Here is a 144,179-nt window from a genome sequence, read left to right as displayed (position 1 = left end):
AATGGTGAGAAGTGCAGGAGGTTGAAAGGGGGACAATGCTGCATTACTTGCACAGCATAAGGAAAAGTTGGCTTATTGCATCATGTAGGAAAGTGATGCCTCAGAGTTTAATCTGGGGACATGAAAGCATGGCTCCTACACCCTCTGCTCTCTTTAAACATCCTGCAGCATAAAAGAGGTTGCTAAGTGACATTTCTCACTTCAGCTACCTCAAAAATAGGTCCCACTCTACTATTAAGTATTTCAGAACAAAAACCACAAAATGCACAAACCAAACTTTAAACCAAGGTTTAAATTACAAAAAACCTAAACAATAAACTCAAGAGTTAGCCTGAAACAGACGACTAGCTACAGCCATCTCCTCTAAATACTCCCTTGTATCAATCACTTTTCTCATCACAAAAAATCAGTTTATTCAAGGAACAACATTGGGTCTAGAGACCCACTTTTAAAGGTTTGGAAAGAGGTGTCTCAAAGGGGTATATTGTATTTCAGAATTGAATTCTGCAACACAACAGGGTAGCAGCTCCAAACTTACTAGTTCACACCTCCAAGGCAACCTCAGCTTGACTGAAGCATTGTTAGGAACCTGGTTTTAAATACACGTTGTAGCACACAAGTGCTTTTAATGATTAATAAAAGGACCAATAACATACTACCTGACAATACAAATACTATACATGATACTCATCAATACTGCTACTTTTTTTTTTTAAACTGCCATTTTTTTTTCTCCCCTTAAATGGTTGCTGTTGGTTTTGAGTAAATTTGGTCCTCCCACCTCCAACAAGAATTGCATCAGTTTCTACACAGCTAAACCAATTCTTTCATGGTGACATAGTGTAGCATGAACACATTTGTGGTTCACAATTTGTGAACCACTGAAAGTTACACTAGCAGTTAGTGAGCAACAGCAGCTTAAAATCCATGGTATTTCAACAGTAAACTATCACCTCTGCATGTGCATGCGCATACACATTAGTGTGATGTTTAACTGACAAACATGCATCAGAGGTCTCATAGTCTCAATACTTGCCTTCAGATGCTCCATAGCTTATGCCCAGAATGTTTAAAAAGTTATTTAGCTCTTGTAAGAAGGACTGTGGTCAACATATTCATGCCTCAGGCGTGGTGGAGCTCTCTACAGTAAAGGCTAGAGTTCATCTTCTCTAGAGAAAGAAGTCTGTCAGGGACAATCAGAGATCATGGAGAAAATTCCCCTAGGAACACAGGATCATCACAAGGCTCACTCCTTTTTATTTTCACCACTTTTCTCATTATTATTTTTTTAACACAAATGTATAGCAATGTGTATTTAATAAGGACAAACACAACCAAGACATTTCATATCATAAATGTCTCCCTCCATGCAGCGGATAACAGACACGCTATCATGAAGCGTATGATAGTCATACTGTTTAACATACTACTGGAAGATGCTGAGATATTCCTACACATGGTGGGATAAGCCAATTAAAGATTGAGGCAAAGACGGGACCATAGTTGCTGGCTGGGCTGAGCTGCAGAGGTCACACCTCCCCGTGGTCCCGCTGGATGCCCTTTTGGGTAACCGAGTTGACCTCTGCCCCAGTGTGACGGAATCATAGTTGCTTCCTCCCTATCGAACGGCCTCACCAACCGATCGATAGTAATTAAAAGTGGTGAAACAAAATCTCGGCATCGACCGTGTTCGTTGCCTAGAGCCTCTGCCCACGAGTGGTTAGTTGGGTGTAACCAAATTCTGCTGGAGGGTGGTGGCGTTTGGTATTGACTATACCCTCAAACTATTGTGACGAAATGGGCCGACCGTTGCGAGTCAACTATATATCGGTGGCCACCCAGACAAGTCCTCTGGACTTGAGAGACTCCGTGGCCGTCAGGGCCACTGTTTGCCGTGGAGGTGCGGTGGAGGAGGGAATGAACTTGAGTGGGTTGGAGTTTACGAACTCGAGATTGTATGGTTTTGAGGGAATTGACTCTTCCACCTGGCAGGAGAGGCTGTCCAGGTTACCAGAGGTGTATGAGTCACTCACCTCCTTGAGAGTTGGAGGGGTATCCGATAGTCCACCAAGGATAGAGGAGAGCGAGGGGGAGGGTGAAGCTTCACCTCCAGGGGCCCTGGCGCAGCCTACTCTGTTAACATCGCCACCTATCCTTGGTACCTACCCGGACCTGCCCACTGAGGGCACACCGGTGGTAAAGGTCCCCGACAAAAATCCATCTTGTCCATGTTGTGGGAACCGGATAGGGAAAATGTCGGGGCTTATTGAACATCTAAAGAGAGTCCATGGTAAGAAAAAAGCGTTGTTTCAGTGTGCTAAGTGTGGCAAGACTAACGTTAAACATCATAGTATTGCCTGCCATTATCCGAAATGTAAGGGGGTTGAAACATCTCCCCCTGTCGGGGGCTGGGCCTGTGAGGAATGTGGGCAGACGTTTGAGACGAAAATTGGCTTGGGACAACATAAGCGCTTCGCGCACCCAGCCGTTAGGAATATCGAGCGGATTGCCGCCTCCCGCCCGAAGGAGTGCTCAGCCAGAGGGGTACATCGGCAGTGTTGGACTGAGGAGGAGGTGAAGTTGTTACGGAGGTTGGATAAACAGTACGAGGGAAGTAAGAACATCAACAAATTGATTGCTGAGCATATTCCATCTAAATCAGCTAAACAAATAAGTGACAAAAGAAGGGGGCTTCATAAGAGCCCTGTAAAGAGAAGGGAAAAAGATCAGGAAAAGCAGAAATATCTTGAGAGTGAAGGGTTACATCTGCCGGGCATTGAGTCGCGGGTGGATGGGGGACTAAGGTCCCATTATCGAAAGGTCATTTCAGATTGGGTAACATCTGATAAATTGACCGTTCTTCGGGGAATGTTTGAGAAAGTGATTGAAGGTGAGAAAGATCTATCGACCTTGGTCGATGAGGCGACCCAAGACCGCTGTGCATGTCTGTTCTTTAAGTCCCATGAGTTGAAAGCGGTCCAAGGTGGAAGGCCCAAAGTAACCCGGAGGGTTCCCTCTTCTGAACCACCGAAAGTGTGGATGAAGAAGAGGGCCAAAAAGCGAGGGCATTTTCTGAGGTTCCAACGGTTGTTTTACCTCGATCGAGGGAAACTTGCCGGGATTATCTTGGATAATGTGGAATCCTTGCGATGCGGCATCCCGCTCGATGAGGTACACGCGGTGTTCAAGTCGAGATGGGAGATGTCAGGAACATTCAAGGGCTTGGGGGCCTTTGTCACTGAGGGACAGGCAGACAACTCCGCATTCCAAACCATGATCACGGCTAAAGAGATCTCTAAAAACATCAATGAGATGAATAAGAATGCGGCGCCAGGTCCTGATGGGCTTAGTTTGCGGGATCTCATTAAAACTGATCCCCACTATACCCAGTTGATGGAATTGTTCAATCTATGGTTGGCCACAGGGGTTATACCGGACGTGGTGAAAGAATGCCGGACGGTATTAATATCTAAATCGGCCTTGCCCGAGCGCCAAAAAGACATCAATAATTGGCGCCCAATTACCATCGGATTGATTATCTTGAGATTATTCTCAAGGATCCTAACTGTAAGGCTATCTAAGGCATGCCCTATTAACACACGACAGAGGGGCTTTATTAAGTCATCAGGGTGCGCGGAGAATCTAAAATTGTTACAACTTCTGATTCGAAGCGCGAAACGGGAACATCGCCCCCTGGGGGTGGTCTTTGTGGATTTAGCCAAAGCCTTTGACACGGTGAGCCATGAGCACATCATCATGGCCCTAAGGCAAAAGGGAGTGGACGATCATATTGTCTCCCTGATTACCAACATGTACCTGAATGTTAATACTCGCATTCACCTGAAAAATGATCAATCGGACCCCATTAGAATATGCATTGGGGTCAAGCAAGGTGATCCAATGTCTCCTATTTTATTTAATTTATCGATTGATCCTCTGCTGTGTAAGCTTGAGTCTGAAGGGAGTGGGTTCCAGCACTACGCGAAAAAGGTAACATCTATGGCTTTCGCGGACGATTTGGTACTGCTGAGTGGGTCATGGGAAGGGATGAAGGATAACATCACGATACTAGAGGCCTTTTGTGAGCTTACAGGCCTCAAAATACATGGGGAAAAGTGCCATGGCTTTTTCATCCAGCCAACAAAAGATTCATATACGATCAATGACTGTCCACACTGGACAATTAACGGCAGCCCCATTAATATGATTGAACCAGGTAGCTCTGAGAAATATCTTGGGGTTAGAGTCGACCCATGGATCGGAATATCAAAGCCAGAGCTACTGGAGAAACTGCAGGGATGGTTACATCAAATCCACAGTTCTCCACTTAAACCTATGCAGAAAGTTGACATCTTGAAAGGCTACATGCTCCCACGATTATTCTATCTGGCAGACCAAACTGATGTGAAAGCCACGTATCTCGAAACCCTTGACTTAGCAATACGATCAGCTGTCAAGGAGTGGCTACATTTACCACCTAGCACATGTGACGCCCTCCTGTATTCCAGCACTAAGGATGGCGGACTGGGTATTACCAGGCTTCTGGGACTTATCCCAAGTGTTCAGGTCCGAAGGCTGCATCGTATCGCACAGTCTTCTGACGAAATAACAAGAGAGGTGGCCCGAAATGAGGGAATAGAAAAGGAATTTCAAAAACTATGGGTAACAGCTGGCGGAGATAAGAATAAAATACCATCTATCTGGGACCCAAAAACTGTTATGGTGATATCCAAGGAGTTGGGCGGGGAAGAACCGGCGTCCGAATGGGAAGTACCAGCCCCAAAAACCATCTTTCCTCGACCCTGCGACTGGAGGAGGCAAGAATTCATCAACTGGACCAAACTTTTATCCCAAGGCCGCGGAATATCAAATTTCGAAAAGGACAAAATCAGCAACAACTGGATCGAACATTACAGGGGCATTCCTCACAGAAAAATCATCACGGCCCTCCAACTACGGGCGAATGTCTACCCCACAAGAGAATTCTTGGCTAGGGGTAGGAAAGATCAACAATCAACATCATGTCGGCACTGCGGAGCGGACAACGAGACCTGTACCCACATCATCGGCTACTGCCCTGCAGTCCAAGACGCCAGGATTAAAAGACACAACTACCTGGGCGAAATGCTAATCGGCAAAGCCAAAAAGAAGGAGTGGGTTGTTTTCCAAGAACCGTTGCTCAGGGATAACAACAACGAACTGTATAAACCGGACTTGGTCTTTGTCAAAGGGGACCAAGCATTGGTGGTCGACATCACGGTGCGATATGAAAGTAAACCAACATCATTGGCGGATGCGGCAGCAGAAAAAGTAAAGAAGTATCAACATCTATTGAACCAAGTACAGGAACTAACAAATGCAACCCGCATCAAATTCATGGGCTTCCCACTTGGAGCACGCGGAAAATGGCATCAGGGCAACTACGAGTTACTGGCGGATTTGGGCCTCTCCTCGTCCCGATGAGAGAAGGTTGCTCGTCGACTATCAAGTCGAGCACTATTCACCTCTGTGGACATAATACATATATTTGCGAGTAAATCGCGGACTGCTATATCTTAATCTTGTAACCTTTAACATCTTGTTTTGTTATTTCAAGATTGTATTCTAACTGTTATTAATAAAAGAAAACGATAAGATAGTGGTAAACACCCCCACTGTACTACACCTCTGTCTCTATATTATGTAGGGACTATACTGGGACTCGTGATTATCATGACGCATTATATACCAAATTATGACAAAATTTACCAATTTTGACACAGGTGGACGGGCCACCTTTACTTAACTCGGAAAAGGAACATGTATAAATTATATATGTTCGATAAATAGTTAGACTGGTTATCCCCAGGGTAGTCAGTCCCCATTGCTGGAAGACAGGGAACGAGAGCGCAACAAAGGTCCCATAATCCAGGAGGAAAAAGTTAATGACCTGCTATGCCACCTGGATGCTTACAGGTCTATGGGGCCAGATGGGATCCACCCAAGAGTGCTGAGGGAATCAGCAGAGGAGTTGGCCAAGCCACTCTCCATCATCTATCAGCAGTCCTGGCTAACAGAGGAGGTCCCAGAGGACTGGGGAATAGCCAGTGTAACATCCATCTACAAGAAGGGCTGGGAGGAGGAACCTGGAAACTACAGGCCTGTCAGCCTGACCTTGGTGCCAGGGAAGATTATGGAGCGATTCACTCGGAGTGCGCTCACCGGGCATGTGAAGGACCAATGGAATCAGTCCCAGCCAGCATGGTTTCATAAAAGGCAGGTCCTGCTTGACCAGCCTGATCTCCTTCTATGACCAGGTGACCTGCCTAGTGGATGAGGGAAAGGATGTGGACATCATCTACCTGGCCTTTAGTAAGGCCTTTGACACTGTTCCTCACAGCATGCTCCTGAAGAAACTGGCTGCTCATGGTTTGGATGGGTGTACTCTTTGCTGGATAAAGAACTGGCCAAATGGCCAAGCTCAGAGAGTGGCGGTGAACAGAGTTAAATCCAGCTGGTGGCCAGTCACAAGTGGTGTTCCCCATGGCTCGGTTTTGGGTCTGGTCTTGTTTAACATCTTTATCAGTGCTCTGGATGAGGGGATTGAGTGCTCCCCCAGTAAGTTTGAAGATAACACCAAGCTGGGCTGGAGTGTCGATCTGCTTGAGGGTGGAAGGCTCTGCAGAGGGATCTGGACCCGCTGGATCAATGGGCCGAGGTCAACTGTAGGAGTTTCAACAAGGCCAGATGTCAGGTCCTGCACTTTGGTCACAACAACCCCATGAAATGCTACAGGCTTAGGGAGGAGTGGCTGGAAAGCTGCCTGGTGGAAAAGGGTGTTGGTTGACAGCCAGCTGAACATGAGCCAGTAGTGTGCACAGGTGGCCAAGAAGGCCAGCGGCACCCTGGCTTCTATCAGGAATAACGTGGCCAGCAGGAGTAGGGAGGTGATCGTGCCCCTGTACTCGGCACTGGTGAGGCTGCACCTCGAGTACTGTGTTCAGTTTTGGACCACCCACTAAAGAAAGACATTGAGGTGCTGGAGCATGTCCAGAGAAGGGCAACAAAGCTGGTGAAGGGTCTGGAGAACAAATCTTATGAAGGAGGCTGAAGGAACAGAGATTGTTTAGTCTGGAGAAGGGGAGGCTGAGGAGAGACCTCATTGCTCTCTACAACTACCTGAAAGGAGGTTGTAGTGAGGCAGGTGTTGGTCTCTTCTCCCACATAACTAGCCATAGGACAAGAGGCAACGACCTCATGTTGCATCAGTGAAGGTTTAGATTGGATATTAGGAACAATTTCGTTAGTGAAAGAGTGGGCAAGCATTGGAACAGGTTGCCCAGGGAAGTGGTTGATTCCTCATCCCTGGAGGTGTTTAAAAAATGTGTAGACATGGCACTTCGGGACATGATTTAGTAGGCAGGGTGGTGTTGGGCAGACGGTTGAAGTTGATGATCTTGGAGGTCTTTTCCAATCTATGATTCTATCTGATCGGGGATGAGTGACTTGTAGGTGGGAGGAATATTTCTAAAGCTAAACATGCATTTAGAAGTAATTCATACAAATTGTTTACATATGGAAGAGATGTTTACTGTACAGTCATTATTACTTGATCTTCTCTGAGAAAAACAGCTTATAATGCAGGAGATTAAATGACTCATTAAAAGTTGCAATATGCTTTTTTTTCTATTCCCAGGGAATAAGAGCTTCTCTTATAACTGATACACAAAGTTCTGGACATGCGTACTTCTTTGTTGCTGAAGAGTTGTGGGGTTTTTTTAATGCAGGCTACTGATCTGGGAAATGAACTTTCTGTCTTTACTGCATAGATATAAGTATCTGGAAACAGTCAAACAGTATCTCAGTATTATAAACAAAACCCTCAAAAGCAGAGCTTTTTTTGAGGTATCAATTGAGGCAACAATGTACAACTGTTGCTACAGTATCTCTTTTACCAGATAGACACTGTTTTATGTGCAGGTCACTTATTTTCACAACAGCTTTGACTGGAAAAACGTTGCCATGCTGCTGTGTATAAAATACTTCGAAAAAGCAACTAGCATAATTTCCTTAGTGGTCAAAATAGTGCAATGTGTGCTTTGAGCTCAACCGCTCCAGAAAAGTTACGAACCGAAGTTGAGTGGTTTGGAAAAGAAGGGGAATAGCAGCTCCTTTTAAGAGCTCCACAACCAAAGGGAAACAATTGTCTTAATTTAGTCCTTACTTCAGAAGTGTTTTCATTTGACACCTTTGATTCAATACGAAAGTATTAATGATCATTTTGGCAAATAACAGATGAAGATATTTTGAATGTAAATTGATCTATATAAGAATTCTTTCCAGCTGTCAAACTTCCATGATGGTTCACACAACCCTCTGTGCTGTCTCCCCTCTACACCCACCGAAATCGGAAGGAAGAATGTCCTTTACCCATCTCAGATTATTCTGTTATTGGGGCAACCCAGGTTGATATCAAACAAACTTTTCTTACCCCTCAGCACTTGTTCTACATGATTAAGTTAACCTTTCCTGTAGCTTTACAAGAAGCCTAAATTTGTTCCTCTCTTTTCTTGGTCTTTGTGGTCAATACTTTTGCCTTCCAAGACCAGGATTTGAGCACTCTGGGCTGTTGCAAGTCTCGGTAAAATTGCAACAGTAAATGGAGTTAAGTTTGTTCAAACCAGCTGAAAGTCTGATTCCTTCTCTGCACTAGTAATTTGAATTCAGTTTAGGTGGTGAAGCTTGGGAAGTTTTAAGTCCAGAAATAACACCTGATGCAATTTGAAACTGAGGAGTTCTGACTTTGTGCATTACTGAAAAAAAGGTTTGGAGATACACCCAAATTCATTGTGGGATGATTACTAGGTCCAATATTCTTGTTTACCCTAAAATTTCATAAACATCTTGGCTTTTGGCGTGACTCTCAACAGTGCTGTGCTTCAGTCTGTTTGCCGTAACTCCACTGACTTCCACATGAGTGAAGTAAGGTACTTTTTGGCAGCAGAGAACATTTTCTTGGCCGAGCGAGGTAAGTTTATGACATAGTAATCTTCTCTCCTTTACCTTTTGTTAAAAAGTTGTACATAACAAATTACAATGCAAACATTTTCCTAAACCGAGAGAAAGGTTTCACAATTATTCAGTGTCAAAATTGTATTATTTTCTCTTGCTTGGTGAAAACATTTTATGCAAGAACCAATCAAAATAAAAGCTACAGCCAGGAAATAAAATGTTAAATCATACTGACAGTTTAGTCAATTTTACATATTTTCAATGAAAACAGACACTAGTTACTTATTATTAATTTTCCTTAAAAATACATTAGCATGCTATATAAAACATGCAGTCTAAGATAAATAAGATATAAATAGAATTTCTAGTATAGCCCAGCCTTTTTTTGTTTTTGGCATAAATTAGTATTGTTATCAATTTTTTTTTCCCTGCCAGATATTTAGTTGTTTTCCAACGGTTGCTTTCTTACTTTCTTCTTAAGAACCAGCACTTCTTTCTCAGGCAATAACAAACAGGAATTTGAAGAAAATTGCTGACAATAAGAACCAGTAGAACTTATGTAAAAATCTTTACTCAGTTCTGCCTTAAATATAATATAAATTAATGTGAAAATGTGCATATACTCGATCAAGAAACACGGAAGTCAAGCCCCATTATTGATTCGTAGTTGGACAGTAGTATGGTGTTCTTGACTAAACTGTATTTAATATTAGATTTAGTTAAGCCTGAAAAGACAGGTAATGTGAATATATAAAGAGTACTCTTTCCATAGTGCTACCCCATGCAACCATTCCCCTTAGTTAAATTGTCTCTTTCAAACACCCGAGCCCATGCACTGTTGCCAAACAAAATATTCAGAAATCAGCTGGAGTAATTTCTTAATGAAGGTAAAATTTCCTTAACTAACTGAGCAGTGAAGTTTCTTAATTTTTTTATACTGTCTATGCCTATATTATTAAAGAAAAGATTTAAAGGTACTGTATCATCCTAGTTATTGCCTGTGAATATGCAGTAGGCCAAAGAACTCAAGTTAAATATTAGTTAACTCAAAATAGTTGAGTTAGTGGACTGCATTCAGAGTAAGACTTCAAACACAAGCAATCTTGTCTCACCTACTAGGTTTTCCCCTGTGCAATGTGGGCATACCTTTTCATTCATATTCCAAGTCAACAGAGAGTATGCAAATTAATTCACCATGGGCCAGGTTTTTTACTTTTTTTTTTTCTTTTATTACTAATTAAGCTTAGAGTCTAGTCACAGACCATGACTCCAGATGGGTTATCTACCACTGACCAGAAAAAACAAACCTACACAAAGAGTTCCAAATTGATGAGAAGGTCAAGACCCAACAGCAGGGTCCGGAGAACCAAGCACAGAGCAAAAACTGAACAGCTTTCAGAACACCATCCAAAGGGAATCATTAAGACAGAAAACAGAAGAGAAGGTATGTTGAAAACAACTGGTGTCTAAGTCTGCAGACTACATAGATTTCCTAGTATACAAAAGTTTGATGCCTAGTCTAATTCAAGATAATATAAAAATAATTCTGCTTTCCTGCAAAATGACAAATTAGCTCATTGCACTCCCACCTTTCTCCCATTTCCAGGTGCCCATTTCCAAGAAATGCCCAGCATGGTCCCAGGGCAATTACTGCAAATGCACTGATTGCTTACAACTCTTCTGAATGACAGAGTGGCAGTCTTGAGGTAACCATGGTTATGTGGCACTTTTTGAATGCACAGACAGTGCTTATCTTGTCTCCTATTCCAACTTCACCTTGAGTATGTGCATTCAGCCTCTGTAACACCTCTCTGCTGTTGAATTATAGGACTCTTGTCGTTCTGGTCACAAGTCTAGTGATACTGCTGAAAAGTCACAGTTTTGGAAAATGAATCTCTGTGTTTTGCTCCATAGATTAAACAAAATGAATCTGTTCTTCACATGAAGAGTTAAGTTGAGGAACTCCACTGTGTGATATAGTGGATGCTAAAACTTTACAAGTGTTTAAGGGAAAACTGGATGTGTTCGTGAGACAGAGATTTATTGGATGTCACTAAATACATAGAAGCTCTGTCTGGCTCAGGAAGTCTCCAACCTGAAAATGGTGGGAGCCTGGGAGGGCACTCACAGGGAAGTTGTACACGTTCATTTGCTCCCACATTCTTCCTTAGACAGTCATCCATTTTCTGTCACTGTCAGAGATAAAGTGTTGCACTGGCTAGGTCTTTGGAATGAAATGGAGGTTCTTATGGACTTGTTTCTTGTAGACTGGGATTTCTTCACCTACTGTTTTCTCAAGCTGTTGTTTACCGCCATAATACACTGTTTCAAAAACTACACTCCTCTCAGAGGCTTCCGCATTTAACTGTTGGATACATAATGGCCGTTGGGTGTATGACGACTACAGTATATTATCAAACCATTATACAGACCCATATGCAAGTCTCAATCAGTTAATAATGAAAAGCAGTATCTACAGATGTTATTCCTGGACTTGACTTCATACAGTATATATAATACAAAATTATGCATGTGCCTTTCCAAGACTGCAGAAAATTGATCTAACTAATAACGAACAATTCATCTACACAATGTCTGCCATAAAAGCTAGATGTGTTTCATGTTTTGCCGAGTACTTTAGTTCATTATGCAATTTTCATTGCCATCACAGTAATTCCGCCCAAGAAGTGTCAAAGTTCAGTCTAGTTATCCCTGGCAAAAGAAACTGTTCAATTCATTTCACAACAACAATTGTTATTTCTTTCTTCCTAATAATATCAACCGCTTTCAGATCTGTTGAATGATGTAAATTAGTTATTCTATGCTAGAAAGTCAGGGAGAAATTTGGCCTTTGTTTGCAACAGCCTCTCCAGCAGGAACCATTTGCCAGAGATCATAAGACTAGCAGCTAATTGTGGCTTTCTAAAATGCCTTTCATTTTCTCCACCAAAGAACTTCTATTTCTGCTTTATTTAACTGATAAACACTAGAAGAACTGTCCCTGGGGAGATCGGGTTAGCTTCTTTTCATTGATTTGAGCTTTCTCAAAAGCCTGGGCATTTCCCAATCTGGGATTTTGGGTTTTTCCTTTGCATATATCAAAGTCAGCTTCAACACTTCAAACTTGATGTACAATATTTATCTTATTTAGAATCAGAGTAGTTTGGGTTGGAGGGGACCTTAATAAAGATCATCTAGTCCAACCCCCCTGCAGTGAGACATTTTCAACTAGGTCAGGTTGCTCAGAGCCCAGTCCAGCCTGACCTTGAAGGTTTCCAGGGATGGGGCATCTACCACCTCTCAGGACAACCTGTTCCAGTGTTTCACCAACCTCATTTTAAAAATTTTCTTCCTTATATCCAGTCTAAATCTACCTTCCTCTAGTTTAAAACAATTACCCCTTGTCCTGTCACAACAGACCCTGCTAAAAAGCCTGTGCCCATCTTTCTTATAGCCCCCTGTAAGTACTGAACGGTCTGCCCAAATCCTTCTCTTCTCCAGGCTAAACAGCCCCAACTCTCTCAGCCTATCTTCATAGGAGAGGTGTTCCAACCCTCGGGTCATTTTTGTGGCACTTTTTAAAGCAGGGTATTATATTTCAGAAGCATTTTGGGAGACTATAATGTTAAAGCAGCATGTTTTCTAATGATGACGACAAATATTCCTGGTGGAGGTGGTCACGGTACACTTTAAACATTTACAAAAATCAGAGAAAACAGATGTTTCCGTCCATGCCACAGGGTATCTCTTGTTTGAAACACTATTCCTATATAGACTTTGCCTACAGTATCCAACTAAAGTATAGGTCAAACTCAGTCAGGATGGCAAAAGTGACCATAGAATGGTGCTAAGAATTAGAGAGGCCACAAAGACCGACAAGATTGGGAAACCTCGGCTACCTCCATACTGAATGGATGAAACTTGTGTGGTGGCGTGATTCAGAGCTTCAAATAAGCTTAGAAATAACCTTCTAAATAATCTCAGAAAATTCATAAAAAGTGATTCTTAAATCAGCACAAAATCTGGCTCAAACTGAATCACAGAAAAATTGTTGTTTGATGACCACAGTATAATCACTTCCCATAACATTATGAGAGAGAAAATACTTCAGAATTCCACTACAAGAATGTTAGAGTTTATAAAGGAAATTACGGAGAAATGGAAACAATAGTTAAAAGAAAACTCAAAAGAGCAGCTACAGGAGTAGGGTGACTGCATGCAGCAGAGAGGCTATTCAAAAGTATTACATAAAGGTTCTCGGTTCACCGACATCTGACAGAAAAAAAGACTCCAAAAGTAGAAATAAGAAGAAAGACGGTGTGGTTAAACATCCGAGTAAGGACTGCTTCAAGTAAAAGAAGTAAAAATGACATTTCAAAATGTGGAAGATATGGCCAGATGGAGAAAACCGAAAAAGGATTTAATTCTATCAAGTTGAAAGTAAAAGCGTATGAAAAAACTTTTCCACTTTGGCATAAAGTACAACTTGCTATAGGTATAAAGATTATTAATAAAAACTTTTTTCAAACATACTGGAAGCCAGAAGACTGTCAGAAAGTTTCTGAAACCAACAGATCATAAAGATATAAACACTTAAGAAGATAAGCCCTTTTCAGAAAAGCTAACGAATTCTTTCCATTTGTGTGCAGTACAGAGGAGGTCAGGCAGGTTCCCCCACTAAGCCAGTGTGCCTGAGGAATGAGTCTGAGGAACTGCCTCAAATCAAACTCTTACAGCGGTGGCTTTTTCCCAGCTCTGTAAAATGAACAGCCATAAATTGCCAAGACCAGAGAGTATTCACCCAGGAGTTCTAAGGGAACTCTAATAAGAAATTTTGCCAAGCTACTATGGTGTGTAACTTGTCACGTAAATCTCCCTCCCTTGCAGAGGAATGCCAGTGGCAAATGTCTTGCAAATCTTGTAAAATGGCTCAGGGGTGTTCTTGCAAATAAAAACACGAGGAATTTAACTTCTGCTAATGCAGGCCAGTAAAGTATATAGTAAAGATCAGAATCAACAGAGACTTGGATAAATATGATTATATGAGAAAGTCAATGAGCTTTCCTAACACAGGGTGATGCCTAGTAAGTCTTTCACGCTGCTGTGAAGAATTCATCAGTGTGTTAAAGGTACCCACAGTACATGATGTACAAGCATTTTCCCCCAAAGATGCTTACTTAGATTTCTGAATGGCTTTGACAGCCACTACCCTTCTGTCGGCTCTCACTTTGCTATAGGACAAACAGCATGTTTCAAGAATTAAAAAGTTGTTTAGGAGAAACAAAGATTTAGTTTTCAGATTGAAAGACATTTTAAGAGGGGTCCTCTAAGAATCTATACTGGGACCTGTGCTACTCAACATTCTCAATCTGAAAGGGTGAAATAGGGAGACAACACAGAGCAAGAGAGTTCGCTGACCACCAAAAAAAAGAAAAAAAAAAAAATTCCTCATTCTGGATAGTTAAAACTTAAGCCAAGCTAGGAAGGATCACGAATTTCCAGTGTTAGCTAATTAGGTCGTTAAATAGAAGATAAATTTTATTGTCAATAACAAGAAAGTAATGCACATGGCAAAAAATCAGCCTTAGCTGTTCCTGTGCAGTGATTTCTGTATTTGCTGTTAGTATTCATATCTATTATCCAAATTTTGCTGCTGGTAACACCCAAAAGATAGACTGTTAGAAAGCAGCTAAAATACACAATCAAGTGTTAGGAATTCTTGACATAAAAAGGCAGAAAATGTGTTCTATTCAGAACCCACTGTTCACATTGCACATATTTAATTCAGTCTTCTCTCTCCTTTTAACTGTCCCCTATCCCCAAAAGGGGACAGAAGAATTAGGAGAGGAATTGGAGAGCATCTCAGGCAAAAGTTCACCTGATATATGCTGTGTGGTTTTTTTTTTTTTTTTTTTTTTTTTTTTTTACACACTACTTCCAAAGACTTCCCTCTAGTCATCAGAGGATACCAGGCAAGGGTTCTTCATGGCAGTCCCTAAGCCCTTCATATAGGCTTCCAAATCATGCATGCAGGTATGGTCAGGTCCATAGCCCTGGTCTGGCCAAATACATCTTCCAGGGGAAAGTGGGGGATGTCAAGAAAAGAATGCCTCCTTTTTCCTTTTATTAATGCATTTTTGTTGGTTTTGGGATTCGTATGTTAAAAGTGACTGAGTAAACTGAAATATGAGTTTCAGTACAAGGCCACTCTCTGACTCAACACACTTTGAGCAAATAAATACACCTCACCTACTATGAGATTAATAGACTCCACTTGCACTGCACTGCATTTTGCTGATGACAAAACTGGGAGGAGTGGTAGATACACCAGAAGGCTGTGCTGCCATTCAGCGTGACCTGGACAGGCTGGAAAGCTGGGCAGAGAGGAACCTGATGAGGTTCAACAAAGGCAAGTGCAGGGTCCTGCACCTGGGAAGGAACAACCCCATGCATCAGTACAGGCCTGGGGCAGACCTGCTAGAGAGCAGCTCTGTGGAGAGGGACCTGGGTGACCTAGTGGACAACAGGTTAACCATGAGCCAGCAGTGTGCCCTGGCTGCCAAGAAGGCCAATGGGATCCTGGGGTGCATCAAGAAGAGTGTGGCCAGCAGGTCGAGGGAGGTGCTCCTTCCCCTCTACACTGCCCTAGTGAGGCCTCATCTGGAGTACTCTGTCCAGTTCTGGGCTCCCCACTTCAAGAAAGATGAGGAGCTACTGGAGAGAGTCCAGCGGAGGGCTATGAGGATGGTGAGGGGACTGGAGCATCTCTCCTACAAGGAAAGGCTGAGGGAGCTGGGCTTGTTCAGCCTGAAGAAGAGAAGGCTGCGAGGGGACCTAATAAACGTTTATAAATATCTCAAGGGGGGGTGTCAGGAGGATGGGGCCAGACTCTTTTCAGTGGTGCCCAGTGACAGGACAAGGGGCAAGAGGCACAAATGGAAGCACAGGAAGTTCCATCTGACCATGAGGAAGAACTTCTTCCCTCTGAGGGTGATGGAGCCCTGGAACAGGCTGCCCGGGGAGGTTGTGGAGTCTCCTTCTCTGGAGATATTCAAGACCCACCTAGACACAGTCCTGTGCAGCCTGCTGTAGGTGACCCTGCTTCAACAGGGGCATTGGACTAGACCCACAGAGGTCCCTTCCAACCCCTATCATTCTGTGATTCTGTGATTAAGTAGTACTCACTGCTCTTTGATATAATCTAGAAATCTGATTATTTCTCCAAAAGAGAGGCAAGAGATGAATTCTTTCATCACATGTTAAGTTTGTACGGGTTCTAAAAACCTCTTCCACCATATCAAAATGCAAGTTTACAAGTAGGACAGCCAGCCAGAATGTGTAGCCTTGTGGAAACATCTCAACATCTTTCTGTGGTGGCTGGACTGTTGACTTCACTAGGACTCAACTTTTTTGTGAGGGGTGGGGAGGGTGATTGTCATTATATATAAACAAATGATTTTCTGAGAGGTCCTCAGCAATATCAAGAACAGTGCATTTCAAAGGTTTCCGTATTTTAGACACAAGCTGCACCTCGTGCAGCACAGAGCCAAAAGCAGTTACCACCATCTCTGTGGTAGCAGTTACCACCATCTCCAAACAAACCAACTCCTAGAGCATTTTGGTGTAAACAGACAAAGTAGTGCAAGACATGAGCCAAAAAAATCTTGAAAATCACAACAGCACTGTCCACAAAAGCTCTTGTTCCTGAACAAGCTCAGCATTTCTAATTCATACGCATCTTTGGACGAGGAACAAGCAAGAAAATCTTAAATAGGGGAAAGGGAACACAGCCTTAATTTTGGAAAACAGCAGCAGTACAGCAGATACATAGATAGCTTGCACTTTTCTCAAATAACTTGGCAGCAGGCTTTCTAGCTGTCTACAAGCAAGTATGCGAGCCACATCACAGCCCCACCAAATCCCACTTAAGAAGTACCAACCCATGCCATTCTTCCCTGCCCCAAGATAGCTGTTTCACCACCACGAAACCTAGCTGAGAAAAATCAGGGCTCAGAGACAATTACAGCTTCATTCCTGCCCCGTGAGCCCTCTTATACTGGAGGCAGCAGGGAGAGCTATGAAGCAGCAGCAGCAATAAGGCAGGGGCCACAGCTCGTGAATTTAAGACACACATACATAAAATGGGAGTGTCTGACAAAGGAGGCCAATATCCTTTCCCTTTACCTTTCAGCAAGCAGCTAGGAAGACAGACAAGGAAGGCAAACCTGTCCATTTCCCCCATGGTACACTTTGTATGCAGAGGGTGTCTCAGGGTATAGCAAAAGTTTCATGCTAGAAATACACCTCACTAGGGAACACAATCTGCAATTTAGATATCTTCTTAAATAAGTATTGTTCTTTACAAACCCCTGTCAAATAAACAGTGAGGAAGTATCTCTTAGATATGCTGCATAAGCAAAAACTGTACAAAGTAAAAAATTTTAAAGATTGTTTCCCTTCCAAAAGAAAAACCTGCTCTGCTTGGTTCATTTCCCCTTAAGCTCCAAACCTGCGATATTTATAATTTCAGTTACAAACCAGCAAGTAGAGCCTGTCACCGCTAAGTCAGGCGATTTCTGTGGTGGGTGGTTCAGCCAGGCTTCCCCAGTTTACACCTGCCCAGAGCTGCCACGGCCTCCCACCCGAGAGGGGGGGCACAGCACGCATGGCTTAGCCAGCCCATTAGAGCCCGAGAGTCCAAGCACGGAACTGGCCCTTTGCTGGAAGAACAACGCAGCTTCCAGCCAACAGCACCTGAAAGCTGCTGCCGGAAGGCAGTCATGGACCAAGCTATTCCACAGGGACAATCAAAAAAGATACGCTCTTCCCATTGGCTAACGTTCTTTGGAAATTCGGGGTATTTGCCCAGGGGAACTTAAGAACAGCAGCAGTACAGATATCCTCAGCCCAGTTGCAACTATCGAAGACTACCTGAAAAGCCTGGAAAGGCAGCAGAGCTACCATGCTCATTAAAACTCCTGAGCGCTGCCTTAGCGGCGTTCCCATCAACGTCATGCTGAGCATTCAAATGTATAGCAAATTAAAACCATGTATTGGATTCTGTTCCCAGAGACAGCAGATCCAATCACTCATCTGTTTTTGATTTCCACAGCTGTTCACCAAGTTTTTAACCAGAGCACAGATGAATTTTAAACTACCAGCTTTAACATTTTCCATATGGTATCTAACTGCACAGCATGGATTCTTTTAGTCTGAAGCTGTAGTAGCTGAATATTATTAGGGCTTTTTAGGAATAGCACATAGGAAATAAAAAGATAATTTCCTCAAAAGTCAGGGACAAAAAAGAAATCTGATTAGTCACCTGTCTCAACAAATCTGCATAACTAATTATCACTAGCATGCACGAAAACATCAAAAGTAATGGACTCTCAGAAATCCCCACTGTGCTACATGCTGCTATCATATATATAAACACACCATTACCATACGAAGATCGCAGAATCCCTGTTTTGACCCATACTTCACTTTGCTCAAACAACCCTTTTTGCTGAAGTTTTCCATTTTCGGACATTGAGGCAGAACCTTTTCTGGAAAGTCTGAGAAAACTCCTTTCAGCTGTTTCAAAAACATGTCGGAATTAAATTCCCATTTAAAAAAAAAAAACAAAACACCCACACACACACTCAACCACCCACAAAAATACCCCTTTTAAATTATGCTGAATACAGCAGAAGCATCATAAATAACTGAAATACCTTGTGTACCCTTCAGTTAATAGATTTGTTTAATTTTATTGTTAAGCCAGATAATAAGTTTTTAGCATGTTTGTTGTGCTGGGCCTCACTCCTAGGATATATCTCTCGGAGAACCTATAATCTGGGGAGAAATAAATTGAAAAATCAGCTGGCAGCATACTCTCTCTTAAAAGGGTGCGTTACCACAGTAAGCAAACATGCTGCAGGAGCAAAGTGAGAAGCAAACATGTTGGCTGTGCAGCTACTGGACTAAGGGAATTCCACCAGGCTCAGTCTGTTTTATCACATTGTATTAAGAAACCAAAAAGCAAGATGAGTTGCCTCCTTTTGTCCTGATGAGTGAGCAGACCTGGCAGAGGACGCTGAAAATCTCTTGCAGGAAATAAGAAAACTGCTTTTACTCTCTTCTCTTTACATACGTCCACAGGAGCCAGACTTTCACAGGGCAGAAGTCTGGAGAAGGACAGAGGCTTCCTTGGAATATACCAGGGAGATTCCCCAGCAACAGTGCACGTACAGGGTCAGGTCAAAGATTCATCTAATCTGCTGATTTTCCCCCGCAGCAGCTGGGATGCCTAGAGAAAGTAGCACAAGTATACAATAACATTTCCCTAGTGTATCCTCCCATCTCTGAACTTCCTCAATCAGAGACTGTATCTACTCTTCAGGAGCCCTTAATGGATTTTTTTTTCCTCCATTGATTTGTGTAATCATGGTTTGAATCGCTTGGCCTTCAAAACTTCCTGTGGCAAGGCATGCCATCGCTTAATTATGTTTCTATGGAAAAAGTAATGGGGTGTTTTTGTTTATTTTAAACTTGTCAGCTGATTATTTCATTATGTACTTATAGTCCTAGTGTCATGAGAAATATTGAATATGCCTTCAGTAGTCACCTTTTCCATGCCTCCTTTGATTTTGTAAACTGCTATGGTCTGCCTTTCCCACCCTCTAACTCACACCATATCTTCCGAGTTTAAGAAATCCGTCTCACCACGTCCTGCATCTTCACATAAACTTCTGAACGCTATCAGAGGATCAGAACCACACAGACTGTGCAAGACAGGAACAAAGCATGAAGTTAGTGGCATGACGATGCTTTCTCTTATTTTTCTAATATTTTTCCTAGTTTGGGGGACAGAGGGGGGGGCTTTCTTGTTACTGCCAACCTCTCCTCCATGAAAAACCAATGCTTTACTCCCAACTCAAGCTCAGTGAGGAATTTTGAGTGTGTATTTTGGGGCTTTTTGTTTGTTTGGGATTTCTTTTTTTTTTTGAAGTTCTAGTACTCTAACATAAGTCAGACTGAGGCTTAGCTACTTAATTATTGAGACCTTTCAAAAATACGATAGATGTTAGGTATGGCTTCTTGGTGTAAAGGCTGCGTGAACCTCTCCTCTTCAGCATCTCCGTATGTCTACTAATTCTATCATTTATCATAATTGCCTAATAGTTTTGCCCCATAGAAAGTCTTCCTCGCCTATCTTAAGCTTCCCAGATCTCCTTAAGAACTGGCATCCATTTGCTATCTGCTATTGCTTTAGCACCAAGGCTAATATAAATCCTATATTACGCACCACAGTTAACAGCTCAGTAATTTCATATATAAATTCCTTCAAAAGACCTGGCTTATGCCATTTGGCCTTGACATTTTGACTCATTTTTATGGATTTTTTCCAAAAACTTCTACTGACATCTCAATTTGAAAGCATCACAAAACCTTCGTGAGAAATACTTCAAGTCAGTTAGACCATGTCACACCAGCACACACGCAAGAAAGAGCAGAGATTGTCCCACAGAAAAGGATACAGAGAGGGCTTGGAGCCACCATGATGTATTATGTAATTAAAAAACACCATTAACCTTAGAAGTGTAAATGCCAAATGTGGAAAGAGTCAAAGATCTTTCCCTTCACCCACTCAAATACTAATGCTCACACAATTTAGAACTCACTAGAGGAAATTCCCAAGCTGAATGGTAAAGCTTTTTGCTAGTCCTCCATGCTATAAAAGTTTGAAGACTAAACATTACATTTAGCTATAAGCAATACCTAGTAGGATCACATTACTTGTGGCTGGGCAAGTACAGAAAATCAAGATCGGAAGCAATACCTTTCCAGAGGTAAGCAAACTGGTTTTTCCTGGGGTTTTTTTTGTTCGTTTTTAAAAGGTTGCTATACTTAAATGGTGTGTTAGCTAAAACAACATAATAAAGCCAAAGACCACACATTTTCATTTCTAAGTTTATGTTGTAATAGAACTGTCTTATAACAGCAAAGCAAAGTTTCTTAAGGTTTATAATAGGGGGTATTTCAGACAAGGAAAAAATTGAGTTCGGTTCCCACAGGCATCTTACTTTTCCTGACACCCCATTCTTTCCACCTCCCTCTATTTTTCATTTAAGTTCCTTCTGCTTGCAGACATAACTCAACATCATTTCTTTTGCTTAGTCATGGGGCTTGGGCAGAAAGAACCAGCACAAATCAGAGCAACAGCTATGCTTATTGCGGAGTTTATTTAATGGAACAGTTCCTATTAGAGCGCATTTTCCCAACAGATCCTCCAACTTAACACTCCAGTTTAGTGTGGTCGTGGCCGTTTAACTGACGTTTAGTCAATTACTGAAAATCAATGTTTTAGTTACTTGCTCTGGTAGCTACCATGCCCCTCTTGGGCAGGCACAGCCCTTAGTTTTTTTCTTAGTTTCACACCAAGACAGAGCTAATGAGAACACCTAGTTAACAGGCAATAGTTAAGTATCTAGAAGCAAAAAGAGCAGCAAGGTTTATCGCTTAACCTACATATATGTTCTCCAAATTTCATAATACCCCCGCATGAAGCAAAACCACTTTCAAGCACTGCCGCTCTGCCTGACCCCACAGCCAGTGATGCCCAGTCTTCAGAGGAAGACGACTGCCAGGAAGGGCAGGAAAGAATGAGTTGCAAGCACTGAATAATCCCTTCTTAATGCATCACCTTAAGGATCACAAGTAGACCCACGCAAGAAAAACAAAACAAACAAAAATAAACCCACACAAACCCCAAAACTATCTCCAAATGCAGAAAACAGTGTAATTGCACTAAATCTAAGTCTCTATCCTTAGCAAAATAACTTTTCACTAAGGTGAAATGACATTTGTTTGCCCGCAGGGAGGCTGGGAAAAGGGAGGATTTCACATCCTCTGACTTATTTTGTCAGGTTGAATTTGATCTTACCCACATCATCAATTCAGACAGTGAACACCGAGAGCTCTAGGGGAAAGGGAGCCAGACAGTTCACGAGAAGAAAAAGTAGCTGTTAAACATGAATATCACTGAATATCCCATCCTATCAGGCATGTACATATGCTAAAGGTATTTACCATCCTCATCCTAATGTAGCTTCTTCTAAATTGCTGCTGCTTAAAGAGCACCATCTCCTCCCCTAGTTCATACACTCTTATTGTCTTCTCTGGTGGGTTCCTAAAACCTAGAGCCCCAAATAAATTGCTTCATATGAGGGTCCAGAAAACCCAGAGCTAGGTCTACAGCAGTTCAACACTAACAGACATCCCACCCCCAAAAAGAATCCATCTCCTTTGTCAGAAAGGCTGTAAAAGACAACAACCAGGGAGTACAGAGGGTGGCAAACCAACCAGATATTATCCTTCTTGGGCTTGTGTACCAGGCCTGGTGAGCAGCAGGCTCAAGTTTGACTCTACCAGCATTAAAACAACCCAAAGAGCTACAATCTCACAGCTCTAAGGAGACTAGTTTGCAGCAAATAGGTCATCAGGCTGTTGTTTCAGCAACATGCATTCCTATGACATGCACAACACACTTCTCTACCCCTCCCTCAGGAAATCAGCAGTCAGGCCAGGAACTGACCAAGAAAGAAAACTCAAAATACCTTTCTATTCTAACCTGGAGATAGAATCATAGAATCATTAAGGTTAGAAAAGACCTCCAAGATCATCAGTTCCAACCATCACTCCAACACCACTATGACTACTAAACTATGTCCCAAAGTGCCACGTCTACATGTTTTCCAAAATGCCTCTAGGGATGGGGACTCAACCACTTCCCTGGGCAGCCTGTTCCAATGCTTGCCCACTCTTTCACTAACGAAATTGTTCCTAATATCCAATCTAAACCTCCTCTGACGCAACTGGAGGTGGTTGCCTCTTGTCCTATGGCTAATTATGCGGGAGAAGAGACCAACGCTTGCCTCACTACAACCTCCTTTCAGGTAGTTGTAGAGAGCAATGAGGTCTCTCCTCAGCCTCCCCTTCTCCAGACTAAACAATCTCTGTTCCTTCAGCCTCCTTCATAAGATTTGTTCTCCAGACCCTTCACCAGCTTTGTTGCTCTTTTCTGGACATGCTCCAGCACCTCAATGTCCTTGTTGTAGTGAGGGGCCCAAAACTGAACACAGTACTCGAGGTGCAGCCTGACCAGTGCCAAGTACAGGGGCATGATCCCTTCCCTACTTCTGCTGGCCACAAAAATAATAAAAAAGTATCATCCAGCTCCTTTCATTAGCACCAAGACTGAGACCTTCAAATATCTTCCTGTGCTTCATTCCTGTTGAGTTCTTTATAGGCTAGCCATTTAAATACCTACAATCTAGTCTTAGTTGACTTAGGTGATCTATAGGTTTCCTTTAGATATTTAATCAAGTCTCTGAGTCATGACAGAATAGAATAACGAAAGAAAAATATATTCACAAGAGACAGTTCAATTTTAGAAGACAGCAGGAACTGGCAATCTTAAAAGAATCATCCATGCCAATGAAAGAGGACAGCAGTGTCTCTGCACCTATTAACACATTCTTTTCCACCCTGAAATAAAAAGCTACTGGTGTTTTTTATTTATTTTTGCTCAGAATTTCTGCTCAGCTATGAAAAAGTCAGATAGCAATAAATTACAAGAATCTTTTAAGTTATAACCATAAAGTACACCAGAAGTGCAGCTTGGTCTCAGGACACACAAATTGCATCACACAGGTTAGCAGGACAAAGTTTACATATACATAGTCTATTATGTGACTGCATGATTAGGCCATGTGAGTCATTAATAAGAATAAAATGAACTGAAGGATTTTGCATAGTCAGAAAAGAAACAATAGAAGTGTAAGGAGCTTTAACAGACTGGAATTCAAATTTAGAGTGCTTTGGGACTGAATCAGAATTTAAGATTAGAACTACATTTTTAAGACCCAAATAGGAGTGCAGAAAATGCATGTTAGGGTTCCCTGTCACTGGACAAAAGCACCAGGAAACCAAAACAGTCACTCTCTTGACATCATCCTTACATTTCATAGGTCTGAGCTCTCAGTAATGCTTATTTAGAAAATACTAGAGACACCTTAAGAGGGCACTGGGCCCTGGCATTCCCAGTCACACCGCTGACAAGTCAGAAAGGTCCTTTTCACTGCACGTGCAGTGAACCTGATTGCTCCCCACAAGCACTGAACGCCTGCAGAGCCTGCTTTGCTACTCATGCGCAGCAACCCCATCCCCCAAGAGCACGGAAACCTGGGCTTTGTTGGATACGTACAACAACCTGAGCCACTCTTGTCAGGCCCAGCAAATTGAATTCTTCAGCACTGCTGCACATGAGCAGAGTAACTTCACGAACACTAGCTTTGGGGGAATTTCAGAGTACTAAACCAGTACACCTGGGACCTATAGCATAAGCCTGAAGTTACTTCTAGTGAATACCACTTTGAGTAGCCCTTCCCCAGTTCTGCCTTGTGCTTACACAGTGCACAATCAGTGCATCCTGCTTGTTTGGCACCTTTTATACCCACAGAACAATAAACTGTTGGAGTTATCCAGAGCTTGGAGGGGTCATGGCCACCTAAGTCCAGCCCCTTTGCTCACCTGCGAGCCTTCCCAGAGGACCACCCAGAACCTCTCGTGGCATGCCACAGTTTGCAGTGGTGCCAGGCCACACCAAGCACTTGGCAAACAGACCCAGACAACGTGGAAGTTGTGGCAGAGGGCAGATTTTAGCAGTACTCATAGCTATGGTAGTCTGAGCAAGCCAAGATCTAAAAATAACCTGACCAGCAATTTCAGAGCCTTTGTGGAAGCAGAGCTCTAACTTCTGTCCTTAAACAGACCTGAAGGTTTTGACTGTAGTCATATAAACCCCTTTTATAGCAAAGATGGATATCCAAGTCCTTTATTTACATGCACATGTGATACACAAACCCAAACAATCCTTCTTCACTTTTAAACAATGATTTCAGTCATGTGGAGGGCAATAAGCTTCAGCTACTCGTTATGACTTTCATCTCCAGAAACCTACTTCTATTTTTGAAGGTGGCACATCATAAGGAATCACATCCCTTTTTGGAAACAAGTGACTAAAAAGGAACATAGCAGTTCTTAATTCAGACAGTACTCATCCTACTTCTAAATCTCTTTATCTAAAAAACCTTTATCCACAGACCTGCCAGTGTGCTAAACTCTAGCAGTGTCACTACCTACCTGCTTTCACCACAAACATGACTAGTTTTTTCCTCCCCACGACCTGTTTTATGTTGCATCTGCATTTCTGTGTGCCTGCAAATGGTCAGACTGTATGAAAGCTGTGGTTTACTCACATAAGCACTCATTTGCAAAGCCATTATCAGCTTGCAAGCCTCTGGCTCATGCACACAACACTTGCACGAACTACTTTCTTCTCACGGAGGTACAATTTTACTGCCTCACACGTGCTGAATCTTCAGCCTTTTTGAGAGCGACTCCAAAGTTTGTCATTCTGTGTGTCCATGCATATCAGCTCAAGAATTTCAGCCACAAAGTTCTGCTCAGCTTAGCAGTACAACATGAAGGATAAATGTTTCCTTCCACTTTTGCAGAATAGAAGGATGCAGACTGCACTATCAGAGAACAATCCCTTTAAAGTCTAAGTGTAATACCATAATGTGATTATCCAAGGAATTCTAGCAGCTTACATCAGTAACACAATATCCTCCTCCATTATACTAAATATTTTAATAAGCTTTTCCTGTGTAAGCAGTTTTTCCCCCTAGATAAGGTATGTCTGTAAAGCTTAAGAAGATAAAAACAGCTATTACTTGATAGACCAAAAGAGTCATCCAGCGCAGTATCTCCAAGGATAGTGACGCATAAGGAAGAGAATAAAAGCAAGAGAAGCACAGAACAACACTTGCCCAGAATAGTCTCTCAGCATCCTGATATTTGTTGCTCGGCTTCTTTCTCAGCCAGAGACCACAGTGGTCAGTTTAATAATGTCAAACCTTAATAAAAATCTGATTACAAGAATAAAACCAAGGAACATGCCCCTAGCTAAGTAGGATTTCAGCTGTGATTATGCTACCCAAAAACTATGAGGTGCCTAAAAATGAGAGGAAATCGATGAGTACCAGGATCTGCATAGCACCTGGCCTCTGTGAGAAGCAGTATCTTCCCAGGCTACAGTCTTGACGGCATCTGCTGCTTCAGACAGGGACAAAATGCCAGCCAGGGCTGTGCTGCCATTACACAGTGAAAGGGACAAGGAGCAGGGAGGTTACAACACCAGCAGCCAATGTTACTAAATCATCTCGAGCACACCTTGATGCCAGTTTACACCTGCATGAAGCAGCAGCTCTCCTATCTGCAGGGACTTGGGGAGGACATGGTGGCACTGCGCTCGCTCCCATCAGCAAGGGCAGTACAGCGTATTCCTTTTACCTCCACATACTGCTCGAGTGCTACGGCAACATGAACAGCAAATAAAAAGCAAGAAAATATGAACTTTGAGCAGAATTTACCATTTTCATAACTTCTGATGAAAATAGCTTTGGGAAATTTTTAGTGAGTTTCCACATTTCCTTGAGCCTCCTCTGCCAGTAATTCAACAGATCCCAAGACTTGGTTTCTGCCTACACATTGCTTTTCACAGGAGATCCCCAGGTAATAATTATGCTTTGGCAGTTTTTTCCAGGGAAAATTTCATGTATTTTTTATAAAAACAGTACCCAAAGGCCAATCCACTAATGACTGTTCTTTGCAATTTCTCCCTCCAGTTCCAGGTGGCAGCTGCTGCCCTGAGGCAGCAAACAATGCAAAAGCCTGGGAAGCAAAGCAAGAGGAAGGACCCATTAATACACTGTGTAGCTTCCAAGGAACAGATACCTGAAAATAAAGATGTGCATTCTGTTCACCTTCAGTTTGCTATGTCTTGGTGTCTCTGCTCATTGTGCTCCAAAGGCCATACGTAGCAGAGACTCAAAAAATTTACACTCTGCCACAGAGCTACTATTCTCTTAAACACTGATATTCCATATGAAATATCAGAACAAAACAGCGTACTGAACTTGCCGCCTTGGTTCTCAGATCACTCTGCAGCTTTTTGATGCAAGCTTCCCTGCTATCAGACAGAGGTTTTATTCTTGCACCATGTAACCATACATACATATAGACAAGAGCACACACATGCACGTACAGACAAACACACACAAGCCAAATTTACTGAAGAACCTGAAAGACTGTAACACCTTTCACTGCCTTATCTGCTTAGAACATTCAACGTCCTTTTAAAGACTAGCAAAATACTTATCCACAAAGCCTCTGTCCAGGTTTAGTGATGATAGCAGGGACTGCTGGCAAGAGGTAACTCCTATCAGTGAGTTTGCTTGTTTTCATAGCTTTCCAGGAAAAAGAGCCCAACCAACAAAAACACCATGAAAAAATCCAGCTGAGGTTTATCTTGTGTTTCTGGAAACTGGGCTTAAGTTAATGCAGTTATGGCAACATGGGCTATTGCGCCTGTGTTGTGGTACCTGCAAGCCTGCCTCCTGCTCCCTCTTCGCCTGCACTTCATTGCTCATCTGAAGCAAGCCTCTGAGCTTTCAGTGCACCACCATGGGATGTTTTAGCTAAATCAAGGACTGAAGCAGTGACCCTAAAGCTCAAAGGCACGAGCTCTTCCTGCTAAAACACCAGGCTCTCAAGCAAATGCATCCCATATGCACACAGCCTCTGTGAACTGGGCAAAGCTGAGGATGCACACCACATAACGCACCTACACACTGGTCCATAGGTCACTCAGCAAATACGTGGGGCAAATGAGTGAACGCAACATTTGAATGTGGTGACTCATATCAGAGTTTTCAAACCATGGGCTCACAGCACAAAGAACACATTGCCATGCAAAACACTAGAAACTTCCCAGCCACCCCAGACAAACCACCAGCAGAATTCAAGTTCCATGATCTCCTAGGCTTGACCCATCCTAAACGTACTACCATGCTGACCCCTTCCACCCGCTCTGAGCAGCCCATGAGATGGAAGGCATGTTTTCCTAATGCATCACATGCAGCTACATATAAACATCCCTAAAACTGAGCAGGACTAGCAATCTGTAAAGCTCTTGTCCCACGGAGTTGGTTTATTACCTGCTAAGATACCCCAGTATATCTCAACACACTTACAAGTTCCTCCACCTGGAGAGACTGACTGCTTTCTTTCTGCAACAGGATAGTCCAGTCCACATAAGATTAAAAAAAAACTTTGCAAGCATAGGATACAAGAAAGAACTAAAAACATACCTTCCAGCTATAGAAGCAGTCCTTAAAGTAACTCCTTCCATCTTCCAAGAGCAAACAGGAGAGCTGTGGGAGAAGATCTCAGAGGCCCGAGCGCACTAATAAGCCTTAATTACCCTGAACAGCCTCACCTGGGGCCTCACCCGAACCTGCACCCATGGCCCAGGAGCTCCCGTGCAGCTCAGGTCGGGGCCATTGGTCCCTGAGCACACCACAGGGACAAGTCCCCACAGCTGGTCGGGCTGTCCCAGGTCATGAGCCTGGCACCCACAGCCTGTCCCAGAGCTGTGCAGGGACTGATGGTCCCAACCAGGGCTGCACGGGGGGACTCTTGGGCAGGGGTGGCAGGGAAGGCCCCCAGGGATCCTGCTTGGGCACGTTCAGAGTGATGAGTGGCCTGGGGCCCTGAAAGGAGAAAAGCAGCTGTGGCATCTGGAAGATGAAAAGGAAAGGATCTCATCTGTCGATATTGTCTCTGAGCTGCATGTCTTAGTTAAACTCTTGTGTTGAGACAGGTCCCATTAAAATTGCCCTCTGCCTAGGTTGTTATTCTCGGCTTCTCTTGGGTTTAAAAAATCAACAAAAAAAATTAAAATTCCTGTGCAATCTTTGTGATGCACCTATAAATGACTTGTCCAATTTTTAATCAGGCAGGAGTATTAGCTACCCTGTTGTAGCAGCATAGTAAACTTTGACACCTCTGCGGTGCTGTAGGGTCGGGGACTGTCAGTGGTCTGGCAGCTCATAAGGGAAACGCTGTGCACTCATCCACTGAACTTATGAGAATATCTCCAGTGCAAGCTACTGCTTTTCTCTTGCCTGTGTTTGTTTACAGAGAAATCCTGGAACTGCTGATTACACTGGCTCCTGCGTTCTCGCTGTCAACCAGCAACTAAAGCAAGCTGCACGTTGATAGACAGATGCAAAGCCAGAATATCACATGTTTCCCTTCAAACATCAACACATCCTAACATACACTGGAATTAGAGTTCATTGGCTAGGCATTACCCTGCAACAAATCTGGGGTAGAAAATAGTAGATACTAATTACTATGCAAAATTCAGGCAGACACCCATACGCAGGGGGGAATGATTAGGTGCCTGCTACTTCCACTAAGGCTAAAACTGTGTAAGAGTTCCCTTGAAGACAGTCATATGCAAAATATCCCAACTAATGAGCTCTGGACCATCTCAGTATCTCAACAAGTAGTTTGGGTCAGATACAGACCTGTGATTGTACACAGTGGGGGTAAGATGGTTCTGCTCCCGACACTTACAGATGACCTCTATTTCTTGTTACCTATCAAAGACAGACCAGGGGCTGCCTGGCTGAACAGGAATCTACTTCTGTTGACTCTGGTTCAACTTCCCAGTTTCTCTAGACTGATCAGACTTGACTTTGATGAAAGACTGACGTGTTTCAAAGTCTCAACCCAAGATGTCCAAACCGAGAAGACCCCTTTTTGTCCTGACCATCTCTGCTTCCTCAAGCTAGAAAGGGTCAACACTTGTATAGGAGACCTCAGAATGCAGCAGCGTGTTGTAAAAGGAGAGCAGATTTCCTAAGTACCTCTCACACTTCTCCTGATTTCGTGTTATGCCCCAACGTCAATTCACAGTCATGGGGTCCATCTCTGCACAGTCACAGGTGTCTAATCTTCTTTCCAGATCTGGCAGCTCAGACCAATGTCTTCCTTTCTATCCCATGGTGAGATTCAGTGTCTTTGTCCTTCATATGGGAGTGCAGAGTTTAAAACCCACTACATAGTGTTGTGTTTGCTTTGCCACCATGCTCTGGGCCATTTTTCCTCTTCTTCCCAGCATGATAGCATGCAGGCAGGCCCTGCAGGGATGCAACAGTGCTCTCAAACTCTGCTTGTGAAGTTTCCTTTCAGTCTCTACCACACCTGCCACGGGGCAACTTCTTGGCTGTTTGCTGCATGGTGCAGATTGTGCAGGGGAGCAAGAACCGACACTACGAGATGTCACCACAGCGCTATTAGCTGGCCCCATTAGCTAGCTAGAAAGACCTGCAGAGGTGCAGCTGAAATTCTAGCCTTCTTATAGGTTATGCCTGGTATTTTCATCCTTCCTGACTTTGAAGGGAATTTTATTTTTCCCAGTAAAAAGAGATGTATAAGGAAATGAGCAAAATTGCAGAGACCATTCTGAGCAATCTCTTTTTCCTGAACTGGTCCAACAGCCTGTGCTTAACAGTTTGTGTTTCACAGGATTTTCCCCTTGACACTCTGTCCTCTGCACCTTTCCCAGTACCAGCAGCTACTAAGAAGAAGACAGAACATACTCTCATCAAAACTCTTAGGTCCGTTTCCAGTTAAGGCTGCAGTAAAATAACATGTCATTTATAAAATCAGATGGAAAAACCCAAAGAACAATTTAAAGACAGGCTGGTTTCTTCTCAGAAATATAAATGTCAGCCTAACCCCACATTTTCTTTTATACATGGGACAGACTGAGAAGAAAAGAGGTCAAACGGTCCTTTCTGTCTCATGAGCTGAATATTTCCCTTATGCTTGCACCAGAAAAGTTTGTAGTAGCTAGTAGCACCTTTAACTAGCACACTGAAGCAGTGAATGAGATCCAGTTATTGTCTTCAGGTTGTTATTTAATATTTACACACTTGCCAAATGACTACTACCTGCCCATAGTCCATTGCCTACATGACCCACGTCACCCAAACCGCATACCAGATTACTTTGTCTCCTCTCTCTTTTTACATCTCCTCTCCTTTACTGCAAGATCTGTGAGCTGAGCTACCTTTTTATCCCTTCCTTTAGCAGCTAGCACATGAGGTCCCACCTTGACAGATTCATGAGAGTAATTAATTTTAGTCAAAAAGATTATTTACAAATTTAAATAAGCTGATGTTTCCTCACTAAAGTAAGCAAAACCAACATGGCTTTGACTTGAAACAGTTGTTTCAACAAAACATTTGCTTCTTACAAACAGCAAAAGAAAAGAAAGGATAGGGTATTTGACTCCCCAGTTAAATCCAAGAAGCAGTGGATGCAGGCTGATTTCTGCCTGGGCCCTGAGGGAATCCACATCTCATATGAGAGCACTATGGCTGCCAGGCTACAGGATAGCCATATCTTACAGTGTCACAATGTTCTCATACAATTTTATACAAGTTATAGTCACCAGAGCAGGAACTGAAATCCAATGTATTCTTGCCTCAGTGTGTTTGCTAACCACAGGGCTAGGGACTATTTGTCATTTGTTTTTCTCTGGCTCAGGAAATCTATATTTTATACTTTGGGGACACCGGTCCAATGGGAGAAACTGTGAGTGTACTGCTCTTTCTTCGTAAGATATTTGAAAGTGTTGGTAATTCAGTGGGACTGGATTATCCAGCTCCACCCAGGCGCAGACTGGAACTGGCTGAGGGCTTCCCAGTTTCTGGGCAAACGCATTAAACCCTGAGTTAATTAAAAGGGAAAAATGACTGTGAAGAAAAATCCACTCCTGGAAAAAAATAAAATCCCAGGAATAACTAGTTAGAGAATTTGACCTGACTTCATAAATAGTTTGGTGGTGACCTAAATATCATTTTCCCAACAAACTTGCCTTTCACCAGAATATTTTCTTCCGAATTTGCAGGCCAGTTAACTTATTCGGGGTGCCTCACTATAGGCATTAACCAACACTAAACTTAAGAAGAAAAAGTTTTCTCTTTACATAGCATGGAGAGAAAGGAGTTCTCTATGGGCTTCCTTAATCCACACTTAGAAAGCTGTAGTCTGGTTTTCCAGAGTGGTCATCATCACAACATTATCATTGTGAGGAACACAGCAGACAAAATGACCGCAGTCATCCTCAAGAACAATATTCTCCCAAATCAAAGGTCACAAAATACCTGACAGAATTGCCCTTTTCATAAGACATCGGAAATATTAAAACTCCTGAAAAAAGAGGATGACACTGTATAATCCTCAGACACAAAGCAAAATGAAAGGGCGCCTAATTAGATGTTTTACAAATATCAACCAGGCAAAGTTGAAGCAGACCTCAGTCTGTGGGAAGGAATTGCTTTTCGATAACCCTATGATTGAGACCACAGTGGTGATGGACGCTGCCACCGCAGACTGGCGACGTCCCTCCTGCTCCTCCATGGGCATGGCCACCGGGCCATAAAATCCCCGTAACAGCAGGAGGCGTTCCCCAAACTTCTCCGTGCTTGTTTTCATCCTTCAAGAAGGAGCTTTGTAAAGGACGAGCAGACATGAGAGCTACTTGTATTAAAGATGCAGCAAATATCAAATATCCATTGGATAATCTCAGCACATCTTTCACCAGGCTTTTGAGAGGTCGAAGGCAAATGCTATCGGTTAATAGGGCTTGACAAGCCTAGCAACCGGAGACGTTACTCAGACCGGCAGGGATATGTAATTAAGCAATAAAGTGTACTGTGCCATGGCTGCTGGGGAGTAATAACGTGCCTCAGGGGGTATGAAGAAGCATAAAGCTGTGAGCAACGGCACCCGAGAGCTGCGATTATGGAGGAAATCAAAGCGGTTTTTATTCTTCTTGTGAGTCTGGGACTGGTGCCCTCCACCCCAGCCTGGCCCAGTGGGGCCTTCCCTCAGCCCCATGGGGAGGAGGCCTCCACCACTGCCCCTCGCCGTGGTCTTGGGCCCACCGCAATCCCTGGGCCCCCCAGTACAAATGGCCTCGGATGCAGATGCTCAGACTGCTGTCAGCCCGAAAAACCACGGACTCAGGCTCCCCCTCCCCAAACCTCTCAAAGATACCCCATGGGGGTCTGTGAGCCCTCTGCAGCACCCGCAGCCCCATGTCAAGCTGCACGCCGCTCGCTACCCTTGCTCAGAGGCAGTAATTCTCATTTTATGGCTTTTATCGCCTGACTGGTTCTTCTGGGAGCCTATCGGCGTAATTAAGAAAGAGTTTTTCAATAACTTCCAGTTGCTCCATACATGTAAACAAAACAGCCATCGGGCTGCATGGAAACACTGTGTGAAGGCAACCACGTGTCCATGACGTGTCTGGCCAGTCTCTGTAATGATTTTCTACATCCCTGGCAGATTCATCCCCATGGCGGGTGAAAGGGGATGTTGGGGCACCTCAGGGCCCCCATCCTGCACCTCGTGGGGCAGGGCTCTGGTATCAGGGCGGCTCGATCCCTCTCTTGCTGAGCCAGGGCACGGTGGGGAGAAAAGTGCAAAAAAAAGCATCTGTGAATGGCAGGTTAAAGGCAGGCTGCAGCTTAACCCACCCCCAGGGACATCTGTGACTGAAGGAGAGGAAGTTGGTTTGAATTGGACCAAAAAACCCCAGGTTCAGTGTGATGAGATGCCATCAGCATGTCTGAAATGCTGCAGGGGGATCCAGGATCACCAGGTCCAGGAGTTTCATGGGGCCGTTCATAGGTGAACCCCCTCCAGTGAGATAAGCCATGAGCAAACTTAGTTGACAAGCAGTATGGAAAGCTAAAGAAATAGGTTTTATTTTACTACTTTATTTCTAATATTATATACAGAAGGAGACCTGTGGTGCTGGGGAGGGCAGGGGAGCCCATGGAAACTGGAGTACTGGGGGGAAGATGCTGGATTGAAGGCAATGGAGCAAATGGTTACGTGTGCGAGGATGAGCTGTCCTAACAAATCTTCAGAGCTTCTATTTTAAACCCTTAACTGAAGAAATGCGTTCTTAAACAAGCAAGCAGTGGCATTACAACTCTAACACTCATTTTTCAGCTCTGCCTGTGCTTTAACATACAGGTCCTGTGGTTGCATGGGGAAATAGTGAACTTCAGCCAATTTTCAATAATTAGGGGAACAATGACAGTAACTGTGCATGTTGGCTGCATTGCTAACGTCACAACACTTGGGCTATATATGAAGTCATTATTTCCACACACAAAAATTATCACCAATAATGAATCTCATGAAAAAGATCAGGAGAGCAGGGAAAAAAAAAGGCCAAGGGCGATAGCTGACGTTAGAGCAGGGTGCTGTTTTCCCTGTGTCACGGCTCAGCTGGCTGTTTGCCACCCAGTCTTTCCGTAGAGCTTTGTAGTACAGCCACTTTTATGGACCCATGATTAAATGGAACAGTTTGGCCTTACGATGCAACAATAGCTTACGTGCAGGACTCCCTAAAAGCGCAGGTCCCTGGGGAGGAACACGAGGATGTCTACAGGAATGAGCTAGCTGTGGCCCGAAGCGGCGGAGCAGATTTGTGTAATCCTATCCCTCACAGAGCAAAGAGAGGAGTTAATCATTTTCCAGGCAATGCTTCAAATTGGATCACTAGGGATATCTGTGAGGATTCCAAAAGAAATGTTCCTGATGGCCATTAATGTGTTCCCAGTGACGTACAAGATGCACACACACACGCACAAACAAAGCAGCAGCTAGCCTGCAAAAAAAATAAATCAGATTGTGTGCAAAGGTGCACTCAAAGCAAATTACATCACAAGGGATTCATTAATTTCCAGGACAAATAATGACTTCCACTGCCCTTCCATGTGTGCCCCCAGCAAAACGGTGCAGGAGCTGGATGAAGGGCATGTGTATAGCCCAGCTTCCACCCTTGAAAACTCCAAGGGGCCACGCTCTGTTTCCATAACACTTTTTACATGCTTACTTTTATGGGTCTCTTGATGACAGTCTAAATTCTGCCTGTTCTTCAATAAACCATTAATCTCCCAGATAGAGTTCAGGGAAGTTGCTGTGTAGCAATAAAGTGCATGTTTCCAGAGCCCAGAGGGAACAAAAAAGAAAAAAAAGTGAAAGGGAGTGACATTGTGTTTGAAAGACAACTTCCTGGCTTCGAGGGGGTGGGGGGCACACAGGGTTATCTCCCCAAATCTTACCTGCAGCCTCCCTTTCCCTTCACCAAACCTTGATGCCACTTTGCCTCTAACGTTTGTGAGAAGAAGGTCCATGCCTCCAAAACCTGGGTCAGCGTAAGAAAGGGGCTGGTCACCCCCTGTACCTTCCACCCTGATGGCCCGGGAGACTTTTGTGAGTGGTGCCAGCTGGGACTGTGCTTGGGGGAGTAGATACCAGCTAGGGAGGGTCAGTCTCACCACTGCTCCCACCAGATTAGGCTGAGAGGTCAGTGGGGAGGAGGCTCCACTGGTTCCTCAACAGCCAGTGACTTCACTAGCTAACTCACATCACCCAATCGACAGGCTTGCTGCCGCTTTTGCAGCCTGAAGCATAAAATGTCTGCTCTTTGTCTTCAGCCTGCTCCCTTTCAGTGGGCTGAGGGTACCAGTCTCACAGAGCCAGCCATGCAAAAGCCATCAAATCCCCATGCCGAGCTTGGCTAGTCCTGTCCTGGGTTTGCATATGAACTGGTGACCCCAGTAGAAGTAACAAATTCTGTGTCCCACATTATAACAGGAAAAATTAACACAATCCCTCGCTCTTCCAGGCCCCTATAAAATTGATGTTAACCATATGTCATTGTGTGAATCGTGTATAGCAGTTAGGAAAGCACGTACTGCGCTACTCAAAAGTGATGGTAGCAGTCAGCATTAGAAAATGCCAAGGAATAGAAAAAATCACATTCATCCCGACTTAAGTCCCCTAAGCTATGTCTTTTACGCAGAAAAGAAAAATAAGATAAGGAGAGGCCTGAAAAAAGTAAGTTCCCTGGGCTACAGTCCTGTAGAAAAATGGTAGTGAGGGGAAAAACATAGGCACATCAGGAACATACATACAGATAGAATTCCATTTATTGGATACTCCCAGCTCAAACTGGCCCAGCTCTCTACAGAAAAATGAGGGAAAATTCACTGTCTGTCTAGACATCATAAATATAAAGACTCAAAGTCTAGTACTTCTACTCTGAACTCCTGGGCCTGTGATCTTTCCCTGGCACACATGTATCTCACAAATATTCCCATACAGGACACTTCTAATCCCAAAGCTCTGCCTATTCCATAGGAATATTATGTTCTCTTCTTTCCATATGAATATAATATTCTTGTCATTCCTGATGGTAGTACTTTACAAGACAAACTAAAGGTCATGGAAGAGAAGCTGTGGAAATAATTCTTTTCACTGACAGAAGAAACCCTGTGATATTTTGAATGTCCTTCATGAGTTTTAATATAATACTAATGCATAAGTACATATGTGAATATCTACCCAACCACTAAGTACAGTATCTATAGCTCACCTGAAGCAGTAAAACACTTGAGCAGCCAGCCCTAAGGCAACATTTTGTCTTGCCACCGCAGCATGATGATGACTGATGATGGGTAGTTCTCTCAGCAGCCATTTGCACCTCCCTAAGGATGGCTCCCCGCAGAGGTAAGCTGCACAAGCCTTTTCATCTGGCTTTTCACTCTTGACGAATACAGGAGAAAAAAATTTACAGTGAGAATCCGCCTCAGATACACATCCTGGCCAAAGAGCAGCTAATTACAGATGACTTAAGTTAATTATGTTTAACACTGAATAGCTAGACCCCTAGTGAGATAATGTGACAGAGTTGTTGCTGCTGTTTCCTTTGGTGGAGGCACAATGAGCAGTTCCTCTGTAAATATGGGTAGGTGCTACCACGTGCCATACTGTCATTTCTTAGATAACATCCGTCTAACCAAAGTCAACAGCAATTTAAAGGTCATTATCAGCATCCTTTGGTGTAAAGTCCTGTGCAACTGATCAAAATTAACATATATGAGTAGGATGCATGCACAACCCCAGACTTCCCGCAGTGCCCTCTTGCAGTGCTCTGTGTGGAAAGTCACTTCTGAAGAAATGTCCCAGTGGTACTCGGGCGTTCAGCAGTCCCAGTACCCCTCCATGCTTTTACAGGTGTCAAGAGTGTTCTCTGCTTCCCAGTGCAGCAGAAGCACAGTGCTGGCATGCTGGAAAGCAGTTACTGACACTCGTTAGCCTGCTGTTGTTCACAGGATTGGCAGTAGCAATGGGTCGTTTTGTAGCATCAGGTATTTGTAAGGAAAATGATGAGATGGTGCTCCATTAAGGCCTTGAAAGAGGCACCACTGGGGCTTGTCTGTGTCACACTCAAGGGTAGTCTGTCTACTACTACACAGCTCCATACCTGTTACTAAAAAAATAGCAGCAGCAGCATTTTTTCGCCTCCTCACTTCTCTCTCAGATGAAACCTTGCTTGATCAGTTTATTGTGCTCTGAATAGAGAGAAGGAGGATACACATCCTTGAGGTGCATGGTTTACGTTTCTTCTGAAATGAAGGAAAGACTGGTCTTCTGTGCATTCTCTAGGACAGAATTCACAATCTCTTGTGAAGATTGTGTGTCTCACATCCTCTTGCCTGCACTGCTCACCTAACATTTTCGTTGCCAGGATGAGATGCAGCTGTCCCAGGGAGGGCTAGGCTGGGGCCCAGCACCACGGCAGGCTTGCTCCAGTCCCAGCGTTCATAGGTAAGCTGCAGGCGACGGAGGCAGCACGTGCTGGCCCCAGCTCAACAGCCGGAGTTCACACCAGAGGAAGTTCTTTAATTTTGTGGTTCCTTCTCTGAGTACAAAGAGCAAACAAATCATCCGTCTTTTCTCACTTTCTTTCAGAGCTCGGCACCTTGAGAGTCTCAGTGTAGTTATTATCACGTCAGCCTTAGGCAGCGAAGATGTGCTTTTGTTTACAGTTTGCAAATCAGTCTTAGCCAAAGCAAGTACTTTTCCAGAGTACCACAGTGGGCCTGGAGGAGAAGAGAGAACTGAATTTAGTCTCCCACATCCCATGGCTGCTGCCCTGCTCACCGGCACCTCCTCTCATATCAGCCGAGGAAAAGCACCCTGTCACATGGCTTCTGCTGACCTGAGGAGGTCCAGTGGGGTAAGCTGCGCTCTTCCAGATAGTCACACATGCTAGTAATTGTCATTTGTTGCCAGTGGCTACTCTAGCATCTAATAGTATTAAGAGGGGCAAAAACGGTTGCTGTTCCTAGATGGGCTAATGCTTTGTATTTATACCTTATCTTTCATCCTCGAATCACAAGCATTTCATGTCTATCATCAAGAACAGATCATATTCTCACAGATAGGAACATAAATAGCATAATCTGATAACCAAGTGAAGCATAGGACAGCTAAACAGATCACCCAGGGAGAGAGACGGGAACATAGCCTGTAATGTGCCATTCAATAGCCTTTATTATCCTGCTTTTAGTCAATTATTTCCCTCAGTCTAACCTGGCCTAAAATAAATTGGAACCCTACCCAAACCCAAACTAAAACAAAACTAAGCCTTGAACAACTCTGGTGCTCATTGATTTTGTATTATTTTCCATTTTCTTCCCTAGCTGAGATGGATACAGAAGTGTCAATATGCTAAGAAGGCAGCTCATCTTGCGGCCATTTTTGGCTGTATACGGTAGGAATTGTAGAGGCGTGTGAAAATGGAAAGAATACAAAAGCAAATCAAGCAAATACACAGAGGCATACAATCAGTCCTTAAAATCCAGTAGCCTAAACAATTTTACTAATTTTTATGCCTCTTAGATCCAAACCTCGTATTTTAATTCTAAAATGCAACTGTGAACTCAGGGAGAAATAACCTTCCCACTAGAACAAGGTCCTAAAAGCATGTAACATGAGCATGGTAGGTCAACAACCACAGCAGAGTATGGGCCAGCTTTGGCACTATTGCATCTGGCACAACGAACTGGTCTGGCACCCAACTCTGAGCACCTCTGAGAATGCTCATCTACCATGTGGCAGGGACTCCTTCCATCTTTGCAAGGTCTTGAAATTTTTAGATTAAAATTAAAGTCAGGTGGTTTAATCTTCTCTTGGCTGACATGGCTTTCATAAAAGTGCCTGATAGTCTGCACTGGGGACCTGTGTGCTCCTCCTCCTTGAGCAGTACACCTACCCTTGTCCAACATCATGCACTGAGGACATAGAAATGACTGGTTATAGTTGATCCATTTCCTTTCTTTCCAACTCTCTGAGAATTGATTTGATTATTTGGGTAGGTGTGGGAGCATGTTTGAGAAAGGGACAGATCCAGGGGAACCCACTGTGAGATGGCCAAGCTGGGGAGAGTTTTGCAATGAGTTGTAACAGGAGGCTCACTCTTGCCACGATCTGTGACCTGCGCTCAAGCCCTGGGAAAGTGGATTCTCTGGTATTCCTTAACCTTCCCTCCCTGGTTAACTGTCTACCTGGTGCAGAGCACGGCAGTCATGGGAGAGCCTGGGACATCCCCTGCCTGAGGAAGAGACGAGGTCTGCATTTTCCCTGCAGCTGTTCGGCTGGTTCAGTCTGTTGAATGAGTAACTGCACAGGTGCGTCTGATTGTGATCCACTGGTAGGATTTAGGATTGTAAACCAGCCAGCTACTATCACAGATCCCCATGTGATAATCTTCACAGTTGTCTCATATTTACAGTAGGTCCTGGAGCCATAACATGTCCACGTGCCACACGAGGCTATCTTTTCCTGTTCTATCAAAGGTGATATGCATTAATTATTCCAGCAAACATACAAGGTGTAGCACTGCCAAGAAGTGGGAGCCTAATTGCTGTGTTCTTTTAAGAAAGAATGCACTTGTAAAAATAAAATCATGTCCATTCAAGTCAAATTACAATCAATTATCATTGCCCTCAAGCCAAGATCTATTAGCTGTGAATCTTGATTTAACTCAGTTACTGAAACACACTGGAAATGGCTGTCATTTCTAAAAAAAATAAAATTATTATTACCATTTTTTCTTTAGTAGTCAAAAGGATTTTGAAACAAGCTTGATGTGGGCAATTTTATTCTTTCCATCTGTAGCTTTTCAAGGTTAATAGCACTTCTTTTATTTTGGAACAATAGCTACCTGGTAGTCTCGGGTCACCGGGCTGTCTTCAGAGCGTCTTTGCATTCAGTTGCACATCCAATTAACTTGTCTAGCTAACATATATTTTTGCGCTTTTTTTTCTCCCCTGGTGCCATCAAAGTACTAATTAGTACAAAGACAAATACATACCAAACTATCACACATACTTTCTTGAACCCCATGGGCTAAGGGTAGCTCCATGACATTCTGCAAGAAGGTGGCAACATTTTCGTGCTTACTAGCTCACTTCAGTTGTAAACAGACCCCAAAGCACACAGTGTTTCCCTTTATAGCAGCTCAATTTAATGCAAGGAACCACTGGAATAAGCTAGCTTTTTGATCCATAAAGCAGAGCTGTAATTTACGTTTTGTCCTGTTTTTTCTTCTTATCACCAGTGCTGTCAGAAGTCTCTTGATTCATTATCTGGCAATGGAAACACTGAAACACTGAGACAGCAGCATGGGTAAATGCAGAAGATGCAACATTACTGACCTGCTATTCCAGGACACTGTGGGTGTCCCGGGAGATTACAGTGCTGGAGGGAAATGCAGTCTTGCTGATGGGTAGCTTTAGGTCCACAGCAGCTTCTGAACAGGCCCCAGCATGATTTAACAGGGAGTCAGTGAAGAGAGCAGAGCACAGGGAACAGGTTTTGTGGGAAAGCGAGCAGATACAACCTTATAGCAACCTGGATTTTCAAACAACCTTAAACTGCCCCACGCAAGTAGGTCTCTGCTAGTGCCTGTGACCCTGTACGTACTATCACAGCTTGAAGGAGATACGGAACTGCAAAGTTGCCTCTAAACCCTTCCACCCTGCATTCAGAGCCAGAATCCTGAAATGTCCCCTATGCCAAATGCTGGAAATGACAGAGCAACGATGAGACCCAGGGTCAAAGCCTGTGGCCAAGCCAGCAGTGTGACATGGCCATGTACTGGAAATCCAGTGGGAGCAGAGACCTGTGTCAGCTGCTTACCCATAATGTCAGTGCTAACACCCAGTTTGCTACAGTGCAAATTTAAAACCAAAACTCAAAACGCAGACTTTTTGAGAGGATAAGTGACAAAAAAGGTTTCACAGTAGCTTGTCTGTTTTGCCAGCCCCCTCGATGGCTCACTAGCACCCCCAGCTCTTTGCAAGAGACCGCTGGGTATCCCCGCAGCCCTGCCTGCACACCGGCAGGAGCTGAGCGCCAGGAGGGTGCCCAGTGCCCCAGAGAGCCAGTACAGACCCCAGGCAGACCTGGAGCGCCCGGCTCAGCCCTGCGGTCAGCCTGCAACGCTGCAGTACGGTCAAACACAAGGAATCGTTTCAAGACGAGGCTGAGAAAAGGATGATGTAGAAATTTTGCCCTGTCTCATTACTGGAAACCTATTTGACGTAGTGAACAAACATGGAAACTTTTCCAGGAATTGTGTTTCTTTATTTAAATAAAAATTAGTGCCAGTAGAAACAATAAACTTTAAATACATGAGACAATTATATACAACTCGATGTTAGGAATTATATACATCAGGTTTTTACAGATGCAAATACATTTATACCAAAAGTAAAAGGAGAAAGCAATGGAAAATGTGACAACTCGTGCATGTCTGTCTCATTTGGAAAGTTTCAGGATTCAAGTGATTCCAGGCAAAGTGCCAAACTTAATTTGGCTTCTTTCAAACTTAAAACACCCCCTTTTTGGAGTTAATCTACCAAAAAGCTTTATACGGTCTGATCCAAAGGTCACTGAAGTCGATGGAAAAACTCCCACTGCCTTCAGTCCGAAGGAATCAGGCCCCTTCTGAGCACAACGCAGCCTTTGTTCTGCTGTGTTCGGAGAGAGACAGCGATACCTCTGCAGGCTGCATCACATTAACCCTGCGAACCTAAAGCCAAGCTCTCCCTTCTAAATGGCAGAAGCACACCAGACTCTTGCCTCGGTTCATTCCTGCTGTTCAGCGTTCATATTTTTCAAGCTGTCTCTCAAGCTCTAATGCCAGTGGATAAATCACAGAGCTATTTTAGCGCAGGAAATATGTGGCGACATTTTGCAAATATTTTGCCGTGCAATGCTTTAGGTTCAGGCTCTTCAGCCCTCATGCTTCAGAACTAATCCAAACATTGTAATAAGTTATTATGAAATATAAGTTATGATTGAGAAAAATCATACATTGCTACAGTATTAACACTACTTCTTTTAACAGTGCAATAATTTAGTAACTAATTTTATAAGCATTTGAAAAAATCACAGTACCATTAAGTTGGGGGGGGAGGGATTTTGTGGTGGTTTTAAAAAATAGTTACTAATGACTTTATAGAAATGCATGTGTCACATGCGAGCTGAGTAAAAAAAAAAAGATGCAATGAAATATTTATCTACACTGGCTTAAATAGAGCAGAAAGTCTAGATTCTTTAATGATGTAAATGGGTACAGTTGTACTGACCTCAAATGGAGAATTTAACTCCACAGAGGAGCACAAAATCTTGTGCATGTCCCCTGAAGTCCGGAGGAGACTCAGCTGATGACTTCAGCGGGGCCAGGATTTCACCCGTGCTAGGTTAAATTCTATTCTGAATTCCACCTATTTTTCAAGGGGGTGTAACAGAGCAGCATTTGTTCAAGCCTTTCCACGTCTTACACCTTGTAACAAAGACCTTTTAACGTCATCTTTAATTTATAGATCTTCACCTTTAGTAATCAAATGTGCATACCTTTAAAAAAACATAAAAGCAAAACAGAAAACCACTTTTCCTACTAGTAACTCAGTCAAAGGCTGGATTGCAGCAGAAGGTGGTGAACCTGACCCAGCCAGTACAGGTACAACTTAAGCAAAGATAGACATAGTGGCATGGATCTGAAACTGGGGTTTACAAACCTCCTAGAAATTCGGTGCCTTTTTTTACTTTGAATATCTTTCTGTGTCTATGGTCATTGTCCAGCCATGCTGCAATTTCCCTTCAACTACAGCATCGACAAATTTTCAGCTTTTGAGGCCTCGTTGAGCAAATCTGCTGTTGGCTGTGGTTTGTTGTAGGAAAACCACAGTAAAAGTACTTCTAGTTTATCACAGTTTTGTGTGAATGAGCATTACCCACCGTCTTTTAACAACCAAGAACTTTCATTAGGGTAACTTCCCTAAACATTTCCCAGATATTTGCAGAAATCTGAAATATGCAGAGACATGCCAGAAATAGCTACCTCATCAGAAAATATATACATTTTCTCCTTGTTCTTAGCTCTTTTGGTAAGAAATAACAATGGAAAAATTAAAACTAAGCATCCCAATTATGTGCAAATTACACTTTGGAGTTGGGTACGACTGCTTCCTTGTCCTGCCAGCTCTCAGGAACACCTCGGGCCCGGGGACACAGATACCTGTTCAGAGTTCATTGGAGAGCAGGAAAGCAGAACCACAAGTTCTTAGTGGGAGGTCCACTCACACTCTGGCAGCTGACCAAGGGAGCCCTGCAAGTGCTAGGAGTTCCTGTGGATGTTTTCTGCAGATCCCTCGCTGCTCTCGTTGAGGAGCGTCTCTGACACTTCCCCCAGTTCAGCATCCAGCACTTCCTCCTGGATGGTGAAGTGCACATCTGGGGAGGAGGATTCGGAGCTCACACTGCTGCCTTCCATTGAGCAGATGGCACAGGACAGGGACGGCACCATGCTCTCCTGCAGCATGTTCAGCATCATGGGTATCTGGACAGATTTCAGCCCCGATATGGTTGGTAGAGGCTTCACAGCTTCCCCCCATTCTCTCTCCTCATCTTTGTAAAGCTGAAGCAAATTGGACTTCTTCTCTTTTCTTTTGGATTTCATGTAGCCAAGCATTATCCCTATCAGGAAGATCCCGTAGAAAGACATAACGATCAGAATGTAAAAATACTCGTTGCTGCTGTTCTTCTCCGTGTTGCGGGATTCAGCATTAAGCATGGCTTGGGTCATGTTTGCATGGTCCATCTTCAGCATGGAAAGTGTTTTACCCCAGCTAAAGCCTGGAGGAGAATGTGTATGTATACGTAAGATCAAACTTCAGATCAAAGATGTAAAAGAAATATTTGAAAAAAAGATACTCCTAAACTATTCCTTGCTACTTATAATCTTAAGCTTGCAAAACACACACCTGATTGAAGCTTGCAGTGTATCGTACCTCTGCATTAATACTGTAAGTGAATGAACTGTTATTCAGACACAGAAAATATCAGAGGAAAGAAAACAGGTAACGTTAAATCGTGTGGAGTTCTATGCTGAATTATAAAACCCTCAATCCGTGTGATTAAAGAAAGAAAACTACATAGAAACACTCTGCTAGGCACTTAAACACAGTTTTGTGCTACTAGACCATGTTTCCATGGAGGGAGGAAAGTTAGAAGTAGTATTTTATGAAATGATGCAGGAAAAAATTTAAAAAGCAACTTACGTTGGTATGCAAATAATTCCTCCTTTTGCAAAGCTCAGCAGACCTTTCCTCCACCAAATGCCGAGTGTTCTGAAAACTTTCCTCTGCTGCAGTTGGAATAAATAGCTCTCAAGAAATGTTTCATCACGTGTTTTAGGGCACAGTTTATAATAGTTTTGTGTTGGAGTCAACAGATGAACTTGAAGGATTGCAGTTCAACCCACTGAACTCTTAACAGCTGTGAAAAGAAAAAGAGTTGGGAATTCAGATTTTACTCTTTCCTAACCAGTTCAGCACTGGCCCTTTCAGCTTCTGAAACTGTTCTTTTCACTGCCTTCCCAACTGCTATTGACCTGTTACCCTGAGAGCTGCTATGCAGAACGGAAAACCTGCAAACCATTATTCTGTGTTTCTCATACAATATGGAAAAAATATACATGTGAATTTTATAGTAGACACTATGAAGTTATTTACATGCCTTCTGTACATAGTTTTTCCATGAAGAGATGGAGGAGGAAACAGGTTATTTTCTTTGCCTGGGACGAGTGACAAAGCTTTAGAAAACGCATGCAAAACAAAGCGGTGACTTTCAGCTCATGCTGCAGCTTCTCCTTGCCACAAGGCCTGGGGCTGTGGAGAACTGGGCCCTGGGTACCAAGTGAGTTTTGTGTGGAGGGGTGCTGGTGCCACTTAACTTCGGCCATCAAAGCAGCAACCACAGGATTTTGGTTCCCCACATAGTCAGTGGAAGGGTGCAGACTTCCCCAGGGAGCAACTCGGATCTCCTGAAGTCAGCAGCCCCCTTCTCCCACTATTCGTAGAAGCAGCTGAGAGCTGTGTTGTCTGCAGGCTGTTTATGCATAAATAGACCAGGACCACTGAGTTGACGCAGATTTTATATGAAGGGTCATTAACAACTTCTGGGCAGTGGGTACTCTCTGAGCAACTGCTGGGGGCTGTTGCTGCTGGCTGCTGGGCTGAGCAGGATGCCTCCCAGACCACTGGGGAGGGCAGTGTCAGGATGCAGGCTGGGTCACGGGGCTCGGAGAGTTCCCAGTCAGCAGCTCAGTGGTACAGGAGGCTCTGAGACCCCTTTTCAACACGTAAGCAACAGTACAGGCCATGGGAAGAAGGAGGCCCAGTGTGCACCTCGGGGATTTCACTTCCTTATCCTCTCCATCCCTGTTCTTCACACACAAAGCCCAATTAGTCAGGCCCCACATACGTGATGTGAATGTCACCCCTTCTGCAAAGCTTCAAGGATGTTTATGTAACAGGACACTCCACTTCCAGAAAGTAGATGACTGGTGCTGGAGTTTCCCAATGGTAGGTCCGGGGTTTTCCCCCCCCGCTCCGCAGTCACTTGTGGATTCTTTGCACAGACAGCAAATTCTTTTCCAAACTCTGCCCTCACAATCCCTCTGAGGTAAAGGCAGATAGGATTAACCTCTCTTCACATGTAGGAAAAAGCAAGAGAAGAGTTAAGCAACTTTAAATGAAGAATTCAAGGAAGGACAGAATTGTATCTGTGTTTGGAACCAGTGTTTTCCATCATTGCTCTGAATGACTACACAGAGAAAAGAAAAAAATTTACATTAGCCAGATTCCCTTTTCTGCCCCTTAAAACAGAGGATCCACCCTTTAGGACGTTCATTTTATCTCCTTGTGCATTCCCATGTGATAGCTCAGGAGCTGTTGATGTTGGACTAATGTCTACTGGGATTTCATCTGACAAAATCTGTCTGCAGCACCAGCTTGCCAAGTCTGGATTCTTCTTCCCGGTTCCCAACAAATTACTGAGCAGGCAGCAAGAGCATATTAACTGGTAGTCTAAAGCATAACCCGGAGCAAGTCTCTGGATTTTCTAGCTAACTTTGAGGAGTTTTTATTTCACATCTTTTTCAGCTCCATGTGATACTTGCTCCCCTATTCAGCTCCAGAAATTTGGAATTTGAAAAATTGAAGACAATGTGTCAGGTTTTAACAAAATCCTTTTATGCAGGACTTTCACGGAATGGTTGGGCCAATTCCATTTGGCTCAGTACAAGGAGAAATCCCTTCTCTGTGCCCGTGACACCCAATGGAACCAGCCCTGAAGCTGTTTGATCCCGGAAACAAGACCACCTAAAGCCTGTCCTGCTGCCTCCTGTCATCAGCGTTACATACAGGTCATCACTCGCCTCAATGGGAAGAGCACTTTCAGACACCCGGAGGCACCAACACCCTGTAGCTTCCACCAGTGAGCCAGCAGAGCAGAGGCAGACCATCTCTTCTGCCAGTGCCCGCAGGTGCAAAAAGGGTCTCTCATTTGCTCCAAAGCCTCTTATACTTCATGTAGGTGAAGCTCTGTACAAAGTTACGAAGACAAACTGCAGCACCCAACAGGAGCACAGGAAGACCGGTCAGGTACATCCATATGCAGTCACGCGAAGTTCAACTGAAAGATCACTGAATTGTATGATTATGCACAGTTATTGCCGAAAACTCTTTGCAACTATGTTTACTTTGGTTAGCTGATGACAACAACTCTTCTCCATCTGTTAGCCCATTATTTCTGAAAAACGGTTTAATTTTAAAAAGGCCTGGAAGGAATCCTTCAGCCTTCTATAGACATGAAGAGGAGGGATAGGAAGACACTGGGGAATAACCACCTGAAAAACATATGCCACTTCCTTACTGGTGCCATAAGTCAGCTTTCTCAATCTGTACCCTGTAGAAATTGTATTTCTGTCTAAAAACAAGACCTAGAAAATTGAAAATTGGAGCCTTTTAGTTTAGCCTTTCAAAATTACTTTTGATGCAAATTATATTGTAAACCTGTTGATCATGGCTTGTTTTATTTGAAGTAATCTGGTTTTTGCAGTTAAATTTACTAGCTATTTCTTTTTTGAGGTTTCTTTCTTCCTTTCAGATCAGTTTTTTTCCCCCAAACTTCACAGAATTTCCCCTGAAATTTCACTTACAGATCTCTTAGGCTTTCAGCAATTGCCTCTCACATTTTCCTGTTCACCTTCTTTGCACCGGCCCCAGTCTAGGCTATAACATTGGCTGGGTAGATGAGGGGAGAGTCATGGATGTTGTCTACCTAGACTTTAGCAAGGCTTTTGACACGGTCTCCCATAACATCCTCCTAGGGAAGGTCAGGAAGTATGGGCTGGATGAGTGGTCGGTGAGGTGGATTGAGAACTGGCTGAATGGCAGAACTCAGAGTGTTGTCATCAGCGGCAGAGTCTAGTTGGAGATCTGTAACTAGTGGTGTCCCCCAGGGGTCAGTACTGGGCCCAATCTTGTTTAACTTCTTCATCAATGACCTGGATGAAGAGTTAGAGTGTACCCTCAGCAAGTTTGCTGATGACACCAAACTGGGAGGTGTGGTAGATACACCAGAAGGCTGTGCTGCCATTCAGCGAGACCTGGATAGGCTGGAAAGTTGGGCAGAGAGGAACCTGATGAGGTTCAACAAGGACAAGTGCAGGGTCCTGCACCTGGGCAGGAACAACCCCATGCATCACTACAGGCTTGGGGTGGACCTGCTGGAGAGCAGCTCTGCAGAGAGGGACCTGGGTGTCCTGGTGGACGACAGGTTAACCATGAGCCAGCAGTGTGCCCTGGCTGCCAAGAAGGCCAATGGGATCCTGGGGTGCATTCAGAAGAGCACGGCCAGCAGATCGAGGGAGGTTCTCCTCCCCATCTGCTCTGCCCTGGTGAGGCCCCATCTGGAGTACTGCATCCATATCTGGGGTCCCCCAGTTCAAGAAAAGTGAGGAGCTACTGGAGAGAGTCCAGTGGAGGGCTACAAGGACGGTGAGGGGACTGGAGCATCTCTCCTACAAGGAAAGGCTGAGGGAGCTGGGCTTGTTTTACCTGAAGAAGAGAAGGCTGAGAGGGGACCTTATAAATGCCTATAAGTATCTTAAGGGTGGGTGTCAGGAGGATGGGGCCAGACTCTTTTCAGTGGTGCCCAGCGTCAGGACAAGGGGCAATGGGCACAAATGGAAGCACAGGAAGTTTCGTCTGAACATGAGGAAGAACTTCTTCCCTCTGAGGGTGATGGAGCCCTGGAACAGGCTGCCCAGGGAGGTTGTGGAGTTTCCCTCTCTGGAGATATTCAAGACCCGCCTGGACGCAGTCCTGTGCAGCCTGCTGTAGGTGACCCTGCTTCGGCAGGGGGGGTTGGACTAGATGACCCACAGAGGTCCCTTCCAACCCCGAACATTCTGTGATTCTGTGATTTAAGAATAATTCTCAGGCTGTTGCTCCCACCTTTCAGATTCCCCTTTTAGAAAACAACCAAACTAATAACGCGGAGCAACAGGCAGGCACTCCAACAATGAGAAGGTCACAACATAGTGACTGATGCCAGATATTTTTTCTCAAGGTCCCCATCTCCTAGAGAGCCTTTTGTGGCAGCAACCTCCGTCACCAAAGGACGCAAAGGTTGAGGCTTGAGGCATCCCATGGGGCAGAAATTCTTCACAACATGGCTTAAGGGATAGCATAATGTGAACCGTTTCTCCAAATAAAAATTTGAGGACAGTCAGAAAACTGAACAAAGACAGAATCCATTATGAAGACAACATGAAACATCCTTAGAGACTCAGATGCACTCAGACTCCTCAGAGACTTCTCTGCAGTCTGCCATGGAAAATACATGCCTGACCCTTCATTACGGGCATAATCCATGGTCTGATGCTGCATTTATCTTTCTTTTTTTCCACTTAGCGAGTTAATAAGACTAAAGATACAAGACAAAACTGTTGAAGGGCTAGCTCCTATGGGAAGCTGAGCCTGTTTGATAAGTGTATGCTAAAACTATGACTTTAAAGAGTACCTGAACATGTGCAGTTTTGAAAATAATCATCTAGAAATATGATAAAAAAAACCAGAAATAAATAAAAGAGAAATTGGAAGGACAGACGGGTTGGGGTTTTTTCTTCCTGAATGTGGACCTTCAATGGAAGTAATGTTTGGGAATTTACCACTAGGGAGAAAAAGGAGGGAGAGTTTTGCCGTGCAAATATTGATTTAGTTATGATTTAAATCTTCCAGACACTGCAGTTGGGAAAGGACAGCAAAGGTGATCAACATTTTTCACTCACACCTGTGATTTCTATTAAAGTACAATTAGAAATCAAGAGCTTGGTTTGACACCATAAAAAAAGGCAAAATGAAAGGGATGTGTGTGCCCTTGATTTGGTCTTGCATTTAAAGACCTGCCATCCTGAGGTCTACGTGCTGTCTTTTGGTCCCGCTGCAAAACACACGCCTCACAGAGGACCTGAGCCAAAGCTCCTTGAAGTCAAAGCCCCCTAAAGATAATGGCAGTGCCTCACCTAAGGCGAATGTCAGATCAGGAATGGCACCCGCTCCTTTCAAGCTCTGTGTAACTCAGAGTCAATTTTCAGTGACAAAGCTTGTGAGTGTGTTGAAATGCAAGAGCTCGTTCAAAAGCAGCAAGCAAGTCACATACTTCTTCCCAGAGTAGGGAATGAGTAGCCGCCCAACACAAGCCACATGCCTCCTTGCTAACAAGCCTACTTACAGTATGAAATTTATGAACTTTCCTGTACGTTCTTAATGCTTCTATGCCTCAGGTCACCCACTTGCAAAAAGAATCTGATAATACCTACAAATTACACGTGCTATGAGGGTACAGCATGGTAATGCACTTGCAGATCACTACCTGAAAAGGTAATAACCGTTGTGTTCGTAAGTGCAACAGCATTACTATGTGGGTGGGCTGGCATCTGAGCAATTCTCACACAGCTCTAGGTTCAGTGTCATTTTCCATCACTCTTCCTTATTTTTCATACTGCAGAAATAGATGACATTTTTATATACTTCATGCAAGCAATTTCTAGAGGAACATGGCAATTTTCTCAGTGTCATCCACAATATACTGTGTTACCATCTGGATACCAAATGGAAGTAACACTCTGCCCAGTTATTAACTGTGAAAAACTCAGTAAAACGCTCAGCTCTTCCTTACAATCTTCACCAGGGCAAACATGCAAATAAAAGTCTAGACTTGCACGAGCCTTCTTTCCCATTTCAGTGTTTAGTTTGCTTCAACTCAAATTTTATTCAGCCTTTACAGCAGAACCTCGTACCATGAAACTTCAAGTTTCTCAGGCACTCCCTGCACCCAGACTAGCAAAAAGTCTCTATCTTTATCAGCAGCAGCAAGTACAGGATTCGGAAGCACCTGGCAGCCGAGGTGCCCTAGCACTCTCAACTCTAGCAGCAGCAAGAGATTTCACAGAAGTCACGTCCAGAGCACTGCAATTGCCCTCCAAGCACACGACAAAGATCTGTAAGGCCAATTGGTTTCTGATCCTCAGTGATGACAAGCAACAGAAAATCTCAGTGGTATCTGTAATAACAATTCACGCTAAATTTAGCATTTACTGTAAGGTTTGTGTTGTGGGAGTCTTGGAGTTTCAGGGTAGGCATTTCTTTTCAAGCCCTAAACTGAATTTCAGAAAGCTATGAGTGACTGGAAATAAAAAGAGTTGAAACAGGTAACTTTCATGATAGCAGTACAAGAAATTACATTTAACAAATTTTTTTCAGGTCCTGATATGAAAATCTGAGTCCAAAGTCATCACATCCTCAATTCTCTTTTCTGTAGCTGAGACCTGTTACAAAGTTATTTTATCAATATAAATTTCTATACAACAAAATGAAACTTATGCTTCATATTAGTGGCACAGAGGATGTAGGTGTGTTTGATTTGAAAATGCTTTTTCTTTTCTTTTTCCTTTTTTTTTCTCCCAAACTGAATTATCTGTTGAATGTACAACCTTTAAAAACAAAATAAATAAAAAGCTTTCTTTGCTCTCACTGTCACATTCTAGATTCCATTGCATTGTATGCGATCAAACCTGTTCAACATATTTACTTCTATTTGGGATTTAAAACAGTTAGCAACATACTAAATTTTGGATGCATTAAAAAATAAATCAAAAAACCCTCTAAATTTGTTTGCAGTATTTAGAAGAAATCAACTGACAAATGCAAACACATATTTGTGTTTCTTCAGTGACCAGATAGTGCTTTCTGTTCCAGCAACGGAAAGGTGCCTTCTGAGGGACCATTCACCTTCTCTCTGAACTGGCTCTGACTCTAATCTGCTCAGAATTAGCACCTGGATTTACGTTAGAGAAGGCTTCTAACAAACAAATTTTAGGTGAAAGGATATGAATATTTAGAGGGTATTTAAAAATTCCTCTGCACACAGCATGAAGATCTCTCCTCAGTTTTCTTTTTCTTTTTAAGATTATTCATGATCTGAGAAATTCAGCCTATGCCAGTAATTGAGAAGCATAAGAAATAAAAGGCACAAAAACATTGAAAAATTCAAGTGCTTGGCTTGAACCCTCACCTGACTACAGATCAGAAATTAAAGATCTTTGGGAAAAGTCGAGAGATGCCTGCACGACATGAGGCAGAAAGCTTACAGTGTCATTGATAAATGCCTGGCTATCCAGTTGAACGTAAATGAAGTGCAAATAGGAAAGCAAGTATTCATTCCCTCATGCCAGGAAACATTTTGTTAGGTTGTGGTCACTTTAGTCAGGACTCTGCTATCTTCTTCACGGGTAGCAGCTACCCACTACCTACTGTCACTCGTGCAAGTTCATGCCTCCCTCTAGTTACTCTCTGCTTCTCAGTTCTGCTGGCTGTGTGGAAGCCCAGCACAGTTCGGTCATTTTGCTTTGGGTTTTATTGAAAATAATATTTGGAAACCAAGAAGAACAGGGGAGTAGGATGCTGCCTCATGAAATAAACTTCCCCTGCACTGGCACAGAGGTGTGACAGTTCTCAAAGTCCACCATACTTGGACTTTGAAAGAAAAACAAACAGACAAAAGTTTAACCGCTGGAGAAAATCACAGACTGTGAAGTCGAAGAGACGGTTGTTGCTTTGTCTTACTAAACCGCAGCACTGCAGTTTTCATTTTCATACGTCAGGAACTGGTAAAGACCACAACATTTATGTAAGTGAGTTCTGACTCAGATGCATCCCCAGAAATCCCACTGAATCCAGCAGGATTTTGGTGAGCGGGAAGAATACAACCACCAATTCAGAGCAAGGTACCTGTCTGGCTGCCTGCATGGACTGTGTCGAGTTTTCTGCCTTGAGATTAAAGTAGCTGCAGGATACAACGGGCATTTCATGTCAATCTCTACTAACGCTGCCCTCGAGGACAGGGTTGAATGCAGAGTGTTCAAGAGATTGAAAAAGGGAGGGACACCATTATCATGACATTTACCACAAAAGCACTTCTACCCCTTCAGGAACCCTTGACAGTATACAATGAAGAATACAAGTGTCACAGCAATCTTCCACCTCTCCCAAGGACAGCAAACACATGCAGAGGTAAGTTCACTCTCTGCTCCCAGAAATCAGTGTACAGCAAAGATGAAAGGGACAGATAGTACTTTCTCAGTGGCTCAGCTGAAGTGAAAGCTCTCGCAAGGTCTTAGGCGAACCAGCACGTTTCTCTTCATTGTTATTTTTTCCAGTCCTGGAAAACTTGTTCACAAAGTAAAAAGCAGCCGGTGCTGTTTCACAGCCATGTCAGTGTAGCATCCCAGGTCACCGTGACCTTCAGCACATACGGGATCTTTCACTTTCACATGGACAGCAGATGTTGAGCCCTCTCTCCCTCTGATGTTCAAGGCCCTCAGGCTTTTGCACAACATCAGGCACTCAGCATCATGTGCATTTGTAAGACTCCCTTCAAGTTTTTGTTGTGAAACCTCCACATTTACTGTAGCTGTTGCAGCAAACATCACACTCCATTAATTTCTGTGCTCAACCCTGTTGACCTGAATCTTCACGGGATTGCAAATGCAGTTTAGATTTCATCACTGTCTTTTTCTACAGCAGTCCCCTTTCAAGCTGAAGCAACTAAGACAGCACTTCAGTTTGATTTATTACATCTTGGCATCTGTTGACTGTACTCACTTTTAGAGCATAAAATGCTCAGAACAGCTATTCGTATTCTTATTCTAAAAGTCTGCTTCGGAAAGCACAACAGAAATCTGGGGTGTAAATAGCATCAATTGGATGAACCTGAGGCGTACAGCAAAGAGGACAAAGAGTGTACAAAAGAGGCAGCAAGAGCTCATGCATCCTCTCTGAAGGGAGGGATTCTGCATGGCAAAGAAGGGAAAGCACGAAGCTGTGATTTCTGAAACCCGAGGCCAGACTCCCAGTCTGAAATGATGAATCCATCTGCAGTTTGCCTCTGGTCCCTGTAAGTTCTAGATTTCCCCTTTAGTGCCTGGATAAGAGAATTTAAGATGATTCCTGAAAATGAGCTGAGATCTGTTCCTGTATTTCGGTATTAGTCCATGGAGTCACAGATGGGAGTATGCCAAGGAGGAGTCCCTAAATGCATAATGCAGAGAATGGGTTGTACACAATGCAGGGTCATGCCATCTTTAACAGAACAGGATTTCTTCCTTCTCAAAGGACAGAAAAATCTTCATTTCTTCCAGTTAACACAAGCACTCGTAATTCAGCCTTGCGTGGACAACTAATGGGGCTCAAACAATGTAACCTTCCATTACCAGGACCCTGATTCATATAACACCCCACACACACACCCTCCCATACCACCTGCATGAAAGAAATTTCAAAATAGCTCCAAGACCAAGACACCTGGGAAAGTCCAAGGAGAAGCCTGGCAGGAGAAGCCCTCCCGACATTTCCCTCATCAGTGCAGAGAGTTTGCACCCTGCAGATTAGGTGCACCCATGGGCACACATGGCATCAAGCTGAATAGACAGAAAGCGTGCAGCTCTCTGGGAACCACTGCCACGTTCCCCACAGGGTCCACGGCCACACCATCTCATGGAAAACTGTCCCCATGTCATGTGTCGAACAGAAAGAGGGGAGAGAGCACTCTTCGACAGTGCAGCAATAAGGCTGATCAAAGGAATCAAAATTAACTTCCCATATTAACTTTTAAAAGTGATACCGATACTACTGGAGAGAGACCAGTGGAGGGCTACTAAGATGGTGAGGGGACTGGAGCATCTCCTATGAGGAAAGGCTGAGGGAGCTGGGCTTTTTTCATCTGAAGAAGAGAAGGCTGAGAGGGGACCTTATAAATGCTTATAAATATCTTAAGGGTGGGTGCCAGGAGGGTGGGGCCAGACTCTTTTCAGTGGTGCCCAGTGACAGGACAAGGGGCAAGAGGCACAAAGGGAAGCACAGGAAGTTCCATCTGAACATGAGGAAGAACTTCTTCCCTCTGAGGGTGACGGAGCCCTGGAACAGGCTGCCCAGGGAGGTTGTGGAGTCTCCTTCCCTGGAGATATTCAAGACCCGCCTGGACGTGGTCCTGTGCAGCCTGCTGTAGGTGACCCTGCTTTGGCAGGGGTCTTGGACTAGATGATCCTCAGAGGTCCCTTCCAACCTCTATCATTCTGTGATTCTGTGAAAAGATACTTGGTACTCTAAGAAAAAAGAAGTGATACCAAAGAAAAGACGCTTGGTACTTTGCCTACTCTAAGCCGCGGCGGCTTACTTGCAAATGATAAAAGAAACCGGAGGGGACGTATTTTTCAAGTGTAGGCATTTATATCTCAGAGGGGAGACATCATCCCTTCCTGACTGTATTTTGTTAAAGTGAAGACAGCCATTGGTTTGATGGCATTATGATTTTAGAACCTAGGGGGAAACAGTCTCCTCACTTGGCTGCTCGTAACACGTGAATAAGCAGCCCAAAGTAAACAACACGTGGCCTTGTGTGGTCTTTGTGCTCTTCATATGAGGCTGGTATTTCACTCGCATCGAGGAAGCGACAGGAAGTGGGGAATTCTGCATAGATACAGATCTTGCGCTTTCCTAACAAGCTCTGGAAATGCAGTGTGTTTGGGGAAAAAAATATTGCTGTTCCAGATGGGAAACACAAAAAAATACATCTCGACACATAGGATGAATTAATACTCCTTCGAGTCACATAACTGAAGTGTTTTGATGTAGCCATATTCACAAAATTTCCTGACTTTTTCATAAGCATTTGACTGTTCACGCGTCAATGGAGTACTAAACAATTCTAAACTGCAGTGTTAAAGGAGTTCCTGAAAGCAACATAACTGCTGTATTATTTGGAAATATAGTTCATGGTGTGCAGCAGTTGCTCACATAAATCATCCAGTTAGGGAAGAGAAATAGAGCTCCAGCAGGTGAAAGGGCTCAGCACAGCAGGGTCTGTGTTCCCTTTGCTGTGGCACTGCAGGCAAGGATCCTGGAGAATGATGACTGTTTAACACATGGCTGCCCATTTTCAAATGAATATGGGGGTGGAAAGTTCATGTCGGTTTTCTTAACCGTCACTTGCTTACTCGACCCAGCACACCCTGCCTACACCCGGCATGGCAGGGGACACACACAAACCATTTACTCAGCATGTTTTCCAACTGCCCACTCCCTTTCCCTACCACACAACTTCTCTTCCACATCACCCATCCATGTCCCCATCTCTCTGACTCTTCCTCTGCACGGTCTCCACCTCCAGACTGCCAAGGCATTCAGTCCAGCTCAGCCAAAAGCCCGGAGAGGATTGCTACCTCCACGTAAGTTTGCTGGCTCCCTCTGCCCCATGGGCTCAGCTCCATGCTCTGTGTATCGCACAGGCAAGAGGACACTGGCTACTCTCATATCAAGTCCTTCAATCATGAACTGAAAATGTAAACGAGAAGCTGTTGCTTTGAAAGTTGGAACTCCGGTAGTCCCTACCTACATTTCAGAGTTTACCTCCTCCTGCAGTAAAGCTCCCGCCACCTTCTCCATCCATGAGTCTTGTCTGTCTCTTTTGATTCCTCCCATGTTATCTCATTTTCACCATCAATTTCCTTCACAAACCAGGTTGTCAAAGCACCCCCTTCAAACCCCTCTAAAACTCACCTACTTGGCTATGGGGGTTAGGGGGAAGGGAGATAGGAAAGAGATTTTACGGAAAGTCTAAGTAAAAGACAACGAAAAATACCCACATGCACACGTTACTCAGCACCACACACCCATATTACTCGTCCATATGCCCTGTGGCTTTTCTCTGACATTGCTGGTTATAAACACAGCGCGTCACATCAAACCACATTGCTGTGTTCTTGCTGGGGCAGGACAGTGTCTGTCCATAGCGAGATATCGCGCATTTTCCTGAGCCCTGAAATAGAAATCACACCCCATACATTTGTGAAGTGCACTCAGCCGGGACAGCGCTGCAAAGCTCCGAGCTTCCCAATACCTCCCTCCAAGAAAAAGCTGCCAGAAATGGTCCCTTCTTTCTACCGAAAGACAAACTCCCTTCGCCGCAGCTCCCTGGGGGTGCAGCTCAGCCCCTTGTCCCCTGCTGGCAGCAGCGCTGGGGCTGGTGCAAGGCACATTCCAGAACGCTTCCAGCCAGTGCACCCTGTGCTTCTAACTCTCTTCCTTTTCCTAAGACATGGTTTAGCCAGACTTAATTTTTTTTTTTTTTTAATAGTTGCTCATTCTCGAGCAGAGATGGGTGCATCTGTTCTGGAAGGTTCCCTACCCAAGTCCTCATTGCCTGGTATATCTTACTTGCATTAGAGCTCAGACCTAGAAAATGTTTGTCTGAAATCATCTGTAAATAATAGATTAAAATAAAAAACTGCATGCAGATTTAATTGCTGTGGGTATAATAATCTCAGCATTAGGATTAGCTAGCAGCATAAGCATAAAAAAAAACAAAAAAACCCCAGTTATCTGGGATTAATGAGTCTTGACAATTAAGCTTTACGATTTGCTGCTGAACCAACAAACAAGTCTAAAATACGTCATTATTTTTTCCTAAATCCAAGAACTAACGAGATAAAATAAAACAAATTCCCATCAATGTTGTGGTCTATTGTAAATTTTTTTTCTAAATATCAAACTGATTCTCTGAATACTACAGCAGAAGATAACTAAAGAGTCGGCAGCACAAAATTGCCATGAGACTTAGGTGACAAGTTGTGCCAGGCTGCAGGCTGGAGGCAGCAAGAGCAGAACAGCCTTGTTCTGGTCTCCTGCGTGATGTGGGAGTGAATAAAACAAAACTAATCTCTTCCAGTTATGAGAAGGATAAAAAGGAGCTGCAAAATCATTCAGAACAGGTCACAGATCAGAAACCCCTGAGGATGCCATGCCAATTTTTTTGAACTACAGTTTCTAGAAATTCTGCAGGGGTCAGACTTTTGTTGTTGCTGACTGTTGAACTTGAAAAACACACTACTAAATCAGGAGCTCAGTTGCTAGAGAAGCAGCGGATTTAATGGTTGATGTGGAGGCCAACTACCTTTGGCGCTGGCGGGGCTCTGCCCTGCCTCTGCCGCAGCCCACGCTGGCTCCCCCGGCTCTCTTCGGAGGCAGGGCCGGGCTGACGAACCTCACTGGATCCCGAAAGTTCCCAGTAGGAAGTTCACAGCCCCTGTGCTTTCTTGCAGACTCCCACTACACTTGATTTCAAGGAAAGAAAGCATCTGTTCTATTACAGCCAGCCACCAAGCACAGGCTCAGCCTGTGAACTGCTCATTTCCGTTAGACACAGCAAATCCTCACGGGGTCATTTCCCACTGAAGTCGCTGGGTTTGTTTGTTTTTCTATAAGGTGAATCATGTTCTGCCCTTTGGGCTTAATACCTCAATTCTTTTCTAGATAAGATTCCCACTAACTCGGGTCTGTAAGATGCGAGTCTCATAGCCTCGTGTTCCATCGATACCAACAGCAACAAAGGTTGGTCACCTCTTCACAGTGCCCCAAAACACCCTATTTGTGTTACTACAAATCTGTCCCCTTTGCAGACATTGCTGTAGCACCTCCAGGTCTCACAGTTTAATGTTTGCCCGTCTGTGGCACAGCCCCGCCATCACCTCCCTCTCAAACACCCAGACCCTCTCTTCGGCACTCTGCAAACCACAACAGGCTTCAATACTTCATACGGAGGAAAGCTGTAAAAGGTCCTGTCTCGTCATCGGAAATCTCAGTGCGGGGAAGCCTAGGTCATTGCCAAAACACTGAGCTGTCCTTTTAGGTTTTTTGGTGTTGGGGTTTCTTTTCTCCCTTTCTCCCCGCGACTGGTTTCAGGATCTGATCAATCTCAAAAAGGAATAAAAGATAAGGACGTTGATTCGGGTATCCAGTGCTCAGACACTTCAAACAAATTGCTCAGCTCCTCTCTGCAATTTAGCTCAGGAAAGCAGCCAACTTGCTAAATTAATTATTTTAGAAGTCTTATGAGTACGGTAAGCCTAGGCTTTGCCCCCTGATTTATTACCAGTTTCATTTCATTTCTCTTATCTTCCTCAGCCCTTCATTTCAGAGCTGGTCAAGTTTCAGCCAAGGGGGTTCGCTGTCACATGGAACACCCCACATGCTAGACTAGCGCTACAGACTGCACTAGCGCCCTTAAAAACAGCAACTCCAGCAGCAGTGAGCCACCACGTCCCTAACGCAGGCCAGCTCGGACTTCCCTGTCACCCCATGTTGCCATGGCTACGAGCGATGCTCAGAAACCATCGCTGCCACGGAGATGAGATTGCCATGACACCGAGAATGCAGGAGGCTACGCTGGGCAGGTAACACACGCCAAATACTGGATGTCATGATTTCATTTAATAAGGGAATATCATGTAGCCACTTACAGGTAGGTAACGCAGAACTTTCATAGTGTTTCTGTTGAATTAAACTTAGGAGAGGTCTTAATCTAACTTTAAAAGCAAATGGCAAAACCGCAGGATTTTGTCAACAAAACAAATTACAGACAAAATATACTGGATTTCTACTGTTACAACAATAAAGTGGAAACAATTAATATGCACTAAACACAAGTAAAAAACAAATGAGGATCCCTTATCTCTATATTAACTACGTATTACTGCCTTTCTAAAGATTAAGGTTAAAGGTTTCCCAGTGCAAGAGAAACCAAGCAAGAAGCAAACTCCTCTGTACCAGGATTTTTAATACTGGAAATTTGTCCATGGCTGAGGATGTCCGGGCCTCAGCCTGTGTGATCCACAAGCACGCTTAAGCAGGACCCATGTTATCAGCTCCCCTCATTTTACTACATGTCTTGCAGTACTGAGATACTAATTTCATGCTACTCAGTTGTTGCCAAGACACCATTCACACTTCTGATTCCCCGTTAGCATCAGCTAATAATCTTCTGCTGGCTGTTTTTCAAAGAGCTCCAGAAGGATTCAAGGCTGCTACAAAATAAGAACAAGGCAAGAGAGAAAAGCTGCTTGTTCTTGCAGTCAAAAGAAGCATAGCCTACGGCTTTTGCATGCCTCAGATAACTAGCAAACCAGAAAATAAAACCCCAAATCTGTTACTGTCTTAAGTCTAATCACTTGGGGATCCAAGTTGTGATTTTTGAATAATAACTTGCTTGGAGTTAGGAAGAGCAATAAAACTCTAAAAAAGCAGACATGACCACAAGTTCCCCTGCTTCCACCCTCTTCTCCCTCAAGTGTTAAGCAAGATTTCTCTCTGCTTACATCCACAGTCAGGTCCCTCCTCCTCTGCTGGAAGCCCACAACACAGCCCCTACAATTCTCAGCTGCTTTCCTATGTTGTTTAAAACAGATGATTCGAGCGGAGGTTCAGACAAGGGCGCAGAAATTGTTCATCCTGGGCAAAGCTTCAGGGAGCCGCATCCCAGCACAGGGGCTGAGGGAAGCCCTGCTGCAGAGGCCGCCCGGAGCTGCTGCCACACGCAGATGGTGGAGTTGGCATGGACAAGGTCAGAGACACTGAAAAATCCCAGCCAGCCTGGTCTTACCCCATTATTTCACTCTGCATGAAACAGACACACTGTTGTCTTTGACCCTACTCTCCTCTGAGGATGCAATCAAAGCACTTCTGCAATGCTGCTGCTTCTGCAACAGTAAATTCACAGTGGGGAAATTGGTCCCATAGATCTCAGAGCCTGAGCAAAAGCTAAACACATTTAGCATTCACCATGCTTATAGAGCTGTACGTTCTAGGCTTTGCGTTGGTGTAACGCTCGATACGCGTGTTTACCACTCAGCAAGCACTCAGCAAGGAAGGTACCGGTGGCAGAGAGAGAGTAACCTGCCCAACCTCTACTGTAGGAAAGAGACTATCCTTACCCTCAGGTAGAGATCTGTTTCAGATCTTATTTCAGCTTAGCTTGATATCAGCCTTCAAAACAGTTTAAAAAACCCCCACACCTATGAAAACAAGATTGCAGACAAGTGAAAAAGGTATGAGAACCCCAAGCCAATCTATTTTGTTCTGAGATTGGTGTGAAGATACCTGGGCTTGAGAAGTGGAGATTTCTGACTTGCGCCCTTCATTCCGTCTCTTGGCACATCACTTGTTCCGGGACTGAGAGGCAGAGCGTGACTGGGTCACTGCCCGGAATGGAGACGGCGTCCAGGGAGGTCAGGAGTTCCTCCCTACAGCAGGAAAACTACAAAGGATGGATTAGAAAGAAAGATGTTTTTACTTTGTTTTGCTATTGTGAAGACACTCAAAATGTTTTCAAAATAAATAAAGTAGGACTGGGGAGATAATTTTTGACAATACTTAGAGGTATTGCCTTTTTCTAGATCCAAAATGCAAGGGAATAAGCTCAGAGCCACAGGTCTTCTACGACCTTCTCATTCACAGGAAAACAAATGCTACTGCTGTTCACCAAGTCACCTGTTGCACACAAGTGTAATTGTAACCGAGCCGTTGATAGGTTACAAACATTTGCCACTATTGATTAGTCCTGTAAGGTTTGTTTTTTTCTCTAGTGTCTGAAAAGAAAAAAAATGAGTTGGCTCCAGCACAAAAATCTATTCCTCAAATGCTACTGAAGGGCACAAGACTTAGGCCCTTGTGGGGTTTTCTGATTTACCCTGAGAAAGCAGGTCTACAGCTCTGCAAAGGCAGGTGCCAAGCACCATGATCCCTCTGTGGTCGGGCCGTGGGCACCGGCAGGGCACAGCTTGGCGCTGGCGACGCGGTGAGCGAATTTGGCTGGAGAGAGACTGGAGCCGCCTGCATCCATCCGGGCGGCCAGACAGAGTTTGCTTTACACCTCTCTGCTCACCTAAACTGCCCCGGACTAGGTTTTACAGATCGGGCTGCATAAAGCACCCTTCCTCCATGGGAGAGCCACTCGCTCAGCTGCTCTTCTAAGCAGACCCACGCAGGTGGGACCTACCAGATCTGGACGAGAAGATCCATGTTGGCCATGCCCGAGTCTCCACTTTCTCACAACAGGCTCACAGCGCTGGGACAGCCCCACCGCCCACTTCCACCGGTGGCGGAGGGAGTACCACGCTCCCCGGGTGCAAATCTCCTTTCTCCCTTGATAATACACTCCGCTTGCTTTGATGGTTGCTCTGGAAGCCGATTTTTCTAGAAGTGAGTAAGTTGTTGCTTGCGTAGTTAGCAGCCTTTCTTGCTCAGCCATCTCCCCATGAGACTCAGAATCATCCAGAACTTGTCAAGATTTTTTTTTTTTTTTGGATGACGATGTACGTTTAATATTTAGACGCATTCCTCCACTCCCAAGAGCACACTTGGTGGGGTTGCGAGAAGATGGCTGGTTCAAAGGGGTCAGGCACTCGGGGGTGGTTTTTCTGCCTGGGGAGCATCAGCTCACCAGCCTTGCCCACCCTTTCCCTTCCCCATCATGGCTGTGATTCACCCTCCCATGTGGATTCTCCTGCACTCTGAGGCATTGCTGGTTAAAAATAACTCCCACACCCCAATTTATACAACCCCACTAACCAGTTCCTCGTGCACTCGGCGAGGCTGACAAACAGAAGTGTTTTCCTTTGCCTCCCAACAAAGCTGCCCTTCTCGAAGTCCGCGCCGCCCCGGCTCCCTTCCTCCCGCGAGCTGTCTCGCCGGCAGCAGCGCCGGCTGTGCCATGCCCACGTCTTCCGGGGGCACCCCAGGGACGTCGCCCAGTCCTGGGGGATCTGTCTCATGGGCAGCTTGCAGTACTGGAGTATTTAGTTTACAGGCATTTTAAGGTAAAGTTGAATACAAAGATGATTTATTTACGTATGCATAAGCCCCCCTCAACCTTGAAACACAGAGTAAGTTATTCAGGATGCTAAAAAGCGTGTGTGTGTCGACATATTAATAAATAGACAGGTAATTTGCAAAGATGCAACCCCCACGTGACACTGGCAAAGGATCTGAGATCTTACCCAGAAGAGAAGCAAATGTTGGAACAGGTCAGCAGTGAAAGCAGGAACGGCGCAGGCAGCAGCAGGGCTCCGGGGGCAGGTGGGAGGCGGGAGGGCTCCTGCCTGCCGGGTCCGGGCGATGGCGGGACCCCCAGCAAGGCTGTGGCATGGGCTGGGGCCAGGGCCCGGGTCCCGCTCTGCCGCGCAGCCACCACGCTCCCCGCGACGGCCCCGCAGCCGGGCCACGCTGCGAGGCGACAGCAGGACATCCACCGCCCAACGACGCAGAACAAAGCGGAACGAACGAAGCGGGAGACACACGCTGAGCGTCAGGCCACGTGTGGGAGCGGGGGGAAGCCAGGCACTGCCCTCCAGGCACCGCAGCGAGCGGCTCCCCGGGGCTGCCAGCCCCCGGCATGGGGACACCGGCACGTCCCGCTGCCCACCACGCACGCAACTCCGCTCACGCAGATGAAGCTAAAATCAAGACAAAGCTGTGAAGAAAGAAGCATGAAAATTACCCCCCCAAGGAGTATTTTAAATATCCCTTAAACCATATTTAACTAGTATAAATATCTATTGCTATCCTTCATACCTATCATCAGCCATATTTTCTTACACTGCAGTTTGAGGGTATGAACATATGCAGACTGAGCCCTAAGATATTCATTTCAGATCATCACATGGACCAGCAGAGAAAAATCAGTGGAGATTTTTACTTTGAAACTACCAACACTTCAGTTTATTAGCCTGGGAAATTACAAAAATAAAAATAATTACAACTCAAGTTAATTATCCCAACCTCAGATGGCCTGAGTTATTGATTCCCTCCAGAGCTACAGGACTACCCACTCCCAGAGGAGCTGCAGTGACAAGGGGCCCCGTGAGACTTCTTTGCTGATCCCCCCAGCTTCCCACACCAGTTGGGGACCCCGATGAGTACAGGCTCCAGCCCACAGCTCCTGCGTCTGCAGCCACCTCCAGAAGTGATGCCCAGTCACATCACCAAACTCCCAGAGATGGCTTGAGGTATCAGCTCCAGAATAGAATGGGCCAGCAGATGAAGAAAGGGGGTACTGAAGAGAATTAAAGTTTCACTAGATTTATGAAAAAACATTGACAAGAGTTCTGTCTTTTCAGCCAATACAGAGAGTCTGTCCGCACATCCTTCCCAATTTCAAAAGATTTATAAATTATGAGCAAGATACCAAATGTGGAAATGCTACAGTGTTTGAGATGTACCAGTCTTTAAAGCTATCTGCCTCCAAAAACTGTGAGAAAGGTCTTGGCAACAAAATAAAAACATCACAGTAAGAAAAAAAAAGGGCAAACAAGATATGAATGGGTTTCCTAAGTGGAGCTGGGATGAAAAACAAAGCTGGGCTATTTAACAGTGGAACCCAGGTATAATTCTCTGAAGCGTCTGCTAAAGGTTACCTTCGCCGTATAAAGTCATTGTTTACGAGTAAGGAGCCCTCACAGAACTTAATCCAAGGGCTCCCAACGCCAGGAGGAAAAGCTCCCTTTGCCTCGCTGGGCCGTGGCGCAGGTCCTGGCTCAGCAGCTGGCTGCGTGCGGCGGCGCGGGCTGCGGCACTGCGGTGGCAATGCACGGCCCCGCTCGCCCTGACACCAAGCCGGCGTCACCACACGCAGCTGCTCTCGGCGGCAATGGAGGGCAAACGCGTGGGCAAATTCCTTGAGAAGGGGGGACGGGGAGTCCATCCGCTGCCGGTGTTGCCCATGACACTGCCAATGCGGCTGGCTCCGGTCGGACCCGGAAGGCGAAGGGAATACCATGGGAAACCTGGAGGTACAACCAAACGCAGAGAGAAAAGCGAGAGCACAGAAGAAAAACAACCAAACCCTTTTAGAAATAAGTATTAATTCAAAACAAAATTGAAAGAAGCTGGGGAGTACACCGTAGTCTCAGCCCACGGTGGGGAAGGGAACGTCAAATGGTGCCAGCCTGTGGTCAAGGCTTTGCTGCAATGAATCCGCACAGGAATCTGCAAATCACAGTGGGCTAGAAATTTCTAGCACAATAAAGCTGTTCTAAGTACTACCGGAGCTTTCTTGAAAAAGTAAATAAACAAAGACAGACAGATGGGAATAATTACAATCCGAATGCTTGAGATTGTTGGAGTGAAGTTTTCAGTTATCCCAGATTGGCCTGGGCCCTAGAGACCCGTCCAAACAGCTACAGCCACAAAGAGGGGAAAAAAAATTCACTCCTGTCACGAGCAGGTGGGAGGGTCCAAGGGTCTCAGAAGCCAGCGGGGCCCTGGCCCACAGCAGCATCAGCAGCGAAACCCACCGGGCGCGCAGGCACGGCTTCTGCACGGGCTCCAGTGCCGGGCCACGGGGCTGCAGCGGAGCGCTGGGTGCTGCGAGGCCGGGTGACGCAGCCCGGCACCCCGCAGCTCCCCACAGGGCCGCGAGCACGGAGCAGGATGCTGCTCCCTGCACGGGGTAAGGCCTGAGCCGGGCGGCCGTGCCGGGTTCCGCAGGAGAAGTTCTGGCAAACGCCTGCTTGCTGAGGGCATCCCAACGCTCAGCTGCTTCGCCTGCCTGCTGGTCGTCCCTGGAGCAGGACCGAGGAGTTATCTACCTGCATTTCCTTCAGCTGCATCAAACAGGGAATTCTTACTTAAATAAATAAATAAATAAACAGCTAAGTTAAAAAAAAACCACCATGAAACCAAAATCTCCTACTCAAGGAAAAAACCCTGTGTCGCAGATTTCTCACTGAAACCAGTCATCTCCAGGGTGCCCTTTGCTGTTGCTAATGACACCAGTTCCAGAAGCCACCTGAGACATGAGCCGCTTTGTGTGGCCCTTCCCCAAAGTCACCTATTGGCAGGTGGCAGGGTAACGCTTACCAACAGGACCGGGCACACACCCGATGGCTTGCTGGTGATCAGTATTGGGGTGGGGAGGGGTTGTTTCACGATAAAAACCCATGAGCAGCTCCAAATGACCACAACTGTTCTGCCGGGGGTCCTCAGCCCCTCAAGAGCCAGCCGGTGCTGCCAGCCCTGCAGCTCCCCATGCCCGAGGCTTTGAGGAGCGCGAGGTCCAGGAGCTCGGCCCAGGCTCAGCATCCCCCTGGGTGTCCCAGCACAGATCCCCAGGCCAGGGCACACTGGGGGTCCCAAAGCTCGTCCCCAGCAGGCAGGATTAGACAGATTGCTCTGCTATTCTGAGTAGTTCAGCTTCTTCCCCCCAGGGTACACACCTGCTGCACCAGGGTTTTGGAAATACCCACCTAGAACTCTCGGCCAGTCAAGAGCTACTAAGAGCATCACGCCTCCCTTGCGACCAATCCACTGTATCTCCATCAAGAGAGTCCAAATTTTGTACAACAATTAGCAAGGATGAAACATCAGTTACGGAAAAGAGCATGCCAGAAGGATCCCATCAGTGCGTGGTGTAACAAAAAGTTACTGGCAAGAAATAAAACTCATAGAAGTAAACGGAAAAATGATTCAAAAGCAAGTATCCCTTTGTACCACTGGGAAACACCCTGGAGAGAGTGCCAAATCTCACTTATTTATGAAAACATTAGGAAAATTACTGCAAAACGCATTATCAATGGCCCATTAATGAATATAAACAGAAGCAAATACAGAACAAGCAGATCCCAGGTACTGGAAAGCATGTGAGGGCATGGAAACTTCCCTGCATGCTCAGCGGAAACACCGTACTTGCAATTGGAAGGACAACCAAGTTTGAGCAAACTACAGTTAGGCTACCCAGAGCCCACAGCGGCTCCTTGGGCTTATCAGGATCTCACGGCAGCCAGCCCTGGGGAAGCCCACCCCGTCGGCAACATGGGAGACCCACCACCGGCCATTCCTGGGAAACATCACACGACCCATTATTAGACATGAGGCAGAATAACTGATTTTATGATAACTACATGGGAGATATTTTCAAAGAGATATTTATCAAGCTTATCAAGACTTCAAGTAAATAAAAATAGGTCTCAAACATTTTGCTCCTAACATCCCTGGCGAGGCGTAAAGCGGTTCAGCAGAAGCCAGCGCTGCCCAAGCAGGCAGAGTGCCTGCAGGCTGCCCCTCAGAACCTCCCCCCCTAGCAGCTCCATGCTGGTCTGCACCAGGCGGGGACAACCCAAAGCCTCTGGCCCCACACACGGGCTCTGTTCCACCTTCCTGCCCTGCTGCGAGTCACCCACACAGCATCCGCCTGGGCACATCAGCGAGCAGGAGTGCATATGCAAGTGCAGATATCCTAGTGGAGTCGCACGGGATCACAGATTTATCAGCCCATTTTGATTCAGAAATTATTATTGAAAATCTACCCTTTTTTTTTTTTTTTTTTTTGCCTATTATTGTCTGGCTCTTACGCAACTTTGGCAAGAAGGGGGAGGAAAGAGGATGCGATGCTGAGCAGGCCAGATTGCTCACTGCCCTTCTCAATTTTCCTGATAATTTTATTAGGCTACTTTAGCTGGAACAGATCAAGTTGTGAATTGCAACAAAATTAAGCAAAATCATTTCACTTCCAAGAAGCCTGGCATTAATGCCCAGTAAACAGGAGCGAGATGCAGGGAAGCGAACTGATGAGACAAAAGATTCTTAACAAGTTATAGTAAGTAGTTTCCTTACAGCTTGTTAAACACCACAACCTACCTACCAACTACATCAAATAATGGAAATTATGCTTTCCAAGTCATTCTTAGATCTTATAAGTTATACACTTCAGCTTTAAAAACAACTATAGATACATACGGCACTAGGAATAGTATCAAAAAGAGCAAGTTGGCAGCAAGATCTTAGATGTAAATCATATTTAGAAAAACATGAACTGCACCTGATCAGGGTCATTAAGGTAAAGCTCTACATCAAAGTCTGTCTTAATTAGCTAACCATCCAGGACTTTTCACCAGGTTGGCATACAGTGAGTTTTATGGCCATTTGATACAATAGACACTCTCTTTTACTATTAATATTTCCGTATTTCAGAATGATGCTACTTTGTCCCTCTCCCTCTCTAGGAGCCTGAAGTAGCAGAAACTCTACGGAAATGTAAGGATCTATATCAAGATCCTGCCATTCCAGAGGGATGAAAGGACACGATCCACCAGGCCTGGTGCCAAACACAGTGACTGTGATTGCATACAAATGGGAAGCCGTGTAAACTGTTCCATTAAAACCATCTACGTTACAAAGTTTTCTCTCAATTACCTGGAAATAATTACCAAAACAAAACAGTATCAACCCTGCCACTAATAGAAAGCATCACAGTTTTAGCCGAAAAAACCCAGACAACTAAACACACACTTTTTGTAATAAAGTGGGAAAGGGTGCGTCAGAATACAGGGATATTCAGGGGTTAGGGATTAAAAAGTGGCATGCGGCTTTTTCCTGCTCTTGCACTTGGCAGTGCTGCATAACCCTCCATGAAGCAGCCTTCTGACACCGGGTGCATGGAAAATTCCGTTACAGAGAGCTGTGCCACTCTTTCAGGTAGGTGTGTTCACAGCCCACACAACCCACCCACCCACCCCCAGACACAGACACACACAAACACAGAGCCAACACAACCCAACCCACCGACTGGGAATGGCGCTTGCTCTTCTACCAGCTGCCGTGCACATGGGACCAGGCAGCGCTCTGGGGACGCCCGTCCAGGGCCGCAGGCAGACGCAGGCGGCCCAACGCCCTGCCGCGTCCGAAGGCTGCTCGGGCTGCGCCGGGGGGACAGGCAGTTAACGCTGAGCAGAGTTTTCCACGTAAAGCAGGAGTGAAATGCTTGGTTTAATGAAATATGGGATCCAAATCTTACGGACTCTTCTTGCTTAAAGTTACAGGTGTCTGTTTTAATACTTGGTAGCTTCAGTAAGTGCAAACATTTACAATTACGTCCTGGGAACGTCCAGCCTAACATCTCCAGTTCGCACTGGCACCCCAGAAGGCAGGTGAAAACTACTCAGCTCTTTCCTCCCAAACAAGAAATATTTCTACCGTTGGCTCCCCCAACATAAAAGAAAAGGTGCATGTATCATCTGCTCCCCTAGCCTGCCGAGCACAGACAAATCCGCTTTATTCGTGTGACTTCTAGGGACAAGCAGTGGTCACTTCCCGCACCGTTCGCTTCCCCTCTGCTTTCGCCGGCCAGGGAACTTCTGGAACGGGAGGGCAGGGGGGCTGCTGCCCAGGAACAGGCACAGCCGTGCACGCGTAGCGCGGGCACCGTTCTTGGTTGAACAGCTGTTCCCAAGACAGAAACTGTATGTACACAGAAATATTAAAAGATTTTCAAAAATATTATTCCCAAGTATTAAAATTCTAGTTTTTGTACAAATCACTCACTTTTCTAACTGTTTGGGTACTCTCTTTCCCTGCTGCCTGCCCTAGATTTTTCTGGTGTAGACTACAACAGCAACTCAGGACCTCAAATTTTCAGTTGTAATTTTATTGTATCTATTGTTTCGGATCCGACGCCTCTAATGATTTTCTTAACATAATGTTTTCTGAAAACTAAGGCTCCTAAAATGGTTACATGTTTCTCCTTTCTGAAATTAGTTGCTATAATAAATAACCTACTCTAATAGTCCAGAATTTGTTTACTTCTCTTTATTTTATCCAAGAGTCCCCTAAAGGCATTGTAGCAGCTGTGGATGCCTAAGAGGAGAAAAAAAACCCCAAAACAACAACAAAATCAATTACATATTACCCTAAAATAATTTGAAATAAAAAGTTTTCAGTCTTAAAAAAAATCATTATTTTTGAAGGAAAGAAAACAACAACTACTTTGAATATAACTGAAAATCAGGAGGAAGCTGGAGCCTTCTCATGGCTGATTAAAGGGATAAAAACAAAGACTGCCTATGCAGCAGGGAAGGCTTGACCTTTAACCAGCACTACGACCCTAGGCACCTGGGGAATTGTAAATAAAGACCCCCCAAAAAGAGAGGAAAAAGAGGCATCTGTTGAGATGCCTCCAGGTTGGATGGTTCCCAGAAATGGTTTGTGAGCTTGTAATCAAAACCTTAAATTTAAGTGCTTAGGATCTCTTCAGAAGTCCAACTCTCTTTGGGATCCGACCCTTCAGCCCACAACCTTTAGGAAAATTAAACACCAAATGTAAGTCCTAGTGCACCTGGATAGTAAAAAAAAAGATGTCAGAAGCTTACAGCCTTAGATAAGGTATTACCACAGTCAGTGCTCTTAAAAAAGGGTACATGGCAGATCACATGCAAATAAAATAGACAAAGCAGGATGGCCGCTGTCCTGTGGTGGAACACCAGGCTAACCCGATAACTGGTGTTCCTGCATTCCTCTTCAAACCATCACATTTATTTTGAATACCTGACAAGACATGAAATTACACTTTCAAAAGACACGAGTTGGCTAAATTCCCACTACATCAGGTATTATTTCTACTCCTGAATTAGCAAGCCTTGCACACAAGGGTGATACTACCCAGTCCAGACACATAAACACAACACCAACATTAACACGCAGAAACACCCGTCAGCACTATCTGCAGAGCACCTACCGCCGAGCAGTCAACCAGAACATCCGCTACCTGCAAAGCACAAGCACGTGGCTCTTCACATAGGGAACTGTCAAGACACCAAATGTGAGCAGCGCAGGGACGGAGCCTCTTGCAGAAGGTTGCCAGCAACACAAGGCAGGGAGTGAAACAAAAGGACATGCCCACCACCAAACAAATTTCCCTGGAAAGAAAACATTTTGACTATCCCAACCCACCAAGCACTCAACTGACATGATTTAAATTCATTAATTTACAATCGTCAATTAACTAGGCTCAGATAGATAAAAATGAAATGCCACTCAAAAAAATGGTCGTACGGGGCCTGTTTTGTGAAATTAATTTTATTTCTGAAACATGATATCCAATTACAAATAAATAATTCATACAATACAACTCAATTAGGATATACAATGTTCAGGCAGTTCGTAGTAACAACCAAGATCACACTGAAAATGAGATTACATTAAATAACCAATTACAATAACATACAACTGGTCATTCAATTAACTTTTCAGCCTGGCCCAAGGTGTATGCAAGATTGTTCCTCTTAGCAGTAAAGAAACAGATGTACACAATTTTATACCGACTCCAAAGTAGTTAATACATCACACTAATAAAAAACAAAAATGCTGCATTGCATCACTGAAATGTAGTTTTAGGACAGAATAAAAGCTTGTGAATTTTAGCAGGATAGAGGTTATTGCAAAGAAGTCTTATGTCCTACAGCAATTTCTGCATAAACTTACAAGCTTTACAGGACGTTCTTAATGAATGGTTTCAATTCCATACCCTTCTCTGCATCCTACCTATAAAACCCGGGGGACGTAGGCATGCATTACGTCCTTAGTTTCAGTTGCACATCGTTGTTCGCTTTCATTTTCAGCAAACTATTTTACTGCTAAGATACAGCTTCCCATTGAGGTATGGTCCTGCTTGCCTGTAAACTGCAGTAGCAGCAGCATTAGTAAACTTGCAAGGTCTTTTCTTTTCTGACATGTAATTTCTTAAATTTCCTGACCTACTCCAGAAACGCTATTCTCTGCAAAGAACACCTATGACATCTAGATTGAATGGCGCCTAGAGTCCTGAAATATTTTTAAAGAATTTGAGGAACTTAAAGGAGATTCACAGCATCCTTGGAATTTCTTGGTCAGTCATTTTTTATAATGAAATATGTCAATGTCCACAACAGAGTAAGTAGTTACAATTTCCAATGATTCAGAGTCCTGGGTAGTTTATATTTACAAAAGCTTTGCTAAAAATCCCCCCCCTTTTGGGGGCCCCTCAGGTGAGGTATATGTCCCTTCTTCTTAGCTGGAACTCAGAAAGACTGTTTAAAAGTTACGGCTCTTTCCATTACAAAATTCCCCACGTGACGGAGACCATTACCTCCAACCAAGCACTTTTCCTAATTTCCTCTATGGCTCTCGGCAGCCTTCAGGACACGTGCAATGCATTCCACATCGGGCATGGGAAGACACAGGGTGGGGGGGAAGAAAAAGGAGCGAGACCAGCTACATTCCTGGCTGCACCTCCGCAGTGATTCAGCAAACTCCCCCAAAGCTGTCCTTCTGCTCAGCAGTGGAAGGGCACGGGGGAGAACACGGCGGCAGCCAAAGGTGTCTGACTGGCACAGCAGCCAGCAGGGCTAAGACTGCCGGAGCCCAGAAGCCCTACGTCTGAACAGCAACGGCGGCTCACCGCCCCGAGGAGCGTGGGCACCCACGGGACCGGTGGCCTCAACGAGACGTGGAAGGACTCAAAATCTACCAGCGCTAAACTCTGCCTTTTGTTATAAATTGAAAGAAAAGCCATACTCATCACAAATATTTTAAGCCCATACAAATATTTTAAAAGTGTATCTTCAACACTGAGGCTAAAATTAATGAACTGCTTTATCTGCACATTCTGTAGAACAAATAAATGTCCACGATGAATCTGATGGCTAAAGAAGGAGGAACTATATATATCAACATCCATTTTAAATAAAAAAACCTGAACTGTAAAATCAAATACACAGTTAGACTGCAACCCAATCTTGAGACTGGATTAGGAGAAAAATTAAAACTACTATTTCTAAACCATTTTAAGAGTTTCATTTATGCAATTTATCCAAAAGTGAATTTAAAACCTTACCAGAATAAAACCCTAACTTCAGACTTCTTCTGAATTAACCAAAAGCAGATTTATTTTCTTAAATCTGCTTCACAATGCACCAAGTGATATACAGAGTACTTCAGCAATTCATTAATTTTCACTAAAAATCACAAAAAAATATTTGAACAATGCACATCCTGCGCTGAATGTGAACCATTTAAGAACCTGTTGATGGAGCACAGATACATATTTAAATATTAATAATGTCTAATATATGGTGTGATGCTTCCCTACAGACTTGGCAATTTCCACATTCAGATCCTTCAGTCATTTTCCAACTTTAGATTTATCTCTATTTGCCACAAGGATTTAATTTATGATCTAGATGTATGAAGGCATTAATCTCATAAATGTGGTTCTGATTTCTTTTTGTTGCTTTTATTTCCATTTGACTAGTTACATCAAAATGCACCAAACAGGAACAGTTTTTCATAGACAGCAGCAGGGGCAATCCATGAATAGCGGGAGAGATGGTAATGTAACATAACATACAGCACAAACCTTCTCATTATTTCATCAAAACTAGGGTGCAGGGAACCTACTTGACAACTTTTGATTCCTATGAAACTGCTTTCCATAATCAATGGAAAGCATTACTTTAAATAATATTTCAGATTTATTTTAAATGAGAATTTGCCTATCAAACATGTCCCAAAACTCCCATGTCACAAATGCTAACAGCAGGCACTCTCTCCCCTGAACAAGGCTTCTGCCATTCAGAACTGCTATACGCTACCACAGCAGGGTACCACGTGAGCATGAAGACCTTGGTTTTTAGTACTGCAATTAAATGATGCATGAAGGAATAATCTCAAAATTCCAGCCATTTTAATATTTGCTCCATCACAAAGTTGACTGATGTATGCCTTTTCACATTCTCATGTAACCCTGCTTAAAACACTCTTTCTAGAAATATTCTGAAAGTAAAATTCACATCTGAAACAAATCTAAACACTTTCACTGAAGAAGAAAAGATCCCCCATAGTTCCTCAAACAATAGTCACGTATCTTTAGTAAAACAGAAATTGAGAGTCCTTCCCAAAGTAAGAATTGGGTATAACAAACCAAGGAACTGGCTGACAAACACTCCAAATACCTGTTTTTAAATTGAAAAATGCTAAACAAAAGAATACAGAATTAATGGGAGATTTTTAATGGCACAAAGGGCAGCTAGGCACTGTGTGAGCGGAGAACATAACTGTCATTATGACTTTAAAAATCCCCCCAGTAAGATTTGGGTTGCAGCTAGGGCCGAACAGACTTTCACAAACAACAGAAGAGCAAACCCAGCATAATGTCCAAACCTCATGAGAAAAGACAAAAGCTGTTACAGTCCCTCTGCTAAAAGGAGGGACTGTCAAACTTACAAAGCGTTCCATGAAATTAATGCTGAGAGTTCTTATTTGCTCCGTACAATTCAGCTACTGGATGAAAGGGTCATGAGCTATTTAAAAAAGGTGTTTCTGTATTTGAGAGATTATTCTTAGGTTTAACTTCTGCTGTGTTAATAGCATCTTCTGTATTAAGCTTTAACTAACACCTGCAAGAGAACCTGCCTTTCTGCAGAGCTGTGCCAAGACCATCTTTTCATTTTCAAATAAAAATTAAAAGTAACCATTAGGCACATATTGAAGGTGTATTACACAAGCTGGAATGTCAAACGTTTTCTCCCTCAGATTTACACAGAAAAATAGCACAGCAGTAAATAACCTGGTCCTCTGTTCAACAATGATCTCGTCACATGCATTTTCAATATACATAATGTCACAACATCAATACCTTCTTATCTTTAAATAATTAGGTAAAAAAGGCCCCCAGTATAACCATTTCTTATATAGCCAAGTTCTCTCTATATACATCCAAATTTTAAAGATACAAATAAAACATTATACAGGATTTATAAACGTTTAAAAACTTGAGACTTCAGAATCATGGTTCCCCAAAAAGACTCGGGAAAATCCACAGACTGACAAGGTAGCAGAGAAAACTGGAAAGAAGGAGACAGACACAAGTTTGCTGCCGTAACATTTTACTAAACTTGCCAGTCATCATGGTGATGTTGTCAGGAATATCAGTTTAAGCTGCAAATGAGGAATGATGTTTCTGTGTTGATCTCAAGTGTTGAGACAGGCAATTCAAGTATTTCCTATTTGATCCAAGCTCATTGTAGCAAAGTGGTGCAGAAAAAAAAGAATTATTTTACATTTTTTCCATACATTCGATCAATGTCCATTTGATAGTACGCTGTAAGCTCTTTGCGTTTTAGTTTGAACGCATCTGTCACTAGACCAGTCTCAGGGGTCCAAGGATCAGGGCTCAAACGAATTTTTACTGGTATTTCAAACTTCTCCAGATTAGCTGTAAAAATAAACATTTTTATTACAAAATGTAAATGTAACCGTTTTTCTACAATTAAGCACAAAAGGAGGAACTGTATTCTCAAGCAGAAAAGCGCGTGACGTAAATGAAGAAGCGCTCCTCAAACCCCCCATGGTTAGCTTTGAAAACCCGTGTGGTGACAAGCAGAGTGACAGGAGCCACCAGTCCAGCATCCACAGAAATACTGAAACAAACCCCAGCCATCCGGGTATCTGTGCTTCTCCCTAACTTCAGAAAACCCTCCGGGCACAGAAGCGGTATCCTCAAAATATAGGCCGTTGTACCAGCGTTACGATACTCATCTGGAGACAAAATCTGAAAATCCACACTACTGAAGCTTGAAAACACAGGGTGTTTTTTCCTGATAGCCCTAAATTGTTCACGGAAAGTAAGTTCATATGGTAAGCTGTTCCCCTTACCGAAACAGAACAGTGCTCTGCACGTTACAGCTTTAGCATAAAACACTATCATTTGCAAGAGCTTCTGCTATGTTTTCAGACATAAGAGAAGAATAACAAATAACTCTAAGAAAAGCAATCACCAGATGGACAATGTTAAAAAAAATAATCTATTTTCAAGTTAAATGAAAAAAAAAGTAATCCACCTGTGGATAATTATCCATTCAACCTGCCATTTTTAGATTTTCCTGCACTTTTTACTCCCCTTTTCACATTAAAACTGTGTTTGGGGATTTTTTGCAATTTTGCACTAAAAATCATAATATTGCTTTAAAAGTAAAGCCTGTGATACCAAAGTGATAGCCAAACCCAAATATAAAATAACATCAAAATTGGTAGAAATGCCTCAGGATTAAATCAAATATTTGTTTCATCCATTTTAACAACATCTTTAATTCTCTCTAGAACGGTCAGTTAGTGTTGCACAAAACAAGCGACTTTGTACGTCAGCTTCTCAGAAAGGCTTTGCCCATATGTGCCACGCAGCGAAGAAAAATGGCCCAGAGACATGGGGCAAGGAACAGTAAGTCTGTTGCAGGATTGAGACTGCCCTCTTGGTAAGAGCACATTCCTGTAACAGAAGTCTGCAGCTCTACTACTCAGAGTTTAACATATTCACAAGTAATACGGAGAAGAGACCAAGACTGCTGGAAGCATAAAGTTATCCGGGGTAGAAAAGACGAGGACAAATTGCAAAGGGGTGCAGAAGGACATCATGATACTGAGCGACTGCACAGCAGAGAGCAGAAAACATTCACTGCAGAAAAGTGTAAAAGAGAATGCGTATGGAAAACAAATTTACCATTCTGTGGTCATAACTGACAGCTTTATGAAAAAAACTCAGTTCTTAGTAATGGTCAAAAGCAAAAACAAGGCAGAAATTATTATGAAAGAACAAAGTATCACTGTGCCACTGTTTAATTCTGCACCAGCACAGCTAAATAGACTACGACCAATCAGCACGAAAAAGATACCGCTGAGGGGGAAGTACAACAGGTACTGAACAACACGAGCTGGGCAGAACCAACCTGAACTAGCAGATGGCAGGGCTAAAACAAACAAGGCGTCTCTTCACATGAACCCAGCTGAGCTGTGCAGCTCCGCCACAAGATAGTATGGATACTGACACACAATATTTACCTAACTTTGAAGTGCAACTAGAAGAGTTAATGGAAGAAAAGCCTACTAAAAATTATTAATTACAAAGTCACTGCTTTCAAGTTTAGGAAATCCCTCAGATGCAAGTCACTGGAAGCTAGGAGAGCCCCTGTCACCATGGGCTTATTCCAGCTATGCATAGGTATGTAGCATGTGAGACTGTAGGATACCCAGCACGCATATTATGGCTCTACAGATCACGCGCATTCTTTTGGACCAGCAGCTAAGGCCAAAAAGATACTACAGGACCTCTTAAAGAGCATCAGACACACACACATATATATATAGAGGGAACAGAACTGAGCTTGTTAAGTTTGCCCTGGTTTTATATTCTTTCCTCAGCCATTCGCCTTGGTCAAAAAAAAAAAAGTTAATGAACCAAAAGAATAGACCCCACTCATGTTTTGTTGTTGGGTTTTTCTGTATGAAAATTTTGCTTCATTTATGTTCTACGAAATATACACAGTTCAAGAAATATTTTCAGGGCCTATGCTTACCTGTTTCATAGCCATTACAGTCCACAAGGTCAATACTCCCTACCCAGCTACTCACCTGCCATGGCAGCCTCAGCTAGCACCTTCAGTACCTCTTTTTCAACCTCAGGACTGTTACAGATCTCTTCCCAGGTTCCTTTAAATCCTTTCTTTCGAGCTAGTTCTGCGAGCTCCTTTTGATTTGGCACAACAAATCCAACGACATAAGAATGGAAACTGAGAAGTATAATGTACTTTAGTATGAATTCTGTACAGTTAACAGGTTTTCAAAAATAACATTTCAAGTTGGGGGGTTGCACTTCTTACAGAGATATTGCTCTTAACAGTTGGCTTTTGTTCACCTGATAATCTTTCTGAAATAGTATACAAATTACCTTTGCCTGCTTAAAAATAAGTAGAGAGAGAAGCTGCTTACCTTACAGCAACCGGATTGCTTCAAGGTGTGCTGTCCATATGCATATTCCACTGTGCCTCACGCTCAAAGCTTTGGGGAAGCAGTACCCATACGATGTCACTGCGCCCTGCCTCTCCTCATGTTTTGCATCACGGTATGAAGACTGCTGTGCGGCTTCCCTACCTCAGTTTCCTCTCAACTGCAGAATCCAGTTACTGTAGAGGAGCAGAGGACTGCAGTGAAGAGGGGTTGGGGAGTAGGTTGTGGAATGAGCATAGGCACAACACATCTCAAAGAATGCCTGCTTCTGTAAGGGAAGTGACTTTTCTTTCATACAGCCAATAGTCAGACGCTCTTCTCCTTTCCACAGAAGCCATTTATTCGTTCACAGACTGTTACTATTTTTTTTTCCTTCTCACCTTTCTAGTCCTCCTTCCTTTCTCAGGTTTCTTCAGCAATTTAACCAATGCCCTTTCCTCCTAAGTCATGCATCGCAGACGTTCACATTTTTCTCCTGGACTCTTTTGAAGAGGTCCACCTTTTCTGAAGCCTTGCACGTGGAACTCAGACCCTTAATGCTTGGTAGAGCAAAAAGATCATTGTGCATCTTGTAGGCTATACATCTGATTACGCCATATTATTTACCTTCTTATAACAGCATGGCATTTGTTGACTCATGTCAGCTCCTACAGAACTGCTACCAGCTGGTGGTCCTCATCCTGTATTTTTGGAGTTTATTTAGGTCTAAGTATAATTCACATTTCCCCTCTTTAAACTGACTGCTGTTTTCAAGCAAACCTCCATCTGGTCAAGCTTGCTCTGAATTCTAACACTGTCCTCCACTGTACCTTTGATACTGTCCCACCCTAACTATGTATAGTTTTATTAGATCTTTTCAGCTCTCTCTTTCACCAGACAGATCATTAATGCAAAATAGAGAACCTTAATCCCCGCGTGGAGATTACTTCAGGTTATCCTTTAAGGTCTCCAAAATAATTTTAAAATACTAACTCTGAATACCCTTCTGGTTACTGCACATTGCAAATTTCTCCTTTGTTACTGGTATAAATAATGGGCATCTGACAGCAGTTGTGAAGACTGAACAAAAATCCATTACAAACACAGGCTTCCCTGGCATCATCGGTCAACAAGCTTTGCCTGCTGGCTGACTTGAAACCATCCTCATTTTTCTCCTACTAAGAATGTACTTACAGAAAGACTTCAGATTAGCCTCAGTATCACTTACTGCTTGCATCATCCATCTTTGCCTCTCTGATTTTTCCCCACACACTCATGCTATCTCTGTACTGAACCCTTGTAACTCCATCTAGGGTCTACTCTGTAATATAAATGTATTATGTGTGAAGGCATCCAGAACACAAAGGATTCTGGCACTTTCATCCCTGATTCCTGTAGTCTTTTGACATGCTTAAGGTCATGTCCAGCAATATCACCACTGTATCCAGGGATAAACCGTAATTACAAGTAATCAGTTGGCTTGGTAGGCCTCAAACTTCTGGTTCATCTAAAATTCAGTCTCTTGAGTAGAAGTGTACTGTCTCTGGACAAATGGGTTCATCCAGCTACGCTTTTTCTGGGAAAGAGCACCTTGGAACTAACAGCTCCTGGAATGTGTAGCTTTTCATCTGTATCACTAAGTTAAATCTTCACTCGTTGCAGTTCAAATGCTGTTTGTCTTGAGAAGTATCCTGAAGACTACATCTTCTCTCCGGAGCAGCTACTTCCCTCTCCACTACTGTTCCTTCTGCAGATCTTTTGACTTTGCTAGCTTCTTCAGTCTTGGAGGTCATAACAACAGCATGAAGGAAGAAATTTTCAGAATTTGGTCCTCAGGACCTCCTTAGTCATCTCCATGCTAAGAGATTTTGCCGAAACGTCTCTCCTATACCAGGTATCCTCATTCCTTTGCTGTGCTTGAGATCCTACCCCAGTACGGCCCTCAGACCTATGGTAAGAGACATGCAGTGGCACCATGTGTCGGTATCATCATTTCTGTTCTGTAAAGTCTGGTCCTTACCAGCTCTCCTTGAGCTTCCCACTAAGAGCTCCTTTGGGTTTTTTGCCATGTTTGCTCATTCATCAGATAACTGAACTACTCGTTTTCCTGACGTGATGTTTGAGACCTACTGAATGAGTCTTGGATGGGTGAAGTGCTGATAAAGCAGTAGGAGTCTCATCTGACGGAGGTCTAATCATGATTCCTTTCAGCAAACATTTTATTCCTTATCTCACTCAGTATTTTGTCTGAAGTGGTCAATTAATACAGCTTTTGAAGCAGCGATACCATGCCAACACTTTTGATTCCCTACGACTATGCTCAGAGGAGCTTTGCACTCCAAGACCTAAGGTCAAATCACAGACTTAAACCATCAGTAAAAGTCTGCCCTCCTTGTCCTTTTGCATGTGGGAGACAGAACAGTTACAAATGAAGGACTCCTCTTGCATATAAGATCACCCAGGCAAAGTATAAGGAGAGACAGGATATAAGGGAGGTCACAGGCACTGCTAATAAAAAGTCTCCAAGCTTAAACTGCTGAGGTGAGTATATACCCACAATGAAACGTGCATATGGACAATCCTTCAGAGAATCTGTATTACATGGCTGCTTATGCCAAGTTACACACATAAAAGTATTAAGAAGAAATACAATAGCAGCAGAAAAACCAATGCGGAATGTAGTCAGACTCTGTTTGCAAATTACCTTTAAAAATTGCTCATAGGTTTTCCTGTTTTTAAGCAATAGACAAGACACAGGCTATCAGAGCCAAGTGCCTGTCTGACGAGTGCTTTTTAGCCTCCAGGGTTATGCTGACCTGGCAAAATTAACACAAAATTTGATAGTACTATTCCAATAGTGAACTTGTATCCTAGAAGAGCAGAAATCACCACCTGCAGGAACTTCTTTGTCCACAGACCTCAGAGGGTGCTCAGAACAGGCACATAACCTCACGCAGTCAAAGCAAGCAAACACAAGACTCACCCACAAGTCAAGACCACAAATGAAGCGTAATTTTTCTCAGCAGTGGCATGCTCAATGCGTGTTAGCCTACTGATCCAAAACTGTCACAACTGAAGTTACAGGATGACTGCCATTAGTTAACACAACAAAATATGCTTGTCCTGGCCTCTTTCAATCAAAATTATCAAGTGGGGCTTTTTTGGCCATCCTGGAAATCAGAATATTTCTGATTGTTCAGAAGCTCCAAAATGACTTTCCAAACATCAAAATGGCAACAGGAAACAAAGACCACCTGAAGTATATTTATACATGTAAGTCTATAGTATGCACAGATAGGAAATTCTAGAAATAGAAACTTAAGACATATTTGAGCTCTTATGTGCCTAATTCAGTAGTACCTGTAGAAAGTAAATAGAAAGGACCTTCATTCATCATTTATTAACTCTGTGTTTGCATAGTATTTACAGAGTGTTTAGTCTCAAGCTTCAACGCTTCTGCTGGTGTACTGCAGGGGTTAAAGAAAAGTATTTTTAACGTGCAAGCCAGCTTCTGGGCTTTTGGTGGGTTTTTCCCCCTGCCATCCTCTGAAGTACAACAGTACTTCCTCTGAAAAACAGATCACGGCTAAATACAGCAAGGATCAAGGTGCCCTAGGGCTTCTATACGTCATAACCTGTAAAGTGCTTGAGTGATGTCTGTTAATGCAGTCAGACCTTAGCCGCTTTTCAGATCGGGGAAAAGGGAACGAAAGAGACTCATTCTTGGCATTTTCCAATGAATGATGAAAAAAATGGGAAAGGAAAAATGAAATCATACATTTCAGATGTTTTAGTTTTGATAGAGAAAGTTATTCCTTTGTATTATAAACAAAATCCTTTTTCAACTAGTTTAAAAAATTCCACACGTTGAGTGGCAAAAAAAAAAAAATTGCTTCCGGCTTCAGTAGGACAGACAAAGCATACAGCAATAGCAAAGTATCGTCTGCCTCTTACCTGCTTGCATACGCACAAATATTATCTACCAGTGGCAGGTTCTTTAGCGCTGCTTCTACTTTGCCAAGAGACACATATTCTCCTGCCTGGAGTTTTACAAGATCTTTTTTACGATCTATTGAGGAAAAAAGGAATTAAGCATTAATTACAGAACACAAAACTTTAAACATTGATTTTGTACTTTTCTGAAATGTAGATATAAATGCCCAAAGGTAAGCTGACTCATGTTTGGTGAACGTACCAGAAACATTTAATGGCAGGTTTCCAGACTTCATATTTTATCATTCCGTCCCTCACACAAAAATGAGACACGTTTCAATTCCATGCATTTTCTACTTTTAGAACAGCATTTCCTATATGACAGCACTCTCATGTAAATGGAAGATAACTAGGATTATGCAAAAGCCAGTGTTTGGGCTAGAAGCATGCATTTTGTGCTGTCTGGTCCAGACGCTTAAGGCAAGAGATGCACCATTTGGCGACATTTTGTTATTTATTTTCAGGCTAAATCCACATTTAAAGAGCAACTGCCCACCTGTTATTTGAAACACAACAATAGGAACCGAAAATTAAGCCTGAATTATTTGAGCTTATTGTACGTAGCCCAGAGAAGGCAGGGCCTTACCCAGCTGGCTGTGACGGCAGCCAGGAGTGCCTCACCTTTGCTGTGTACCTTCAAGCTGCTTTGTGCAACCAGGCAAGGGAGCTATGTAGCTGTCTGACCAATGCAAGGCAGCTGCAACAGGACCGAAGATTTTTCTCACAGAATAAACCAAGTAAGCTTGGTTTTCAGGATTAAAGAGCACCCTGAATCAGCCACTGACTTCAAGGGAGACACCTGGTAGTTTATAGGGCACCTATTTTTCTGTCTATAGGTGTCAAAAAATTATGAGCCTACCACAGGCCTGTGCATAACACCTTTACCTATTTTTCCCCTAGTTCCTTTATGATAAAGGGATATTCTTATTATAAGGAACAGCAAGATTAAAAAAAGGCTTATCTAATTCCTCAGCATGTATTACCAAAAGAGCCCTTTCACTGAATCAATTTCCACACTTACAACACTATAAAATCTAAGGCAGCTTATCTAGCTCAATTAGCCTACATTTAACTCTCTAATTACTAACCAGTCTCACTATCAGAGTGGAGTCAAATGTTAAGACTGTTTTAAAAGGAAGCAATTGTTTTAAAAATCAGCTTTTAAAACACACAATTAAATCAAGTTTATGTTAACATATCAGAATTTCCCTGGGATACATGGTAGGGTTTTAGACTGCATGCCAGGACATGGAGATTTGAGGGGAGTTAATTACAGTACTTAACAGCCATGAAAAATGTATAATATGTTCACCTGAATTTATTAACTCACCAATAATTTTTAGACATCCATCTTGATGAAACTCTCCAATGTCTCCAGTATGGAGCCATCTCTGCCCATTCTCATCAACGGTGAAATCTTTTCTGGTTCGTACTTCATTTTTGTAGTAGCCCACAGTCACATTTTGCCCTCCAATAAGAATCTCACCTCTAGGATATGGTTTATCAGTGTTGTAATATCCACCTAAAAGTATGGGTTTTACTAAGTTAACAAGACTTCAAACATATTCCAAAGCAAGAATTCCTATTATTTTTACTATTTCAATACAGATCTAAACACTTCAGTAAGTCCTTCGCCAAAGATACCACTTGCCTAAATAGTTCACTAACAGAAGAGATGGTTCCAACTCTTTTCAGCATATAAACAGCTATTTAACACTTGTGTCTACAAACAGTGAAATTCACATACATGCAGAGGGTAAATGCCACCTCTGTGCAATCTTTCTGCCAGGACTAACATGCTCTATCAGTTTCATACAGGCTCAAATTAAAAAAAAAAAAAAAAAAAGGATAAATTTCACCTCACATTTTAGGAAAGAAGAAAAACTATAAGGTTTCACATTAGCCCAAAACACCCTTAAGTATTATGTATTTCTACTCTACAATACATAAAAGCCGACAGTGAAAGGAAATCACCTAAATAAATTTCAAACTTTATTAAACACATTTTATAGAGCATCCATTAAGCTTCCATTCCACATGCCAATTTTTAAATGATTTCATTAATAATCATGTTACGAAGACTATTTTAAAATTATTTCTTAACGGCAACAGAGGGTACCATGCATGCAATTCAGCTGAAGCACGTCTAAGACACAACGTACAAGACCTGCACCCTGTCTCGCAAGAATACTGATCAGATGGAGGTACAGTGTTGTATACAGTTACACAATACGCATATACAATTATATAGACTGGAATAAAACAAACAGTACAGCCAAAGCAAGCCATAATATAACCTAGTCAAAACGCCACTTGCATCGATAGCTTCTGTCTAGATATTTTTAAGTTTAAGAACCACTGAGCAATTTATTTCACGTTTTTTCTCTCTCAAGATCAAATTTTTATAGGTAAAAGTAGCATTTAAAATTTAAAAAGCCATGCAATAGTCTTCCAATTACTATTACTGAGCAAAGCCCAATAGAAAACCAGCTATACAAAGTTCTTGCAAACATGCTATACTTTAAGCACATACAGAAACTCTCACCTTCTTCCCAGTTCATTAACTTGATTTCACAACAGACCAAAGGTGCTCCCACTCTCCCTGTAGTGTAGTCCCAAACTAGAATTTTAAAAGTGCATATTTCAGAAAAAAAATTACCAAAACTAATTCGAAAAATGTTTGTTGTCATGCATCTTATTTAGTGAAAATTATTTGCTATTTATTTCTGAACTTTAATTCATAGAACAGAACTTCCAAGAAAACCAATGGATCTATCAACGTAATGCAGATAAAATCCCTATCCTGCAAAGAGCAGAGATGGCTGTATTTACAGATACCTCCAGTCATGTCAACACAGCTTTGATAGTAAGCTGCCCATGCGGATCACACTTCAGAGGCAGCACAACTTTAATGTTTGCTGGACTCTGAGATAATTAGCAATATTTTCTAACAATTCAGGGACTCCATATTTTGATTCACTTTCCTGAAGTCTCAATCTCAAACTCTTCTGCATCTGGGAACCTTCCCAAAAAAAGCATCACTGGACACTACATCATTTGTAGTACAGTTCCACATTTTTTCTTCCCCCTCAAGCTACTGAAGAAGCTGTTTCCAGAGACCTTTTGGAATAAAAATCACGTCACAGCAGTTTGTGGATCACCAAGGAATTTAATACATGTACTACAATCCCGCATAATCTAGCAATGAACCTTAGATACTCTTCCTATGATTCATACGTAGATCACACCATTGCCAAAAAATAGCAGCTCTGACTGTTTCTGCCACCACTGAATATGAGTGAACTTTTATGACTAACAGGCAACCGAAACCATGAATTTCCATTATATGAAATTAAAATCTGGTGCAGGCTTTTGCATTCCTTTTTTTTATTTTGCTAACGTCTCAATATACTCACCAAAATTAGAAATAATTTATTCAGTTCAACTGGTAAGTGCAATAATGCCCAGATCCCACTCGCACTATTACAGGTTTCACTATCACAAATGAGAACATTCATTTTATATGTAGGTCACCAGCTTTACGTGCTAAAATTAGTATCCTACTGTTTTATACATTTACGATGACAAGCAATCCCCAGGACTCCCTCCCCAGTTCTGTTTGGTGGCACACACCAAGCGACTAGGCTGTCACAGACGACACGTGCAGAGTGCGCAGCACCGCACGCAACGGGATGCACCAACACCAACCTTCCGTGATCGTTCCAGCTCCAGCTGATTCAGTGAGTCCATACCCCTGTCCTACAGGGCAACAGAAACAAATGTTCATAAACCGCTGCGTTGCTGCAGAGAGTGGAGCTCCTCCACAAAGTAGGATGCGAATTTTTCCACCTAGCAGCATTCGTACTTTCCGGAAAATAAGGCTAAAATGCAAAGATAAGAGTATATATTTGTCGCTTAAAAACAAAACAAGAGAGTACCTAATTTTGTATCTGAACTTAAAGTTTCCACCACCTTCAAATAAACTTCTATGGCATTCAAAGAAAACTCTGACGGAGCACATTTAAGTTTTCAAAAACACAGGCACAGATTTCTGAGCTTGTTTCCACATTCTAATTTGAAGATGGGTTAAACGTTTTCAGAACGCAATTTTAGTTAAGGCAGCGAAGTTCTGTGATTTTTCTCCTCAAAAATTACTTCAATAAGCTGTATACATTTTGCAGTTATATTATCCTTTAGTCTCAGTTAAGCTGGGAGTTGGACTCAATCATCCTTATGTGTTCCTTCCAACTTGAGATATTCTGTGATTCCCTTCTGTGAAAACGTGAAGTCTACAATTATCTACAGGAATAGACTTCCCATCTTACCCAAGAATTGTATAAATCCATTATTAAAGTCCTGATGAAATAATGCCATGAATATAAATCCCCAATCAGTTTCAAGTTAAACAACACTCACTTAAAGTAGATCAGTAAATATTTAAAACCATCACAAGAACAACTGATTCGTTGTTTCAATTTACACTTAATTACAGACTTGTTCATGTTCAAAGTGTCAACATTAAAACAAAGAAAAGCACAAAAAAATCAGATACTGCTCATGTGGTAAGACTTTGATAAGCGTTTTTTTGATGCCATTAAAAATAAAATTAAAATTACCTATCGCAGAGCGGGGTAGTGTAACCTTTGGAAATCTGTTCCATTTTGTAGTTGTAGGCCAGTATAAATAGATTCCGCTGGAAACTAGTCATTTCATTCACTTTATTCATGACATTTTTGTAGATCCGATCCATAATTTCCTAGTTACATAAAAAGATTAACTTTAACTCAAATAAACAGAAACTCTAAATTCAGTACAACAAAAAGCAAACATGATTTAGAACTTCTGTTACGTTTCAGATGACAACCCCCTCCCAGGTGGCTTCCTCTTCCATTCCTAAGCGATAGCACAATGTTCACAGAAACGAGGGAAGCAAACATCTGAGCAGGAGCACCAGTTAACCCCAAGCTGCCTGCTGCCAGTTAGCTTTATTCCATTCATTTACTATGATGAACAATAGATGACTAACTAAAATGGCAATCTAATTCCCATAGCTATTCAAACTTTGAAAAATACCGACACTCATGATGAATGTTTATCCCCAACATACAAATAAATACCAAAACCATTATTTTAAGCTAGCTTAACATCAAAGGTTCTGTCTTTTTAATGTGAAAGATCACTGCATTAATTTTGTTGTTAAAAAACTGATTTATGAATTATATTTTAAAAATCATTTTAAAAAATATTTATCCCTCAGTTACTTACCGGGACAGCTGCCATTAGGGTTGGCTTAAGTGTCGTAACATCACCTTTGCTTCCTTTCTTTATTTTAGAGGACTAAAGCGAAGAACAAGTTTACTAGTAGACACATACAAGATTTTTAACATGGGAAATAAAATGACATAGCACATCTTTCAAACAATCATCTTCATTTAAACTATATTTTAACAATTAAAACTAGTCCAGAGTACCGGTCATAACCACCGACACTCTGTTTCATGAATTGAAGAAAAGAAGATTTGTTATATTATTTTTAAAGAAATACTACAGAGATCTGATGTGAGTGTTTTGGTTTTCTGGGGTTTTTTTGACCATAAAGGCTTACACCTACAACATACCTGGTCAGCTAATGTCTGAGGTGAAGAGTAACCAATGCGGCATCCATGAGACAGACACACAAGTTCAGCACTCAGCTCCAGAACATGGGCAAGAGGCAAATAGCCAATATAGATGTCTTTTTCACTGTAAAGTATTTTTAAAAGACAGGTTTATGTTGTACCATTAGAGTCCTCAGATGAGTCATTAAGCTAAATTTACACAGACCTTACTGCTGAACTAGAGAAAACGGAAAAATGCTCTGAGCTTGAAAACATATTTCAAATAATACAGGTTTTGTTTCAAAAGTTGCGTACTACATACAGTAGGTTTAAGGCATGAACAAAGTGTGATGTTTACTCATCCCAAGACAATTAACCATGTGTTACAGTTGCAAAGGCAACTCTGTGAACAAGCTAAAAAACTGCCCCAAGCAGAAAGAAACCATGGAATTTTACGCTAACCAGAGGAAGTACTGCTTCGGGAAGCTTCCAACCACTCTAGGGCAAGGCGGTCTCACAGCCTTTTGTGTCCCGGTCTTGCCCACATACAGCAGACAAGAGAACAAACAGCACATGAAGTAGTCACGTCACTTCATGCAGTGCTGGAAGACGCTCAGACATCAGCGCATAGTATGATGTGTCACAGACAAAGCAATATAACAATATAGTTAATATTTTACACGGTAATTAATCTAAAATCATACGCAACTACACGACTTCTTTATTTGCTGGTAAGTAACTGCTGGTACGTACCCCAGGTTTGGAATCCTCTCAGCCATTCCAGTTATCCCAGCAATTATGTTGCAATGGGAGATCATAACTCCTTTGGGAATCCCTGTGGATCCACTTGTGTACATGATCACCGCGATATCCGAGGCCACAGGCCTGGCCTGCTGTTTGTTTCCTGCAGTTTGGGTTGAAAAAGAGAATGTATACTGTGTGGAGACCGTAAGATCTGATCCACTAGTGTATTTCAGCAGTCATTCCAACATAACACTACACAACTGCTGCCACTACATTTTGCTTTCGGTTAAAAAGATTGTGGCCAAGCTTAAGTTCCTTCACAAAGAGTAGGAACTTCTTTGTATTAGCTGAGCACCCCTTGGAGCGATTGTCCCAGTCTACCACGACAACACTTTTTCTATTAAGTTTCCCATATTCCTGCAGAGGAGAGAAAATGAATGCAGAGCTCTGGCTTCTCCAAAACGCAGCCAAGCTCCACGTCCTCGGGCAGGCACGCTGCACTGGTCCCGGCTGCCATAGGGGCCATTTCCCTCGGCAAAGCCACACTCTCACGCGCTCCCCCCCGCACGGGAACACCCCGCTGCCTCCCCTGCAACGCCTGCAGCAAGCCACTGCCGAGTCAACATGAGGCCAAATTTCTATAAATATTTAAAGGAAGTTCAATGGCTTTAATAGGATTAAAGTGTTTTGTAAATACTTGCACTGAGAGCAAGAAAATATGAACACAATTGTGTTTATTCAGAGCAAAAACTGCATAACGTGCAAGACGTGCAGCACCACACAGACGCTGAATGAGAAGAGTGAAAGCATATTTAACAATTTCCCACTCACTGAATCCTGTCCATCCTGCACAACAAACAACACAGAGGAAAAAACCATAAATGGCAGCTCATGTACTAAATACAATATTAATTGAACTTGCTTGACCATAAACAATTCATTGTAGTATTCCACAATTTATGAATGGTTAACTTGACAAAGATAATGTTTCTTATTATAGCATATAGTATGCGATATTTAAAAGGCTGAAGAAAGAAGAATTAGATACCTTTTTACATAGCACATAGATTAACAAATCTCAAGGAGCTAATGAATTACAACCGTATTTTTTTCATTGGTGTTGTCTGAAACAGTTTTAATAGTACATAAAACTGGTGCATCAAAAAGAGAAAACCATCTTTTAAAGAAATTGAGAGGTCACAGTGTTGGGAGCAAACCTGCCACTCTCCCAAACATCAACAGCAGATGGATTAACCATCCACCCTACTCCTAAAACAAAATTCAATCCAACATTCATGTGCCTTAAGTGGTTAAAAGCTTCCAAAAACACAAAGAATAAGAATAGAAGAAAGCAACAACTGAACATCATGACATCTTAAGGTACTAGGTTTCGCAGCTCTTCAGAGCCAAAAATAAAAATTTGTTATGGTAATAGTTAAAATATCTTCTGAAATTCTGAATTCTAATTCTAAAAATGTTACATAGATTGAGAATAGATTTCAAGAAATTTACGTAGTAGACTGACACCTTCAGAAATGCAACAGAAGTGACCGAGCTCTATCAGATTTAAATGGCTATTTTACATTTTGGTACTTGTGAACTTAAGAAAACTTAATGGTAGTGAATTACTGATGTCTTTTGCTATAAAATGTACAATAATTTTCTCTGTGTGCTCTGAATAACCTGGCTTTAATATGTCTGATCATAAGAATGCTTTCTAAGTTTCTATCCTGGCCTAAGTGCTTATCTTAAAAATTATTCTTCAACATGTGACACTTCTTGTGGAGAAGACAGTTTTTATTAAATGCATTTTGCTGTGTTGAAAAAATAAAACCAAACAAAACCCTACGCCATAATCCAACCACAACCAAACCAAAACCCCACAGATATTATGTAAAGAAAAAGCAGACAATAAAAGGTTAACACTGCATCATTTTCTGAGATCTGCAGTTTCCCCAAGTTTACTCAACAGGGTCAAAGTAGGACAACAAATGAGCTGATCCAAACGGAAAGCAGAGATAACCTACCGGTGTCTGCCTTGGCCCCCATAGCTTGCACAGAAGCCATCGTGTGGACAATTACACCCTTGGGGAACTCTGACCACGTCGTTGGTTTGCCATCCACTGTAATAATATGTCGCAGCAGCGGAACTTGAGAAACAATTTCCTGTGGAAATGAGCATGTGTTCAGAAGTCAGAGGATAAGCTTGTCCAGCTCAAAGGTCTGCAAAGCGTGACACTTTGCACATTTAGATTTGCTGGACTGATTGAACTTTCCACTTGCAAGTCCAAAAACCTTTCCAACCGTTTACTGATCTGGGTCTTCTTTCAAGAAAAGCCCACAAATAAGACTGAAATGATTTGTAGAGATAACTAACATTGCCCTCACACAGAACACTGAGAGAAACTGGCAACACTGAGCTCACAATAATTCTTCTGTCGCTCCTTGATTACTATGCTATTTAAAATAAGCAACAGGTAGCAAAAATATGGAAAATTATTACTTGAGCGCTAGTTCAGCATTTCAAGCAAAATGTGAGTTCTAAAACATTTACCAATGTTCTGGTGGAAGAAGAGATGATTAGCACCTCCAGCAGAAGAAATTCGCTCCCTTACTGCAAGCTGAAATAAAGGTGCATTGTATCTATACTGTCACTCTAGCAACTTTAAAAAAGAAGGCTTGGGAAATTCTCATTGAAAATTCAGCAATAGCGCACCATTTTTACTTAAAACATTCCCTTATGTGAAAGGTCTAGTCCCCCCAAAACACATGACGATGAAACTCACCCAGATTAGTTGTTATACTTGTGTATTTGATCTGGGTCAGTAAGTCAAAAAAGTTTTTTGACAGTTCTAATGTTGAATAAGCTTTTCCCTGCACTGGAAAACAGCTCTAACTCTTTGAGCACCCACCTTTAGATTTAAGAGCCATTCTCTGCTGGGAAAACATCCAAAAATAAATCAGGAGGATGATCACATTTAGCTATTCACATGCAGTTTATACATTTTTCTGTTCTTCCCATTTGCTTCCACTGTTAAATTTATAGGCACTAAATCCACCCAGAAACCACGGCAGTTTCTTGTAAAGGTGTTGTTCCAGCAGCTCCTCAACAGTGCCAATTGCTCATCCTGTTCTCCACAGTCATTGAACGGCCTAAATCCCACTGAAGGCTAGCTATCATTTTTGTTGTACGTGAAGACAGCTACATAAATCTTACTCTAAAAGCAGCATCTGCCCTACAGAAAGGCAATAAATCATTGTTCTGTACAATGGAACCAGGCCTTTTAACAATAATGAACAGATACAATGGAGAGAGAGAGACAAAGAACATTTTCTGACCTTCAATTTTGTTTGCATCAATTCTTTACTAGTAATGATGGTGGTCACCTCTGTTTCATTTAGCCCATGTACTATTGCTGGGCCTCCCAGAGTAGCATACAGAGTAACAACTGAAACAGAAAACGGGGAAAAAAATGATCAATTTCTATGTTATGCTTTCAAGTACAGTTTACAGGAAATTACAGTTATTATAGTTTTATAAAATTGTAATTATAAACTATAATTATAAATTACAGTTTACAGGAGATTAACCTATTCTAAGTTAGGCAATACTTTAAAAATATTTGTCAGCTAATATAAAGTTTTATGCTTTAAAAAAATACAGATTGCATGGATTTAAATACAGCCTAATTTGCAGTTACTCCCAGAAGGAATAAAGAACACCCATTGTCTGTGGGACTGTTTACTGTTTTTCATGGTCTAACTAGAGATGCCAAAACCAATTACCCTATGTAATTCTCTTCTAGACCTACTCCCGTACCCTCATGGTTTTTACCATTGTAAAAATAGGCATCTCTTGTACACAGGAAAGAAACAGCTTCCACAGCTGTTTCCCAGATTTCATTTACGTAACTTCTCTTTTCAGAATTCACCTGTTCTGTTACTAGCCTTTTACAATTCACTGCTAATAAGAAATTATTATAATACTGTAATGCACGTCATCAGCAGATTAATTCTCACACTCAGCAACAGATCTGTGACTATCATATTCTCCCACCTATTTAGAACAACATAACACAGGTCTAATCATCACAATCATTAGACATTGAACTGACATCATGAGAATACAGAATAGCAAGGCAAGAAAAATATTTAGGAAATTGACTAGTAGAAATGCTGTTCCTGTATTTAAGGACAGCTCATTAGCAATAGAGTGTTAAACCACAATTATTTCGTATTAACAATTTTAAAATCATATTTAATTCCCTGCCATTTTAATGGGAACTGCATGAGAAAAGACAGGAAGACACCGAGGAAGAAAAAGGCAGCTCAAAAAGGAAGACAGGTACTGCTCTCAAAAAAACAATAATTTCCTATTTTCCAAGCAGAATGCTAAACAGGGGCATCTCAAAAAAAGTTGTAAGGTCAATCAACACAATCATTCATAACTATGACATCAGCGCTGGAAGTTTTGTCAAATTAGATATCCAAATTTTTTTCGTATTTTAGTCCGGATTCAGCTGATTATTCAAATAACATAATTATTGCAACAAGACACCCCATTGTAAGTTAGGGCTGTAACTATACTATTATCACTGCAGTAAAAATAAAAAAACAGAAATCAAATCAAACTCTGTTGTATTCTAAGATTTGAAATCCAGTGAGTTACTAACCCAGTGCAACATACTAAGGAAGAACTCAGAAGCAATTTTCTTACACAGAAAAGTAAATAGTTGACCTCTACTTCTTTTTTTCCTTGTTCAAACAGTCCATCATAGTTCAGAACTGTTGCAGGGCAAATGCACACGCACTGTGTTTTCTTTAATTTGGTGGGAGCACAGTCCAGCCGAGTGCCTCCGCTAGTTCCCACGGGCTCTCTCTACTCACGGCAGTGACCCCTGTTACACAAACATCCAGCAGAACTCCAGCTTCCCCAAGCCAACAAGCACAGCCTGGACGACACACCGCCCGGAAGGAAAAGTATAATCTCTGAAATCACCATTTGTGTAGTTAGTTACTCATCTACAAATAAGTACCTCAAGGACAACGTAGAGCTATATGACAGAGCCAAAGACAAAGAGAGAGATACCATCTACACGACACCGTACTGATGGCACGGAGAGCAAAAAATCTGAGCAATGACTCTGGTCTGTGACATTCTCGCTTCCCCACACTGGCACCTAAAACTTTTTGAGGCAGATCTGAAAGTTTAGGTAATTTTCTTTCTCTCCTTTTTCTCTCAAAGACATACCGAGAAGGGATTATCTCTTGTGTTCATCTTTACACATGCAATAGTACAAGTGAATCTTTGATATCCAGACTTCTGCTAGGAATACTGCTCTGAAAGTCTAACAAAAAGAAAAATCTCAACATCGCTACATTTCCCAGCTAATAGACATGAATGAAGTCTTGCCCTAAAGAAACAAATAGAACTTTGCCATTTATTTCCATGTAACTAAAATGTTAAACTGAGCATTTCAGCATCCACCATACATAAAAAATTAAAAGGCAAAGTATACTTTTAAAGGCTTCAGCCAAATCGATTCTGACAAAACCACTTCTGCTCAAGCTTCAGGAAGGCAGGACTGAAAAATGAAACATAACTTTTCCTATTTACTTCATTATTTGGTTATACAGTCAGGTGTTTCATCTGCCCACAGTGGTGAAGAGCTCTTCACACAGATGAAACGGAGATGATTTGAAAGAAAGCCTGGTTTTGTGTTAGTACTTTTTTTTTTCCATTTTTGAACTAGCAATCCCACTCTACCTCCGGCAAATACAAGACTTGGATAGCTTCAAACAACCTAAAATTTACAATCAAGCAAGTATTTCTTATCATAAAACCACCTGTTTGTGTGAGTAATGTATAACGTAAGAATTACCTTCCCCATTTTAATTCCATAGTACAAAAGGCATTCTCTTCAACACTATGTATGAAGCAAATGAACCTGTCTCTCTTGGCATCAGTTCTGGGCACATACCATCAGATTTAATACATTTCACATTTGGAAAGAATGTCACAGCACTACTACAGCAGTCAGCTGTTGCAAAACTTGTAAACTGAAAAATGCTAATATAAGTCATTTAGCAATGTCTTGCCACACTACTTCTTCAGTATGATCTGAATTTTATAATTCATTCAGCAAATCGACTACGTGAACACTGCATGATATCATCATCTGCCAACACACAAGTCAGCCAAGTTCATCTAAGATGACATACAGCTTAGATGCTAAATACAATGTCAGACAGCGTGCCGAAGCACGTCTCAATAAGGGAATTTAAAAAACTAATCCAACAAAACTAAGAACACATGCATACCATTCTAGACACAACATCCATCCACTTTCTCAGATACTTTTTTTTTTTCCTCAAATTACAAAATCTTCTTAGGATTTGTAGGTGTACTTCACTTCCAAAGAAAAAATAATACCAGCCTTTGCATTTTATTCCCAGGACAATCACTAGGAATCTAACAGATTCCAAAAGTGGCAGAAGGGAACTGACACCAGGTATTGTGAGACATGTAGTTTAAAAGCAACACAGGCATCTCACCTGAAAACAGCCTGTGCAGATCTCTGCTCTGGCAGGCAAGTTAGCAGCAGTCACTGACTGCAGAAAGGACCAAAAAATACCACTGAAATTAGGTTGGAAGGCACCTGGGAAGATCACCTGGACAAAACAGTTCATCAGAGCAGAGGGCCATGGCCAGTCCGTTTTTAAGTATCTCCAAGGATGGAGATTTCACAAGCATTCTAGGCTCCTGTTCTGGTATTTAATCACCCTCACAATGAAGATGTTTGTCCTATCAGGTAATCAAATTTTCCTGTGTTGCATTGTAAAACTTGTACCTGTTGCATCCAGTTTTATCAAAACACACCTTTGAGCAGAGTCTAGCTTCACCCTCTCTGTGCGCTCCCATTAGATAGTTTTAGGCAGCAACACAATCTCAACTCACTCATCTTAATGCTGAACAGACCCCACTCTATCAGCCTCTTCTCACATGTCACGTTCTCCAACCCTTTCAGCATCTTGGCAGCCCTCCACTGGACTCTCTCCAGTACATGAAAGTCTTTTTTTCTACTGTGAAGCCCAAAACTGGACACAGTACTCTAGATGTGGTCTCACCAGCTTGCAAATGGAGAAGGACCATGTCCCGGGACCTACCTGTTACACTCACGCCACTACCACCCAGGATGCTGCTGGCCTTCACTACAAGAAGGCACTGCGTACTCATGGTTGACTCACTGCCCACCATGACCCCCAGGTCCTTTTCTGCAAAGCTGCTCTCTATCCAGTTGTACCCAGCCCATACAGGTGCATGAGGTTATTCCAGCACGCATACAGGAATTTGTAATTGCCTTCGCTGAACTCCATGAGGTTTCCAAGAGCCCACTTCTCCAGCTGACAGGCCCCTCTGAGCATCAGACCCACCTTCCAGTGCACTGCCTGCTCCCGCCAGCTCACCATGGGCTGTGACCTGCTGTGTCTACACTCTGTCCCATCATCCAGATCTCCAATAAAGACATTAAACAGTATTGGACTCCGTATCAATCCCCAAGAGCTGGCAGATAACTTTGTCCTACTGATCACAATCCTTTCAGCCAACAGACCGATGAGTTTTCCACCCATCTTACCAGCTACTTATTCAGTCTCTAGCTAAATAGTCCGGATGTACAGATACTACGGGAAACCAAGTCAAAGGCCTTGCTAAAGTCACAGTATACAATATAGCCACTGTATCCTTGTCCACAGAGCCAGTCATCATACAAGGCAAGCAGGCTGATTTTGAAATGGTATGGGCTAGGCCAGTATATCTAGTAACCAACTCCACCCTGAAAACTGAGGGAATAATACAGCGTTAAGCGTATACACAAAATAACCACACAGACCCATAGTAAAGACTAATTTAAATGAAAACTGTTATATACTCGTGAATGTCTCAAACTAAAACAGAGTGATGCTTAGAGCAGAGAGAGGGACCATTTAGGATCCAATTTTCTTGTTAGGCTTACTTCCAAAATCTGAAAAAAGTCTAACTGATATACATCTTCAGTGTAGGTAGGTAGTAAACCAGGAATTTCTGCACATCTGGCTTTTACAGCCTGTCTCTTATCAAAGGAGGGTGAATGTGGCATGGGAGAGAAGAGACCAAAGCCTGCAAGGAACAGCAGCTTCTAGAGTGCCCTGTGGGAAAATGAGAAATGTCCCCCCCTGAGAACACCAAAGAACCCAGCCAGGCTGGGCTTACAGTTCGGTGAACAACACATTAACGAGTGATGATGAAAGAGACACTTGATAATAATTCCTACACCAAGTTGAGATCAGCACTCAATAGGTTTTGCAGCAAGAAAAACAGGCCTAGAGCTCCTACGCATACCCTTCTGCCTACGCTCAGACTAGGTTAGGGTATACAGCATGCCTTCCACCGTGGCAGAGGGACCCTGGACACAGTTGTGGCCCTCTACATAACTCAAATGAAAGGGGAGCAGACTTCGCTTTGCATTTGTCTGTGCCCCGTGCTGTGAAATGAAGCTGTGCAAGGACACCTTCAGCCAGTCCATCCTATTCTGCCACTACTCAAAGGTACCTCCAACCCAGCCTGCAATTGCCCGGTGCACACACCCTGCCAGCAAGCACCTTCTCCTCCCCGAGCAGACTCGGCTCTGTCCCAGCACAGTTTGTAGTCTCCACAATAAAACAGCAGAAGACTAAAGGATAAGTAACTAGAAGTTACAGAATGGGACCAAGACTGTCATCGGACAGAAGAGCCCAAAAGACACTTCTCTTCTGGTCACTCCATGAAACACTCCACTCCATGAGGTTGTAAGTGAGGTAGGTGTTGGTCTCTTCTCCCAAATAACTAGCCATAGGACAAGAGGAAATGGCCTCAGGTTGCATCAGGGGAGGTTCAGTTTGATATCAGGAAAAATTTCTTTACTGAAAGAGTGGTCAGGCATTGGAACAGGCTGCCCAGGGAAGCGGTGGAGTCACCATCCCTGGAGGTGTTCAAAAAATGTGTAGACATGGCACATCAGGACGTGGTTTAGCAGGCGTGGTGGTGTTGGAGTGACGGTTGGACTTGATGATCTTGGAGGTCTTTTTCAAACTTAGTGATTCTATGATTCTATGAAAATGAGGAGTATCGTCCAGGTCAGAGAACTCTGTCTCAGTCCACTGCCAGGGTTAAGGATCCAGTTAGTGTATGATTAAACCAGACACTACGGATGAGCGTGAGACTGACTTTAAATAGCTCACCAAAACTAAACAGAGTCTTAAGGTTCCTGAAGTAATAACTAGGGACTCAAACTTGTCCTAGAGCATAGTCTCAAATTGGCATTCGGGTTAAATTAGGATGTATTATATGACATGCAATGGACTATCAGAAAGTCAAGAGGCAGAGAGAAGAAAGAAAAATGTAAAAATAGAAAAAATGCATAAGGCTTAGCCTAAGGTTTGAGTTAAGGAATCACTTACAATCTGGTAAAGGAGTTACCAAGCAACTTTTTAATTCAAAAGAGCTGTCCAAAATAAGCTCAGGACTTACTCCTTTCTTTTTGGTTTTCAGAAAGTGAAGTTTAGTTTATCATAACAATATGATAAACTCTAACCAAAATCAAAATTGAAGAGTTGACAAAATATCCAGTTCAAACAAAACTTACAGGCACAGATGAAGGTTTGACGTCAACTCCTGAAACCGAGTCAATGAATTCATGTGTGATTTTTTGTTTGTTTGTTCTTAGAAACTCGGGAATCTGTACTGATTTGAGATTAAAAGACAATAAACCTCTCATAAATTCATTGAGCAAGATACACTTACTGAAACCATACTCCAGCTGCAAACAGACGCATGTTTCTCCATTCAGTATGGCAAAACACTACAAAGTGCAGTTTCTACCTCAAGCAGTATTTTTTATTTGTAGTTTTAAATGCCCCATGTAAACTTTATATAAATTTTTTTTAGTGTGTAAAGGGAAGGAAGAAAAAGGTTTGTTTTCAGATTTTGTTGTAAGATCAAAAGACAAAAGATTTTGGGAAAGATGCATACTTACGTTGGTAGTTGCACATGAAGCAGGCCTGTGCTGCAATCATCCACTCGGCTCGAGTCTCACAGAAGATAGCAATGTTAGTCTTTGGCTGCTGACCCAATACTGCTAAGCCGTTTCCAAAATTAACAGCTTTAATGTATACATCTTCGTAGGAAAGCCAGGTGTACTTGCCAAGGATGACCTAGTAAGAATAATAAATTCAATTTAGAAAATGAAAATCCTTAACACATGTCCTACTACATCTTCATGCACGTGAAGAAACCACAGATGTTTGAAGTAAAAGTTGCTTAAATTCTAGAAGGAGTCTATTCAAGATAATGAATAATATTCTTGCCAAAAACTACAGGGACTGTGGAAGTTCCAACACAAAATACTGTAATATCTCCACACATGTTATCACCTCAGCTTCTGTCTTCACATTAGGAAAGCACATGGTTCCCACCATATCTCGTAGCTTCAGAAGCCCTCTGAAAGGTCGTGGTTATCTAACACATATGCCTTTAGCTTTTTTTTACAAAGTTTTGTTTTATTTTAAATAAAGGGTGACAAGCACTAGCTAGTACAATATATACTCTGTATTTGCTTTCTTGGATGTATGAGCTACGATTCCCCTCACAAATATGATATGTAGGTGTTTGTTCTTATAAAAAGAGAAGGGGGGGGGGCAGGGAACTGGAATCCAGAAATCAATGAGTCCTCAGTCAGAAATTGTGAAATCCCCTTCCCTTCGTTTGTTCCAAAACACACGTCAGGGGGAAGAGGAGTAATCTTTTTGCTCTTTTTTACTGCTAAACAAACATGGGACAGAAGACTGGACTGGCAATTACTGGCAAATCTTAGTACTGACAAGTCACATGGAAAAAGTTAAGCAATCTCACTTTTCTTCTATATGGGAATGCTGGTGCACAGTGAAATCAGAGAGTGAACTGTAAATTCAAGTCCATCATAGATTTCTATGTGCGCACTTGCACCCTACAGTACTATTTTTCTCATTTTGTGGTACATTCTTTCTTTGATGGCATCCTAGAAATTTTCATATACAGATATAGTACAAGGATGATGTTTTGCACTGAAAATCCATGCTCAAATTATTATACCTTACCTGTCTAGTTATACAAGCACCCTAACAATTGTGAAAACTAATTTTTATTAGTTATTTTGAACATTTCCTTTGGCTACATAGCATTAGTAATAAATGCAAGCAAACAATAAATTAAAAAAAAAAAAAAAAGAAAGCTAGAAAAGCAAACTTCTCCCTCCTCCCTCCACTCTGTTTTCCAGATTTCATTTATCAACTTTAACTGAATTTCAAACTTGTGGGCTGTAAAATCTAACAACTTTTTGGCATGTAACTACATTTCTAATGAGTCTGCATTTCCACATGCACTTCCTTAATAAAATAAATTTTAAAACCTCTCTCAAACTCTAATACAAAAATAAAATCCAATAGATTTATCTAAACACTTTTTCAGACTGCAGAAGTTTACTACTGGGTAACTGAGTTGTCCCCACTACAGCCTTACATTGCTCATTAATCTACTTGTTTTGCAGAACCAAACTTTTTGACTCAGGATGGGTATATACACAGCTGCTTGGAAATCTCACAAATGTCTTCATGGGTAAATCTGACTTGCCAAACCCAAAAAACAATTCTTGCCAACAATAACAATAGGTAGCAAATTCACCAGAAGACAAACATTTCTCACACCAGTATCTGTTCAGGTTTTCCGGTTTTATTTACAGCTCAGCTTCGCTGGCAAGCACGCTGTTTCAGAGCTAAAAACCTTACTGGAGCGGAAAGGCCACACTGACTTTCACTGCTGTAGCCGGCAAGCGGATCCCAGCAGCAGGGTAGAGGGCTCGCCCTGCGCCCGGTGCCTGTCGCCACAGCCCCCATCCAAAGGGCCCGCCAGTTCCTCTCGGGTTCCACACACCGAGAGATTTCTTGTGTGGAAAACTTTTACTGATTCCAAAGAAAACATTGCGCCCCTTCCTGTCCATCCAAATTTCAGTAATTTGGAATTTTAATTCCACTTTGGGACATTTTTCCCCAAACGCAGTATTTTTGGCAGACTTGGGAATTCTTGACAAGCTCATCAGCTGAAAACAACTTACAGAAATGGACCACCTTTCCACCACTGCACTCTACCTACCGCATGGCCACAGGGATGCTGCCGTCAGATAATTAAGCAAAGAAATACAAGCAGACTCTTGTTACTGTTTCTGGTAAGTTTGCAATCCGTAAATGAACAGGTTTTGGTAATTTCCACCATCCACTATACAACTCACTATAGTTGAAATAATAAATGATTAAAAGGTCAAAGATGGAGCTTTCTGAATAACACCTGTGATTCTGATTTTTTCCCTTTTTTATTCTCTTAAATGATGTATCCTCATTGCTTACACAAGTTTGATATCAAGCAGTGAAAGCAGGCCTTATTGGTGCTTTCCTTTCTTAAGAGGTTAGAAAACCTACCAAAAGGAAGTACAGCACTGTTAGTTATAGTTATTTTTCTACATATAGAAATACAGTTATATTTCTGAACACTGACAAGTGAGAGCAGATGAGACCTTTTTCAATGCAGCTATTTCGAGTTTTACTTTTCCTACTGCCTTCCATGTATTTAAATTCCCACGTTCCCTTCCTCCCCAAGGCCAGCGTTTCTCCTCTACTCCCTCCCTATGACACACTAATACACTGCCTCTGCCCTGTGTCCCATTCTTCTGCATTTCCCTACATGCTGCTTCTGCAGGACACAGAGCAAGTTATGGTTTCTCTCCTCCTTCCTTCTGTTTGAGTACATCTCCAAATTCATCCCCCTTCTTGGCCCTTCCCTCAGTAGCATTCGCTAATATTTTCCAATGCACAGTTTCTACTGTAAACAGCTGCAAAGACTGATGTTAAGTGCCATAATCTTTTAAACGCTCACACACGTTTGATTTTACAACTTTTGGAACTTACTTCTGCTAGATAACTACTTGCACGTGTAAAGAAAATAACTGTCCAAGAGTTTGCAAGAGAAGGGCCCAAGAAATCAAGATTATAGAGAACTGGTTAAGCAGGCAGATAAAACCAAACGCTAAATCAGAAGAGACAGCACCTCTGACTACTACATTAAATAGAAAAACACTGCCCTCTGGTGCACCAGCTTTTAAACGTACCGAAACTGCAACTTCTGAAAAATATTGGAGTTATATAGATCTATTTAATGCATTGGTAAATGTTACTAAGTATCAGTACTGTATTAATATTTGGAAATCCAGCAAAGTATAAAGACTAAACACTTGCTGCACAGTGAGCATTTCTTTCATCTGGATTCTAGGGTAACCTTCTTCACATTTTTAGTGTGAAGGTATCATAAAATGTTGTCAAAAAAAAGCAGGCATGCATAGAGTCATTAAACCACCTAACCTCAGTTACCTTTCAAGGTCTTCCTAAAAGTAGCTTCTAAGGCTTGAAGAGCCTTGACTACCATTTGGAAACAACTGATCACAAATTAAATACATTTCCTTGTGAGAAATTTACTAAAAATAATACAAAGGTATTTTGAAATATCCATTTTTGGACTTTTTCACATGGAAACACAGATTGCATCTGAACACTTCTGAAATATCCCACCCTAAAATATTATTTACATAGCACCCTATGTTTTTCAACACCATAAGCTACTCTTTTACTGCTCAATGACCTGCCATGGCAAGAACCTTTCTGCAACTCCACAGTAAGTCTCAGTATCGGCTATAACGAGCAACGCTCTGAATTCCCAAATGCTTGCCCATATGCTTACTCTTTCACCCAAGTCTCACAGGCTGTAGATGCATCACCCTCCTTTGCCAAAATCGGGTTTGCTTTTCCCTCACTAGGTCTTATTTATTAATATTATATTATTATATATATTATTATGTATTTATTTATTATTAATCCTGTTCTTGGTTACAAACTCTTTTTTTAACAGAACAAAACTAACAAACAACCCCCCAAAAACACAAACAACTCCTCTCCCAAAAAAAACCAACAAAAGAACACATACAAACAAAGCAAAATCCACATACCAATCCATAAAAGCAAGCACATAACAATATAACCTGTAACTAAGACGACATATAATAAATCAACCAGCAGAATAAAGTTCATCATTTGGGCAGCAAAAATTTAAGCTCTGCTTAAATTAATTAGTTTTTCCAATTAATTACATCTTAATCTCTGAAGTATATTCAACATTATTTTATCCTGATTTAAATACGTATTTTATGAAATTAATAGTAGGTATGCTCTCCAGTCCGTGTATTAAAGGACACTACAGAAGGAAGCAGAAAAACTGACTACATATGAAAGGGTAATAAAATTTGTATTTTTTATCAATAATAAAATTAATAATAAAAATGCAACAAGTAAATAGAACGAAATATTTATATTTTATTAATATCTGTTAATTTTGGTTACTCTGACAACTACACAGGTATAAATAAATCTTTTGAATAACATAATATCACAAAAACTCAACAAATTACAGGTTATCTGGGATATCACTGCTCTCAATAAATTAACATAGTATCTGATTTTAAAGATGTTAAATATCTAGCTTAAAATTATTTTAGCCAGAAGTGTTAGCTCACTTAGTTCTCCTAAGAATGAGAAGCTTACTTTTTTGAGATACATATTTACCCCATGAATTAATGAGTCATTAATTAGGCTATCTAGCCCATTGCAATTTGCACAGAGAGACATTTTCTAACATGTCATGCAATTCAGTACACAGATCCACAATTTACATTCAGATCTGCCTCTGAGTTGCAGGTGACCTCAGAAAAATGTGTCAATCATTTCCATCACTGTGTTCAATTTCCGAAAGTGAAAAAATAATCAACAAGTTTTACAACTCCTGTAAGATACAGAAATTACATGCACGATATCTAAGAATTAAAACTGTCATGCATGCAGCTTTTCGAAAATTTGCACCAAATAAACCTTAACAAGTTGCCTTTACTAAAAGGAACCAGGCAGTAAAAAGATGTATTTCATAAAAGACAAAAGTCGAAGGAAAAGAACGCTGACATCTAGAATCAACAACGTATCTTGTGAAATTTTCCAGTTTTCCTCACTTGCTAAAACATGTTATGAGGTATTATGAAACACTGTATTCCTTAATGGAAAAAGATATTAAAAATAGACTTCTGGGATAACGCCACAACTTGGAACAAAGTAATTTGAGGGCAAGAATGGCAATGGACCATAATGAACTGTTGTGTCAAGCTTAGACAAAATTACCTAACTGAGGTCATTTCTAAGTTTAAATACTTAGAAACAAGTAATTTAAGTAGGTCAACACCAACATTCTTCAGCTTTCCAATATTCAGAATACTTTGCTTGCATAACTGAAAAGGCTAAAACTCCTAAGTTCTTAAGTTTTACGTTACTAATTATGTTTGAAAAACAGAGCACAGATCATGGGCTGCCAAAATACTGATTATGCTCAGAAGCCCACTTTGTACAACATGACCTCTCTGTTTCTTTATAGGGCAACGAGGCAGCAAAATGTGCATTAAAGATCATATGCACCCATTTCTCCCAGCCTTTCCTCCATACTGAAGAAACAACTCCATAGCTGGGAGGAAGTTTCACTAACAATTAAGGCTTCCATAAAGATTTTAACAGAACTAAACTTTGCCATGTATTGTGATATTAACCAAATTCTACCTTAAACATTATACTCCTGTATCAGAATTATAACTAGCAGTTATTTAAGGAACCCTTTATTATATGGAGAAATAAAGTTTTCTTCTGCAGCAAAACTAATCTTCACTGAAAATTGTCTTTATAGCTTGTACTTAACAACTTCTAATACAGAAGTGTAGACCTTTAACATATATTTGCATGTATACATGTATCCTGTTAACGGTATCCTGACTTGCCTCTTCAGGCAAAATTGCATTTTTTAATGCCTCCGAACAAATAAAAACCAGTAACTGACAATACAGGCCAGAACTTAGAACACCATAAAAAGGCAGTGCCTTGAAACACCACAGTTTTATACTGAAATTACATCCCCCCCCTTACCACGATAACAGATTAGCAGAGAAGTAGTTCACCTTAAAGGAGACTGAAAGACAAAAAAAGGAAAAAAAAACTCTTCCAATCAAAGTCTGTGCAATCCTTTTCCAAATTTAAGCCCTGAATTCACAGGGCAAAAAAGTAAATCTTTAATTTACAGTTAATTTCACTGGAAAGGCACATGTGAGTATAGGCATCTAGTAATTTTTCTATATTTATCTGATTATAGTTGAGAATAACACAAAGGGAGACTTTTTTTTTTAATTCACCTAAAAGGAAAACTTTAAAGTCGGCTACATCATCAGCTAAATATTAAAAACAAATACCTAAAACATATTTGTTTTTTTCTTTGGCTGAAACCACAAAAAAGGGTATCTACTCAAGCAGGCAAAAACGAAGGTTTAGATTTGTTTTAAATGCTGCGTAATGAAAGACTGGGAATTAGATAATTTAACTCTTTTCACGGCTGCTTCATCTGAGTAGAGAAACTTATTCCCCCCCCCCCCGGATTTGTTTTACTGGACTGGAAGTGCTACAAAAGCAAGCAAACACACTTTGAAAAAACTCTTGAAGGCAGACTGCAAGAAGACTTACCTTTTTAAAAACTTTTCCTGATGGCTGGATTTCATCTTCCTCTTTTAGGATTTCACGTGTTCCCAAGAGTTTTTTGTCCTTGTATTTAGTTTTAGCATGCTTAAACACTTTGTCAAGTGTATCACACCCGGGATATAAAACTGAAGCTAAGCAATGTAGACTGTTAACAGATCTGTACGCACCCCCAGGCTTGTTATTCACGGGTTTAGCTTTAACCTGCTTGGCTTTTGCTATAGCCTGCCTAGATCCTGAAAATATGTACCATGGAATGTACGTTACAAAGGAGTACACCAAGATTATAAAGTTTATAAACTGTAGAAGAACAGGGTTGATGTTATGCTTCAACTTCATTTTGGCTGCTTGCGAAGGTTTCAAGGAAGAGTTTGGAAACATGGACCAATTAGACAGGGATCCAAAAAGATCTGAAAAAAGAAAAGCAAATGTTAGTGGTAAACTCTGTAGATGTTGGCCAAGAGGTTATTTTCAAACATATTATTGCAACCCATATCTAAGTAGGTATTTTTATGCAGAAATTAGGCTAAAATTCTTAACCCCTAACATATAAGAAACAAGACACCAATACCTGAGGAAAAACTCTTCCATTCCTATTTAACAGACTGCAGTACTTACTAGTACTTTCATTTCTTTGGATGCTACACAATACAAACACAGAACCTAAAGAATTCAGGACCCGAGTTTTTAATTAAATGACATGCGAATGGCATGTATTTATCTGAAAATGTTACGCGATTACACAATTTAAAAGAATCTCTCCAACCACACCAGCACACCTACATGCGTGTCTTCACTAGCAATCTTTACGACCTTTGACTGTAAGTCATCAACCTCCATCCAAGCCCTGAGGACACAAGGATAATGCCACCGCTCTGCACGTGGGAACCCCGATCACTAAGTCTGTTGACATGCTTTCCAAACATTACACAGACTGGGACATCTACGTAAGAGAAGGAAGCTGTAACCCTCCTCCACGAAGGCCCTGTACATGACACAACTGTGCTGGTTCTTTTATTCCTACGGACTTCCCATCAATCTTACAATTTCAGCCTCAGTACCAGTATGCAATGGACACCCTTGTTATACAAATATGACAATAAGTTAACTAGCATTTGGCAAATACTGGAAAATGGCTGAGAAATGTCCCCAAAATCCTAGCAACAGCACTATGAAGAGATGTGTAACTTATTTCAGGGTCCCTGATGATGCCATGATATTCACTTTGACTTTTTTAAAGCATAATTTATTGTATCTAAAGAACACAATGATGCAACTTTCTGATATATTTTCCCATAGAGGCAAGAAATTATGCCATCTATCTAAAAGATCCCAAAAAATCAACAAAATAATTAAAAACATTATGGAAAACAGGGACACTTGTCATAGTTGCTGAAGATTAATTTCTGCAACAGTGAATGAGCTACCAGTTATAAAAATCAGTGGTTTGAGCATAGAAGCAAAATAAACCATATATACACTTCACTCATTTAACTTTTCAAATGTATTGATACAACTGTATTAAAAGCAATACCACAAATCAAGCAACTAATAATGATGTGCACATAAGATGCACAACTTCGATAATTCTTTCTAAATTAAGTAAATTTTCATTCATAAGATACAGTGCCAATACCACACTATTCTTTGCGGATGTCTTATGTTCGCTGACTCTTTGAAAACTCTAATGAAAAGAAACTATAGTTGAAAAACTAGTATTTAGATCATATAAGATCCTTCAGTAGTAATGGAAAGCAGCCTTGCTTCATGAATCTTAGATTTGTAGGTCCTTTTGGGAACAGATCAATCCAATATCGTTCATTTGTAGGATGAGATTAATTCAATTTTTCCCTAAACCATACAATTTCTTAAAACTCCAAACAAAACTATTTCACCATCACCTTCTTCCCTAACAAGCTGCTGTAACCTCATCGTTAACCATTGCATCGTTACAGGCAGTCTGAAGGAACCAAGCAACACCACAGTCTCTTCTGCCAAGCACCCAGAGACACACATTCAAACAAAGCACAGGAGCTCTTCACAGCAGGGACTTCGCTGAATCAAGCAGCAGAGGGGAAAGGGACTTAAAACTTAAAAATAAAAAATTGAAGTGTATACATTTTAGTTTTCAGATCAAAGACAAAAATCGATGACAAATGAAAAAAAACACCTTCAATAGGGTAAAAGCCAAATTCAGTAACCATTTGAAGAGACTTCTGTTCTCAGACTGTCACTCAAGGTTACTTAATCAAAATAACCATGTACAGGTACTACAGTCCAGAAAAATTACACTGTTGTTGATAGCAACATAGAATATGATGTTTTAAAGCTGAATCTAGAGTTCACACAACATAGTTTTACCCATTTTTCAAAAAATTACAAATTTTACTACAATTTTTTCTGGCCCAATAGTGGGGGACACACATTTTTTTTCTGCTTATAACGCTGGAGAACTTCCCTGTGCCTACAAAGTAGAAAGATAATTTAACCAAACACTGTTACAAGCCAAAAATTAAGGCAACTGATCTAGTATCTTTTGGAAAAATGTTCTCCAAAGAAATTCCCTCTCTGACAAACAATTGAGCTTGTCCAAAAATATTCTATCTGGGTTTCATAAGTTTCCTTGGTTAGAGAGGCACTAAGCCCTTCTAGAATAGCAACTTCCCAGCTGATTTTGCACTTATCCCAACAGTTTTACTCCTACCTCAGAAGGAGAGAGGAACCTTTTCCACCATTTCTAAAATAACCACGCCAAGGTCTCATGTGAAGCTCTGTCTTCTGGCTCACCTGAAGCCCTGCACGTAACCCCCAAATCTGGAAATGTTTGCTTTGAATTGCAAACCACAAATTGTGCTACGCTCACCATTTCATAAAGGCTCCATCACAAGAAAGAGTCTAACACAAGAGTTGGAACACTCCAACATGACAGACTAAGGGGAAACACTTTGGAATGTCACCCTGGTTCAGAAAAGTAAGCACCCAGCTCTTGGAACTATTCTGATGTGCATCTGTTACCCTGAGCAAATTGCTAATCATTTCAGTTTCTCCTTCAGTCAAGTGAGGCTGTTACAAGTCATCTATTTCAAAGTCTCTTTTAAGAATTAACAATTACAAATTTTTTTTTTCACTTAAAACTCAATTTTTTAAGGATAAAAAGTATCTTGTACAAATGCAGGTTCTTGCCTTAAAGGCCAAATAAGACTCCATTTTTCTTTCTTCAAAATCTTATAGTTAGGAGACAGCAAACTTTCGCAAGAGAGTGCTCCTGTGCCAGTCTCTAACAATTTGGCAACTGATTTCAGACTGTGATATTTACAGAGTATCTAATGCTTGTAACTAATTGTAATTACCATTGTAATTGGAAGTGGGAAAAGTGCAGCCCCTTTTTGAACAAGCAAGAAAAATATATTCTAGTATGCTCATTAGAAGGATAAGTTCCAATATCTTTGTAGGACAGTGGTTCTCAACAGAGCTGAACCACGACACAAAGGAAGTTTCTTCATGTCAATGCAAAGATTCCACCTCTTTCCTTGTATAACTGAAGAACACAAGATGCATTTTAACTCATCGTTTCATTTATTTGTTTGCTATGTTGCTGAAGAGAAAAATTCCAGGTAAGCATCAAAGGTGATGCATTGTTTCAGTTTAGAATGCCTTCATCCAACAGATTTATCACTGCCATTCCCAGCACAAGAACATCGAAATCAGCTAAAGGGATCACTAAGCTTCCAATAAAAAAAAACATTTTGATGACAATGTAGAAGCAAAACGTAACCCTAACTTGAGACTGGAGTGCCAGCAGTAAGAAAATTATCTTTTTCTCTTACTGCAAGCAAAACCAATGCAGCTGAACATGACAGTGGATTTTTTTGTTGTTTTTAAAATAAAGGGTCATTTAGCCTCCAAAAAAATACCAGATTTAATGACATTGTAAAAGAAAAAGATAGTTTTCATTAAGATACAACGTTTGCACATGCATTTTTCTCTATAACCATTGCTATTTTGAACCTCTAACATATGGTATTTTAAAAACTCAAAATGAAAATACATAAGTAATAACCAATTTGCAGACCTAATCTGAAAATGAAAAGTTTTAGGGATATCAAATTTGAAAGGCTTGAAAGGGATGCACTGTTTGCTATTTAATATTCTGCCTTTAAAAAGTACCAAATAAAAAAAAAAAACCCTCTGAAAGACTTTGTGAAATACTATACCAGGGCTTTAAATTTTCACTGAAATACAATTTGTGGTCACCTTGTTAGTTTTGGAAGTAGATGACTGCTTTTGACTGTAAAAAGAGGGTAGGTAAAGCCAACATTTTGGGCCAGGGAATGGAAAGCAGAGGACAACAGGATCCTAAGTAGTTTTAGTAAGCATTAGTTAGGCTACGACACTGTGAGAAGTCCACTGCCTTTACAATACCAGGATGTCGTTCTTAGCTAACTCCTGCTTAATCGCTGACAAATAAAAATACATGACACATGAAAATATCTTTAACTTAGTGGTTCAGTCTGAGGATTAGCAATAAACACTCAGGTTCTCATAGAACATGCATCCCCATTCTGGTTTCACATAATCCTGTTGGGGTTTTTGCTGAATCTGTGTTCAAACCCTGACTAGTGATGCAGGAAAGGTTGGCAGATTAAATCCTGGAGGAAAGAGCTACTAATTTATGCAAGAATACAACTTGCAGAAAAACTGTGCAAGCGAATGTTTCTGCACACACATAGCAGCTGTTCGGTTTATATGTAATTCTGCTTCATGAAGTAGTCAAAAACAGAAGTATAAGACCACAAGTAAAACATTACATACTTTTTCAACAGCGATGAGAGGCAGCAACCACCACACTCATTCATGAATCTGGAGAAGCAAGCCAGCAGTTTTCAGGACTGACCCTGCTTAATACATAATCAGTGATTCGGTCTGATATACTACTTACACTAATACTGTTATACCCTTTAGTTTTAGAAGAAAACTTTTGTTAAATGAGAAAAAAAAAATCCTTAAAGGAATGTATTTACTAATTGACCTGCTTATAATAATTACACTACAATAAAAGCATGAATTAACAAGAAAAGAAACCTTATGCAACTTCTCATCGTGGCAGGTACAGGTACAACCGCCGATACAAGGCGTTCCCGTCCGAGTTTACTCAACAGGAGCTGTCACAGGCAACTGCGCGAAATCTAAAAATGGAAAATCCCCATTAAATATGGCAATTATAAAACACATCCTCCGTTCTTTCACTTGTCTTTTACAATAAATATGTAAAACCATTTGCTCATCTAACACTGCAGTGTATCACCTCGGAGAGTCTAGGCTCACTACATCTAAGTTAAATACAGCCTACCGCAACACACAACAAAGTAGTCGTGGTTCGTACTCAAACACAGTGTAATCAAGGTGGCTGGAGCAGCATTCGTTAAAATTCAGGAGCTCACGTCACTTGGCTCCCTGACAAAATCGCAACTCCCCAGTGTCTATCAGTGTAACACTGATTCTGCCATTTGGGGTGGAAAAAATACACCTATCTTTGTATATCTGTCTATGCCGAGAATACATTTCAGCCTGAGTAATAAATGTTCCTGGACACTTTAAAAGACTACAGAAAATAGTAATCATTACCTATATTGACTTTGCTCTCCTATCTACCAAGGTTTTATTTATCGCCCTTTGCAGAAATAAGTCTCACTTAAAAACCTGTGCCAGCAATTCACATTTAAAATATGCAGCAAATGTAAACATTTGGTATCTATTACCTGCCTGCAAACATTATTATTTACACAGCTATTCAGCTCTTAGGCAGACAGTCTTTTCCAGGAAGGAGTTTCAGTGGACTATTTGCTGCTCGAGGTAGGTACCCACCGTGCACATGGCCCCATTTGTTGACTTCCATGATTTCACACGTACCACTCACACAAATCTAATGCAAACCCAGAGATTTCAAGATACCCACACACAAAAAAGTTTCGGTCAACAATTTATAGTCACAGGAACACACATTAGAAACTGACTTGTTAACATTCACTGAAAGGATAAAAAGGTTGTTTACAGGGTTTGGACAACATAACTGAGTATCTTCATGTATCTCCTGATATCTTCATTATAAAAACCAACAATTCAAGTACTCAAGACAATATAACAAAGCTCATAATACAGAATTTTTAACTGCATTAGAAATCAGCCTCTACTAGTTTACATCTGGACCTAAAAAGCAGCATTAACAACCCTAAGGAAGCAGGTTTTTTACTGCATCTGGAATTCGCTATTAGAGCTGCCAGTGAAAATATTTCTTTGGTAGCGTTCACAAAGTGAGCTTCTATTTTACAACAAGAGGATACCTAAAAAACCCAAATTACTGTTATTCATTTATAAATACTCATGTACTCATCTATACAAAAATAGAAAAGAAAACCAAATGTACATGGAAGCAACAGCCTATGCTTCACTAGGAAAGTCCCCTGACTACAAAACGAGGTAGAGCCTGAGGTAACACACGGTGCCGAGGAAAAAAATGCCGAACGTACACCCCTCTAAACGGAAGATCTGATTCGCAATATGGATTTAAGACAGTTATATTTGAAAGAGGATGTTCCTCACAGCTACAGCAAAAGTGTTTTCACACATTTCTTGAAAAGGAGAGGATGGAAATCCCAAAAAGCCCTAGAGAACGGTGGGAACGATGCTTTAGTCCCCAGAGAAGAGCCGGTGCTCAGCACATTTCCCCGAATTTGACACAACTGCAGCACGAGGGCCCGGACGCACGGCAGCCAGCCCCCCGTCCCGCACCCCCAGCACATCGCTCCCTGCGCCCAGCTCCCACCCAGCCATCCCGGCGGGCCCCTCTCTCTGAGCCCCATGGGTTCCACGCAAGCGCAAACGCTGTCCTTGGCCCCTGCTTGCTTGTTTTCCAGCCGCTCCACCCCTCCGTGCCACCCTCCCCCAGGCTGGTGCCTGCATCCCAGCATCACTTCTCAAGCGAGGGAGGCCTTCCTCACGCCTCCCACACACCCACAAAACCCTTCACCAGGCAGCCCTGCTCCAAACAGACTGCCTCCGTCAAGTCAAGCAGGGAACGGACCCGCAGGACGTCTACTTGCAACAGGCAGGAAAAACCGCCCGATGCACCCATCCTTTGGTCACCACCACCACTGGAACAAACCCAGCAGCGGGACTGTCCTCAACAGGACTGACCTGCATGGTTAAACAAGGAGCTTCTAGCGGAGATCAGGTGGAAGAGAAAGGTCCATGGAATGTGGAAAGAGGGACAGGCCACTTGGGAAGAGTACAGAAACGTGGTGAGAGCATGCAGGGATGCAACGAGGAAGGCCAAGGCCCACCTGGAATTGAAGCTGGCAAGGGATGTCAAAAACAACAAGAAGGGCTTCTTCAACTACACCAGCAGCAAAAGGAAGGCTAGGGACAACGTGGGGCCGCTGCTGAATGAGGCGGGTGTCCTGGTGACGGAGGATGCGGAGAAGGCAGAGCTACTGAATGCCTTCTTTGCTTCAGTCTTCAGTGCTAAGACTGGCCTTCAGGAATCCCAAGCCCCGGAGGTAAGAAAAGAAGCCTACAGAGAGGATGACTTTCCCTTGGTCAAGGAGGACTGCATGAGGGATTGCTTAAGCGATCTGGACGTCCACAAATCCATGGGCCCCGATGGAATGCACCCACGAGTGCTGAGGAAGCTGCCGGATGTCATTGCTGAGCCACTCTCCGTCATCTTTGAGAGGTCCTGGAGGTCAGGAGAGGTGCCCGAGGACTGGAGGAAGGCCAATGTCACTCCAATCTTCAAAAAGGGCAAGAAGGAGGACCCAGGGAACCACAGGCCGGTCAGCCTCACCTCCATCCCAGGAAAGGTGATGGAGCAGCTTATCCTGGAGGTCATCAACAAGCAAGTGGAGGAAAAGAAGGCTATCAGGAGTAGTCAGCATGGATTCACCAAGGGGAAATCATGCCTGACCAATCTGATAGCTTTCTACGATGGCATGACCGGCTGGGTAGATGAAGGGAGAGCCATGGATGTTGTCTACCTTGACTTCAGCAAGGCTTTCGACACAGTCTCCCACAACATCCTCCTAGGGAAGCTGAGGAAGTATGGGCTGGATGAGTGGTCGGTGAGATGGATTGAGAACTGGCTGAATGGCAGAACTCAGAGGGTTGTCGTCAGCGGCGCTGAGTCTAGTTGGAGGCTGGTAACTAGTGGTGTCCCTCAGGGGTCAGTACTGGGCCCAGTCTTGTTTAACTTCTTCATCAATGACCTGTATGAAGAGTTAGAGTGCACCCTCAGCAAGTTTGCTGATGACACCAAACTGGGAGGAGTGGTAGATACATCAGAAGGCTGTGCTGCCATTCAGCGTGACCTGGACAGGCTGGAAAGCTGGGCAGAGAGGAACCTGATGAGGTTCAACAAAGGCAAGTGCAGGGTCCTGCACCTGGGGAGGAACAACCCCATGCATCAGTACAGGCTTGGAGCAGACCTGCTGGAGAGCAGCTCTGTGGAGAGGGACCTGGGTGTCCTGGTGGACGACAGGTTAACCATGAGCCAGCAGTGTGCCCTGGCTGCCAAGAAGGCCAATGGGATCCTGGGGTGCATCAAGAGGAGTGTGGCCAGCAGGTCAAGGGAGGTTCTCCTCCCCCTCTACACTGCCCTAGTGAGGCCTCATCTGGAGTACTGTGTCCAGTTCTGGGCTCCCCAGTTCAAGAAAGATGAAGAGCTACTGGAGAGAGTCCAGTGGAGGGCTACAAGGATGGTGAGGGGACTGGAACATCTCCCCTACGAGGAGAGGCTGAGGGAGCTGGGCTTGTTCAGCCTGAAGAAGAGAAGGCTGCGAGGGGACCTAATAAATGTTTATAAATATCTCAAGGGTAGGTGTCAGGACGATGGGGCCAGACTCTTTTCAGTGGTGCCCAGTGACAGGACAAGGGACAATGGGCACAAACTGAAGCACAGGAAGTTCCAGCTGAACATGAGGAAGAACTTCTTCCCTCTGAGGGTGACGGAGCACTGGAACAGGCTGCCCAGGGAGGTTGTGGAGTCTCCTTCTCTGGAGATATTCAAGACCCGCCTGGACAAGGTCCTGTACAGCCTGCTGTAGGTGACCCTGCTTCGGCAGGAGGGCTGGACTAGATGACCCACAGAGGTCCCTTCCAACCCCTACCATTCTGTGATTCTGTGATTCTAACAGCTCTGCCTGACCAGGGCTTGCTACAGGTATTAAAAACCCTTTGCTACAGAATGACCTAGGAGAACAGGACTGCATGTCTCTAACGGTCGGACCGACTGGGCAAGAGAAACTTTTTCAAGCAGGCAGACTTGTGAAACTTCTTCAAGCAGGCATACCCAGAATGCACTTAATTCCCACATCATCTCCAGTCCTTCATTTCTCACTCCAAGTCCTGAACAAGAGACGTTTGTCTCTCCCTGGACTTTGCCCTCCTCGCAGCTACACATGTTGTGAACTGCTGTTAGCTTGCACAGCAGGAGGTACGGTGGGAGACCAAAATCACTCCCGATTACGGCTGTTCTCTCAAAAGGACGCAGCCTTTCTGGACGTGGGGAGAATAACTATTCTCTGCAAGCACACCCAGGCTAATTCAGATGGCCCCGCAGCCTCCAGCGGTGACCCACCTCTCGCACAACCCTGGGCGAACACTCGGGCTCCTTGATGCTTCCCGCCGCCGTGCTGGGGACCAGCGACGCGCGCAGGGGGGCTGCGGGAGCCACCCCAGCACTCCCGCTCCCCACCGCTCGCCCCAGCAGGCTTCGGCGTGAACAAACCCACAGCTGGCCTCCGAACCTCAGGCGGTTCTGCGCACGACCGCGCTTCTGAACAGCACACGAGGGCACCCGCAGACCGTCAGGAAAGGCACCCCGTGACCTGGAACAAGCCCGTTTCCAAGGTAGGTGTGCAGGAGACCGCTGGGGCAGCCAAGGCTCCTCACTAAGCGCACGGCCTGAGGGCACGGTTTCAGTTTGGCTCAAGCAGATTTAACGCTGGGCTGCTAATAAAAACAGACTGTTGATGTCCAAAATGTAATCCAGCCCTTTCCTCCACTGTATCAACACACAAGTGCCTGTGTGGCTAGCAATGAGTCAGATTAGCTTGCTGATCCAGTTTAAACCCTCCCCTCCTCAGGGAAGAACGGTGGATCTTCCTTTGTATCAACTTTGGTATTTACTTAAGCCTAGGGTGAGTCATCGCAAGCACCTAAATCAACAGAAAATTAGCACTACAAAAGAAGTTATTCCTCTGCTGTCTCAAACTGGGTAATCATGAACAGACAGGCACTGATGCCACTCCAGATGGGGAACACACAGGTGGAGGAGGAGAGGGAAGGAGCCTGGCAGCCATGCTGTAAAGCAAACCTCCACTCGGCTCTAAGAGAGCCACACGCAGAACCTCTTGTGTCTCTTCCCCCTCTACTCTGCCCTAGTGAGACCCCGTCTGGAGTACTGTGTCCATTTCTGGGCTCCCCACTTCAAGAAAGATGAGGAGCTACTGGAGAGAGTCCAGCGGAGGGCTACAAGGATGATGAGGGGACTGGAGCATCTCTCCTATGAGGAAAGGCTGAGGGAGCTGGGCTTGTTCAGCCTGAAGAAGGCTGAGAGGGGACCTAATAAATACTTATAAATATCTCAAGGGTGGGTGTCAGGAGGATGGGGCCAAGCTCTTTTCAGTGGTGCCCAGCGACAGGACAAGGGGCAATGGGCACAAACTGAAGCACAGGAAGTTCCATCTGAACATGAGGAAGAATTTCTTCCCTCTGAGGGTGACGGAGCACTGGAACAGGCTGCCCAGGGAGGTTGTGGAGTCTCCTTCTCTGGAGATATTCAAGACCCGCCTGGTCAAGGTCCTGTGCAGCCTGCTGTAGGAGACCCTGCTTCGGCAGGGGGGTTGGACTAGATGACCCACAGAGGCCCCTTCCAACTCGAAACATTCTGCGATTCTGTCTGGGTCTTCACCAGTACACTCTGCGATCAGAGCACAGCTGTGTTCTCGGGGATTAACCTTTTGCTCTCACTACTAATGATCTCACTACTTACGTTTTTTTGGAGCTCACCCTTGGTGGTTTTGAGTGCTATAGCCTAAACACCTTTAAACTTTGGATGCAGGCTCTCACACATTCCTATAAATACAAAGGGGTTTAATTTACATCCTTCACATCTCAATGCTACATTGTAAAATGATACTCCTGCTTCCTTAGGAGGCAGGCAGAAAGCATGTTATTAGGATAAATATATTATCATGTACTTGTTAGACACCAAGATACTGTAACAGAAGGAACCACACGAACCAAATAAGTCCTTCACCCTAAGGAGAGACTTTCTACTAAATTAACTAAATCTTGAGACAATAGGAAATGGTTTCACTATCTAGAAAAGTTTGCAAACATTAACATTTTCTTTTCCTCTTAGTAGGCCTCTTTAAGGGGGGAAGAAATCACCCCTAGTAGTAGCAGACAACAGGGAGACAACTGTAGTAGCACAGAAATAAATCAGACAGAAGCAGCTGACATTTCTTGAGGGCAAAGACCTGCGCTTTCTCTTACATGGATATTTGGTATATCCAGTTATTTCTAAAAAGGCAATGGGTAAGTGAGCTTCAAAAACGTCCATTTGACATCAACCTCTTCCAAGTACTCCCATGCCCCCCCACTTGTACGATATATCACTCTACGTTGCAGGAGAGCGAGAGGCTCAGGTTTGTAAATCTGCCCTCTGCTTTCTAATGAAAGACAGTAATATTTATGAGGACCTGAAAGCCAAAGTGACAATCACAAAGCAGACAAATAGCTTTATTTTTCCCCAAAAACTATTGGACTTTCAATGGACAGTCTGACTGCACGGGCTACAAACTGAAGTTTAAACCTTTGTTAAAGGTGAAAAGTAAAACTAAATCAAAATGGGTTCAGCCCCAATTCAGAAGCAACACTTCAACCAGCACTCCTAAAGCTACTGTTACCTACGACACAAACACCCTTCCAAGATACTGAAATCAGCTGAAAAAGCAAAGCCCATTGCAATTCTGCATCTTAGAAATTTCCTATCCAAAACATTCTAAAACTTATTTTCCTTAAATATGTTAAATTTTTTAACCTATATAAGATAAATATTTAATGGATTGACAAATACATCTTCTATCAATGAGAGTAATAAAACACAGCTCTAAGTTAACAATTATTGTCCGCAAACCTGAAAGTACTTCCCAAGAAGTTAACATCACTCTTACTACTAATACAGACAAGAAAACAGTGTGATAAAAACATTTATTCAAAGTCATTCAACAAAGTAATGGCTATGCCAGGAACACAATCCAGTGCTGCTACATATTTGTCTCCTTTTCTTCCCACTGCACAATCCCGCTTCAGGGCACACAGGTGTCCTATTCCTTTCAGGCACTTTGATTTACCAGATACTGACAATACATTGTTTCCATGCCTTCTCATAACCAGTTATTAGAGCATTTAAGAGATGTATTTAACCCCAAACTAAATTAAATGTTTTCACGTTTGTGTCAGAGAAACAAAGAATTTGATGCATATAGTACCTTACTACCGGAGAAGACCTCAGAGTAACTCTGTAATCTGCAAATTAACTGTCAAAGAGAAACACCACCACCAGTTTCCCAAGGATACTGTTGATTTTTTAAACACAGATACAAACTAAACAGGGAAGAGCACTTAAACAAGAACATCAACACCACTGCACACACAGTATGAAAAGTCTGCATAAAAATAAATCAGCAGTTTCACCATTACCCCCGAGCTTCGGCTACTGGAGAAGTGGAGTCACAGCCCAGTTGCCGCTGCCAGTTTATCCCTCTCCAGATTCCTACAATCACTTTCCAGTTGTTTAAGACAATGCTCCTGAGTACTTCCACTGGGAGGCAGACTCTGCTTTCCATCTGGATGGAAGGGAACGACCGGAATGGTTTGATATGCCGTTCTCTACTACAAAACACAGCCTTAGGTCATTCTCTAATTTCTGGGAAATCTGAAATGCTAAGGAGTGAACAGCTCTGGACTGTTTGTTTCTTAAAAATCGAAACAGAAATAGATGTTCTGTTGCTGTACACTCAGTCCGATTATGAGCTGTATTCCAGTCATGCAGTCGTCAGATCAGAACAAAAATCTAACACAAGAACACCAGAGATTTTCAGCAGTAAAGGTGCTTCTGGTGTTTTCTCTAGCAGAAGCTATACATGCATAAAAATGTTCTCACTCACTTTTAGGTGAATTAGAGTTCATGTAGTGTGACAGCAAAAATTATTACCCACTATCTTATATTCATTTTTTAAAAAATATCAGGTAGGCAGCTCCAAAATCTGGTAAGCCCATGTATTTATAACGTCTTTGCATTCTTTCTGTAACGTTTCTTCTTTATTTGATGGGCTTTTGTTAGGGATAACCTTAAGCCAGCACCTCTTTAAAGAACAAGCAGCAGATGAATACACTCAAGCAACAAAGCAAATCCAAGAGAACAACATGAGGATATACGCTTCAGAAGAAAAAGTAAAGGATTTATCCCACGTCTTTAGAGACATTCCTCACAAGAAAAGCATCAGCCAAACGAACAACACTTTCAAGAGGAATTTTACAATACTTTTCAAAGGAATAAGAACATCCACAGCACAATCACAGCTATAAACATGATAAAGCGGGGATGTTTCACCACTGAATTTGGAAGTCCAAGCTGTTGACATTTTCAACACACTTTCTCCTTTGAGGGATAAATACATTTTCAAGTTCCAGTTGCTTGGGTTTTGGTGTGTTTACTTTTGTGTTTTTTTAACAACATCATTGTGTCCAGTCATTTACAGGGATTTACTATCAAAGAACGTTTAATGAAGAAGTTCCCAGAGGAACACCTGCTCTTCTTCCCACCCCGCGTTCTGCTGTGGTGACTGCATCTCCTGAACAGGAGCAATCCCCCTCCTCCAGTCAGTGATGGAAGCCACAAGCCTCTCAGAGGGGACCACTGCCTTTCCAGGGAAGACTGCTGCTCCCAGGCCCACATGCGTGCTTCAGACTGCGTTCTGTAACACTCACTCTCAAAGTAATGAAGAGATCCCCCGCAAACCACACAGCAGAAAAGCAACAGGAACGCAGCTTATCAACATCACAGACCCGGGAAGTGTTACCCCAGGCCAACACTTGCACAAGACTCAGTTGGTGTTTCATACCCCGTGGAGTGAGCCTAAGCAAGATATATCGAAAGCCGTACTTCACTCCAGCAACCATATACACGCAGCAAATAATTTGTGGAGCTTTTTCTGAGCACAAACGTAAAGAGAGAAACAAAATTTGCTCCTTCAAAGTTCTGTGAAAACGCAATTTTTCAAGCATGTTTTTAGTAATCTTACCTATGCCACAAGTTACAAATCTATACCTCGAAAACAGTCTACTGTTTGTTAGACTGCTTATATTAGCATCTGTGAAATCCCACTTCCTAAACACACCAGTTTACAGATGACTACCCTTGACTTCTAGGCTGTTTTAATAGAAATACTTTGTTTAAGCTTAGTTGTATTTGAAGATATACCCCAACTGTACTGCAATGCACAGAGATTGCCTTTCTCCTAGTATTTTCCAGAACCTAATGTTAAAAAAATACTTGGCTTATTTAACTCCAGATTTCAAAAAGGCTCAAACTAAACCAAACTGTGATTCATAAGACACTAGGAATGCTGCACACACAGTCAATCAGTAGAAATAGGACTTAAACAAATGCTTCTTACGGGTATAAGTGAGACACTATAAAGACCAAGCTGCCAAGAGCAATGTCACCTGGAGGCCACTCACTTAGGAACTTTTCCGCCCTTGTGACAGATGTACAGTCCTGTTCTCCGCAACATCAAAGCCGGCCGAAACAGCTCCCAAACTCAGCACTTCATGAAGTCCAGGGAAGGCTACCACAGAGGCAGGTTTCAGCTGCTACTGCTTCAACCTCGTTCCCCCACGTATTTATGGGCAGAGAGCACTCTTTCTTTGCACTCAAGAAGTCGGGGGTGACCCACAGGGAGTCACACAAAAGCTTAAGTTACAGAATAGACTAGCAGGATGTTTTACTGCAAACCACTTTATAAGGTTTTTATTTCTCTTGGCTGCTCTGAAATTCTAGGTACAGTGGGGAATACAATCGTACAAAAGAAAGAAACAGCACAGGATAAAGAAAATATTTAAAATTCAGTGTTTTTCTAAAGAGCTACTTTATCTAGGTTTTATATCTATGCTGCCTGGGGAAATGACTCCTTTGATCAAAATCCAGCACTGGAATTTATTTAAGTACGGCGTAAGGATGCCTACCCTGTTCATTTGAGATATCATCCTATTGTCTAACCTTGGAAGTAACGGAGGATCAGGACAACCTCTCTCCTCCATCACATTGGAACGAATATCCTTTTCTCTCTTTTTATTACTCTCTCTTTTTTGTAAGCAAAGCAAGGCAGGATCACTTATGAACAGGCCCAACAATTGCGTAACACGAAACAAATTCAAAACAAGGACTCATTAAATTAGAGGCCACTTTATTCCACGTGAAGCAGCATTATAGAAGCATTGTCCTCAGCTCCAAGTCCTTACATGTCACCCTTAAACATAAAACTTACAAACGCGGGTGTTGAAAATCGGAGGACAACACCCAGCGCCCACAGGTATGGACTTGGAGGGGATGAAGGTGAGGAAGTGACTCACTCCTCACAGGACAGAATTCAAGTCAGCAGTTCAGAATCAGTATATAAACACTCTGTAGGTAGATGGAGTTTTTGGCAGAAGGGAATTCTGTTTTTCTTTTCAGGGAAAATAAATTATTGAAGTATCTGGCTGGGTAGAGCCTTCACCGCCAAGTTTTTAAAACAAGAACACTGACCTTTTTAAAAAAGAAAGGTTGCATAGTACCAACAGCATTTGCAGGAATTTTGTGAATGTTCGCAGGAAAAATTATAATCAAATTAGATGAATACAAGTTGATAAGCTGGAAGTCCAGAATAAACTATTCAATATTTCTAGAAGAAAAATATACATAAAATATTTCATGTGTTTCATGAGCCACCAATATTTCAAAACCCGAAAGAATTATGTCTTGCATTTTAAAAGAAATCACTGAATCATGAAAGATTAAGCTAATGATGTAATAAAAACATACACAATTTTAACCACTGTACTCTTAGACTCTGTTATGTACAGATGCATAGAAAAGAGTCAGGCTAGCAGAACTCTCCATTCTTTCACACCCTGGACCCGGCCACAACTGCGTATCTGAATGCATAACACAAGATGTGGACAGAACTTTTTTTTTTTTTTAATAAAACTTATTTTATTGGTAAATAACAGATTTTTGAAAACAGAAGTTGTCCCAAGTTTCTTTAGGAATGCCTGTTTCAGTTAGCGCTCCTGCCCAAGCCCCCTCACACCACCTTCCTGCACCCGCTAACAGCCTTGGCTTTGGGGCTAGCACACCTGCACTAGCTCACAGCCCTGCTTTACTTCATTGGGAAGTGGGTTTGTGCCTTATTGTTGAAAGTAGTGGGTGTTAACAGGTAAAGCTAGTTGTGCAGATTGTAAGAGAACTATACAAAAATCTCCTTACGCATCTTCCCCACCAAGGAGGGGGAAGGGAGTGGGGAAAATAATCTACACAGTTGTCAGCGATGCAGACCTGGAAAATATTTTCTAGGCATCCTAAAGCTGTCCATTAGGAAAATCATTTCTCTCTTCACAGCTTCCCTAGAACAGTACAGTGCAGTGATACTTCATCAGAACAATTAAGCTGCAGCTATAAAGGACTGACAAGCCCTGGCAACAGAACTTTCTTTCCAAGTGGTTTGTGGACTTGCTGCTGCGGAACAGACTGAACCACGTAGCCAGCCAAGCTCCCTGCCCGAACAGCACTCGGACCACCGTCTGCCTCCCGTGCCTCTTGCCTTACCTGTCTCCACTTCAACACTCACCAAACATTTGCATCCTTACAAAATCCGCAGACAGAAAAAAACAGATGCTTCTCTACATAACCACTTAAATCCTCCTGCAAATCCATCTCCTCCTGCTTCTCCTGTTCCCTCTACCTTTCTCCGTACCCACATACTTAAAACACAGACTACAGACATCCTCTCTACCCAGCACAAATTACACACACATCTAACTTTTAAAAACTAGCCACAGATGCTCCACTTTCCACATTTTTCATAGGCTCTCACAGAATGAGCCCACAAACTTTGATTTTAATAATGGTTTGGAGAAACAACCACAAACCATGCTCCGCTGTTTCACAGACTATGTTCTCATACTGTCTTAAAACTTTGATTGGTAGAATCATACCACATGTCCGATCTGACAAACCTTATGTCATCACGCGCACTGATGCACAACACTGCACTACTTGCTCTGAAGTCTTCTGGCCAAGAAGCAAAGAACCCATGCAAAGCCTTCCTGCAGCTGGTCAAGGTTTCTCACGTCTCACCAGCCAACCTGAACAAAGCAAGGCACGTTCCATACCCTGTTCTGGACAGCGGCAAGGGAAAGGCAGAGAAGTCTTTCCTCTAAAGATGCAGAAAAACCATTTTTATATAGTTTTCAGTTCACAGTATCCTTACAAGTTTATCGCAGGAGGAGAGAATGCTCTACACAGACAGTACCGTAACACAGCAAATAGATGGGGAACTGGACCTGGCAGTGCAGTACCACTGCTGTTCTGCTGCTTAATCTTCAGCAAGTCACTTCTAATCTTTATTATCTATTCTCCCCTTCCAGGTCTCATACTGGTTTCATCTGGTAGATATAAGCATTCAGGATAAGGATGATATTTACACAGTACCTAAAAAAATCAAGCACTAGGTTTTCCATTTTTAAGTGACATGGGAAAAGGCTTGCAGTTTGTTATTGCTGTTTTCCACTATCAACAGTGAAAATCCGTACATCAAGAACTTTCAATAACCCCTCCTTCCTCGCTTTTCAGGAAACTCATAAAACTGAGAACCCAGCTTGTCCCATTTCAGATACTGTAATTAACTAGCACATCTTCGTAATTAACCAGACTCCAGAACACTGAGGGACACAGGAATTCCCGATGTGCATAAATGCACACGTGCTGACAAACAGCCACCTCCTCCTCCTCTGGGATCGCAGACACCAAGTCAGCACCTTGACTTCCCACGAGCTGCGGGCTCACTTACGGAACGAGAGGACACGTGTGTGAGTAATTCCTTCCCAAGGATCAGTAAAGACTGCTGCAAGGTTTGAAACGAGATGATTTTAAAACCATTTTGAATTTTTAACAACTTTTCTCTAATTGATTTAGAAGCTAATACGGAATAAGATTTAAGCTTCCTTCAGAAAGCTGCGCTTTTCTCACCCTCTAGTCCTGGATTTAGCAATAGCTACTAAAGAGGTGTGACTAAGATATGGCCTTGTCCAAGTGATTTCCTTCAACATCCTCAAAATCATTAGATCCCAAACTGTATCTCAAAGAAGAGTACTGAAACCTTTAAGAGCCCTTCAGGTCTTACTACACAGCAAACCCTGATGCAGATCAGGAGCTCAGGATGAAGAGCAGTTCTTCCAACTCTAACGGCATAATTGAACAAATAAAGCCCTGCCATTTGAGAGCTGCTTAAGGTTGGCTTGAGTGCTTGCTCTGTTCCTCCAAGTATGATGAGTAAACATGCATGCAGTCCTAAATGAGCTGGCTCAGAAACTTCCACTGTGACTGCTCCATGGACAGAAACTAAATAGAGCCACGGGATAATTCAGGTGGGAAAGGATCTCAGGGGGCTTCAGGTTCAACCTCCAGCTCTAAGCAGACTCACCCATGAGATCACACCTGCTTTCTCAGGGCTTTATCCAGCCGGATTTTGAAAATCTCCATGGAAGGAGACTGCACAACCTCTCCAGGCAGCAAGTCTCACTGCTTGACTGATCTCACGGTGAAAAACGCCTTACAGACACAGACCTCTCTGACATCAAGTCATGCCTGGTCTCTCTTGCCCTCCCATCACGCAGCACTGTGAAGAACCTGGCTTTGCTCTCCTGAAAATCTCCCCATAGGTGCTGGAAGGGCCCCCCAGACCTTCTCTTCTCCAGGCTCAACAACAGGCACAGTTCCTCTGCCCCTCCTCACAAGGCAGAAGCTCACACCTCGAGACAATCTTGGCAGCTCTCCACTGCACTCATTCCATTTTATCAACAATTCCCTTGTCCTGGGGGCAGCACGACTTGATGCCGTACTGTGGATGTGGTCTAACGAGTGCCGAGTGGAAGGGGATAATCGCTTCACTCGACCTGCCAGCTGTGCTCCGGCTGACACGGGGCACATGGCTTGCTGACCCCCACCCCCTCGGCCCTCCCAGCAGAGCTGCTCCCCACCCAGGCCGGCCTGCTGCAAGGGGCTCCTCCTGTCCGCGGACAAAGCCAGGAAGCCCTCACCCTTGAATAGCTGTTTATAAATTTGCTTAGTAATCAGCAGCAGATGAAATGGATGGAAATTGAAGCCAAGTCTTCTTAGTGTTAATACACCTTACTTAGTAGTACTAAGTCGCATCTTAGGGCCATATTCAGATGCCCTAAATTCCACATAAATCCTTCTGCCTCCCATTTCTTATTAGCTGGCTTTCAGACAGCTCCCCATTCAGCATCTTATGTAAATTCTCTGAGTTCTCTCCAAAACCACCTAGATTTCTCCACTGACTCAGAAAAGGGGCTTGGGTGGAATTCAGGCCACCCGAACTTGGTCTTTGAGGTCTGGTAGCGCTGCAGCATCAGACTGCATTATTCTTTCGGTTTTGTCACCGCGGCAGTAAGTAGCAGCCTGTTTGTCAGGACAGGTCTTAGTTTAGTTACTCTTCCACTGGAAAATACATTTCTAAAGAAAATGTAGATTTCTAAACAACCCAGGATTCAGCTCCTCCTGCTGCCTTCTGGACATTTACTCCATAGCTGGATCTCCTTGAACAAGGATGCTTTATCTACAGTTCTCCTGCATTCTGTCCTGAGCCATGTGTGGTGCTTTGTTCCAGATATCTTGATGATTCACTGACAAAAATTTGGTCTTTAGTACGACTGCAGCTCAAACCATTCACTGGTCTACAGAAAGGAGGAATAAAAGCCCCACACCGACACCAAATACGGGCTTAGGGATCAATGGCATAAATGCTCACCAGTTTAGCAAGTGCACACTGTGCATTCAGCCAAGGATGAAGACATTTCCTCTAGCTCTTCAAAGACTATCACTTTTCCAACACGTACCATGCTGATTTTTTTAGGCTTCAGGCCGAACCAGATCTCTTGATTTGAGAAGTTATTTCTCACAGGCATTATGGTTTTATAACAGGGTCATAAATTGAAAAGTTACGCCTACCGGCATACTCGGCCCAACACGCTGTGCTCAGTGGTCTTACACAATCAGGACCCTCCAAGCAAGAGTGATGGCGCCGGGAAGCCAGGAACTACCCATCCACATTTCCAAAAAGAGGAATCAGACCCAGCACACCACAGCCCTGACACCTCGCTTCAGCCCACTACCAGCGCTGTGGCCAAAGCCCAGCAGGCTCCGGATGCACAGGTATGGAGAGCCCACCCGCGTCCACAGCCGCCAGCTGGTTCTCGCAAAAGGACACCAACAGACACACGACCCTGAAACACCCAGAAAACTGTCGAGGCCGAGGTTCATTATTTTCACAACTACTTTGGGCAGAATGGGACACCTGGAGATAGGACAACTTTCAGAACCAAGTGACAGCCTACTGAGGATCAAACAGGCCATTTTAGAATAAACTCGGTAGGTTTGCTTCTCTACAAGGGATGCTGTTCCCATTAGGAAGAAGCTTGCTTTCCTGACCAGTCAACAGCGACTGCATCCATGCCACAGGCCGAGCATCCTATACGTTCCAGAAATCTTGAATCTTGACCACAGGTATCAGCAGATCCACCAGATTCACTCCAGTTTGTCAGACCGCCACACAAAGCATGAAGTTTGGACCTAACTCCTCTTTCTAGGGACTAACAGTAACAAACACACTGAACAACAGCAAAGAAAGTTAAGTCTTTCAGTCACAATGTTTAGCTTCAGCCATTCCTGAAGCACTGATCTACAGGACAAGGAAGAATTATCAGGCTTAACAACGTCCTTTCCTTCATTTTTCAAAGCAGAATAGGACAGGCAAATAAAATAATGTGCTTGCTTTCTCAGCGGTGCAGATGGTTATAAGCACTAAGTTTTATGAGGGCATCCAGATGATTATCTCCCGCTTAAGACATAATCAAGACCTGATAACATGTCTACCACTTCTGACTTTTACTTTTTACCCCCAGCAAAAGAGAAAAAAAAAAGAAAGTCACACGCCACAGTGAATTTATGCACACGGAGATGCTACGGCCACTCTGGGGAAAGAGTATTTCTACAGCAGAAGGTGACCAGAAAAAAAACCCATTCCACCCAATAAAACTTTTTGGTTCATTTTGTACTTTTTCTTTACACAATGCTTAGAATATAATAAAAAAGCTTGATGTCAGCTCAAATATTCCTTAAGACTTCTATAATACTCTAAGATATTCTGAGTAAAAATGAGTGCCCTTACCGTTAACAGACTTTTAAAAGCACTCAAAAAAACCCAAACTTTTTAAAGGACTCAGAAACATTTTTTGCCCTTTTTCACAAAGTCTCTACTGACAACAGCACTTTTAAAGTCAGAGAGTGAGGCTATTTAAACACAAGAATTTCACGTTTGGTGTCCGCAAATTTCATAGGCCAAAAACCATTTTTTAGAATCTGGTACTTTTAACCAAAACGCTGCACTTCTCACTTAACAGATGACATGCCCCTTGTTACACATACATGTAGTGATACTAAAATTATGTGTTCCTTGGGGGAGCGATTTCTTCAAGCTGTCAGACCCCCGCGAACGGGCAGCGCCCATAAGCCACCTCCCCGCTGCCTTCCCTGCAGCCGCGGTTTTCCTTTCCCCGACGGCTCCCGCCCGGCCGCCCCACAGAGGCTGCGCGCTGCCCGCCCGGGGACCGGCTCCCGCCGCCGCCTCCCCTCCCTGCGCCCCGCGAAGGCCCTGCCCGGGCCAGCGCACGCAGCGGCGAGCCCCGCTGCGCCGAGGCCAGCCCAGCCCGCCGGGCACCAAAGGAAACGGGCGGAGCGCGGCCAGCCGGCCCGACCCGCGGCCCCTCCCGCCCTCTCCCCCCGGCCGCGGCCGGCCCGTGAGCACAAAGAAAAGCAGAAGGAAAACCCGCCCGCTGTCTCGCTCACCAGCCCCGGCGCCCCGCGAGGGCCCAGCGCCGCTCGCTGCCCCCCCGCCCCGTCCCCACGCCGCCGGGCTCGGCCGCTTCAGCACCACCGCGGCCCGGATGGCCGCCCCGCCCCGGGAGGCCCCGCACCGCGGCGGGGGCCCGGCGCGCTCCCGGCGGCGCAGGGCCCCGCAGCCGCGCCCCGCAGCCCCGCACTCACCGGGCCCCGGCCCAGAGGACGCCCGCGGCCGGCGCCGCACGCTGACGGGCCGCCTCCGCCCGCCCCGGCGCGGCCGCTCCTGCCGCCGCGGCCCCGGTGCGCGCCCTCGGCCGCGCCGCGCGAGTGGCTGTGCTCAGCGGCGGCTCGCGCCGCCGGGCGCGCTCATTACGTATGCGGCACGGCGCCGCCTGGTTGGCCGGAGCCGGGTGGCGCGCGGGGCCGGGCTCTCGAGGGGGAGGGGCCGAGCCGGACCGGGGTTACTACAGGTCACCCGCGGCGGTGGGCGGGGACGACCGTGAGGGCGGGGTCGGGCCGCCCCCACGTCACCCGCGGCACCGCGCCGCGGCTCCCCGCCGCGGGTCCGCCTCGCTGCGCTTGCGCGGATGCCGGCCCGTTCTGCTGGGGCGCGAGGCGGCTGAGGCGCGGCGGCGCGCGGGAGGTCCCGCTCGGGGCCTGGGCAGCGCCGCAGGGGCCGCCCGCAGGCCGGCGGCGCTTCGGGCCGCCCCCGGAGTCCCGCGGCTGCCGCCGGGCCGAGGCGGGGGTTCGAAGCGGCGGTGTCGATACCGGCAGCGCTGCAGGTCCGCGCCGGCAGAGCCGAACGGCGGCAGAACAAACGGGCCCCTGCCCGCGGCCAGCCAGATAAAAACCGCAAATGGGAAGAAGGTTTCCAAGCCCAGCAGAAAGGTTTCATTATGGCGGGCTGTGTGGCCGTCCCCGCAGCGGCGGCAGCCACCATCTGTCGCCCTCCGCACACGCTCCCCTCGGCCCAGCGACCCGAGCCGCACGGCGCAGGGAAGGGCAGCGTGGGACTGGGATGCGAGGGGCCGCAGCCTGGCCCGCAGACCACCGGGCAGCGAGCTGCTTGGCACCGCTGATGAACCACGCCGCCGGCCACCCCACGTGGCGAGTCTCCACGAGCAGTCCGGCCTCCGCTCCCCCACAGATGACGAGGGTTGTGTCTGTGGCCATCTGCAGAGTCCTTGGGTGGTAGGGAGTGTACTGACTCTCACTAAAAGCAAATTAACAGTACATACTTCTGATCCAAAGACCAAGCCAGTCACCTCGGTTACTGGAAAAAACACTTCCAAGTGTTTAGAACTGGAACAGAAGAGATGGCCACTGACAGTCCTGAACAGCAGGAAGACATCATCCACAGGAGCTGTCTAAGCTATAAAGGTCATGAGCGAGCAAGAGTGACACTAACTGAAATACAGGTAGGAGTATGGAGAGGTTGTATTTAACACAGTTTCACACTCACTGGAAAAAGTCAAGAAGGATAAGCAGACTTGGAGGGAGAAGGAACTTTTTTCAAAGGTGGAAAATGTGGACATTTCTGCAACAAGAGAATTCAGCTGGCTTTCTGCCAAAGGATTCACTTACATCAGCACAGTGTAAACTTCATAAATACAATGTGAATATTAGCACAAGGAAAGGAGTCCTAGTGTTCATGATAAAACTCCAAAAGCGATTTTGTGTAAGGGAAGATGGGAGCCAAAGCACTGGACAGCGGGGAGCTCATCTGCTCGGCCTCAGCTCGAACATTGAACTCCCTGTTGTTGTTTGCTCCCAGGTAATCACCAGCAACCGAGCCGCCAGATACCTTGGCAAAAGCCCCGCTTTGAGAAATGCGTGGAATCCACAACTTGAAATTAAATGTGACCCTTATTGAACTACTAGATCTGAATACTGTCAAATTTTACGAGCAGGAGATTCCAAAGAAACTTTTCGCTCCAAATAGGGATTTGTTGTAACCTTTGTATCTCAGCCCTTACTACGGGCTGCATCAATGTGCATGTTTGAAGTTGGCCTGAGCTTTTGAGTTCCTTGAAATCAAAAATCCAGCTGTGTAACCAGCTGTATTTATTCCAAACAGACACCACTGGTGGCTGTATCCCTAGCAGTCTTCAGGGTAAATGAGGAGTTCATGATGACACACCACCCCAGCAAGGTGGTTTTTGAAAAATTGTAAGGCCTTTGGTGCTGATGTCCGGCTTTGGCTGGAGGTAACAGCTATGTTACCCAGGCTAGTAGTCCATGCCTGTAGCTGAGGAACTTGCAGGCTTCTCTCAGACACCGCAGCAGCTGTAGTGCTTTTCATTACCCTGCAGATACCGCCTGTCCCAGCCCTGTGTGCGGGACCGCGTGTGTCAGACACCCATCACAGAGCATTTGCTACATCCCAAAGAGCTGTCCAGTGCATGCCATATCTGACGATAATTTAGATAAGCCATTCAAACACCAACAAAAATACTTAGAACTAACTACTAAATCCTCACGGATTTTGAAGCTTTCATTCATTAGTGTTTAAACCAATTTCTAAGGAATGAAGCTTAAGAAGACTAAACCGTGTCCAGTCCATTAGCCTACAGCGACATTTCTTAAACTTCCCCCTGTACCGTTTGGTGCTGGAGGCTGCCAGAGACAGTACTCCAGGCTGGATTGCCCGGTCCCTGGCAGGCCCTGTGGCTCCTAATTCAGCTCAGCATCAGAGGTGAAACATCATCTGCAGTCCACACCCATTAAGCAACTTCAAATTTAGAGACACCTAAGGTTTAGAAATACGCACATACGTACACGAACAACAACATACTGATTTCAACAGATTCCTACATGTATTCACTATTTTCTTGAGCTTCTTTATATATAGATTCCTGACGTATACCCATAGCACAGGCAAAGCTTTTCATGGTATCAGGGATTTTACCATGCCTTTTTCCTTCAATGTGTGTTGTTTTATGGAGCAGGGCTTTGGAAGATACTGGTGTAATGTGTCACTTAGTTACACTGTAACACCTTTCTTGTGAAAGTCAATGCTGAGTATCCCATAGGGAAACCAAAGAATTTGGGGATTTACAATAGACACAGTAGTCACCGATAAAATGATTGATAACCTACGTTTATAATTGGAAATTGAAACTCAACAAGACGCACTAGTGACTGTGCGAGACAGTGACCTTTCCTGTATAAGCTACTCACAATGATAGGAAATGACAAGTTAAAACAGTAGCTGATTTATATTTTAAATAAAAAGGGACAATAGCACAATTAAGGGCAGGAAAGAAGTTGTTGCATCACCCTCAAGCATTCAGGCAGGGAAGGAGTATCTGGGAAAACATTCATGGCTCCTACTAAGCACATTCATGTATTCATAAATGCTTTTTATTTTTTTTTTTAATTTCCAGAAGGAAAAACTCATTAACTATTCTCACTTTCCCTTTTAAAAAGTTTCAGGCATCCAGTCAAGGGGAAAAAAAACACTGCCATATGTTTTGATTAGCAATGGAGAATGAATAGCAAGTAGTAAATAGCAGGGAAGACTGCAAGTGATCTTATGAAAATACTGATTTGGAAGTACAGTTGACTGACTCATCAGGAAAGAGAACAGAAAGCTGATGTTGTATTTGGCCAATTCTAACTAATATCCGGGGGGAATTAATACAAACAAAACCCGGAACCACGCAGAAACAGGAGTGCCTATGAAAGGGTAAATACGCGTGGAAGCTTGGCATCAATCTTTGATGAGCAGGCTGCTGCCTCCTGAGACTCGGGAAGAAGCTGGAGGGGGAAAAAATGCAACAGTGTCGCAGATACAACAGATGCAAGAGCTTTTAGCTAAAAATCCCCGGAGGGACACAGACAAAATTAAGTACTTCACGAAGGTACATATGGTTAAACTAAAACCAAATTGACTTCTTGTGTGAAATAACAGAGACAATTAAAGAAGGGCTTGGGTAGGACAAAGCTCGTGATCTGGATAGAATATATTTCACTGTACACCTTCAAACTTGCGAAAAATAAGGGACTATAATTAGCAAGCCTTCTCCATGACTCGTTAAATAATTGAACTCTACAAATTAATGCAGTATTACGCTAAACTAAATTAATTTTAAATAAAAAGAAGATAACATTTGTAAACGGTTTGCTTAGAACTTGTTTTGCTTTAGTTACTAACAATAACCAGTTCAACAAAGGGACTCATATCCCTGGACATTTTAATTAAACAACCAAACTGGCATTGCAGCATTTCGCTCGAAAATACCCTGGCAGCGTGGCATGCTGAATGCCCTCTTAAAACGTAGCGAGGGCTGAGCTCTTACCAAAGGGGCAGGGAGAGCCAGCTGGGACGCGGCTGCTGACAGCAGAAACGGCTTGGGTTCCCAAAGCGATTACTCCCAGAGCTGTTCATTTTGGGGTGTTGTTTTAAAAGATGGAAAAAACATTTCTAGAGCAAGCAGCATGAGGTTTCAATGCTAAACAGTCTCCACATACAGATCAGTACATTTGACTCATTTTTATCCGTGAAGCTCTTTGCTTCCAAATAAAGGAGCAAGTGAGTAAATTGCTAGGGTTACATTGGAAAGCAGCAAACTCCAACAGCATGCCCCAAATGATTAATTATTCAATAGAACATTTGGTAATAGGGGCATGCCCAGAGCCACTTTGCACAGAGAGAGATTGATGACATTAATAATAAGATGATCAAGGGTGCAGTGCAAAATTTACCTCCACTTGACACAGCTCAGCTTTGTTAATGCTTCAGTACTTCCTTAAACTCCTCGCTCGTATTTTCTCATACCGCAGATACATTGCCAACCTACCGGGATAAATCCGAGTGCCGTTCAGGTATGAATAGTATGACAACCCCCCAAAACTGAAATGTCCAACCAGGGGAAAGCATGTAAACAGGTTAGGGTCTGCAAAACAGGCTGCGAGGCACGCTCTGCCACACTGCCGCGCCCTGGAACCGCCACGCTGTGAGAAATTGTGTTGCCCACAGAAAATCAGAGGCAGGATTAAAAATAGAATGCATTTCTGCTCTTGAACTTTCTTGCTCTAAAGCCGCCTGTCATTTTCTAGGCCAACGAAATGTTACAGCGGAGCTGACAGCATTGGAGAGAGCCAAGAGCGATCAAAAGCGTCAAACAATGAACAGTGACTTGTGCCTGCAGAAAAATGGCGATCCCTGTGGGCTCCAAAGCCAGTGATGTCCTGAGCAACCAGTGTCTTACAGTACAATTTAATCATGAAGTAGACCATGAAAACATCCAAGCCCAGGTCCGACTCTCTGTCTGAGCCCTCCACACTGCTGGTACCCCAGCGGCCACCTGGACCGGCTCCCTGGCACCTCGCTGTGTGCCCAGGCGTTGCTCCACAGGCACGGATGTCTCGGGCAGGCTGCAGCCCAGGGCACCCACACCCCTTCCAGCCTTGGCTCTCCTGGGCAAAGCACAGAGTTAAGATTGCTTCTTCGTTGAAGCAGCAACGGCCACAGAGCCCTTTTGCTTTTCAGACCATCATAATAAGACTCACCAGGTTTGTCTGGATTACCCTGTGTCCACCTGATATTTCAGGAGGAAGAAGGAAAAAAGCCACTTCCCAGAACACGCTTGCTTTCTTCTGCAATTCTGAATAAACAAATGTGGTAAAGAAGTAGTGTTATGGATAGAGCCAGTAGTTATCAACCCTGTAATGCGACAGTGAGTGGCTAAAACAATCCAAGAGTGCTTTCCTGCTGTAGCAGGTGAAGGCTGCAAAGGCTTCTGATAGTTCGCTTTTATTTAATGGGCTTTGTTTAGTCAACTACTGTGCAATGTTTTCTTAAAACTATTTTACAGTCTAAGACTTCAAGCAGGAAACAAGTGTGGCCAAGGGTTTCCAAAACAGAAGCTTAAATTGGGGCTTTTGTGCAAGTCAGGTATTTGGGGTTATTTGATAAAATTGAGGTAAACTACCGCGTATTTGGCAGATTGGGAAACACCATGATTTAACTAGGTGCCCAAATGTACCTGACATGTGCTCTGGAAAAGGTCCCCCATTTACCTGCCTGCCTACGTACAAACCATATTCATGGTGGAACTTCTCCCTCACATTTGCAATGCTCTTTTTTGTCTTGAGAAGGTCTAAGGCTGTTTAACAATTTCATGAAAGAAGTCACTAACTACCCCATCATATTTTTATGCCATTAGTTCCAACACTTAAATCTGATTTACATTTAAATCCTAACCAACAGGAAAAGTTCCAAGCTGAGAAGCAGAAAGAGGGTGAATGAATGCATTTTCCTTCTCTGGGATATTTAATGGAGATAAATAATGAAGATGCTTCAGAGCAAACCAAATTTCAGACACAAAGTTGTGACCAAGAGTAACTACTGAATTAATTTGTACTGAACTTGGTTATATTGAAAATTAATACAGTATTATCAAGGTAGGAGTGAAAGAATTTAGACGCCTGCCTAAACTATGACGAAAGCTGTGAAATCGTTCAAGTAATGGATGCATGCACTGCAGGTTCATCAGAAGATGACTTATTCCTAGAAAAACAAAGGTGAATTCTGTATACAAACAGGCAGTTCTGATGTGTGAGAGCCAAAATGATAGTACCCGTTTTGAAAAAGAAAGCTATTGCGGTAAGTCCCTGGTCTGGTGCGTAAAAATCAAGTGTTTTGTGACTCACAGACACTAAGGTGCTGTTGATCAAGACAAGCAGAGTCCAATTATTCAAACTGCATTATGCATTCATACATGAAATTTATTTTGAATCTGGGGTTGTTTGAATCCTAACACCTGCATCTGATTTCATTTTGGCATAACAAATCAATCACTTTAATACCCGTGAAATTTAGTCTGCAAAACTTAAGTTCATTGAACAGACTTGGATTTCCTTTGTAGTGCAGTACCACAATGCTTCAATGAAATTGTGAAACTTCAATAGAATGGCTTTCAGTGTGCTTTGTATGGGAGAGAACAACTCCTTTACCCCTGCCAGAGATGTGGAAAGGATGCCATCCTACTGGTTTCACTAAGCTCAGCTAGGGAATCCTTCAAAAAGTTAGGGATATAGCAGAGGGTTTTTTTTTTTTCTAATTTTGCAGGCCGTGCTGATCCCTGCCAGGCTGTCTGCTGCTTGACACCTGCGAGGCAATGGTTGGTTTTATTTAGAGCAGTTTGTCCATCACACCTCTGCAGAGCACTTTGGAGACGCTGCAGCCTCGCAGCAGTGGCGTGGGAGACCTGAGACATGCTGGTAGTGGATGGGAGGAGGAAAAGATTAACTATTTCCTTAAAGCCTCATTTATGACACTTGTATGTGTGTGAAAACAGGGATTATTCTGGGGCTTATACATCCATCGGTTCTTCTGAGCAATGCTGAGCAGAATGTCAGGTCTGCTCTACTATGCATTTACAGCGTTCCTTACTGATTGCATCAGACAATCCATACAACCTACCGCTCAAGGGAACCTTCGCGCTTCGAGTTACTCCTCAGTAATGGTAAGAGGAAGTTTGTTTAAGTTTTGACTGAGGGACATACTCCTTCACTGCATAGCAATTACATAGATATCGAAAGTCTGGTATCCGAAACAGCAGGCAAGGAAATAGAACTTTACTAGCAGCTAGATTTTACATACCTAATAAACAGTAATTGCAAAATTCAATATATTCTAAGGCTATCATACTCCAGTACCAGAGAAAGTGCTCACCGGTTTGAAAACACAGAAAACTAAATTCTAAATCAAATAGTAATATACTTAAATACACACCAACATTCTATTTTGTATTGTAAAAGTATATTAGAAAGCGTAAAAAGCATTAGAAAGCATCAGAAAGCCTACAGAACCGAGCACTCACAGTAACAAGTAAAATGAGAAAATATACAGAGAATAAAAAGAAAATATGCAGAGAATAAAGACAGGAAGATTTAAGAGAAAGGTGTAATTCGAGAATTCATAGCTGAAGGTGCAATAATGAAAGTATGATTTTATAATCCTCCTATGTCTTAGCATTATTCTGAAATAAATCTAAGAAGGCATAAATTACTGAAGACAGTGTGATCTCTTTGATGATTACGGTGATACAACACTCAGTTCAGATACAGGGTGGTTTGGGTTTAGGGAAAATAGGCCAGTAATATCTGGGAGCACACGGAGCATTCATCCTCACCTGACACAGGAAAGGTCTGAAGATTAGAAGGATAAAGATTAAGGAAGACAGTTCATGTGTGAAGAAGACTATAACCACACTTGCTTAACGGCACATAAAGAGGACACCTGCATACCATGGTCTGCACCACTGCAAAACGCTTGCTTCATCAGGTAATGGATCATACGCGTGTTCTTCAAAACACTGCATTCTGTCCCTCTCCTCCAATCTTTCTAAGACACGAGCATTTTTAAGAAACGAAAGTAGAATGCAAATGCCTGTAAAAATTAGAAATAACAAATACTTTGTATGTGCAGTGAATAATTTTAAGGGATTGTTCCCCTAAATCTTTCCCTTAGGAGACCAGAAGTCTGTTGTATTTGCAGAAGAACGTCAGAACTCAGAGAATTCTTAAGTCCTGAAAGGGTGGTCCAGCTTAAACATGAGCAGTGTGTCCTCCCGAACCCTACGTGCTGGACCTTTCTGGAGACAGCCCGTGCCAAGAAGTTCTAACCCCAGCCCAAATATCCATTACCTTTGGCAAGAAGACAACAAGCATTAATTTATCCTCTCAAAATATAAGTAACTCACAAAATACATTTTGGGCTGGCCTTTGCTAGCCAGTTAAGCACGGGAAAGACACAGCATGCTCAGTGCGGGCAAGGACCGTTGCGTTCCTGTGGAGCCAGCTGTCAGCCAACAACACGAGAGTGTGGGTATTCATAGAGACCTCCTATAAACAAAAAAATGTGTGGTTTTAATATATTAAGCTTTCACACTTATGTCAGCTTGGGGGAAAAAAACCAGACATACCTGAGCTAGTGATCACCCAGCTACTCACCGTAAAATCTTTAAACTGTATCTGCACCTTGTTTAGTGTTATTTGGGTTGTTTTTAAAGGCATTTTGTCTCATCTCTTTCTCTAGTTGAGGCAAAAGCCCGGAATTTTAAATCATAGTCATTAGCACAGCTCACCAAGGTCATGTTCTCACATAACCTGTTTTGCTCCTGGGAGACGGTTCTGAGAGCTCAATTGCATGCACTGAGCCAGCTCCCTTTTCTGCCAGAACAGGATGTTAACCCAGGCAGCAGCGTGATTTTAGCTTGTAGCAAGGTTTCGCTGTTTACCATGGGAGGGTTTGGCAATAATTGCTTCTAATGTAAACAAGCAGAAATGAACGACGTTTTCTGGAGGCCTAAATAAAAGTTTTGTTAATTTATTGAAAATATGCATAGGTGTAAAATCTTGCACCTGATAAATATTAAGTCATTATACACTTAAAGTTCTATTTCGTCTCTTAAGTTAAAGCAATAAGAGCAATTAGTTTTGTAGTATGCTGATGTGTTAGAAATATTGGCAAACTATAAGGCTGGTTTAGCATACAGTATTCTTAGAATAAATTAGAGCACAGTTTTTTCAAGATTTGAAGTCTGTAATAGGCAACTAGACTACTGGCAATACTTGAATTAGCAGTGATGTAAACATAATAGTGAGTAACGAATGTAGTTGCTGAAAGTATATTGTGGAATAGCTAGTCAGTGTGTGAAATGTGGATGCCTTTAGGATATGATCAGCTAGAAGAACTGTCATTAGGTGTCATTTGCTTTGTTTCTGGCGAGACAAAGAAAGCATGATACAAACCATTGAGAACTAATATTTATCAAGAAACTTATTTTTAAAAGCTTTAAATTCTCCTTATTACCTCCTTATTTTTCTTGTGCAAGGGATACCGGATTTTATAGCAATACTAAATTTCCTCTGACTATCTTAAAGAACAAAACTCCTGGAAAAAAAAAAAAGATGCTTAACTGAGCCATCGTTATTTCAATCTTTAACAGTTTGCAACACCAATTCATGAAGCCCTTTATACTTTTTTCTTGCTCCATCCGTCTCCTCCTGAGTACACAGCACTGAAGGTAACAACCAACATCATAGTCATTGTGCTGTGAAAAGAGCAGTTATTTTTGAAATGAGAAATGAATCCAGCTTGCAGTTTGATTTTAGAAGTTGATTAGTACTATTGTGCAAATGTACAAAGAATCACGCGGTGTGGAACAGATTACACCCCATCATCCTTATTTAATAGTTTGATCTTATATTTAGAATCATAGAATCATAGAAAGTCTTGGGTCGGAAGGGAGCCCTAGAGGTCATCTAGTCCAATCCCCCCGCAGCAAGCAGGGACACCACTAACTAGATTAGCTTGCTCAGAGCCCTGTCCAACCTGGTTGTGAATGTTTCCAGGGATGGGGCCTCCACTACCTCTCTGGGCAACCCGTTCCAGTGTTTCACCACCCTCATTGTAAAGAATTTCTTCCCTATATCCAGCCTAAACCTACCCTCTTTTAGTTTAAAACCATTACCCCTCGTCCTGTCACTGTTGTCTCTACTAAACAGATTGTCCCCATCTTTCCTATAGGCTCCCTTTAAGTACTGAAAGGCTGCAATCAGGTCTCCCCGCAGCCTTCTCTTCTCCAGGCTGAACAAGCCCAACTCCCTCAGCCTGTCCTCATAGGAGAGGTGCTCCAGCCCTCGGATCATTTTTGTAGCCCTCCTTTGGACCCGCTCCAACAGCTCCATGTCCTTCTTGTGCTGAGGGCTCCAGAGCTGAATGCAGTACTCCAATTTAGTAATATCTTTTCCCTGGAGGAATACTAAATAGCCACGAACTTCATGCTAAGACACCAAATGATCTCCCAACCTGCTGAAAAGCACCGCTCCCAGTCCTCAGTCAGCCTTGGGGGAACCTGTGGGTTTCCTATGTTTCATTTACTGAAGTCAAGTACAAAAGAAAAACCAGTCTTCATCTAAAAAAACCCCAGCAAATAAGACATCGGTACTTCTGTAAACAAAGCCTGAAATCTTGACATGCAGAAGGCAAAGGATGCAATCTTAGATCTGCTATTTACATTTTTTAGATTTTCTGTGGTGCAAGTAAAGATTTTGAAAAAAAATTTAGGCTTACGATGTGGCTTTTGAGAGACACACTGTTGCCTACAGAACCCAGTCCTTGATTTAGGAAATTCATATATGCTATGATATCATGGGAATTGGCTAATGGAAGTCCCAAAGAAGTCCTGTTTGCCATGCCAGCTGCAGAGCAGCGCAGCTGTGCGCAGCTGGAAAGGCAGGCAGGAGACCTGCCACTGCCATTTCAGGAAGAAGGTGTTCTATTTCTATGACAGCTCCTTTGAAAGAGCACAACCAGACTGGTGCCAGGGAAACAGAGGCCAACACATAGGTAATCCTCCTGTTGAATTAAACTTTTGGGTACACTGAAAATTCTGATTTTTCCCTTCCTGCAAGAATGGTAGTCCTCATGTACAACTTTATCTGGAGCAGGCTGTTCCCAGGACATCACTCACATGCTCCGACTCAGCTGCCATAACCCCTGCTCTCCATCACCTTTGCCCTTTTTCTTCATCTTCATCACTTGTTGTGGTACATGCAACATAGCCCTTGATCTTACAGCAGTTGCACTGGACTAGGATCAAAGTTTAGAGGCTGACAAATTAGCATGGGAGACTCCAGCCACAAGGAAAAGCCCTTTTCATACTTGAAAAACAACATGCATACTTCTGCTGCCAAGTAACTAAGACTGTAGTTATGGTTAGACGCATGATGATGAGTAACAAGGATACAGATTACTAGTACTTGAGTGCATGGAGACGTGTTCATGCCATTCGGAATGCTGACAGAGCCAGGATTCATCACTTGCTTTTAGTGACACCTCCCCCTACGTGCTCTGATTTTTCCATCGAGACCTAAAATTTCAGCATGTGATAGTAAGAGCTATTTACGGATGCCCTGAGCTGACAAACAAGCGGCTATCCGCAGAAAGCCGGATGTATCTTAAAAAGAATGGGAAGCTCGTGTGTCTGTATCCCATCTCATCAGCACTAATTGTGGTAATAGCCCCTCTTCATGACAGGTTTCATGACCATGTCTGGACGGCTGCATTCCTTGCCCCTTAGCTCGGCTAACCGGTGGCTGACCGCTTGTGCTGACCTGGGGCAGGGAGGGGAGTCACAAACCGAGCCCAGTTCTTCCGCTCTTGGTGGCTCAGAGCAGTGCTTGCTGTTGGGTTTCTTTCAGTCCTTCAGTGGCTGATGGAAAAGGTGGGACAGTGGGCCTTGGACATCACTCTCAGCGGTAACTCTGGGACCTGCAGCTGGTGTTGGCAGGAGGACGCTTCTCACTGGGATCAGTGTAGGCACTGCTGCTCCCCAAAGCCAGTTATTTTAAGTCACATCTAAACAAGGAATTATCAGCTTAAGATCAGCCTTTCTCCCCTGCAGCAGGTTCAGTTAGATGCAATACGTACCAACTTACAAAGCCCGATTGCATCCCTCTCGCCTGAGCCAAACTCCTGTTGGCTTCAGCGGGTGTTGGCTCCTGCTGACCCGAAGGATTCACAGCCCCGCCGTAGGCATGTGGGTGAATCCCTGCGAGGGGGACATGCCCTGTGCGCCTGCCTGCATGGCTAGATACCAGCCACAGAGGCCCAGCAGCGTCCTTTCAAGGGCTGCTCTGCGTGCCGACTGCCGACACCCCTGCCCGCAGAGGGGCCGGTGACTCCGCGCCATTGCTGGCACTGCCTGCCTGTCACCGCAGTCCTCTCTGGTGGCAGAGCGAAAATAAACAAACACCCCAACAAACACTGTCACCGGGCTCGCCACACTTCGCAGCCCGCCCCACACACGCTCACTTCCCTCCTTGCTGTCCATACCCTGCGTTTTCAGTGGGCATTTGCCGCTCCAGCCACCGCGCGTTTAGTGGCAGCGTGTGTCTGCACCAGGTACACTGCTGCAGTCCGAGCAGAGGCTGAACGCCCATTGCAGACAAGGTCTTAGAAACACACAGAGGCTTGCAACAGGGAAAACAAAACAAAACCAAAATGCTCGTAACACATCTGTGGTTTGTTTTCTATGAAGCTATTTTATGGGGGCTTTTTATCCATCACTAGGTCACCTATACAGTATTATTTACCATTAAATAAAAAGATTTACATACCAAAAAGATATACTGTATTCGCCAACAACCAAATCCCAGCATCTTCAGTTTTGCCAGGCCCAGCTCAGGAGGCCCCTTGCTGGGCTGAACAGCTAAGCACCAGACCAGGGCCCCAACAGACATCTGTCCTGTCGATACCACTGGACGGTGATGGCCAGCTCCAAAGAGTGAAGCCAGGCCCTCCTTTTCTCACCACTGAACTGAAGTGGCGTGGGTGAATCCCCTTCCCCCCACAAGCCAGAGCATTTCTACAAGCAGCAGTCGGGTGAGGACTTCACTCTGTGTCCAAATACCTCAGGAGTCCAGGCGGGTGCGAATCCAGGGCTGGCACTCCTGTCCTATGGACATCCATGATGTTGCTCCTCAGCTTTCTTGCAGCTTTATCGGCCCTCGCCTAAGGCCACGGCTCCCTGGAGCATCTCCTTGGGAGGGAAGGCAAGCGGTGCTCACCCGGAGCCCCTGCCCAGCTGCTGTGCCCCCAGCCCCGGTTAACCCCTCGGCTCCTCCAGCGCACGCTGGCTGCGTCCGTCTCCCCGGCCAGACTCGTGAAATGAGTCAGTTTAGGAAACCAGCAAAATGGAGCTTCCCCCCGGGGGGAGGCATGAGCAACGGGTGAGCAGCCAGAACGCCAGCAGCCTGCCGTCACAGCCTCAGACTGTCATTACGTCGCATTGCGTATAATTAAGGCTGTGATTCAGCCTCGATGAATTAATTTGTTCAGTCCTCATTCACTTGCTTTTATCGGAGGGGAACGATCTGAAAGCAGCTGAAATCATGGCATTGGCTCACCGCATTCGACTACACATGGGCTTCGGCCGTGAAGTCAGGGTCCAGATCTGCGCTCTTCAAATTTAAAGCCAGAAATCTCCCGTCCAGATTCCTCTCTAGTTCTTTGTTTCTTTAGTTGCAAAGATTTGTTTGAAATTGATGATGAATCAGGAGCCTTTTGAAGAATCTGACCAGAATAGAAATCCGGGACAATTTTGTGTGTATATACATTTTGCGAGACCACTTAATTTCATCAATATTGCTGTACTAAGCACACTACTTCTGAGGATCCAGGTATGCATTTCATAAAAAGGTGGAACAAGCCTAGGACTGATGACGAGAGTGCTGATGGAACTAATGCCCATTTAGAACATAAACCCCTTGCCTTCAGTATTAATTTGATCTGGGGTATAGCAGAGCAATGACAACCCTCAGATTGCTTTACACACCAGTGAGTTCAACTTCAAGTGCTTTACGAGGGCACTAAGAACGCTCATGAAAAGAAAAGCCATCATTCAAAATTTCCAAGAGCTATTAGGAATGGAAATTAGCTGCAGAAAGTTCTATCATATTAATACATACATGCACACGCATGTATAGATGTACAGGTATGTGGAACTACTTCTTTACTCGTTCATCAAGTTTTTACATCTCCCATCTACGGCAGCTCCTTTGCTGCGAGCTCCTCACCAAAACTTAGGGGTAGCTGCAAGGCCCTTTTCAAACATTAACAGGACCTGGATATTGTATTCTCATTCTTTTTATTTCAAACATTTATAAATTATTAAAATAGGAGATATAGGTAACTGTGCTTTAGAGAAATCATGTTTTCACCTAAGCTCAGCCTGCTTTTTTAGCAAAACCATTGATTTCAAAACTTTACAAGCTCAAATATATTGCCAGTGAACACACAACAGAAAGCTATTTTTCTGTTGAAAATTTAATTGAAAGCTATCCCAAGTAATAATGAAAAAACATAGCAGCGCTGGCATTCCATCAAGCATCAGTCCTGGTGCATTAAAAATGTACCTCTGTACCGTTCGTGATCAAAGATTAAACAACACAGAGGGTCGGCTGGTGGCTTTTTATGAAGTTCAGGCACCCGGGTGACAGCTCTGGATGGTGGCCAAGAGTGCAGATTTCACGTGCAGCCAAGGCTACAGCTTAAAACAGAGACGGAATCGCATCGCTCTCTGCAGCCAGGGCTGGAGAGGGCACAAGCCAGCGGGTAGTCGGGCTGGAGCCCAGGAACCACGACTGGCGGTGGCTGCACGTTACCCTCCGATTCATTTTCATGCCTTTTTTTTTAATGCAGGCGATTAAAAACCACAGCTGTCCACCTGCACTCCCCGATGGCAGCTGGCTTTGCCTGCTCACAGATGAAGTAAGGCCAGTCGCTCTCTGCAACCCAGTGAGGCCACTGCCCGTTGACGTCAGCGCCTGGCTAGCCCCGTCCTCGCTCCCCCCGTTGACCGCGAGCAGCAGATGACTCCAGCGGGACACCACCATGGCACGTGCCATCTGGATGCCATCTGGAACGTCGTACCAAACAGCCTTGCCTTTGGGCGGCGCCTTAAATCTCAGCACACCGCTGAAATTGTGCCCTTTTACAAATACTGCTTTGCCTTGAGCAAAGAAGTTGCATTTGTATCAGAAGGTGTCACGAGGGCCCTGCAATACAAACCTTCACTGGAAGCAGAGTCAGATCTCTTTTGAAGCAGCTGTGCAAGAAGTGCAATGGCAGGTGATTAGGAATTTTACACGGAAAAAGCCAGTTTCAGGCTTTTCTCTATTTTTCTAGCTCTTACCATCTTGCACTGTGAAATCCTGCACAGCAAACATAGCAATGCAGCCAAGTGATATTAGAATAATACCCTTCCAATACTGAAAAGGATGCATCACACCCAATATCAGCAAAATTAATAGTAATGCCATATAAATATAAAGCACATCAACGATAATCTCCAGCTGCCACCATGAAGGAGCACAGACAAAGAGTGTAATAAACATTTTTAGAACTGGGCGTGTCCATGCAGTTACCCAGGTCAGTAACCTTTTCCCCAAAGGCTTGGAGTGCCAGGCTATCATCATAGAAAACCAGGTGAAGAGATTCTTGTAGAAACAAGACATGGAGTTTAGGATTCCACTTCGTAAAACAATTAGTTGAACTTCAAAGACCTTTTATGTTGTTACATTCAAACTTTTGGTTTTGTTCTTTCAAATGTGGATCATTTTCTTACGCACTTTGCTTTTTACTAATGGTTTCACTGTAAGTAATGTGTCCGTTTCATTTTCCCATCTCTTATAGGAAAGTTCAATTATGGGGTTTATACCAGCTTTTAAAACAAAAAATGTTGTCTAAAGGAGGAGCCTAGGAACTGTCTCTTCTGTGCATGTAAACTTTGATGCTTAAAAAGGAAGACCCAACTCGGTGACACTATCACTCACCAGCTTTACCTCTGCTGACAGCGTGCCTAGACTGAGATAAGGATCAGAGCTTTCCACACCCACGAGTGGTTTTCTTCAGAGGGAGATGAGCTTCTCAAGGCACCCTTGGCAGGGCTACTCACCTTGCAGTCAGGGTCAGGTTTTCAGCAGTGGATTTGCAGAGACAAGGAAATTTAGAGTTCCCTGGGATCAGGCCACTACAATATCTTATCCTCTTCTACTTTTTACACCAGTGTTTGTACAGGTTGGTTATTAGAAGTGGGGTCCAAGGTGCCACAGGGAGCCGCCCGTGACACAGCCGTACCCACAAGCGAGCGCCACAGGCTTTGGCATCCAGTGGCACTTCGAGCAGTTGGCAGCAGCAAGCGCCTGGGGAGCAGCAACGATGCTGTGGCCAAAGAGGTAAACCGAGGCACAGAGCTTGAGGGCCCGTCCTGAATCCCCAGGCCATCAATTAATGAACTGCGATTTGTTTATCACTAAATGGTCAGCCCTTTGTGAGTCCATCCCCTGTTTGCCGACCTGCTGTCCTGACTTCTAGACCGTGTTCAGATTACTGGATCAAACCCACTTTTACTTGGTTAAAAGGACTCTGAATTTGGTTTTAAACACTTGAGAGAAGCTGTTACACCATCAGTACCTATAAATGCAATCCTCTTGAGCTGATTATCCATAAGTAACTTGTCCCAAGGTTACTGAGAGTTTTTAAGACTGAATTAGGACTCTCTGAAGTGCCTCATTCCCACAGGGTTTGTGGCATAGCACTGAGGTCCATCATACCCAAGGGTTCTGTATACTTCAGCAGTGTACATTTTCTCAAGGGTTCCTAAAACATCTGGAGTGGGAGGGGACTATCTGGGCAATGAGAAAACTTCAAGTGCTTTGCTCTGAAACATCCAGTCTCCAAAGACAACGCTTCTTGAAAGGCAAAAAGGCCTTCAGAACACATTCCTGCGAGGCTTGCAGATGACCCCGAGCCTGAAAGCCAAGCGAACAAGTAACCCACATGGTCTACCAGGCAGATGTGATCAGCCCTTTATCCTCCAGCCCTGCAAATTTCAGCAGACCTGCTGGTGACTCCTCGCTTTTGCCTCCTCTAAAACGGAAACAAGCCTCACATGTAAGACCCAGGATGACAAGCTGTCTACTGGGGGAGCAAAATCCTCTCAAGTTTTCCTGCTGACTTCAAGACCTTTCCACTGGCACTGTCTGTTTTCAAAGAAAGAGAAAATACTGCAGACATACATTTCAGCCTTCCCTGCTGTTCGACGGATTCAAAGCAGATCTGAATTAGCCTCATCAGATACATTTAAGAGCTGCCATACGCCAGTGAAAAGGCACGTT

General features: G+C 43.2%; 2 protein-coding genes across 3 annotated transcripts; both read right to left on the bottom strand.

Moving 5' to 3' along the window:
• Positions 1-41,467: 41,467 nt before the first annotated feature.
• KCNE4 (potassium voltage-gated channel subfamily E regulatory subunit 4) lies at positions 41,468-44,520 on the bottom strand. The gene is made up of 2 exons (XM_075417311.1): positions 44,460-44,520; positions 41,468-44,034 (listed from the first exon to the last, which is right to left on the bottom strand). Exon 2 carries the CDS (start codon positions 44,006-44,008, stop codon positions 43,517-43,519), a length of 492 nt encoding a protein of 163 aa, XP_075273426.1. The 5' UTR covers positions 44,009-44,034; positions 44,460-44,520; the 3' UTR covers positions 41,468-43,516.
• Positions 44,521-70,464: 25,944 nt separating this feature from the next.
• ACSL3 (acyl-CoA synthetase long chain family member 3) lies at positions 70,465-126,778 on the bottom strand. Of its 2 annotated transcripts, XM_075417843.1 has the most exons (16): positions 126,690-126,778; positions 109,325-109,428; positions 104,231-104,652; positions 97,588-97,765; positions 90,875-90,984; positions 89,563-89,701; positions 87,545-87,695; positions 86,813-86,936; positions 86,460-86,531; positions 85,811-85,950; positions 84,903-85,075; positions 83,740-83,814; positions 82,525-82,716; positions 81,156-81,270; positions 76,848-77,005; positions 70,465-74,658 (listed from the first exon to the last, which is right to left on the bottom strand). In XM_075417843.1, the coding sequence occupies exons 3-16, from the start codon at positions 104,621-104,623 to the stop codon at positions 74,495-74,497; spliced, it is 2,184 nt and encodes a 727-aa protein (XP_075273958.1). In that variant the 5' UTR covers positions 104,624-104,652; positions 109,325-109,428; positions 126,690-126,778; the 3' UTR covers positions 70,465-74,494. The 2 variants fall into 2 exon arrangements, with proteins under 2 accessions (XP_075273958.1, XP_075273959.1); XM_075417844.1 differs by lacking the exon at positions 109,325-109,428 and having other exon boundaries at positions 126,690-126,772.
• Between the last annotated feature and the right edge of the window lie 17,401 nt (positions 126,779-144,179).

This window comes from Opisthocomus hoazin, chromosome 4 (assembly GCF_030867145.1).
Source record: "Opisthocomus hoazin isolate bOpiHoa1 chromosome 4, bOpiHoa1.hap1, whole genome shotgun sequence".
Lineage (NCBI taxonomy): Eukaryota > Metazoa > Chordata > Aves > Opisthocomiformes > Opisthocomidae > Opisthocomus > Opisthocomus hoazin.
Note: the sequence above shows the minus strand (reverse complement) of the source record. Positions and strands in the feature narration are given on the sequence as shown.

Excerpts from the sequence above, each read along its gene's own strand:
- KCNE4 (XM_075417311.1), bottom strand. The coding sequence starts at position 44,008 with ATGCTGAAGATGGACCATGCAAACATGACCCAAGCCATGCTTAATGCT.
- ACSL3 (XM_075417843.1), bottom strand. The coding sequence starts at position 104,623 with ATGTTTCCAAACTCTTCCTTGAAACCTTCGCAAGCAGCCAAAATGAAG. Across the intron at positions 87,696-89,562 it reads GGGGGCCAAGGCAGACACCG|GAAACAAACAGCAGGCCAGG; the intron begins GTAGGTTATCTC and ends CCCAAACTGCAG. Across the intron at positions 86,937-87,544 it reads GAGAGGATTCCAAACCTGGG|TGAAAAAGACATCTATATTG; the intron begins GTACGTACCAGC and ends AATACTTTACAG.